General features: G+C 47.6%; 5 protein-coding genes across 6 annotated transcripts; 3 read left to right on the top strand and 2 right to left on the bottom strand.

Moving 5' to 3' along the window:
* Positions 1-5,118: 5,118 nt before the first annotated feature.
* Positions 5,119-21,039, top strand: FUNDC2 (FUN14 domain containing 2). Its single transcript, XM_065410629.1, has 5 exons — positions 5,119-5,248; positions 9,766-9,916; positions 14,789-14,864; positions 16,546-16,680; positions 17,340-21,039. Exons 1-5 carry the CDS (start codon positions 5,119-5,121, stop codon positions 17,415-17,417), a joined length of 570 nt encoding a protein of 189 aa, XP_065266701.1. The 3' UTR covers positions 17,418-21,039.
* Positions 21,040-24,066: 3,027 nt separating this feature from the next.
* On the bottom strand, positions 24,067-48,335 carry CMC4 (C-X9-C motif containing 4). 2 transcript variants are annotated; one of them, XM_065411029.1, is made up of 3 exons: positions 48,235-48,335; positions 27,990-28,057; positions 24,067-25,312 (listed from the first exon to the last, which is right to left on the bottom strand). In XM_065411029.1, exons 2-3 carry the CDS (start codon positions 28,045-28,047, stop codon positions 25,143-25,145), a joined length of 228 nt encoding a protein of 75 aa, XP_065267101.1. In that variant the 5' UTR covers positions 28,048-28,057; positions 48,235-48,335; the 3' UTR covers positions 24,067-25,142. The 2 variants fall into 2 exon arrangements, with proteins under 2 accessions (XP_065267101.1, XP_065267102.1); XM_065411030.1 differs by lacking the exon at positions 48,235-48,335 and adding an exon at positions 29,409-29,430.
* MTCP1 (mature T cell proliferation 1) lies at positions 29,401-30,005 on the bottom strand. The gene is made up of 3 exons (XM_065411028.1): positions 29,886-30,005; positions 29,611-29,781; positions 29,401-29,448 (listed from the first exon to the last, which is right to left on the bottom strand). Exons 1-3 carry the CDS (start codon positions 30,003-30,005, stop codon positions 29,401-29,403), a joined length of 339 nt encoding a protein of 112 aa, XP_065267100.1.
* A 150-nt stretch (positions 48,336-48,485) lies between the features above and the next one.
* On the top strand, positions 48,486-59,941 carry BRCC3 (BRCA1/BRCA2-containing complex subunit 3). Its single transcript, XM_065411366.1, has 8 exons — positions 48,486-48,624; positions 50,055-50,175; positions 51,535-51,621; positions 53,961-54,049; positions 55,109-55,164; positions 55,669-55,800; positions 56,590-56,633; positions 59,055-59,941. The coding sequence occupies exons 1-8, from the start codon at positions 48,520-48,522 to the stop codon at positions 59,204-59,206; spliced, it is 786 nt and encodes a 261-aa protein (XP_065267438.1). The 5' UTR covers positions 48,486-48,519; the 3' UTR covers positions 59,207-59,941.
* Positions 59,942-71,699: 11,758 nt separating this feature from the next.
* Positions 71,700-100,305, top strand: LOC135884158 (transmembrane protein 47-like). Its single transcript, XM_065411451.1, has 3 exons — positions 71,700-71,895; positions 98,188-98,328; positions 100,124-100,305. Exons 1-3 carry the CDS (start codon positions 71,700-71,702, stop codon positions 100,303-100,305), a joined length of 519 nt encoding a protein of 172 aa, XP_065267523.1.
* The last annotated feature ends 28,330 nt before the right edge of the window (positions 100,306-128,635 follow it).

Below are 128,635 nucleotides of genomic sequence, written 5' to 3'. Positions count from 1 at the left end.
AGCCTATGGGTTGAGGGGGGTAGGTTACTGTACAGTATTTGCAGCAAAAATATTATCAGCTTTTGTCATTTGACCCTTCCAATACATTCATCTAGTGCATGCCAGGTTACATGGGCCTCAGCTCCCTCTCCCTGCACCCCTAACATGGACCTATGTTTAGGAAACCTCCAGGTTTGTTACATGAAATCCATCTGTACAAGAGAAGAAGAGCAGTTACACTAGAAGCAGCTTACAAATGCTGGCATCTCTGTGTGTCAGCCAGTTGGAAGAGCACTCTGCCTCCTTCTGGCTGTTAGGTCCTTCAGACTCACTCTTTAACTAGGCATGCTGATGGTTAACAGTCACAATCCCCTACTCCCCCAGAAACAGTCCCCGTCAGACCTGCCACTGTGCAGGCAGCACAGGCCTCCTCTTGCTTTCCAGAGTTTTGGTTTCACAAAGCTCTCCCCTGTGCAGATTATTTTGGTTTCCTTTAATCAGTATCACAGGAAACACATGTGTTTGTGCACAGCAGCCTAAATGACCTGCTACTTCTCTGAACACGTCCCTGTGTTTGCCTGGGAGGGGCAACATGATGTTAAATTGTTCATTAGCAGGATTTCTTGGGCCAAAACTCCTGCATACGTGCTTGATGTGCTTTGGTTTCATTTGTTTTCAGAACAAGTTACAATACACAGGCTCTTTTCAATGCCTGCTATTTTCTTGAGGGTTCAATCCAAGAGTCTTTACTCTTCTGTGAAATGTGTTGGATTTTATTTCTCAGAGCCCACTAGAGCAAGGCAATAAGAAATTACTTATTTACACCGGCTCATTCACCTGCACGTCCACCAATGTTATATATGCCATCATGTGCCAGCAATGCCCCTCTGCTATGTACATTGGCCAAACTGGACAGTCACTACGCAAGAGGATAAATGGACACAAGTCAGATATCAGGAATGGCAATATACAAAAACCTGTAGGAGAACACTTTAACCTCCCTGGCCACACAATAGCAGATGTTAAGGTAGCCATCTTACAGCAAAAAAACTTCAGGACCAGACTCCAAAGAGAAACTGCTGAGCTCCAGTTCATTTGCAAATTTGACACCATCAGATCAGGATTAAACAAAGACTGTGAATGGCTATCCAACTACAGAAGCAGTTTCTCCTCCCTTGGTGTTCACACCTCTACTGCTAGCAGAGCACCTCACCCTCCCTGATTGAACTAACCTCGTTATCTCCACACTGATTTATACCTGCCTCTGGAGATTTCCATTACTTGCATCTGAAGAAGTGAGGTTCTTACCCACAAAAGCTTATGCTCCCAATACTTCTGTTAGTCTTAAAGGTGCCACAGGACCCTCTGTTGCTTTTTACAGATTCAGACTAACACGGCTACCCCTCTGATACAAGAAATTACTTGTTTGCTGAACTATCTAAAATGGGCTGCTAAGGCTCAGATCGATTCCTAGGAGACAAAAATTGTCATTGTCATCCTAAGCTGATTGTCTCAGTAAGAGAGGGCAGGTGATAGACTAGGCAAGCTCACCCCTCTTGATGACCCTTTCAAGTTAGGGTGGAGTTAAATTACCAGACAGAATGGAGCTGCTTGCCACACTGCAACAGTTCTGTGGGAGAATAGAGGACTTTGTTCTAGGTCCAGGTCTAAATCCAGGACTTTTCACCAGTACTAAATTCATTTTAAATTAACAACATAAAATAAGATATATGTAGAAGCACCAATCATCAACAGATATAGATTGCTGTAGCTCCACTCACTTCAGTGCCCAGCAAGAATCATATGATCAGTCATAATCCCCTCTTCAACCATTGCCCTCGAGTGTGCCCCATTAATTCCAGTCCTGCGGCTTTCCCCTCAAAGACAAAGAACAATGGTCTTTGGGGATGTTAATCTAATGCAAAATGTCCTCTTTTTTCATGCCTACCTTTCCACTGCTAAGAAAAAACAATTATAATTTTGATTGGGCCGACCAAAAATAAAATGCAGGATCTAGGAAAAGCATTAAAAACCACGTTTTTGGCATACGTTCCTGCACACACGCATGCACAGAGAGAGAGAGCAATCAACCATGTCCTCCCTTAAAACACACAGCTCTTAGCACAAATGAGGAACCAGAGACAAAACCCATATCCCTGAGAATTTTTGCAACTAAACTAGGGATAAACTGGTGGCTGCTCTTTCTGTTTTATCTTTTTCCTCTAAAAGTCAAACTATAAACTTCTTTGTTATGGATGACTTCTGGGTCTGCAGGCACCAATTGTGATAAGTAACAAAAACAAAATAAACAAGACAACAGGGGATGAATCACTTGATGAATGCCTGTTCTGTTCATTCCCTCTGAAGCACCTGGCATTGGCTACTGTCCGAAGACAGGATACTGGGCTTGATGGACCATCGGTCTGACCCAGTATGGCTGTTCTTTTGTTCTTCGAAGAAAGAACATTAGCAAGCTGAAAATTATATTCTGTAAAAATAAGGAACCAGTAAACTCAAGCAGAAATGCTGGAGGACTTCTTTAAAATCTTTATTTTGCTAATTTGCTCAAAAACATGACAATTGTCACTTTTGCCCTGACCACACTAAAACCTGCGGGACAACCAGAGAAAGGATGACAAACCCTGTAACAACTCACAGAAGCTATCTATAAGTAGGGCCCTACCAATTTTACAGTGGTAAAAAATGTGTCATGGACTGTGAAATAAGCCCTTCCCTGTGAAATCTGATATCCCCCTTGCTTCTGGGAGCACCCCAGTCAGGGGGCTCCTAGCTGCAAGTCCTGGCTGGGCTGGGGAGGGAGAGGAGTATTTGTCCTTCCCCGCTCTGGCTCCAGGGGGAGATCAGACCCACCTTCTAGTGCCACCCCCGCTACAGGAAGCTCCAGCCCTGGAGGTTCCTGGCTATGGAGGAGACTTGTGGAGGTGAGTCCGATATCCCTCTGCTCCTGAAAGGGCCCTAGCCAGGGAGCTCCTAGCTGTGAGTCCCCTGCTGGGCTGGGGAGAGACAGGTCTTGTCCTCTCCTTGCATGGCAGCTGGGAGGGAGCGGGGGAGATCAGACCTACTTCCAGGTATCTTTTAGATTGGGAACCCCATGGTTACAACACTGAAATTTCAGATGTAAACAGCTGAAAACATGAAATTGACCAATTTTAAAAAACTCTGAAATTGATGAAAATGGATTCTGAATTTGGTAGGGTCCTACTATCTATAAGCAATAATGTGCCTCTTAACATAGCAGTTAGGCGCCACCTAGGTGCACAGCGAGCTGCTGCATGTTAGTTTTCAAAACACTCCTGTTTAGTTTTTAAGAAATGCTCACTTTGGAGTGACTAACGAATACAACAAAACATGAAAAACTAAAAATGTTAGCCATGCAAAAAATTATCTCCAGAGCCTCAGTATGGCCAAGTGGATTGCACACTGGCCTGGATTCAGAAGAGGTAGGTTCTATTCCCAACTGAACCACCGGCCTAGCAGGTACCCCAGGGCAAGTCACTTCCCCTTTATGTGGCTCAGTTGCCCCATCTGTAAAATGGGGATAGCGATACTGACCTCCTGTGTAAAGCACTTGAAGATCTACGGATGAAAAATGCTATATTAAAGCTAGGTGTTATTTTCTCCTTCCCATTTTATGCAGCCATCCAGTTGGTGGTGCTGTTCCTACACTACTTTATATTTATTAGTTAAGTACCACCAGTGTGCTTGGCCCTATACAAAAGACAAACACCCAGCCTGCCCAGAGACAGTACAATTTAGACAGGCTACACTGCGAGGCCCAGTAGCAGGAGTCACATTAGTTCACTGTAATTATTATTAATAATCTGATCATTTTAATTTTCTCCATGTTGTTCTCTGGCAGAATGAATGGGTGTTTGGACATATGTGCAGCCAAGGGAGGAGTGCACAGGAGCAGGGGTTGGGCATCAGTCTACACAAGCAGAAGATACCAAGTGGGTGCAATCAAGAGAGGCACCAAGAACCCACGTCTCCCACTGTCCTATGTCAGTCATTTCTATGGGTCAAGTCTCATAAGAAAAAAAAGTGGCACTGCCTTTCAAAACAAGCCCAGCCCATTTCAGAGGGAGAAGAGTGGGGGTGTTTACAAATTCTATTTTTTTTTAGTAATTCTAGTGTTGCTGCATGCAACATTAAGTTACACATAAAATATTAAAATAATAAATGTGTGTACTTACATTATTAAAAATCCTCACTCTCTCCATCCTCAATGGTGTCTGTTGCCTCAATGTGATTCAATAGTTCAACAGGGGAATATAACATAACCCAGGGTCAAAAAAAACTGGAACATAGGATGTGTCATGTGGGCAGAGCAGAAGATTTACCAATTTGGGGGCATTTTCTTAATTGAATGGGAGTGGGGATAGGATGATTCTAAAATTCTAATGAGGGGCACAATGACACCAGTCAATCACTGAACCCCCCTCATACCTTTGAGTTGAAGTCACCAATTACAAAAAGCCCAAATAAGCAGCTTCCAAATAAAACAAGCCCCAGACCCCACAGCCCTTAGAGTCCAGAACATTCAAGCCCCTTTTAACAAAACAAGCCCCATTCCGCGGATTGGAAGTGGACTTGGGCAGAGACTGTGAGGCTGAGTCAGACCCTGGCCTTGCCGGGCTCAAACCTGTCCAGCTCCGACCCAACCCAGAGCCCAAGTGGGTTTGAAGGCCCGAGGGCCAGTTCCCACAGTGGGCACCGCCCACCCTGCCTGGGCCTAGAGAGCTGAGCCTGGCCCCACCCACAGGGGTTGGTCAGGAGCCAAGGGCACCCCCCAGCTGGGGCGGAGGGAGGCACGCAGGGGCCCCCCGTTAGAAACCATCAAGGTGGGGCCTCCCAAAGCGCCTGGGTCACATAACGCGGTATAGCTGTATATGTGTGTGTGTGTGTGTGAGGGGGGGTAATGACCACGAGTCGGGTGCACATGGGTGGGAAGGAATCATGATCACGTGACAAAGGTGACTGAGGGGCCGGATCACAAACACATGCCGAGTGTACGTCGGTGGGGAATCAAGGTCACATGACAAGGGTAGCTGTATGACGTGTCTCAGCTCAGCTGTCACGTGGCGGGGGCCTGGCCTAGCGGTTTCCGCCGCGGGTGAGATGGGGGAGGGGGAGGAGCTTGTATCACGTGTCCAGCTCCGCTCCTGCGCCTCGCTTATACGGCAGCAGCAAGAGGCGAAGCGCCGGCGCTGGGCGCGGCAGCGAGCGCGCGGGATGGCGGCGGGCGGAGGTGAGAGCCCTGCTGGGGCCTCGCGCCTGCTGCCCGCGCGCGGCTCCCTCGGCGCCGCCAGCGGCCGGGTCTGACCCGGGGGGCTCTGCTGGAGGCCGCTGCTCCCCACCGGCTCGGCCCCGGCCCCGGCCCCGTCAGCACCCCGTCGGCCACCAGCCCTGGGTGTTAGGCGCTCCCAGGCTGAGGCCAGCCAGCGCCGCTGCCGGCGAGCGGGACTCCAAACCCCGCTCCTAGTGGGCGAGCTCTCTTTGTTTTGGGTCTGTGCAGTACCTGGCCCGCGACTGGGGCTCCCGGCGCTGGGGTCAGGCCACAATGCGCTGCTGGGGCCTGCTCGGCATGGGGGCGCGTATGCAGCCTTCGGTGTGTCTGAGCGTCCCTTGCTTACGGCACTACTGTTGTTAGCCCCTCTCTGTGTCGCCCATGGCGCCCGCAGCCTGCTCACACTGCAGGGTTGGGAACACGCCCTCTGCCCATCGGGAGACGCGCACACACACTGCAGCCCCAGGCACTCTTCCAGTGTGTGGCTTGTTGCCCCATCCTATTGCCCTCCTGTATGTCTCACTTCTGTGGCGACTGTAAGTTCTCTGGGTCATTACTCGTGTCTCCGTATCTGTGCATGCTCTTAGTGCTCTGTAAAACAGCTTGTAAACAACCAAATGTGGTGTGTAAACTATCAGACAGGATCTCTGTCCTAGTGAAAGATAATTGGGTTTAAAAATAAACGTGATAGTCGCTAAGGTTAACTGGGGTTAATTCTACTGCTGTTAGCCTGGTTTCTGTGGCTTTCATTTTTCAAATCCTGATAATGTAGATTGTGCTGCTTTGACAATGGCAAATGTAGCCTTGTACATTTAGTGAAATCCGTATTCCCAGACAAATGGTGGGTGTCAGTGGACCATCCTTACCTATGTGAAAACAACATTTCCCCATCAGTGAGAACAGTAAACTCTGAGACCAGGTGTGATTTCAAAACACAGCTAAGGTTGCCTTAGTTTGTAAGTTTTAGAATGTTTTAAAGCATCATTTTAATTAGCTCCTGATCACTGCTTGATTGTGAATTTTTAATGTTGATTAGGTAGTATGGTATCTTTTTAATATAAAATCAGACTCAAATTTCTAGTCTGGGTCCATTCAAAACAGGATAGAGTCAGGAAGCCTCATTTAATAATGGATTTCTACGTAAAAGTGCATTCGTGTTGGTTGTTATAACCTTAGTACATATTCTTCACAGCTCAGAGATAGATGTAGGTTTCATTTTTAGAAGGTACACACTATACATTTTTTAAATGATTCATTTTGAAAACTTTTCAGATTAGTTTTACAGCTATATCAGAAAATGAATGATTGTTTGGTTATTTTGTTTACCAAAGGTAATTGAAGCAGATAGTTCACCTCCTAATGATTTCATAAATATCTCCAATTCAGCAGGTTAATCATTAATATTTGGAGGACTTTCTTGCCATGCTGTATTAGGAGGAGAACATCAACAGACAGACATTTAAATTGTTTTATTTAACTAAAACAGCGTTAGGTATTCTGGATTTTCTTCTTCAACAGCAAACATAATATTTTAACAAAACAAGCATATGCATTTTTGAATTTAGTTAAACATTCAATTTTTTTTTTAAATCAGGTTTGTTTTTGTTTTTTAACTAAAATAATTAAATGAAATATATTTTTTTTAAACAAAAATTAAATTGACTGTCAGCCAGGTCAACATGAGAAACTTAAAATATTGGCTTCTGCAGCTAACTCCGTCGTCTTCACCTTCATTTTCCTGTTTGTTCATAATCTGGAAAAGAAAAACAAGCTTTACTGCTTTTTCAGGTCCCAAACGATTTCTCAATTTGGAATTAATTAGTCCAAAGGAAGAAAATATTTTTCCTACACCGGCAGAAGAAGCTACTGCTGTTTAAAAGTGAGATTATTACTCAACTGTCTCTGAATCCAAGTGCTTAAGTGACTTCCACCAGTTCACTGGTGTGACTTTAAAACCTCATCAGGAAACATATATTTCTTGAATGGTTCTTATTCCCACACTGGGTCTCTTTTACAGCCTGCTGCCATTATAGGTTTTCTCTTCTAGTAAGAGAATGGTATGGTAGATCTCAAATCAATGAAGGCTACACTCAGAAAGACTTCCGGAATATGCTGATCAAACAGTTTCACATTTGTTTCTACTGCCTGCCCCTCCCTTCTCACATTTATCTCCAGACTTCTTCTCCTTGTCCAGATCTTTTCTGCCCCCAATAATCTTCTATTCATTGAACTTTTTGAAACTTTGCACTTTTAGAGAGAGGTAAGGGATTGACTCTGTGTCCACAAATTTGCAGGGGGACAATAGGGGTGAAGTCTGTTATTTCTTACCTCTATATACTATTTATTTAAAAACATTTTTGCTGTTACAAGCATGTTATCTCTGGGGACACAATCCGCAGTTTGAGAACTGCAAAACTAAGCACATCTGATGGTATCTTCTAGACTGAGCACTCAGTCCCATTGGGTAGATAGAAAGATTAACCTAAATAATCTATACAGAAACCCCTGGAACCCCATAAAATTGGGTCCCTAATCCATGAACTATTGGAACTCATTTACAAAACTTTTCTTAAACGTTACATGAATATACTGTCTCATCTATAGAATTTATAATCCCTATTCCATGATGAGATATCTGAGCTATAATGTATCTTAATTAAAACTATCTTTAGATAGGTTTTTTCCTCAAAAAGCATTTTATCAAAAAAATCTGTGTTTTTTTTATTTTATTTTTTTTTAAAAATCATTGATTTTTATCCACCCTGATTCAAAATAAATGTTTCTGGGGGAAGTTCCATATTCTGGCAGTATATGAGCAGATGCCCTTCTGTCTTCTTTGTACATCCTTACTTGTAGTATAATGTGATCCACAGAGAATTTGACTTCTATGCGGTCTTCCTTTCCCCCATTTTGATCATCATTCCAAGTCCTGTAATGAGGAATATTTTGGGGGGGAGGGGGCTGGGTTGGGAAAATTAGGGGACATCATGGCGATAGCCCTCCCCCCTGCCCTTTTTTTTTAAAGCTACTGTTACAGCTGCCAGGACATCTGAGGTGCTGATCTAGCATAGCATTCCTGGCACCTGAACTCACCAAGTAACTACTTCCCCCGGGCATGTGTTCCCCAGCTGCCAAAGACATGCAAGTCCACTGTGATCTTTTCATCTTATGTCTCTTGTATGTAATATTTCATCTCCATGTTACAGGTTAGCAAACTCTGTGTGTATCTGAGACTGTTTGTTGATTCAGCATGTTATATTGTAATCACATGGCGTCCAGTGCTTTCAGTTAACAGTTAAGGAGTCAACATTTTCATTATGAATCCCCTCAGTTGCTGTAAAATTTTTTTGCTTCAGGCTAAAACTTGGTGTATGTTCATCTGCCAATAGATTTAATATTTAAAAGTTTGGGATCTTTTGGTCCCTGTCTCTAGGCTTTTGAACTAGCATATTTGAACTCTTAGGATGCATCCTGCAAACGAGCCATCTGTTAACATCTCCAGAATACCTAGGGATGCAGGGTTATCATATCAAATGTATGTTGCAGTGCTAAGATGTGCAGTAGACCATCTCTGCTGGAGAAGGACAAGGAAGACAAAAATAGGATCACTAGAAATGGTGCAACTGGCTTTTTTGGGCCTCTTATTCTTGGGAGGCTGTCGTATATGAAAAATCAGAAGTACAGTTGTTAAAAACCAAGCCACATAAACCTTCAGAAAGCCAGAACATGAAGGCTATGGTAAAACTAGTAAGCATGGGATGAATGTCTTTTGACTATATCACAGCTAGGCAGTATAGCAGTGCACTGAGTGCAACTCCCAGGAACAATGGAAAGTGATGGTTGAGGCTGAATTCTTTGGATTTTTGTTAGTTTTTTTTTTTTTTTACATGGGATGGGGGGGAGGTTTTTTTCTTGGTAGCAATTTATGAAAGACCCACACCTTTTCTCTTCCCCATAGAATTTAATTTAAATAATTCAGAGATGGGAAGGATGGTTTCAGCACTTGAGCTACAAACTGGGAATTGGAAGATGTGTGTTCTATTCCTGCTGTTGACATACTGAGTGATCTTGGGCAAGTCACTTACCTCTCTTTTTTTCCCTGTTTGTAAAATGGGAGATTTGCTTAACCCCACAGAGGGGGATATGACATTTTGTTTGACTGTTTGCCTAGTTCTTTGAGATCTGAGGCAGACACTATGCAAGTATAAAATGTTATATTAGGCGTTTCTAAGACTGTATTTGAGCTGAGAACAGGTGACTAAAGCCACCTGTTCTCTTTAAGGAGGTTCTGTTCCTGCTTCTTAAATTTCATCAGGACAGTACCTTTTACCATGCTTAAAGGCTCCTCATCTGAATGCTGCTGGCTAAGAATAGTGAGTTGAAGTACACTTGACTAGAGAATAAACCTGGTCTCTGCCCTTCAGTGTCATATTGCCCACTAGATACACCTATGCTCACGTGCATTTTCATATTCACAGCAAAGAAAGAGGACTCCTGCGAGGTGCTGGACCTGGCAGAGTACACCAAGAATCAGCCCTGGTGGCGCAAGCTCTTCGGGCGGGGCTCTGGCTCAAGTGCTGAAAAATACAATGTAGCAACTCAGCTGGTGATTGGAGGAGTCACTGGATGGTAAGGTGATATAATAAATCATGGTGGGGTGGTGGTTGTTTTTTGTGGGTTTTTTTGGTCCCATTGGCAGGCATGGGGTTTCTTTAATGTATGAATGGTAATGGAGTGCTAGTCATCAAAAGATTGTATCTGTTTGGTGAGATATCCCATGAAGCATATGCATGTGGGTGGCAAATAGCATTTCAGAGGTGAAGGGAGATTAGACTGAGGTCTGTGTCTTCAGGCATATCTTGTTCAGTCACATGAGCTTTTCATAGAATTTAAGGCCAGAAGGGACCATTATAGGATCATAGAAATGTAGGTTTGGAAGGGACCTCAACAGGTGATCTAGTTCATCCCTCAGCACAGAGGCAGGACTAAGTAAACCTAGACGATCCATGACAGGTGTTTGTCCAATGCTGCCAATGATGGAGATTCCATAACCTCCCTTGGAAGCCTGTTCCAGAGCTTAACTATCCTTATAGTTAGACATTTTTTCCTAAGTCTCTCTTGCTGTAGATTAAGGCCATTACTTCTTGTCCTACCTTCAGTGGACATGGAGAACAATTGATCAGTGTGCTCTTTATAACAGCCCTTAACACAGTGGTGCCAAAAAATTTCCTGTCGTACCCCCTCTTTACCGGTAATGGAATCTGTCCACGCTGTGCACCCTCCCTCCCATTACTGCACGGTGCTGAAGACTGAACTGGGGCAGAGCTGCGGCCAGTGGCGGAGCAGAGCTCCCTCCTTGCCCCACATGGGGGCTGGCCCAGGCCCTGCTGCCCGCCTTCTAAATGTTCCTTCGCACCCCCGGCCCCTTCCCCATCTTCTTTTCTCAAGACTAAATATGTACAGTCTTTTAACCTTTCCTCGTAGGTCTGGTTTTATAAACCTTTTAATCATTTTTGTCGCTGTCCTCTGGGTGCTCTCCAATTTGTCCATTTCTTTCTTAAAATGTGTGTTGCCGAGAACTGACCACAGTACTTCAGCTGAGGCCTCACCAGTGTTGATTAGAGCAGGGCAGTTACTTCCCGTGTCTTACATATGAAACTCCTCTTAATACGGAATTATGGTCATCCGGTCTGACCACCTGCATAATACAGGCCATAGAACTTCATGCAGTGATTCCTGCATCAAATCCAATATCTTGTGAGTGAAGTAAAGTGTATAATTTTAGAAAGATATCCAGTCTTGATTTAAAGACTCTTTAAGTTACGGAGGATCCACCACATCCCCAGGTCAGCTGTTCCAGTGGTTAATTATCTTTTGGGACAGATGCTTGTGAGTCTTCTAGGATGACCAAGACCTTGGGACTATGCACTGGGCCTATGCATTGTCTCTTGGGAGTCAGGCTACAGTATTTTCCCACAGAACTTTCTCGTCTCATCTTCTGAGAAGAGTTGGACCTAAAGGGTTCAGTGTACTCAGAAGCAAATCTTTTGCTGCTGAGAGGAAGAATTGGCTTGCTGGTGGTTTGTGACTCTGAGGCCACTTCTAGATCTTCCTGTTGGAATATTCCACTATCCACAGTGCCACTGGGGTGTGCTCTCTTCTAATTAAGATAAGAACAGATTTAAAAATTTTATTAAGATGTTTTAAAAAAAAAAACGGTACAGAGTTTAAGCGTAGAAGTTTTCTGGTTATCAGGGAATAACATACAGATTATCAAGGGGTGCGAAGTTCGGTTTAAGATTGGATGGCATAAGGAATACATAATCTGCAGTAGCCCCGATTGGGGGTAAAAGGTTAACGAGTCAAAGTACAGACATTGAGATATGAGGGTGTGTTGTTCATATAATGGCTATGTTCAGGTGTGGGGTATAATGAGTGGATACGATGATGATAAATCAGGAAGTACAATCAGGACTGCTTTTCTAGCACATTCTTGCTTTTTGCCATAGTTCTCCCCATTCTACTCCAAAGATAAGCCACTTAAAGCATAAGATGTACCCCTACAATATGTATCTATTCGCAGTACGAGCCTGTAACTTCTATCTTGTGCCCTGGCCGTTTGCACCTGTTTGCAAGAGGATTGCTCTGCTGTTTTATAACCTGAATAGTGAATCTGTATCACCTGAAATAATACTTGATGTGGGTGATGTCAGACAATATTATATATAGGGCCCTACCGATTTCACCGTTGTGAAAAACATGTGCCAGACTGTGAAATAAGCCCTTCCTCATGAAATCTGATTCCCCCCATGCTGCTGGAAGTGCCCCAGCTCAAGGGGCTCCTAGCTGGAAGCCCGGCTGGGGAGGGACAGGACTTGTCCTTTCCCTGCACTGCCTCTCTTGGGGGGAGATCAGACCTACCTCTGGGTGCCTCCCCCTGCTGCAGGAAGCTCTGGGGCTCAGCTCTGGCTGTGAAATTGATCAAAATGGACCGTGAATTTGGTAGGGCCCTAATTATATATCTCCTTACTGCTTAACCAAGTAGTGAGAGCTGGGTTCATCTATGTCTTGATAGCGGGGATGCTCATGTGAGTAGAGAGGAAAAATTCCACCACACCAGCTGGAGGCATAAAGGGACACAGTCCAAATAATCTAGACCTTCATCTACTAAAGACTATCAGTCTTCAAACTTTTATCTTTACAAACCATCTTCTTCTCCATTTTTGAGAAACTAAAACAACTGCCCTGGAATGTGCAGGATCTGCTTCACATGCTATGCACTCTGCTCCAGAAGCAGCCAGAAAAAATACCAGTCCAGTTACAATTTTATTCTCTCAGCCGAGAGCATGTTATCCAAGATTCTTTGTCAGAAATGGCCATCAAAAAAATCCCATGTTAATGTCATTTGAAAACTTGGCAGAAAATCAGTGGTAAAGGGATAAAAATCTATAGATGGAGTGAGGATATGCATGTGAAAATGTAAAGGGACTCAGTTTTACAGTCTATTGTGGGGTCCCACGGAGCTGGCTGCTTTGCCCTTCCTTTCCCTAGTTCCAAATTGGCTCTCCTCCTTGTTCATCTGTCTCCCTTGGCAGGGCGGCAGGTTTGTATAATTTTTGGTGGTGCCCAGAATGTCTGTCTCTCTTCCCTTCCCCCCCGCCCACCTTGTAAGCCGATATATATTTAATTAAATAATGTAAAAATGGACTGGAAACAGTAAGCGTTTAACAGTTTCCCTTTATTGCACAATATCCATTGTAAGAAAAAAATATTTAACTAAGAATATCAATGTTACTAATACTGTTTTGAATACAGAAACAACCAATCACTCTTTGATCAATAACCCTCAAAAGCAAATACTTTCTAACATTAAAACAAATATAGCCCTTTCTTTTGTAATGTTCTTTTGCGATGGTCAAGAATTTGTTGCTGGGATAAAATTAAGCTACAACACGCCAGCGCCACAAGATTACAAGGGCCAATTAAAAGTGGAAAGTCGGAAGCAGCACTCGCCTGCTTCAATATATTATATTTTGTTGTTCCTGTTGTGATGAAGTGGGAATGTTCTTAATGTTTTCTCTGAATAATGTGTGGGTGCCTCAGTTTCCCCTGCAAGATGCCAACTGAAGGTGTTGGAGAACAAAGAGATCAGGTGGCCTCCTTGCCCGGAAAAGAGACAAAGGCCAGAGGAGGGGCTGGAGAAATGCATAGGGGAAACTGAGGCACCCACACAGTATTCGTAGAAAACATTAAGAACATTCCCATTTTGTAACACCTGTATACAACCAATTATATACTTTAAAGGGTGTAAAATAATCAAGTATTGTGCTAAACACGATCATACCCCAAACTGACCGCCAAATTTAAGTTGTGTGTTTTCCCCCTCAGGTGAGGGCTCTGGGGTGGGGCTGAGGGTTCACAGTGCAGGAGGGGGCTCAGGGCTGTGGCTCAAGTTTGGGGTGCTGGGGGTGCAGGCTCTGGGGTGGAGTGGGGCCAGGGATGAGGACCTTGGGGTGCAGACAGGCTGCTCCAGGGCTAGGGCCAAAGAGGACTCCCTCTCCCCACCTGCAACAGCAAGCTCCGGGGGAGGGGCCCCTTGTCCTCCCCCCGTCCCCCCCCAGCACACTCACTCTGCATCACTGTTACTGCACATGCTCCTAGGGCCCCTCTCAGGTCCAGGAAGCCCCCTCGCCTCCCCTATGGTGGGTACCAGGGCGGGAGGCTGCCATCACGTGTGGCCTTCCCTGCTGCTGCCCCTCACCCTAGCCTCACTGGGGGTGGGGGATGGGGCTGCCCCTTGCCCAGCATGTGGCAGGAGTGGTGGCTGCGGAGGGGGCAGGGTGTCACAAAATTCACCCAAGCCCCGCTGCTCAGGTCCAGGAAGTCCATCCCCCCCCGTCTCCCATGTGGTGGGTGGGTGCTATGGGGGAGGGGACTGCCATCACATGTAGCTTCCTTCTTCCCCTGCTGCAGCCTGCTGCCCCTCACCGTAGCCTCACGGGATAGGGCTGCCCCTTGCCCAGGGCGGGGCAGGAGTGGTGGCTGCTGGGGGGCGGGGGGTGGATCACAGGGTCAAACACTCATGGAAGCCCCAGCAGCTGCTCAGATGAGTGAGGTCCACTCCAGCTGTCTCCCACCGGAAGCCCCCTTGGTGTCTCCTCCTGGTGGGTGCCTGGGGAGGGGAGGGCTGCCAAGCATGTGTGCGCCTCCTCCCCTTCCTGAGGTGGCGCAGCAGCGCAGGCAGCCAAGGGAGAGCCGTGCCCCGCTTTCAGTCAGGCATGGACGCTCCGGGGGGTGTGGGGGCCCCGCTCCAAACATTGGAGGTGCGGGGGCCCGGGCACCTCAGGCCCATACAACTCTCTGCCCCTGTTCCTTGGTTAGTGAGGCTGTTTCTGGAGTCTCTGAGTGGTGTGTGCGGAAGGATGGAGTATCTATAGAAAGCCGAAGTGTGGGTGTGGTATTTGGTTGAACTCACTTTCTGGCCTGTCCCTCTGATTGTAGGTGTACTGGCTTCATCTTTCAGAAGGTTGGAAAGCTGGCAGCAACAGCAGTGGGTGGTGGCTTTTTCCTACTTCAGGTGCGTATGGTTAGTCTAGGCTTTGTGAAAACTGCCCCTGGGGGTAGTTCTGAGCTGCATAGAGAGGTAGGCTGGTCCAGTGGTTAGGGTGCTAGCCTGGGTATCAGGAGACCTACGTTCCATTTCCTGCTCTGCTAGAGATTTCCTGTGTGACTGTGGGCAAGTCACTTCAGATATGTCTGTTCTGTAGTCCAGGTCTGCAGCTCGGACAGACATACCTGCACTAGCATTGCTAAAAATAGCAGTGTAGATGTGGTGGCAAAGGCTTTGCCACTGCGTCTACAGTGCTATTTTTAGCTGTGCTTGTGGCTAGAGCTAATGTGGGTATGTCTGCCCAAGCTGCCATCACACCTGGGATTGCAGTATAGACTGTACTTTTCTGGGCCTCAGGTCCCTCTCTGTGAAATGGGGATAATAGCCCTGCCTCTGAAGTGCTGCGAGGGTAAATACATTGCAAATTGTGAGGTGTTCATATACTATGGTAGTGGAGTTGCATAAGTACCTTTATGCAAGCATGCTGCATCACCTTGAGTGGGGCTTCTTCGCTTTTAATAGCTGCAACTGAGTCAGATTTGCATTGCTCTGAAGCTGCTGATTTTTTGAAGTTAAGGCCTGCTTTCAAATCCAAGATGGGGCCTCTTCTTCTCTGAACTGGCAGCACAGCAGAAACTGTGTCCTCTGGACTGAGCATTGGAGGGAAGCCATGTGTTCAACAGCGACTACTGTCCAAGGCGAGGGGTAGCACTGAACTTCACAGGGCACTGTCCATGTCTGTGCAGCCAGGCTGAGCTTGGCTTTAATGTAAGGCCTCAGAGGGCACCACCCTCCAGAGTCTGGTTAGGGACAAGAAGCCCCCTGTTAATGTATTCTTTGGGGGCAGTGCAGCAATGGAAATACTCATTTTCTCAACTATATTTTCTTTGGCTTTAAAAACCCTACCCTTCTGGAGCAGGGCAGTGTCCTGTACTGGCTTGCTGGGCCAGGAGGGCAGGAAACTGAAGTCTAGATTTCACTGTTCTATGTGAGACAGAATGCAACCACTAGACCCTACCCAGTGATCCCCTTCTTTGTTTGTTCCAGCACTTAAATCGTGTATAACTGCTTCCCCTCACCCCGCTAGATCTCCTTGTCCCGTTAAAGGTGGATGTCTCTTTAAAGCATTGTTCAGGCAGTGTTTCACTGTTGGCCCACCATGACAAGACAAAATACTTATATGGAGACAACCTATTAATAAACCATGCCTTCCCATAGCAGCAGGAGATCTGGAATGTGACAGCTGCGTGTAGGCTTTGAATGATACCAATATAACAAGCTTGGGGGTGAGTAAATGCTGTTGGTGCCAGCTCTGTATTGCAAAGCAGAGAGGCTGATGTAGGTTAATGTTAGACAATATGTAAAAATCTCTGCATATGAACTTCCATTGGAGGATCCTACAGATAGAGGTAAGCAGAGGGGTCCTGTGTAACTGAACTACTTCTCCATGCCTCTAGCCCGTTTATATTCCCTTTCCATTAATTTAGTTAGTAGAATAGTTCTCTCACTAACCAAGATGAGATGGTACCTTTTAGAGTTGTTGAGTGGGTTATTTGGGTTAGCAATGGGGCAGGAGGGAAAGGAAGGTCTTGCTAGCTGTGGGTTGTGCAGGATTCACTTCATGTTTCTTACCACCACTCAAATGTAGATTGCGAACCACACGGGATACATCAAAGTGGACTGGAAGCTAGTAGAGCAGGACGTGAGCAAAGCCAAGGAGCAGCTGAAATATCACAGCAGTGGCAGCAAACTGTCCCCAGAAGTTAAAAGCAGAGTTGATGAGGTGAGAGCACTTCTCCTTCTCAGATCTTTGCCTGGATGTATCCAGATGCTGGAGACAAGGGTTGGGAACTACTACTGGGGCTCTTTAAGGGTAACCACACAGTAGCAAGACAGGGTAGTGGGCAAATCTGCTAGATGTCCTGTGAGATCATGAAGATGGCTTCCAGATGGTGTTTCACCATATAGTGCCCTGAGGGAAATCCCCTGGAATCCAAAGAAGGACCCCTCAGAGCAATTAGGACAGCTAAGCAGTTAGCACAGCATAAGAGTGCATCAGTCACTCTAGACTCCCTCTACACTCTGGATCAATGTGTGCAGGGGGCATTTGTCCCCATGCCTCCTGTCTTCTAGATCCTTGACTGCTAATTGTGGTACAGCTATAAAGCCCCTAATGCACATTCAGCAGCTGGTCAGAATGTCTGCAGCACATTGTGCCATAGTGTGCAAGCAGTGAATGAAGTAGGGAGGGCCATGTCTTTGCCTCCCCTCCTGTGGAAGGGGAGCAGAATAGCACTAGTTCCCCTGCCATTAATTTTGGTCATTAGTTGAACTAGGTAGGGATAGCAGCGAGCTGGGTGCAGTGGGTGGGAGGGCTCAGTGCTCATCTGACCTGAGTGACTGGTTCTAGTGTGTTTTGACTGTCCTCTCCCTCTTGCCCAGGTGATAACATTTGTGAAGAAGAACGTTATCCTGACTGGAGGGTTTGCTGGGGGATTCCTGCTTGGAATGTCGTCTTAGAAACTACACAGAACTGACAACTCTGTCCCTTCTCACCCCTTCCCACTTAGTAAACAGTGGGTTGTGCTGACAGACTCTGCTTCCTCAGGTCCTCCTACTCCTCCTGGGTTCAAGTCCCCCACTTCCTGAAACACTGCCGCTAACTTTCCTCCCTTTCCTTTACCTGATTTCTGTTGGTGCTGGAATCAATCTAGAGAATTGTGACCCTCAGCGTCTGCTTGTCGATCTGACTCCCTATCCCACTCAAAATGCCTCACTGCAGTTTTCAGGGTCAGTTGCAACCCCATGAACAGCCTGCAAGAGAGAGATCTGAGAACAGGCCCACTGCTGTGCTGCACAAGACTGACCGATATAAGCTCTCCTCTTCCAGTGCACACAAGGTTCGACAAGCTCCGTGTGCTCCTAATTGTCTTGTATTCTCTCTTCTCCGGTAATAGGAAAGCCCATACTTTCTCCAGGAAAATGGTATTTTCATGGCTATCCATGGATGGAGGCAGAATTGTCAGAGGCGGTCTTAGAACATGCTCAGAAATGGACTGTTCGGGGAAACAACTAATTCCGCAGTGGGTGGTGGCAGAGTGAGTACATGGCAGAAATACTATTGGAGATCTGTTCTTCTGCCTTCACTCCTCCCTAGACTCTTGCCATTATGTTTCATACAAATGATCACTTATCTGTGGTATTTATATATCCCCTTAATGGAATTGCAGCATTGGCACTGCCAATAGAAATTGTGAGTGTTGCATGTCACTATCCCAGATCCTTTCTTGTCATAGGTTTTGAAAGTCATTGGGCATCCCACCATTGGAGGAGTGACAGAGGAGAAGATATTCTCCTCTCTCACTCTCTAGCTGGTGTCTCAGCGAATGAACTTTAAAATGCACTGAGGCTGTATGTCTGGCAGAAAGTCTGCCTGAAATGTCTGTGCATATGACTGAAACCTGCACATCCAGTCCGGCATGCATTTCCATAGTGACAATAACTAATTTATCCCTGGCGTCACATCAGCATTTCTGACACTAAAGCCTTTTTCTCTGGCTAGTATGGAATTGCAGCTACCTGTAGGTATCTGGTGCACATGGGGCAGGCTTTCTGGAAAGTAGTGCCCTGGGCAGATGAAAGTGGATGGGATTCTTCTCTATATAGTACAGCCTGGGATATGATGTCCTGGAGCAGGATTCCAGTTTGAGTGCAGACAACAACTGTTTGGGATTCACACTCTGACTAGGATTGCTTTGAATCCAGAAGGCCATTTCTCTCCCTTTGCAGAGCAGATTCCATCCGCCCTCAGCGAAAGGCTGAATCTTCCAGGCAGTCCCCCATCCAGCTGCACCTTAAAATCCCTGGTGATTACCTTCCTGCCTGTCATATGTGCCTTTACTGAGCAGTAGGTGACATATGCTCTTATAATCATGAGATCCTGTGTTTAAATAGTTACTGGGCATGTGAGGGGAGCCAGTCCCATACATTCCTTCTCCAAACAGAGACTGGCACTTCAGTGCCATAGACAAAGGAGCAGGTATCCCAGAACCACTCTGTCTGCCTGCCCCTCCCTGTAAAAAATGATAGCACTCTTACCATCTTATCTCTTTGGAAGCTAGACAGTGGGTGATGGGAAATGCAAGAGCACTCTCTATGCTGCTGTCAGTCTGGGTTAACTCTCCCCCTTCCTCCACTCCATTGGCTTCTCCCATTCATGCAAAAACAAGCATGTGTGTCCAGTTCTTTCAATTTGTTTAATTCCTGCACCTGCAGACCTATCACTGGGCTATAACATGGAGATGGGTTCTGCGTGGCTTGGAAAGGCAGGTTAACTGTTACTCAGTCCTGAGCATCTCTAGCCTTCAAGAAAAATGTAAAAATAACAGAGATCCGTTCAGTATTGCCTAGTACTGGGCTTTGCTTATCTCCCTGCTCAGATGTAGTTTGGAAAGGAAGGAGGTCTAGCTGGTGATAAGCACATTCTTGTTGAAGGTCGGTTCCGTTCCCCCTCTGAAATCATGCCCTAGAATTGTGTTGAACTCCAGGAGCTCGTTGTGTGCATGGCTGGACGCTGTTCAGAATATAGTGTCCATGGCACAAGGATGCACTTTATCTATTATGCTGCAGTAATTCCATGTTTACAGTGTTTAGCGGCTTGACCTGACTGGAAGCAAGGGATGTACCCAAAAGAATGCCAGGAGCCCTGAGTACTGTCCTGTCAGAGCTGTGGCAGCTTGGCAACTGCAGCTGTTTTCAGGAGAGCCCCTGACATTTCATCTGTGCTAACTTTATTTTGCCCTGTCTGTCCCCTAACATACAGAGTTTAGAAAGTCAGTCACATCACTTCAGCTTTTCTTTTCTTCCTGATCCTATAGTAGAATATGCCTTTACATAGTCAGAATCTTTGCTGTCTTGCATTCTCTGGCTGTCTACAGCAGGGCAGGAGAAATTGGGCTTATAGCATGTCAAATGCTACAAGAATTGTGCAGTGATGTAGGTGCACGATAACTTGGTTAGGGAGTGGGGCGGCTAGCTGCTGTGTAGGAAGAAATTCTGTACAGCAGAATGATCTTGATGAATTTATAAAAACATCTTGCTGGAACTCTCCTGTTCAAATAGGAAAATAGTGTACCTACACCTCTGCCTGGTGTACTAGCTAACAAAGCTTTTTATTCAGACTTCACTCTTCCAGCCTCCCTCCAAAGACAATGCTGAGTGGAAATGACCCTCCCCCTTTTCCCTTGGGAGTGACAGTTTTGGGATAACAGTTATAACTCGACCAAAACATTTGGCCTGGTACCTCTCTCTCTCATTAGCCTGATAATCTGCTGGAAATTTAGCGGTGAGTTCTGCTCATGTGGGTATAAAAACTGGCCAGTCTCTTGACTTCAGTGTTCTCCTTTCCAGCTGCCGTTATAGTCCTCTTCATGCATGGAGAGACTGCTGTGCATGCAAAGGCACTGCTGGTGCTATGTTGCTGTAGCCTTAGAAGCAAGCAACTTGCCACCAGACCTCAGGGCTGTTCCTACAACTTCCTGCTAACCGATGCCAGTTAATGAGCCCAAATTCTGGGCATAAGGCTCATTAGTCTAACGAGGAATATATTGGGAGCCCACTCTGACCCTGAGGCATTTAGAAATAGCTATTGTTTGTCTAGACTATTATAAATTGGTGCCATGGAGCTAAGCAACTGCAAGAAAGAGCTAAAACTTAACTTCTCAAAGCTGTTGCTGGAAGAGAGATCAAACAAACAGTTTAAGTACAGCCGCAGTAGTTTCTGATCTGAAGATGTGGCGGGAGAGAGGAAAAGCATGGGGCATCCATGTGTTATTACCATGGAAAGTGTAAAACTGCCAAACTGGAGCTTCCTTGGTACCTCTCATGAAGTTCTGTAAGCAGCTAAGATAGTTTGTCCTGGCAAACGTGATTTTTGTATATAGTATGGAAATCGCATACAATTTTTGGTCATGTCATGGGTGCCAAGATGAAATCTTAATCCCCCTTCTGTTTTGTTTCAACAATCTCTAGCACCCATGCCAGGAAGTTGTGGTTTAAAAATAAGTAGACTTTTAAGATGTTTTTGTACATTGTATGTAGATGCTTGTTGAAGTGATATCTTATTAAACTGTTGCTCTAATCACTTATCTTTCGGGGGTCTGTTTTGGGAACAGGCATCGCTTTGCCACTCCCTGCACTGCAAACACTCTGTTCATAGTAGCCTAGAGAAGAGAAGGCAGGAGCAGTATCCAGTACTGTAACTGAAGGAGTAGTTGCTGTAATTCTGGGGGAGACACAACTGGGAGTAAAGCCAAGATCATCAGAGATATTTAGGCGCCTACCTCCTGTTGAAATCAATGAATTAAGCTCCTAAATACCTGTGGGGAACTGGGCCTCAATATCCATGATGGGGGTTAACTGGGAGTCTTCCTCAGCTGTGCACTCCATGTAACCATACTTCAGTCAGACCTTGCATAGGATACTAGCCTATTGTGCAGGTGCCAGTCACAAGGCAGATGTGTGGGAGAGCTGGGCCCTACCTGAGAGCTTTTAATTCACATTGGCTGCTAAGCTCTAATAAGCTGCCTTTTGTGTAGCCAAGCTGAGAGTCTTATGTGAGCATGTTGGGGGCAGTCATGTGAATTCATGCATTTCTCGGGGGCTGGGTAAATGTGGACCTCTAAGGTAATCATTCCCTTAGATAACCCTGGCTTATCTATGTTAGTGTTGATCCTTTCCCCAATGGGGCAATTGGTGCAATCTCATTCAGCATGTGCCTAAGGGGTCTTGGATTTCCCTAGCTATTTTGCCCTCCAGGGTAAGAAATCAATGACACCTCTGCAAGCTCATGCTGTAAGAGCCTCCCTACTAAACAAATGTCAAACTCCATCTAGTCAAGCAAACAGAAGGGAACACAAAAGTAACTCTTGTCCTAAGCTTCTGCATTGGACACAATGAAAGGAAACTAAGCAGTCATGGGATAAGAGAGAAGGTCCTCTGGCGGATCATTAACTGCTTGAATGATAGGAATTAAAGGGTAGGAATAAATGGTTAGTTTTTACAATGGAGAGGTGAACAGCAGGATTCCCCTACAATCTGTGCTGCTCAACACATTCAATGATCTAGAAAGGGGAGTGAACAGAAAGTGGCAGAGTTTGCAAATGATACACAATTACTTAGGATAGCTAAGGCCAAAGCAGATGGCAAGGAGTTACAAAGGGATCTCACAAAACTGGCAGATGAATTTTTATGTTAATACAAAGTAATGCACCGTGGGGAAAAATAATCCCACCTATAGATACATGATGGGTCCTAAATTACTATTACCGTCTAAAAAAGAGATCTGGGTGGCACTTGTCATAACTAGAAAGGGAAGGGTAACAACCCTCCTATATACAATACTACAAAATCCTTTTACCTGTAAAGGGTTAAGAAGCAGGTTAACCTGGCTGACACCTGACCCAAAGGACCAATAAGGGGACAAGATACTTTCAAATCTGGGGGAGTTGGGGGGGGGGGGAAGGTTTTTGTTTTTGTGCTCTTTGTTTTGGTGGTGTTCGCTCTTAGGACTAAGAGGGACCGGACATCAATCCATATTCTCCAAATCTTTCTGCACAAGTCTTTCATATTTCAAACTTGTAAGTAACAGCCAGGCAAGTCGTATTAGTTTTATCTTTTTCTCAACTTGTAAATGTTCCTTTTGCTAGAGGGTTTACCTCTGGTTGCTGTAACTTTGAACCTAAGGCTAGAGGGGTTTCCTCTGGGCTCTTTGAATCTGATTACCCTGTAAAGTTATTTTTCCATCCTGATTTTAGAGAGAGAATTTTTACCTTTTCTTTTAATAAAATTCTTCTATTAAGAACCTAATTGATTTTTCATTGTTTTAAGATCCAAGGGTTTGGATCTGTGTTCACCAGGACTAATTGGTGAGGGGATATTCTCAAGCCTACCCAGGAAAGGGGGGTTAGGGACTTAGGAGATATTTGGGGAAAGGCAGAGTTCCAAGTGGCTCTCCATAAATATCTGGTTAAAATGCTTGGTGGTGGCAGCGTATTTTTAACCTAAGCTGGTAAAAATAAGCTTAGGGGGTCTTTTATGCGGGTCCCCACATCTGTACCCTAAAGTTCAGAGTGGGGAGGGAACCTTGACAGCACCATTAATAGTTCTCTGAAAACATTTGCTCAATGTGCAGCAGCAGTCAAAAAAGTTATTAGGCAGCATTAGGAAAGGGCTAGAAAAGACAGAAAATGTCTCAATGCCACTATGTAAATCCATGGTGCAGCCACACCCTCTGTACTGTGTCCAGTTCTGGTTGCCCCATCACAAAAAGAATATAGGGGGACTGGAAAGGGTTTAGAGAAGGGCAACAATGATGATCAAAGATGAGGACGACAAAAATGTTTAGCTTAGAGATGACTAAGGGTGGATATGATAGAGGGCTATGCAAAAAAGTGAATAGATAAGTGTTATTTACCCTTACACAGAATACAAAGACCAGGGGTCAGCTGACAAAATTAACATGCAGTAGAGTTAATACAAATTAGGAAGTACTTTTTCACACAGTGCAGTTAATCTGCAGAACTCATCACCATAGGATGTTGTGATGGCCAAAAGTATAACTTGGTTCACAAAAGAACTGGATAAGTCTATCAATGGGTATTAGCCAAAATGGTCAGGGCCAGAACCCCATGCTTGGGACAAAGCTGGGTGTGGAAGACACTCCATTACTGACCTGTTGTACACCCTCCACCACCCCTCCCCAAAAGTTCTGGTACCGGCCACTGTCAAGAGACAGGATATTGGGTAAGAGGAACCATAGTCTAACCCCGTAGGGCAGTTATGATGTCCTTAAGGCAAAGTTGTGGCTGTAAAAAAACTTTTAGCCAGCCCTTTGTGCATTGCTGCAGCTTCTCTTTGAATGGGAAATGAGGTAAATATGAAAAAGAGCTTCAAAGCCACTTCACTTCATTACTTTCCTAGCTCTTAATCAAAACAAGATCCTAGGTTACTCCTGTGACAAATTATTTTTTTATTACAGGCTCAGGATATAAAAACAGCTTCCAAAAATTTGCGGGTGGGGGCCTTAATCATGAAATCAGTCAATCTGCCTTACCATGTGAGAGAAAACAGACAACAGAATAAATACCCCTAGTGAGAACTCTCATTATTCCAGTCATTTATTTTGTATCATGGTATTTAGAATACAAGACAAATGGATCTGTCACGTGCTTTGATATAGCTGCCTATTATGTCCAGTAACTGCAGTGGTCTGTTATTGTTCATAAAAACCTGTATTTCAAAACTAAGTTGTGCTTGATTGTGCACTTCAGGGTGATCATTACACTAAGTTGATTAGGCTTTGTATGACAGAACTATGTGTAAAGGGGCATTGTAGTCTCACAAATTCATTGCATGTCATATTGCTTAGAGATGTTCAGTCATACAAGATGACTGCTGCTCTCAACATCATAAAAATCCATTTTATACCAACACCTTGGTCTTCCATAAATAGTGCTTTAAAAGATTCTCTTCCTTTAGCACTCCCTGAAATAAAATGCTTCTGCAACATCTTTAAGATCATACAAATACTATTGTGCAATGTCCAACTAGTCATTAATCCAATACCCCATTGCACAACTGAGGAAACAGGCACCTCGGTGAAATGACTTATGGTCACAGAGGAACTGTGGCAGAGCTGGGAATAAACCCCAGAGCAGACTCCCGTTCTTGCTTTAAGCACTAGAAAAGCAGATCACGTCTTTGGGAAACTATGGCTCAATGATAGGAATATTTCTGCTACTTGAAGATGGTCTTGCTTAATGCATCAAATTCAATAGACTCTCCTTGAACTTATTTCCTGTACATCCTATGCCAGAAGGCTGAATAAGTTTTATATTTCACCCTCAAATTCTTAGTCTGAGAATGGATTACTGAGTACATTAAGCATCAGAAACAAACTAAATCACTATAGTTTGGGATAGAAAACAGAATCCTTTGAACAGCCCATCCGTTGTATTGCATTTTACATTTGGTGCACAGGATGTTTTATTCTATGATGGATTCTTCTCTGGCTTCCTTATCAGTCTGAATAATGCATTATTTTAACAGTTTTATTCCTCGAGGTGGCCTCCACTCCAGCGTGAACCTCATAGTTTAGCTCTGAAGGTTTGTTTATTATTTGCCACTTGCATGCTACTTTGTCTGAGGAGAGGGCCACGCTCCATAACCTCCTGGAGCTGCAGCCTGTTACTGTGGTGCTGCATGATTCCCATTTGAAGCTGCCTTAAGCTTCTCCCTCTCTCTTTCCTCTTTCTCAAACCCCGAACAACAGATGGATCTGCCCTTGGGGCATTGGGCGCAGCATCTTCGCATCTCTTGGAGCACAGCCTCACATCTAGCCTCCAGGTAGTTGTTAGCTGTAAAATAAAAGAATGGAGATACTAATCCTGCACTAGAGAGCAAACTGCATGAAAAAGGGGGTTCATCTAACCCAGTTAAGTTCTTTCACATTGTGGATCGAGCTTGATCCTCTTGTGGCAACTTCCCCATCCCATCCACACCCCTGCTCTGCAATAGCTATGCTGCTTAGTTCTGGGGAATTAAGGAGATGAGGTGCAAATAACTCGCTTTAATGGAGGGAGCACAGCTGATGGGTTGCATGACCCACCTCCCAATTGTGTATCTTCCACTTCTAGTTGGAGAACTTCACACTTATTAACAAATCTTCACTGATTACCTGCCCTGCAACCCCTGCTCTCTCTAGCTGGGTTTGGACTTCGGTTCCGTTGTCCCACAGATTTATTCCCCATCCAATTCTGAGGTCACCTATACGGACGCTCCCCGGGTTACGCAAACCCGACTTATGGAAATCCGGACTTACAGAAAAAGTTCCATAAATTCCGTAAGCTTTTTTTTTTGCGTAATTGTCGGAGATATGTTCCCGACTTATGCAAAATTAGACTTATGCAAGGCATTCCAGAACGAAACGCTTGCGCAAGTTGGGGAGCTTCTGTAAATGATTACACTTGAATGTAAACCTTAGACATGAGATAAAGAACATAGTGCAAATGCAGAGAGATATATGGTTTGTTTTTTTTCACTCAAGTTAGTCAAAGAGGCCTTTGGGCACCATAAGAGGGGCCAGGGATGGGTTGCAACCAGCAAAAAGAATCATTCCTTGGGGGGCAGGCAGAGAGCTCTGCAGAGCAGCGTGAGGCCCCCTGCCCACTTTCCTGTGTCTCTCAGTGCCATCAATTAGCTCAAAAGAGCTAAGACTAGGAATAAGCAACCTTCTAGTGGAGGTCAACCGACACAGCTCTCTCCTTCCCTTCCCAGTGCCTACAGTACCCCAGGTTTTTAGAAGCAGCGATAACTGTGGCACTCATTGAAGCCATAGTGCCCCAGGGTGCTAAGTGTTCTCAAGCTCTGCAGAACATAGGTTACTTGTCCAACGCCACCCTTAATCTTTACTTTCTGAAACGGACACTCGGCTCGGCAGCACAGCTTGTTCAATGCTGTAACATCCCAAAACACTTTGCAGGGCAGACCACCAATTTCAAAGAATGTGAGGATTTTGAGGGAGGTAGCCCCAAACATGACTAAGCAGCTATTGCTGCAGGTGGAACAGTGGTGCTAGCTAATAAAGTCTCTGTAGGAAGCTTTCCTGGCCGGAGGGTTTGGTGACCACCCTAGGGTTACCTACCTCCCCCTAGAAAGTAGGCTTGAAAGGACTAGATTTTTATTGGTAAATGTCACTAAACGTCAGTTTCACCCTACACACACAAACTGATGCATCCATCGAAAATCATCAAAATTTCCAGATCGGCAAAGTAAGAAAAATGCTGCTTGAGAACTTAGAGTTTAAGGATATTTACACCTTGTATATATTGTCAATTTATCTTTTCGAATTTCAACACTGACTGTCATTAAGTCAGTGACCCTGATCCCCGATTTCCTATAACTGTGAAAATTTAAATGGATAAAAATAAAAAATGTTTAAACCCCATAATTTTGCGCAATTTTGAAAATATAGTTACAAATTGGAAAAAATGAAAATTATTCATTGAAATTATAAAACAATGAAACTCGAATTCTGCCAAGCCTAGTTAAGAGAGACGGAGATTGCGCTGCCCAAACAGGCACTGCTATAATCATTCTCCCAAGCTTTTTGAAGACTAAGAAGGAGCAAACAGTGACCCAATGAGAGACTAATAAAGAGCAGCTTGGGGATTCCAGAACAGGCATTAGAATCTTTCCAGGGGAAGAGCAACCCTGTCTGGCTTACATCCTGCCAGGGTAACCCCAACTAGAGCCCACGACCGTGATCTAGCCTGGGAGCGACACAGGCCTCCTGTCGTCTCCCCTGTACATCTCGCTGTGCGTAAACAGGAGCTGTAGAGACCAGAGGAGGGTACGTTGCTCCTGGTGCTTTCCCTGACCAGTGAGCATCCCTTTTAGGTTAGCTCGAATGAGTCCTGGTCAATTAGTTCTCATTCACGTCCCAGCCTTGATCAGTCACTGAGAAAGCAAGGAGGCTGATGAATCTAGGCTTAATGAGGAGGACACCTACAGCTCAGCAGCATCTCTCCGTAGACAGCCTCTCGTGGTTTCCCCTACAAGTTGCAGACATATGGAACAGGGGAGGGAAGACAGACTGAAACCCTGGGCCTTGGCAAGAACAACTCACGGGAGAGAACCCGCACACCCACCCGGGATTTTCCAAGATGAGTGACCTGTGGCTCATTTTACTATGTGTGAGTAACGTGACCATCCCAAATTCAGGTTAATGCAAACTTTACTCCATACTACACCACCACTGCCTCGTCTATATATCTATCTCCAGACACACAAATAAGTACTATCCTTTATTATAACAAACTCTTTGTTGTACAGTAGTGGAGTTTAGTTACATCAAATCAAATGCAATGTGGTGATATTAAAATCTGATTTTACAACTACATTACATTTGCAACTAAGTCATTTTTTGTCCTTGCCTTATTCCTTTTGCTAGGGAGAAAGGAGGATGGGGTTAAATTTAAAAACAAAAACAAACAAACAAAAAAGACACCAAAAAGAAAACATTGCACATGGTACCTTGCAAGCATTTCTGTATTTCACAGGCTTGTTTCTGGCAGGGATCCTTCTGGGGCATATCCACAGAACTAGAATGATAGGAAAATGTTACTATACAAACAGTGGGGTTTGGGTTTTCTCTAGGGGCTGGGCAAGGCACTGCCTAAGACTTAGACCCTAGGGAGCTCACATTTTCCCTGCTCATATACCCTCCTCACAATGGACAATTGGATGGGTCCCCATTCAAAGCCAGTCTCATGCTGCTTTAGGGTCACTGTGAGACACACAAAGAATCCCTTATCCCCACAAGTTGACCACAGAGCCTTCCCCCCTTTCCTGTCCTCCGTTGGCCCAGGGAGCAACAATGCTTTAAACACCCTAGGATATCACTGGGGACAGCTAAAGTTAGGCAAGGAATGAAAAGTGGATGATGGGTATCTTGAAGGGTTCATCTTGTAAAACCTGAAGATCTCTTCCTGGTCAAATCTAGTTCTTTTTCCATTTGGCAATTAGTGAACTCTCACCCACGCTGAATCTGAATGATGCTTAAATGAACATGGTTGTTTTAGTTTAACAGTTCAATTCAGGTAGAGCTTATTATGCTCAAATATATTTTGATGTACCAACATTGCTGGGGGGAGCGGCGCTGCTAGGGAAACAGCATTTGTCATAGAACTGCCTCTGGAGAGGAATTTATAAATAAAAGCATATTTCTGTGGTCCTAAAAAGGATTACTTTTTTTAAGAAAACGTCTTGGCGATCGGTAGATTAAAACAACCTAGCAAAAAATGCAGCAGATGAGCCTATCAGACTCAAACCTTTTTAAGATGGGGTTTTTGACACGCAATTTGACCTGTCTATCGTCATGACACTTTGAGATCAAAAGGAAAGCAGAGGTGGACAGGTTTAGTAGTTGGATGGAAGACTCCAAAGAAAATGCAGATGCTGCAGGAAGTGGCGTTGGGGCATCATTCTTCCCTCTGAGCCACCATTAAGCCAAAGTCCCCACACAGTGCTAGGAGATGCTGATGTACTGTCTTGTGGATAGGATATGAAACAGACATTCTGACCATTCATGGTCATTAACAATCCCATGGCACCTTTCAAAACAGATGGGATATTAGCCCCAGTATCCTGGCCAAACTCCAGTCAGGGAAATTACATTCTGCCTACCTAAAACTGCCCCTTGTAGTTTCAATTGGACATGATACTCTTCTTCACTGCCTGTCCTAAACTCTTGTGTGGTGCTGCTGTGTGCTGTTAAACAGCTGCCACCTCCCACCTCTGAGGTGGGAGAATCATATATTGTACAAAACAAACAGGGACATCTTCCTAGAGGCACCGCTCCTGAAAGACAAAAATTCATATTAAAGGACCACTACAAATAGTTAAAGAAGAGTAAGAAAGAGAGGAAATGGTGACACTTACCAGGTTAATCACCGGGCATGAGTCTAAGCAGCAGCTCCTCAACTCCCCCGATCTGTAAATTACAAGGAAAAGTTCAGTACACCTAAACCACTGTGGAAAAGAGCTAATATACCTCAATAATAATAATATTTCTTTGCCCTTCTACAGCATCTTTCCTCAATGATCTCAAATCACTTCACAAACATGTATGACTCAGGTTTGCCACCAGCCTTACCATTAGGTGGTGCTGTATCTCCCAAATGCGAGAGTTACTATCCCTGTACTGCTCGCCCTCGGAAAGCTGCCACATGTGAGGCAGTTGCGATGGGGGAAGTTGGCTGGGTCGCAGTGCCTCACCCAGGGGGACCCGAACTCGTTGAATCCGGGCCCTCAGGGTACCTGCCTCCTAGGGGAAAGTACACAAGAGAAGAATAGTCAGTTATTAGCAGTGCAGTAAAGACATCCACGATGTCAGAACTATGATCACTGAGAAGCTTGAAAGTCACTTGCCTCTTCCACAGCCACGAGCCATGTTTTACGGCGTTCATCACAGTAGACGCCTACCCGTCGCACCCACAGATGGATGGGCGGAGCACCGGCGTCCCCTCCTTCTGCCATTCCCTCAACCATTTGTTATGACACTCCCACTAGGCATGCAGCATCAACACACAGGACACACGCATGTTTCCCCTCAGCTCTGAACAAATTCATGGAGCAAACTGTTAGGCCTGAAAACTACCTGGTTTCAACGGCGCCATCGTGTGCTCACAAAAAGAGTTACTAGCAATATACTCAAAAGTCAATTCAGGAAACTAACAAGATACCCAAATGTCATGAGATGCTCATACTTTGGAGCATATGTGGCTGTATATAGCTTGTAAGGCATTTTGGGATCCTTTGGGATGAAAGCACTATATAACCATCATTACATCCCTTTACAATCGGCGTTACTTATTCCATTAACAGTTCTAATTAAGAAACAGGCTTTGTGCAAACAATACATTATTTTACAAAGTGCCTTTAAACAAGAGTCCAGAGCCAATGATGCTCATGCTCCCAAAGGCAGGACTGGCAACCAACAAGAGGTGAAAGTAGCTTAGAAAGAACCAAAAAGTCATTCCAGAAACAATCCTGCCTATGCAGCATACGGCTCTGCAGGTCTGATTATCTCATACTTGGCACTTGCAGTGCTGCCATGCTGAATCATCAGATCTCTTTGAAAGGCTGGGAGAACTGCCCATTCATTTACAAGCTTCTTGTCAATAGCCATTACTACTTTGTGCATTTCAGATTTTAGCTGCTAATTGAAGGGTAACTGATACCAGCGAGGGCAACAGAATGTTAGTCACTGAGGTGGCTTTTTCTATTGGGATTCTTCAAGTTTATCAGTCCTCTGAAGTCTGGCACAAGCTGACTTTAAATAATGAAGGTCAAGAAAACTACTCTCCTTAGAACTACATAAGGTAACCAAAACAATGTATTCTTCTTTGAGTGCTTGTTCATGTCCATTCCAATCAGGTGTGCGCGCATGCACATGCACGGTAGTCAGAAGATTTTCCCATAGCAGCATCTGTTGGATCGGTCTGGGTGCCCCCTGGAGTTGCACCTTTAGGGCATTCAATATAGAGCCCTGCCGACCCGCCACCCCCTCAGTTCCTTCTTACCGCCAGTGACGATTAGCTGGAACTTTCCTGTGCTCTTGTCTTGGCAAGTGCATTTAGCAGTCTATATACATAGTTTTCATTAGCTCTGTAGTGTTAATTAAATAGTCAGCAGCCCTTAGTGTTACATTGTTTTCTTTGGAGGGAGGAGGGTTCCCCTCCTACACTCTCTCGATGCCAGGGCATGCCCGGGTCTCCGGGCTTCAAAGCCTGCGAAGTCTGCGGCACATGTATGCCCAGAAGCGATCCTCACACTTCGTGTTTGAAGTGTTTAGGAGAGAACCATCAGAAGGATCGTTGCACCATCTGCAAGACCTTTCGGCCCAGGGCATTAAAGGATAGAGATCAGCACCTGAAGGTCCTGTTAATGGAAGCTGCACTCCGCCCCCAGTCTGACCCCGGGTCGACTGACCCTGTGCTGAGTTCCTCGGTGCGGAGAGCTCCGGCACCATCAGCACAAGCACCGGTGCTGAGTAAGGACAAGTACTCACGGTATCATCCCGGCTCCATTCATGGCTCACATGCCACACGCACGCACTGTTCTCAATCGCCAGTACTGCAGAAGAAGAGGCCAGAGAGCGGTCGTTCTCCCCGTTAGGCCTAAGGAGCCAGCCATTGTGAGACCCGAGCTGGGCCACACTACTTCTGCTCCAACACCGGTGACGGTTGCATCGACTCCTGCCCACATGGAAGGGCAGTTGAGTCCGGACCCTCCTCGTTCACTGAGGCCGAGACAGGGAGCTGCACCTCCCTTCAACTCCAGAGGCATTCGAGGCAGCCCAAGAATTGCTCCATCTCACGGCACCGTTCTCCCCTCCTAGACTGGACAGGTCACCGGCACTGGTCGCTCCCCGTGCACCTTCAAGGGGAAAGCCCGCCATGATGTCCCGTCGATCGCCAACCCTGGCGCGCCCCACTCCCGGGCACCAGAACAGACCCAGCAGCTGTGCCGGTCCCCGAGTCCTCGGCATGAACGGTTGGCGCCTAGAAATAGCGCTCCTCCGTGGTCCTCTTTTTCAGACACCTCAGAGTTGGACTCCTATCGGTCCCGTAGGAGTGTCAACACAGGATCGGCACCCTTACCTGGCACCGTGGCCCGTGCAATGGCAGCCCCCGGAGCAATGGCCCTTTTGGACTCTCTGGGCTTTTCATCAAAGCGAAGTTCAGAGCCAAGGGTCACATCCCAGGGCAACATCGGTGGCCTCAGCCATGTTTGTACTCCCGCCAGCACCATTGGCATTGGCAGGATCAGGGACAGCTGCATTGCCACCCGGCACCACCATCCCATCGCCTCCAGCACCGGTGCAGCCTGCACCAGCCCCAGTTGTTTCGGCTCCGACATCTCCAACACTGACAAGGTCTCCGGCACCGATGACAGCCTCGGCACCGATTACACTTTCAGCACCAGCGTCGGTGTATGCAGTCTTGACACCGAGGGACACGACCCCATCCGAGTCGGCACCGGCCCAAGAAATCCAGGTGCCGCAGGACCCTTTGGGTGCAGAAGGAAGGGAGCAGCTACCCCTTATGGGGGTCTCTTCCTCATCCTCACCAGACAAGGCGCTGGCGGGCCTGGCTACAGCCCCAGCCCTGGAGAACAGCTGGGTTCTGCAGCAATTGCTGCGGCGGGTTGCCCAGGGTATTCAGGCGGAGAAGGTAGTGGAGGACGCAGATCCAATGGTAGACATCCTTGCCCCCTCCAGACCTGCATGTATCGCCTTGCCTCTTGTAAAGATCATCTCTGACACCACAAAAACTTTGTGGCAGACCCCAGCCTCATTGCCCCCTACAGCTAAGCACAACGAAAGGCGCTACTTTGTGCCATCCAGATGCTACAAGCATTTGTATGTTCATCCCCCACCTGACTCTCTCTATTGATGCTGCCAACCAACGTGAACACCAGGGCTTCCACGGACCCTCCCCAAAGAATCGGGAGGCAAAACAACTCGACCTTTACGGGAGAAAGGTCTATTCCACTGGCAGATTGCAGCTCCAAATCTCTAATCAGCAGGCTATTGTCAGCAGGTACTGCTACAACACATGTGGGGCAATGGCAAAATTTGCGGAGCTGATACCGCAGGACTCCCGCACCGAGTTTTCAGTTCTGGTGGAGGAGGGGAAGCTCATTTCGCGAGCTTCGCTACAAGCCGCACTGGACGGAACGGATGCAGCTACGGGCATAGCCATGACAAGGGGCTCCTGGCTCCACGTCTCGGGCCTGCCATATGAGATCCAATAGACTATTCAGGACCTCCCATTCGAGGATTCGGCTCTCTTTTCTGAGAAAAGAGACAAAAGGCTGCATAGCCAAAAGCACTTGAGAACCACTCTCAAATCATTGGGCCTCCATACTCCCGCTACGCAGCAGAAGCATTTTAGACCACAACCTTCCCTGCGCTTCTACCAGCGGAACCATCAGGATGGTTCCCAGAGGAGGAACAGGAGTGGAGGGAAAAGGCCACACCCGTCATCAGGCCAGAGCTCTGGCCAATCCAAGCCACTTTCTGTCCCGAAACAGGCCTTTTGAAGTGCAGTCGAGGATGGCGCACCAGAACAAAAACTGGATCTACCCCGCCTTACCTTTTTGTCCCGACTGTCCCCTTTCTACCGTGCTTGGTCCCTTATCACTTCACTGCTGAGTGTTCTGCACAGTACAGAGGGGATATTCCATCCTATTCTGTACCCTCCCACCCTTCCACCATCCTTCAATGTCCCTCTTCGGGGACCTCTCTCACGAGCAACTCCTTACACAGGAAGTGCACTCGCGCCTTTTGCTGGGGGCAGTGGAAGAGGTTCCTCAGGAACAGAAGGGCAATGGTTTCTATTCTCGGTATTTCCTAATACTGATAGCCAAAGGCAGGCTCAGGCCCATCCTAGACCTGCGAGAACTCAAAAAGTTTGTGAAGCTCGAGTTCCACATGGTCTCTTTGGCCTCCATCATCCCTTCATTAGATCCAGGAGACTGGTATGCCACCCTTAACTTGAAGGATGCATACTTTCACATAATAATAACTCAGTCCAACAGAAAATACCTCAGGTTTGTGGTGAACAACACCCACTACCAGTTCACAGTCCTCCCATTCAGCCTGTCAGCCACACCTCAAATATTTAGCAAGTGCATGGCAGTCGTGGCCACGTTCCTCCACAGGCGACAGGTACAGGTCAAGGGCCAATCCAGGACTCAAGTAGAAAGGCAGTTCGCCTTCATAAGAGCTTCTTTCGATGAACTGGGCCTGCTACTGAACGAGGGGAAATCAACGCTGTCCCCAGTTCAGATGATAGAATTTGTAGGGATGGTACTGGACTCGACACACACCAGGGCATTCCTTCCAGAGTGAGATTTCAAGCCCTGGGTGACATTATTCAAGGTCCCAGACAGTGTCCCACCACCACAGCATGAAACTGCCTAAAACTTCTAGGACACATGGCAGCTTGTACCTACATAGTACAGCATGCCAGACTTCGACCTCTTCAATAATGGCTGGCATCAGTGTATCGGCCAGCCCACAACAGTTTGGACAGGATTGTAACCCTGCCTTGCCCGGTACTTGACTCCCTCCTGTGGTGGCTCGACCCACAGGTAGTATCTGCAGGGGTCCCTTTCACCAGCCCTCAGCCATCCCTCTCACTAGTGACGGGCATGTCAGATTTGGGCTGGGGGCACATTTGGGAGACCTCAGAACCCAAGGCCTCTGGTCTCAGGTTCTGACATTGCTCTCTACATCAATGTCAGAGAGCTGTATGTCTGGCATGCCAGACTTTGAGCATACCTTGCAGGGAGATGTGTATCAGTCATGACAGACAACACCGTGGCGATGTTTTATATCAACAAACGGGGGTGCATGCTCTTCTCCCATGTGCCAGGAAGCCCTCATGCTGTGGGACTTCTGTGCAGAACACTCGATACACCTGCAAGCATCATACCTCCCTGGAGTACAAAATGAGTTGGCGGACCATCTCAGCAGGTCGTTCCATGACCATGTGTGGTCCCTTCGCCCGGACATCGTGAACTCAATTTTCCATCAGTGGGGTTTTCCCCAGATAGACCTGTTCGCCACGCACCACAACAGGAAGTATCAGCAGTTTTGCTCCTTCCTGAATCACAGCCCAGGATCCATCACGGACGTGTTCCTCCTCCCATGGGGAGGCCATCTCCTATATGCGTTCCCGCCCATCCCTCTCGTTCACAAGGTGCTCCTCAAGATATGGAGGGAAGAAGCTTCGGTGATTCTGATAGCTCCAGCCTGGCCCCGCCAACACGAGTACACATCACTCCTGAAAATGTCCATGGAAGCGCCAGTCACATTGCCGCTCTTCCCAGACTTACTAACTTAGGATCATGGTGGTCTCCAACATCCGAACCTAGAGTTGCTGCACTTCATGGTGTGGAAGCTCCATGGAGCTCTCCTGCTCAGACTCGGTTAGATAAATCATCCTGGGCAGTAGAAAGCCCTCCACCAGAGCTATCTACCTTGCTAAGTGGAAGAGATTTTCAATCTGGTCGGCACAGCATCATTCACCCCTGATGCTCGCCTCTGCAATTTATATTAGACTATCTCCTCCATCTCAAGCAGCAGGGGCTGTCCATGTCGTCAATAAGGGTTCACTTGGCCACCATCACTGCCTTTCATCCAGGTGCAGAGGGCCGCTCGGTCTTTGCCAAATCTATGGTCAGCCGTTTCCTTAAAGGGCTCGACAGGCTATACCCACATTTCCGGCAGCCTGTCCCGGCTTGGGATCTCAATCTGGTCCTTTCCAGACTCATGGGACCACCCTTTGAACCTTTGGCGACATGCTCCCTGCTCCATCTCTCATACAAGGTAGCGTTTCTGGTAGCAATAACCTCAGCCAGGAGGGTGTCTGAGCTCAAGGTCCTGACTTCAGAGCCCCCTTACACTGTGTTCCATAAGGACAAGGTCCAGCTCAGACCTCACCCGGCTTTCCTCCTGAAGGTTGTTTCCCAGTTTCACATCAACCAGGACATCTTCCACCTGGTATTCTATCCTAAGCCGCACTCGAGCGGCAGGCAGGGCCGGCTCCAGGCACCAGCAAAGGAAGCAGGTACCTGGGGCGGCTAATAGAAAGGGGCGGCACTCTGTCCATTATCAGGACGGCACGTCCGGCACTTCAGCACTCCGTTTTAGTCTTTGGCGAAAATTCGGCGGCGGGTCCTTCACTCTGTCTCTTTCTCTTCGGCGGCACTTCTGCGGCAGCTCAATCGGGTTTGGTTTTTTTCCACCGCTTGGGGCGGCAAAAAAGCTGGAGCCGGCCCTGGCAGCAGGGAGAAAAGACTTCACTCATTGGATGTCCACAGAGCGCTAGCCTTCTACATCGAGAGAATGTAACCATTCTGAAACTCGGTGCAGTTATTCGTGGCAGTGGCAGACAGAATGAAAGGTCTTCCTGTCTCTTCTCAATGGATTTCGTCATGGATCACGTCCTGCATCCGGGAGTGCTACAACCTGGCAGGAGTACTTGCTCCTTCGATCACTGTGCATTCTACCAGGGCTCAGGCCTCTTCAACAGGGTTCCTGGCGCAGGTTCCCACCCAGGAAATCTGCAGAGTGGCGATGTGGTCCTCCATTTACACTTTCACCATGCACTATGCAATCACCCAACAGGCCAGAGATGATGTGGCCTTTGGAAGAGTGGTGCTCCAATCAGTGGACGACTCCAACCTCACCTCCTGAATCTGGGCTTGAGAGTCATCTGATTGGGAATGGACACGAACATGCACTTGAAAAAGAAAAAAATGGTTACTCACCTTCTCGTAACTGTTGTTCTTCAAGATGTGTTGTTCGTGTCCATTCCAATACCCACCCTCCTACCCCTCTGTCGGAGTAGCCGGCAAGAAGGTACTGAAGGGCTCTATATTGAGATGCTGCTAAGGGAAAAATGTTCTGGCTACCATGCACGTGCATGTACACACACCTGATTGGAATGGACGTGAACAACACACCTCAAAGAACAACAGTTACGAGAAGGTGAGTAACCGTTTTCTTGGTTCTATCTTTAATGTGGAGTAAAAGAATTAAGAACTAATCAGTGTAAGGTCTACCTGCTATAGACCAGAAGCAATATCCCAGTGAAATACAGTGATCTCATCCAGAAAACTTGTGGATGTACAAGGCAAACATTGCATGCAAGTAATCAAATCTGGGTACAAAAACAGGAGAGTTCAGGGAGAGAAAAAAATTATGTACGTTGCACTGAGGCAATTAATAGGGAAAATACACTCCCTTGCTATCCTATACACCTCGGACATACCAAATAATCAATTGGAACATTGGCACTTTAAGGAAATCAGCACTGAAGTCATTCAACACAAGGCTTTCTGGAACGATCTGTAAAGGATAAGGTGACATTTCTATTGCACCATTCATTCTGGAAGATCCCAAAGTGCTTTACAGACTTGAATTGATTCTCAAACTATGCACAGGAGTCACTTTATCCAACACCGATATGTGGAAACCATCACTGTACACCTTAAGTGAGCAGAGTGTAATTACCCAAGTTGGAATTTGGCCAGGATACTGCCCTACTCCATGGACTCCATAATGATCACGAATGCTCAAGATCTTGATTTTATATGTCATTTGAAAGACAGAACTTCCAATAGCACAGTTCCCCCCAACACCATGTTGGGGCATCAGTTCAGTTCCGCACTGGCTGACACCTATTGGATCACCAATTCTACTTCCTAGAGCACCTAGGTTTTCCTTAGTGGTCTATCATCCAAGTACTGACCCAGTTTGATCTTGTTTAGCTAAATCTAATAGGATCACAGCACAGGGTAGTGTGACTAACATCTCCCGCAAAGTCTACAAATACTATTAGATTATGCTTGGATTAGAAAAATACAGATGTATATTTATTTGGTATGAATGTGGTGCTAGTGAAAGGTACAGCATGGGCAGCAGCCGTGCAAGTTTCCATTTTAGTCTGGGAGTGTAATGTAGTAAAATCTCATTCTGTGGGCAAGTTAGTGACAGTGAAGTGCCAGTTGATTCATAAAAATCTACAGAATCATAATTTCAATGGTATTATCCTCTGCGACAGGCATAAACTCGCATCTTTCTCCCCCCAGCTCCAGGTCCTCTGGTCGATGGAAATTTTGATAACAGAGTAATGTTGGAAATGGGTTGAGATGGGTATCACTCAAAAGCCCTTTCTCTGACAAACATAATGGTATCCAACATGACAAACCTAGAACAATTATATTTGAGAAAATGCTTAAAAATCAACTTTATTTAATTATACTTCAACTCAGGAATGCAATGCTTACATAAAAAAGACATTGATCTTTGGTAATCCTAGGGAAGTTAGCCTTGACTTGTAGGATTGAAAACATTTATTCAGCAAAATCACTATCCATGTCATCTCGGTCTAGGGCACCACTGCTAGACATGCTGTCACACTGATCCTTGTCCACGCCACACTCGCACCTTTCCATACAAGACAGGCTGATGGCCAAACATTTACAGGGTGAGCATCTGATTAGCTGAAGGATTAATTCAGGAGTATATGGTATTTCACACATAACAAGACCCATCCATGTCCGATAGGGAGAATCATTTTGGATGTGTTCAATCATCCTGGAGCCATTCCATTGCTTGATAATTTGCCCTTGTGTTAGCAGGTATAAATGCACCCCTTGTCACTGGCAATTTTTCTCCATTTGTCTGCTTCTTGGAAAACATCCATCTACTTAGCTCTGCGAGTGTTGTCATGTTGGTCTTAAAATGATAAACTCAGCATACGAACGCCTCTAGTGCATTTATGACCTCATCAGTGACTGTCTCAGCCGTTCTGAGTACCTTAAGAGTGAGGAAAGTCTTTGGAGGCTGAATCAAATGCCTTCCAGTAAGATAATTTGGTCTTTCCAGTCAACCTTCCATTGTGACATTGGAGAAGTTTGTGGAGTCAATTATTTTGTATTGGACAGTTGTAATACCATGGAGTCTCTTCTGCCTGGTAATATTTTTCATTGCTTTCTCTGCATACATGTCAAATGCAAGGTGGACTTCGTCATACATCCAGTATTTTCTCTGTAGCCTCATAATGAAGTGTTCAGCCAAATTGTGGCAGGTATTAACAGTTTCTGGTTTGTTGAGAGCATATATCTCAACCATAGCATCTATGATTGCTATGCTGAAAGGTCTCTGCTGGTATAAGGTCCCGGCCACATTGTTAATAGGTGGTGGCTTAGGAACACAATGGAAGATGTGCATTAGTTTGCTTTTTGCCTGGTACATATGCATTGTTCTATCACATTCAAACATCAATTGTGGTACCACAGAGAACTTTTACATTTCCGAAGTCTCACATGTCAACATCATTTTGAGATCTGGACACAACCAGGAGAAGAGCAAACAATGTCCTATGTGTGGTTAACTCAGTCATCATCCCTGCCACCTTCACTCTGACTTTATCTCTTATATAAGAGCATAGCTTTAGTCTGTTCTTCTTGACTGGAACCCATAGATTGAAAGAGCCTGGGATAATTCTTTGGGTTTTAAAGGTTTCATACAAATCATGACCAAAAGTATGCATTTGACTGACACCTTCAGCTATCTCATCACTGAAGACTGCTTTTATCATAATATTAATGAGCTCCGGCCCAAACAGGTTGCCATCCTGGGGGAGGGATAGCTCAGTGGTTTGAGCATTGGCCTGCTAAACCCAGGGTTGTGAGTTCAATCCTTGAGGGGGCCACTTAGGGATCTGGGGCAAAATCAGTACTTGGTCCTGCTAGTGAAGGCAGGGGGCTGGACTCGATGACCTTTCAAGGTCCCTTCCAGTTCTAGGAGATAGGATATCTCCATTATTATTATTTTTTTTTAAATGGCCCCTTCTTGGCATTTAACTGCACCTAATTAATTTAGATGGTGCTTGTTTTTTTCCTGGGGAAGTCATCCCAGCCATGCTGAATGTTTCATTCAAAACTTGATGGATGGAGTTCTGGATTTGTCAGGAAAAACTGTGAAAGAGCCTTTGGATACTGTGTTATGCCCATTCTACCCCCCTTCACTTTCGTTGCCCTGTTTTTATGTTCTAGGGCTTCATCTGAACCAAGTGCACAGAAGGGAGCTGACGGCCTTTTAACAACCCAATTTCCTTTTCAAAATTCCTCCATTTTTCTACACCTCTTATTTCAGGGAGGTACCAGGCAATCATCACAGTATAGCTGGTTAAATCTAAAGCAAAGAAGTATTTAACAAAGTCTTCCAGTGCTGTGAGGTACAAACGTCAATTAGCAGTCCTGACAGATCAAATAAAGAACAGCATAGACTTGCCCACAGGTGGCACTCATCCTGGCATCTTCAACATTTTCCTGGGTGCTTGATGTACTTTCTCTCCAGCCTTTCCAAATTCAGTTTATGGGCGCACTTCTTATAACCATGTGAGGTGCCACTGAAGCATTGTGTTTAACCCAGTTCTCCACGGTGGTATTCTCCAAAGATGCAGCTACTACATGGTACTCTTTATCTCCACACTAATGCCTTAAAATGATCAAGACCAAAGTAAAAACAAGGATTTTATAATAAATTACTTTGGGATTGTAATTAATTAAATTATATAATGTATGTTATGTAACGATGTGCATACCATTTGCAGATGGATTCCAGTAATTTCTGACTCGATGCTGACATCTTAACCAGTGCCTCATTACAACTCTTTTGGCATAAAAAACAAAGCCGATAATCATAGAATCATAGACTTTAAGGTCAGAAGGGACCATTATGATCATCTAGTCTGACCTCCTGCACAACGCAGGCCACAGAATCTCACCCACCCACTCCTGTATCAAACCTGAGCCACTGAAGTCCTCAAATCATGGTTTAACGATTTAAAGATGCAGAGAATCTTCCAGTAAGTGACTCGTGCCCCACGCTGCAGAGGAAGGCGAAAAACCCCCAGGGCCTCTGCCAATCTGCCCTGGAGGAAAATTCCTTCCCGACCCCAAATATGGCGATCAGCTAAACCCTGAGCATGTGGGCAAGACTCACCAGCCAGACACCCAGGAAGAATTCTCTGTAGTAACTCAGATCCCACCCCATCTAACATCCCATCACAAGCCATTGGGCATATTTACCGCTAATAGTCAAAGACCAATTGCCAAAATTAGGCTATCCCATTATACCATCCCCTCCATAAACTTATCAAGCTTAGTCTTGAAGCCAGATATGTCTTTTGCCCCCACTACTACCCCTGGAAGGCTGTTCCAGAACTTCACTCCTCTGATGGTTAGAAACCTTCATCTAATTTCAAGGCTAAACTTCCTGATGGCCAGTTTATATCCATTTGTTCTTGTGTCCACATTGGTACTGAGCTTAAATAATCCCTCTCCCTCCCTGGTATTTATTCCTCTGATATATTTGTAGAGAGCAATCATATCTCCCCTCAGCCTTCTGTTGGTTAGGCTAAACAAGCCAAGCTCTTTGAGTCTCCTTTCATAAGACAGGTTTTCCATTCCTCGGATCATCCTAGTAGCCCTTCTCTGTACCTGTTCCAGTTTGAATTCATCCTTCTTAAACATGGGAGACCAGAACTGCACACAGTATTCCAGATGAGGTCTCACCAGTGCCTTGTATAACGGTACTAACACCTCCTTATCTCTACTGGAAATACCTCGCCTGATGCATCCCAAGACCGCATTAGCTTTTTTCACGGCCATATCACATTGGCGGCTCATAGTCATCCTGTGATCAACCAATACTCCGAGGTCCTTCTCCTCCTCTGTTACTTCCAACTGATGCGTCCCCAGCTTATAACAATAATTCTTGTTATTAATCCCTAAATGCATAACCTTGCACTTTTCGGTATTAAATTTCATCCTATTACTATTAGTCCAGTTTACAAGGTCATCCAGATCTTCCTGTATGATATCCCGGTTCTTCTCTGTATTGGCAATACCTCCCAGCTTTGTGTCATCCGCAAACTTTATTAGCACATTCCCACTTTTTGTGCCAAGGTCAGTAATAAAAAGATTAAATAAGATTGGTCCCAAAACCGATCCCTGAGGAACTCCACTAGTAAACTCCCTCCAGCCTGATAGTTCACCTTTCAGTATAACCCATTGTAGTCTCCCCTTTAAGCAGTTCCTTATCCACCTTTCAATTTTCATATTGATCCCCATCTTTTCCAATTTAGCTAATAACTCCCCACGTGGAACTGTATAAAATGCCTTACTGAAATAGAGGTAAATTAGATCCACTGCGTTTCCTTTGTCTAAAAAAATCTGTTACCTTCTCAAAGAAGGAGATCAGGTTGGTTTGGCACGATCTACCCTTTGTAAAACCATGTTGTAATTTGTCCCAATTACCATCAACCTCAATGTCCTTAACTACTTTCTCCTTCACATTTTTTCCCAAGACCTTGCATACTACAGATGTCAAACTAACAGGCCTGTAGTTGCCCGGATCACTTTTCCCCCCCTTTCTTAAAGATAGGAACTATGTTAGTAATTCTCCAGTCATACGGTACAACCCCTGAGTTTACAGATTCATTAAAAATTCTTGCTAATGCGCTTGCAATTTCATGTGCCAGCTCCTTTAATATTCTTGGATGAAGATTATCTGGGCCCCCGATTTAGTCCCATTAAGCTGTTCGAGTTTGGCTTCTACCTCGGATGTGGTAATATCTATTTGCATATCCTCATTCCCATTTGTCATCCTACCATTACCCCTAAGCGCCTCATTAAAGACTGAGGCAAAGTATGTGTTTAGATATTGGGCCATGCCTAGATTATCCTTAACCTCCACTCCATCCTCAGTGTTTAGCGGTCCCACTTTTTTCTTTGTTTTCTTCTTATTTATATGGCTATAAAACTTTTACTATTGGTTTTAATTCCCTTTGCAAGGTCCAACTCTATATGGCTTTTGGCCTTCTCACTTTATCCCTACATGTTCTGACCTCAATAAGGTAGCTTTCCTTGCTGATCACTCCCATCTTCCACTCCTTGTAGGCTGCTTTTCCTTAATCACCTCTCTGAGATGCTTGCTCATCCAGCTTGGTCTACAACTCCTGCCTACGAATTTTTTCCCCTTTCTTGAGATGCAGGCTTCTGATAGTTTCTGCAACTTTGATTTGAAGTAATTCTAGGCCTCCTCTACCTTTAGATCCCCAAGTTCTTCAGTCCAATCCACTTCCCTAACTAATTTCCTTAATTTTTTAAAGTTAGCCCTTTTGAAATCAAAAACCCTAGTCACAGATCTATTTTTGTTTATCCTTCCATTTAGTTTAAACTGAATTAGCTCATGATCACTCGAACCAAGGTTGTCTTCTACAACCATTTCTTCTACGAGGTCCTCACTACTCACCAAAACCAAATCTAAAATGGCATCCCCCCTTGTTGGTTCAGCAACTACTTGGTGAAGGAATCCATCAGCTATCGCATCTAAGAAAATCTGAGCCCTATTATTATTACTAGCACTTGTTCTCCAGTCTATATCTGGGAAGTTAAAGTCTCCCATAATCACACAACTCCCATCAGTATTTACTTCATTAAAAACATTTAAAAGGTTTCTATCCATATCCAAATCAGATCCCGGTGGTCTATAGCACACCCCAAGCACTATCTCAGGGAAGGCTCTAGTAGCTTTCTTCCCCAATGTGATTTTTGCCCAGACAGACTCTGTCTTATCCATTCCATTCCTTATTTCTTTACATTCTACCTCATCATTGATAGAAATAAAGGCAAAGGTGGTGGAGTAGCATTGTATGTCTTTCCTAAAGAGCACATACCCTTCAATACCTGTGCTCCAGTCATGACTACTATTCCACCATGTTTCTGTTATCCCTATAATATCCGGTTTCACTTCCTGCACCAGTAACTCTAGTTCTTCCATTTTGTTACCTAGGCTCCTCGTATTGGTGTACAAACATCTTAATTCTTGCTGTTTGGCTTTGCTCACATTCTTTACCCGATTAGGCCCAGACATTCTACCCCCAGTATCACCTATTAGAATGGTATCTACACTACCCTTCCTCCGTATGTCCATTCTCCTACCCACGGCTGTATCCTTTCTTACTTCGTTTTCTTCCCTCTCAATGTTAAAATCCGGCATGGAGATTACCTGGACATCTCCTAACCATCTCCCCCCCCCAATTCCTAGCCTCCATCCTAGAAGTCTATTTCCCTCCCTACTCAGGTGAAGTCCATCCCAAGAGAACAGTCCTCTGTCCATGAATGCCTCCCAGTAGCCATACATCCCAAAGCCCTCCTTATAGCACCACTGCCTGAGCCATCTGTTGATCATCATAATCTTGTCACACCTTTGTTGCCCTTCTCTAGGAACAGGCAGAATCCCACTGAAGATCACCTGAGCCTCGATTTCCTTAATATCTTCCCCAGCCTGGCATAGTCTCCCTTGATACGTTCCAGCGAGAATCTAGCCGTATCATTCGTTCCCACATGAAGGACAATCAGTGGATTCTTTCCCGCTCCTGTTAGGATCCTCTTCAGCCTCAGGTCATAGAATCATAGAATATCAGGGTTGGAAGGAACCTCAGGAGGCCATCCAGGCCAACCCCCCGCTCAAAGCAGGACCAACTCCCAACCAAATCATCCCAGCCAGGGCCCTGCCAAGCCGGGCCCCAAAAACCTCCAAGGAAGGAGACTCCACCACCTCCCCAGGCAACGCACTCCAGTGCTTCACCACCCTCCCAGTGAAACAGTGTTTCCCAACATCCAACCCAGACCTCCCGCACTGCAACTTGAGACCATTGCTCCTTGTTCTGTCATCTGCCACCACTGAGAACAGCCGAGCTCCATCCTCTTTGGAACCCCCCTTCAGGTAGTTGAAAGCAGCTATCAAATCCCCCCTCATTCTTCTCTTCTGGAGAATGAACAATCCCAGTTCCCTCAGCCTCTCCTCATAAGTCATGTGCTCCAGACCCCTAATCATTTTTGTTGCCCTCCGCTGGACTCTTTCCAATTTTTCCACATCCTTCTTGTAGTGTGGGGCCCAAAACTGGACACAGTACTCCAGATGAGGCCTCACCAATGTCGAATAAAGGGGAACGATCACATTCCTCCATCTGCTGGCAATGCCCCTACTTATACAGCCCAAAATGCCGTTAGCCTTCTTGGCAACAAGAGCACACTGACTCATATCCAGCTTCTCATCCACTGTGACCCCTAGGTCCTTTTCTGCAGAATTGCTACCTAGCCATTCGGTCCCTAGTCTGTAGCAGTGCATAGGATTCTTCCGTCCTAAGTGCAGGACTCTGCACTTGTCCTTGTTGAACCTCATCAGGTTTTTTTTGGCCCAATCCTCTAATTTGTCTAGGTCCCTCTGTATCCGATCCCTACCCTCCCTACCACGCCTCCCAGTTTAGTGTCATCTGCAAACTTGCTGAGAGTGCAGTCCACACCATCCTCCAGATCATTAATAAACAGAGGGGTAGCCGTGTTAGTCTCAATACAACTGAACTGCTTCTTTTTTGCCGGTGATGGCAAATCAACTCAAAGTACTCCTTCAATTTATAGTAATCTGTAACATCAAAAAAATTAATCAGGTATCCAGTTCTGGCATTAACTGATGACACAGCACTGTCAGTCAAGGGCCATGATTTAGCTTTGTGAGGGCTGCATGTTTGACATGCCTGTGTTAAAGTATAATTTTTAAAAGTTGACTTTTAAACATTTTCTCTAATGTATAGCTACAAAATTGTTCTAGGTTTGTCATGTTGGGTACCCTTGTGTTTGTGAAAGAAAGGGCTTTCAAATGATATCCAACTTAATACATTGTCATCAGAAATGGGTTATCAAAAAATTCCACCAACTGGAGGACCTGGAGCGGGGTGGGGTGGGGAGGGAGAGTGAGTCCCCCCTGCCATGCTTCAGAGGGTGACAGCATTGAAATTATGATCCTGTAGATTTTTATGAATCAAATGACACCTCCCTTACCTTTCTATCATTAATTTGCCCATAGAATTGCACATGCTTCCAGACTATTTACTGACCCAGAAATGTGCTCCAACTCTGCCCTGAATTCCACAGGTGAATTCAGTCCCCATGGCCCACTCAGTCCTGTCCCTCTTGTGTGAGACTGCCAACAAGATTCCCAGTTAGTGACAGCTTGGTCTTGAGGACATGGAACTGGAGTAAGAAATATCTTTCTTTAAAAACAAAAAAGCTGACACAGAAGAGAAACATGGATGTGATCTGAAAAAGTAAAGAGCAGGGAGATTCATATCTAAAACCTTGAGAATAACTTGAAGGGAGAAAACATACAAAACTCCTATTCTTGATTATACCGAGAAGGCAATCAAACCGCTTACAGGGAGCGGCAGCAGAAAGGAGACATAAGGTTACTTACTATTTATTTTACAATATAAGAACTGTTCCGTATTTTCTACACAATGTGGTTTGGCCCCATATTGTTCCACACTCTAATCAGAACCATTATTCAGCCTGAAATTTTCAGAATTAAAGAATATATCATCATTGATCCTATGTCCTAATCAATATGTTTGCAGAGAGGAGTGCAGATGTTCAGCCCATCTCAGTTTCAGGCCGTTGAAGTTTAAAGGAGTCCTAGGACACCAGTGGCTTTCACGTATAGGCATGAAAATGGGTGGTAGGAAAGCTAGATCGTGTGATAAACATAATTTATTAGCTTTTAAGATTGACACAATAAATAATTTACAAGGAAAGATGAAGAAATTGTTCTAGCTGCATCTCAGACAATCGCCAGAGCTACAGTTCATTGAGTGCTAAACAGTCTGTGCCCACGTGAAACATTTTGTAGTTGTTAATTGTACTAAATTGTATTTCAAGAAGGGGTCAGGTCAGATTTTCAGAAGAGTTCAGCTACCATTTAGGCACTGTAGTAAGTGGCCAGTTTTTCAAAAGTTGGCAGCATCCTGCACCTCCTATTATTTTCATCGGAATCTGTTTGGTGCTGATTTAAAAATATGGCCATTTCATTTAGGCGCCTATATGGGAACTGAGCTCATCTGAAAATATAGCCCATCAACTCTAAACCAGCCATACATGCAAGAGCCATGAGTCAGGTGAGCCATCCAGTATTACAACAAATTTAACCACTCAACTCTACCTGGAATACTTGCATAGAGCAGAGGCCTCTGACAGACACTCAGCTTTTCACTCTGCTCAAATTATTCAGGGATAGAAGAGGTTCATCAATCAGAGAGTTGAGCAGAAGTTAGGAATGGAAGATCTAGGTTTGATGGGATCAGATAAGAGGAAGGCAAATGGAGCACAGAAAGGAAAGAACAAGGCAGAAATAGGGTACGGTAGCCAAGAAGCAGGAGAGGATGATCACAGGTAGATATAAAAGGAGAGGAGAGAGAAATTATGGCATTTGAAGGCAAAATATGTTGCAGATCCACTTGGCATTACTGGCCTCCCCCCATGCAGAACCATCCCCATCAATGCTTTCTGATCACTGTGCAGCCATTTACCAACCCTTGGCCACCAGACTACTGGAGGGCATGAAGCTGAAGTCACAGTGAGCATGCAATTCAGGTGCAAAAGGGCTTCACAAGGGGATCCAGTGGGGGACAGACCCTCTCAAGGTATAGCTCACTGATGCCCAAAGGCAATTGAACCCCTTCACCGTGAGACTTTAAAATCTACCTTGAAACCTCTGCCAAATTAGAGTCTCCCCCTCCCCACAAGTGAATGAGCCAGGGCTACGGGCGTGGGGGCACTGCACTCCAGGCATGTCAGATGCAAACCAGCTGCCCAGTCTTTGCCCACCCCTGTTCTGAGCGAGGCATGATCGTCACCCAGCGCCCTAGCTGCCAATGGCAAAGCTGCTCCTGTCAGGGTACACTGCCCCCGTCGTGCCCCCCTACCCCTGGCAGGAGTTATTGGGGGGGGTGCAGCCCCCAATGTCCTCAGGGGCCTGCGAGGCCTCTCCTTAGCCTCCCTCCCTGCTTTTCGCCCATGGGAGTGGGGGAGCCGATCCCTCTGCACACTGGAGAGCAGGGCCCCCACATTCGCCCCCGACTTCCTGTGTCTCACTGAGACATCGGCTGCCTCCTTCCTAGAAATGGCCCAGCCTGGGGGGGAACAGCCAGCCCGGCCCCAGCGGGACACATGCAGCTGAGGAGACGCCCTGCCCCGCCCCCTCCTAGTGACCTACTTGCAGCCCCCAGCCAGCTAACGGCCATCACCGTGTGCGCTGCTCAAACCCCTCCTCCTGTCCACCCTTCCTCTGTACCTCCTGGGCCCCGGGCGGTTCGGAGACCCAGCGGCCAGTGCACACTGCCCCCGCCCGCGGACTCTGCTCTCCGCAGCCCACAGCGGAGGGTTCGAAGCGCCGGAACTGAAGTGCCTCAGCTCAAGCATGTAGCCGGGCGCTTCCGATATCCTGACCGGAAGTTGAACTGCCCCTAGAGACGGCCATTGGCTGTTGACTTTTCAGGCTGCGCTGGGATTGGCAGCGAAGCGCCGGCTCTTGGGTACGGCGTGACCCGCGCTTCCGGGGTGGGGTGGTGCTGCCAACATGGCGGTGCAGGCTGTGCACCTGGAGGCGGACGCCTTCCTGGTCTGCCTCAACCACGCGCTGAGCACCGAGAAGGAGGAGGTCATGGGGCTGTGCATCGGGGAGGTACCGGCCGGGCCGTGGGCAGGCGGGCCCCAGAGCCCGGGCGCTGGGTGTGCAGGAGTGTCCCCCCGCGGGTGCCTGGCCATCTCTGCTCCCCATAGGCGAGGGGCTGGGTGTGTCCCCCACCCCGGGGATGCCAGCCTGCCCCCCAATATAGACTAGGGGCTGGGTGTGTCCCCCACCCCGGGGATGCCAGTCTGCCCCCCAATATAGACTAGGGGCTGGGTGTGTCCCCTACCCCGGGGAGACAGTTCTAGTGCCTCTGCTCTTGCTAGGGAGAAGGGCAGCCACTGCCGTTAGAACTAATGCGCCCTGCTGGAGCGGGGGCCTAACCACATTCCCCCTCTCTAGGAGAAAGGTCTGTGTGTGTATGGGGTGCTTGTTAGTAGTACCGTGCCATCCCCTCAAAAGGATCTGTGTATGTGTCCAGAGGTCCTGCTGCCTCAGTGTAGGACTCTGAGATTTAGGGACAAGGGGCTCTTTATCTGTTGGGGGGGGGCTGTAATTTACTGGTTGGGGGACAACATGGACTTGTTAGTGGGGGATGACCCAATGCTAACTGATAAGGTGTGTATTTTCTGGGTGCAGCATTGACTAGTGTTTGCTTGAGAGTACCAGCATTAATTCAGGGGTGGGGGATGTGCAGAGTCTAGCCAATAAGAGACCATTTCTTCATGTTCCAAGTCAAAGCAGCAGGTGAGTGTCTGGCCTGCAGGAAAGGGCATGGCTGTGTGTTTTGACTTGATAAGTAGGTTTAGTTTTTGAGAGAGTGGATGTTGGGTAGGCTTTTCATGCCTTGATTGACCCTAAAAGCGAAATACGCATAAAAGCGTGTAATTAAGTTACATCTTTACACAAAAATAAAGTTGCTAAATTCTATCTTCACGGGTGAACCTGATCCTCAGGGAACTGAAGAAATAATAGCAATGACCAAAGCTGGCATAGTTTAGACATGTTCTGCTTAAGCATTTCTTGCACAGCTCTGGTAATATGTGCCTCACTCTTGCTCTGGAGCCTACAGCTGGCTACTCTTGTCCCTAAAACATAGGGATAGGTTTTTCAGTGGGTTACTTATTCTAGGTTTTCACTTCTGAAACCAGGAATTTAAAATTCTTGAAGCTATGAGCTTAGGGTGTCACACTAATCTCACAGCTGAATTGGCACAAGTGGCTCACTACTGAAAAGCCACTTGTGCCAATTCAGCTGTGAGATTGGTGTGACACCCTAAGCTCATAGCTTCAAGAATTTTAAATTCCTGGTTTCAGAAGTGAAAACCTAGAATAAGTAACCCACTGAAAAACCTATCCCTATGTTTTAAGAGATCTAAGCTGGAAAGCATGCTTTTTTTAGTAAAGACGTGATAGCAGCACTCTCATTGAGAAGTTGGTTCACTGAGAGAAATGAGTGATTCTTGCTCCCTCATTTATTATTAGGTCGACACCAGCAGAATTGTTCATATTCATTCTGTGATTATCCTGCGCCGTTCAGATAAGAGGAAGGATCGAGTGGAGATTTCTCCGGAGCAGCTTTCAGCTGCTTCTACTGAAGCAGAGATATCCTTTTACAGCAACTGTAGCTAGAAAGGGCTGTGTTCAGTAGGAAGCTTTATCAACAAGGTTTCTAAACCTCAAACCCGTATGGTTTCAGTACCACCCTTGGTTTATTGTAGTTAATATAAAGATGCCTGCCCCCTTTTCACATACTCTGCCTTGGAGGCTGTGCTACAGCTCTCCACTGCTGCAGTCTCTTTCCACACTTTTTGAATTATGTGATGGAACCATATTGTAATTACCCATTGTTCTTGATCACTTGGTTTTGTCAGAAATATATTCAATGCTACAGTTTTTAATATGGGTAGAGAAGATCATAGAAGATAAGGGTTGGAAGAGATCTCAGGAGGTCATCTGCTCCAACCCCCTGCTCAAAGCAGGACCGACTCCAACTAAATCATCTCAGCCAGGGCTTTGTCAAGCTGGGCCTTAAAACCTCTAAGGATGGAAATTCCAACATCTCCCTAGGTAACCCATTCCAGTGCTTCACCACCCTCCTAGTGAAATAGTTTTTCCTAATATCCAACCTAGACCTCCCCCACTGCAACTTGAGACCATTGCTCCTTGTTCTGTCGTCTGCCACCACTGAACAGCCTAGCTCCATCCTCTTTGGAACCCCCCTTCAGGCAGTTGAAGGCTGCTATCAAATCCCCCCTCACTCTTCTCTTCTGCAGACTAAATAAGCCCAGTTCCCTCAGCCTCTCCTCATAAATCATGTGTCCCAGCCCCCTAATCATTTTTGTTGCCCTCTGCTGGACTGTCTCCAATTTGTCCACATCCTTTCTGTAGTGGGGGCCCCAAAACTGGACACAGTATTCCAGATGAGGCCTCACCAGTGCCAAATAGAGGAGAGAATGTTTAGACTAACACCCAAAGTATTATAACTAATCCCTGGAGTTTTAGTTTAAGATTGCCTGTGTATTTTGAAGAAAGCTCACCTTTCACTTTTAGAATTGGCAAATGCAGCAAGAAAACTTCGCAGCAAATGAAAGGTTAATAGGCTTGTGTTTTCAGGTTTGGTGTATTTGAAAACTCCCCCACTAGAAAAGCCCTTTTTACATGTAATCTTTTTAACGGCAAGAGTCCGATTCTTTGGGTAGCTTACTAGCAATTGTCATATATTTCTATGTACATATGCACATTGCTTCTGTTCAAGGAAGTGTTACATCTGTGAGGATGTGGCTATGAGGAAGACTGTTTCAACACACACCATCACCTGTTATTCTTCCCTTTAATGTACTAAAATCAAATTATCCCTTGAGGGCCATGTTTGGATTCTGCCCCGTGGTTATTTAACTTGCACAAGGGACATATAGTCTCTTCTGCTCTATCACTGTTTTGAAAGTACCTTGACTGACACACAGATTGGCTGAGATTACAGGACGTCCCATGAGGGTTGTGGGCTGGTATCATTCTCATCCACACATAACTGTCTGGCCGTCTCATGTGGGTAAGGAGTATCTCAGCCCAGAGCTTCATATGGACATGTGCTTCATTGTGAACAATACCATTTTGTCCAATTTTTTTTGTTAAAGTGATACTGTTGAAGTTTTTAATCCCACATTTTTCCCTACCTTCAAATTATCTAAAATGGGAAGTCCTCTGGATTCCTAAAGTAGGCAAAGTCTGTTTCTAGGTGTTCTTCAAGACAGGAAGTTCAGAGCTGTAATCAGAAACCCAAGGAACAGAAGGAGATACTCAAAGCTCTTTGGATGTCTTTATTTTTTCTAGTTGTACAGTAGAACGTCAGAGTTATGAATGCCTCGGGAATGGAGGTTGTTCGTAAATCTGAAATGTTCATAACTCTGAACAAATCTTTATGGTTCTTTCAAAAGTTTACAACTAAACATTGACTTAATACAGCTTTGAAACAGTACTATGCAGAAGAAATATGCTTTATCTTTTTTTAGTAGTTTACATTTAACACAATACTGTACTGTATTTGCTTTATTTTATTTTATTTTTTTGCACGCCTGGGGGGGCTCTGCTACTGCCTGATTGTGTACTTCCAGTTCCAAATGAAGTGTGTGGTTGACTGGTCAGTTTGTAACTCTGTTGTTCCTAACTCTGAGGTTCTACTGTACATGGATGTGTATGCTATAACAAGAGAACAATGCTTCTTCAAAAGAGCTGTTGAAATCTGCTTGGGTGTCTGGTCACTGCTTTGATCTGCCTGTCTGGATACATGTTATACTTCCCAGGAGAATTCTGTGCTACTGCGCATGTGCATAATTATGAGCCACGCATATTTTTAATTTTCGGCAGAAGCTTTTTTCTGCACAAAAATGTTGCTACATTTCCATCTTTTGCCCACCAGAGGGCACTGTGGTGATAGAACATGGCAGCAGCAGCTCCTGGCCATCTAGGGCAGAGAAAGAGCCTGCCTTCTTCGCAGCACCTGTTGGCCCAGGTCAGGAGACAGGGGCTATGGGGAGACAGACAGCATGAGGTGCTGGAGGGGTCAGACAGGGGCTCATAAGGGCTAGTTGGGGAGGCAGAATGGGAGTGGAGGCACAGGGAGGAGAGAGGTGCAGGGCCACATGGTGATGGGGGAGGGGGTGCAGAGCCACATGGTGATGGGAGAGGAGGTGCAGAACTACATAGGGACAGAGGGTGGCTGAGTGGGGGCACAGAGAGACATGGGGATGGGGGGGTGCAGGGAAACATTGAGACGGGGTGGTTGAGTGGGGGCACAGACACATGGGGACAGGGTGGGGGTACAGAGCCACATAGGGACAGGGATGGCTTAGTGGGGCACAGACACATGGAGATGGGGATGTGCAGAGACACATAGGGACAGGGTGGTTGGGGGCACAGAGACACATGGGGATGGGGGAGGGTGTGCAGGGCCACATGAGGATGGAGGTGAGTGGGTGTCTGAGTGGGGGTGGAGGGACACATGGACAAGAGGTGCAAGGATACATAGGGGTGCAGGAACACATAGGGATGGGGCAGATGTGCCTGACTGAATGGGAGCGGCTAGGGGTCAGCCAGGGTCTGCATGGGGGAAGCTCCCTAACAGTCCTTCCCCGCCTCCCATACTTTTCTCACCCATGCCCAACAACCCTCCAAGTTCACACCCAGGCTCCTTCCCAGCAATTTACTTCCCTCTCCCTCAGCTCCTCCATTACCCCTGACTCCCACAGGTCTTTGCATTGCTGCTGAGGGGTGTCATAAAGACGGTTCTGTATTGTAGTTTAAATGAATTATTACTCAGCATTCTGTATTAATATGCCTAGTAAGGAATCTATTTGTCAAAAAATATTTCCTGAATCTTTTTTGTTGTCTGTATTGTTACAGACATACTTGCTGACAGGTATTTTGAAATAAATGACCAAAAATAATTGAAACTGGTGTAATTATATTGTGTTATTTTGACAAATAAAATATGCAGAATTGTGCAGAATTTTTAATTTTTTGCAGCATTTTTAATTTTTTGGCACAGAATTCCCCCGGGGTAATGTTATCAGGCTGACTTTTTACTTCATTATTTCATATTGCATATTTTATATATAGGATTTTAAAGATAGAACATTAGCATTTTAACCTTGTTTTATGTTAGATCGTTACTGGAAACTTTTAAATATTCCTTTAAAGCTGGCTATTTTTTGGACATGGAGAGCTATTTTTTTAAAATACCTCCCCCCCCCCCAAAATCATTAGACTAGAATGAAAATAAAGAGCGTTATCTGGAAAGGTGGCAAGTCTTTGCCTGGTGCTTCAGGTGACGGGCACAGTCCTTCACTGCTTAGCAGCAGCCTGTTATTTTGTTTTCATTCACACCTGCAGATGTTCGCACTCAAGCCATGTATCAGATGATGGACCAGGGCTTTGTGGGGCTCATCTTCTCCTGTTTCATTGAGGACAAGAACACAAAGGTAGGCAACTTGCAAATGGAGAGAAACCCTTCGTATGCCAGTTTGAAGCTTCAGCTTTGATGCAGAGGTGAAGTCTTACGTTTAACCCTGAATGGTATCTGAAATAAGGGTTCAGTCTGGAGTTGGGTCAGGGGCCTGCTGGAATGTAATCAATGTAAATGCAGCACAGATGTGAATTAATCTCCAGGCTGGTTTGGTCACAATGCTACAGTTGAATGTGGTTAGAGAAGATGCTCTGGAGGAAGCAAACTAGTGTTTAGCTCCAATTTATAATTGGCAAATGTAGCAAGAAAATTTGATGGGAAATGATAGTTTTCAGGGTTGGTGTATTTGAAAATTCCCCCAGTAGAATTCTGCAGCCTATAGATTGTTTCATAGCTCTGCTGGTGTTTCACCTCTGGGAACAGACAGAATAGTGTGCATCAAAAAGTAACTTACTGCACCACAATAACACATTCCATTCAGTATAGACTTTTTTTGTCCTGACTTTCAAGCCTGTTGTGTCTAATTAGTTCAGAGTGTTTTGTCTAACATCATTGTCCCCTGTGAGAGGCTAATGGTTGGGATGAACTGGGAATGAAATGTTGCCTTTGACCAGGTTTTCCAGGTTTTTGTTGATTTAATCAGATGGTTCTGATTTAAGAGTTTTCATATGATAGTTAATATAGTCTGTAGTGCAGGGATTCTCAAACCGGGGGTCGGGACCCTTCAGGGGGTTGCGAGGTTATTACATGGGGGGTCGCGAGCTGTCAGCCTCCACCCCCAAACCCCGCTTTGCCTCCAGCATTTATAATGGTGTTAAATATATAAAAAAGTGTTTTTAATTTATAAGGGGGGTCGCACTCAGAGGCTTGCTATGTGAAAGGGGTGACCAGTACAAAAGTTTGAGAACCACTGCGTGAGTGTCTCAGTACTTGCTTATTAAGAATTTTTCATTCCTCCTCCCTCACCAAAAAGTGGTACATTTGAACCCTCAGGGAAAGTATTATTTGAAAGTTTGGATTTCAGGTGAGCTCTCATTGCCCATAGTCTGATGTTTATCTCTCCTGATTCTTTTAGACGGGCCGGATACTCTACACCTGTTTCCAGTCAATTCAGGCTCAGAAGAGCTCAGAGTAAGTACTGTCTGAAAAGCTTCTTAACATTCATCTCACAGGAGAGAAATGATCAGTCTCTTTTGTCTCCTTTTAATTGTCAGCTTTCCTTGGTAACTTAAATGAGTAGTACTATTATTGTTTGATCATCTGAACATAGAACTAAATGTTGTGTTAATCCCAGTAATTATGGAAGCCTAAAGGAGGTCTCATTTCTGCTTGAAAGTGGACAAATTTCTAAAGGGGAATATAAACCATAGGAGCCTTAGTGTTCATACGCTTATCTCAGGGGCTGTCGCCAATGCTGACTTCCTAGCTACTCTTTTTTCCCATTCCTAAACTGGGTAATGAGTACCATTACAAACTGCTTCTCGACTGTCAGTCAGCATGAGCAAGCCTGCCCGGCAGCAAAGCTATGGTGATGTCACTGTTGGGCAAGCCGTTACTGCTGTATGGAATATATGACTGTCTAAAGCAGCAGACCACAAGGGTAGGGGCAGTAACTTGCACGTGATCATCTTGCAGGTATGAGAGGATTGAAATTCCTATTCATGTTGTTCCCCATGACACCATTGGCAAAGTGTGCCTGGAATCGGCGGTGGAACTGCCCAAGATCTTGTGCCAGGAGGAGCAAGATGCATACAGGAGAATTCACAGGTAGGGGGAGTCAGGGTCCCACAGCGCCAGAGGGTCTAGTTGATGACAATAGCTTTTAAAGTTAATATACTTGACCCTCATAGTCCTTTATCCTGAGCAGAGCACAAGTGTAGAAAGAAATAAAGGGGTAGCTACACCTAGTATCATGCGGGGCCTTGAAGCTAGCTTTCAGTCCTAAAGTTCTGCTCTTTATCCTATGTGTTTGTATGTCTGGCTAATGACTCCTGCTCCCTGAGGTGCCTCTGTAGGGGCACTAGTTTCAAAAAATTCTTCCAAAGTTTCCATCTGTAAGCCTGACAAGACTGCAACTCCTTGCTTAGTGGAATGTATCTCAGGCCCCACTCCCAGAGATGGAGAGGCTACAGCTAGCAACTCTTCTACTAGCCTAGAAAAGGGTAAGGGGCCTGCATAGTATGACAGTGATGCTGATACTAAGGCAACTGCATGATCCTCTCATGATCATGGTTATCCAAGTGTGATAGGAGTGAAAATGGCTGATCAAAAGGGAAGGTATTTGAGAAATAAGACCAAATGCTAGTAGGATTACCACCCTCCTGTCATAAGCCTCTGTCTGTGGAGTTCAGCATGGAGAATGCATGATACTCATTATAATACATGGTTTGATGAGGTGTGATCAATGCAGTGGAACTCCCATTAAGTAAGGGTGAGTAGTTCCAAAGTGCCTGTGGTGTTACACTTTTGTAGGTGGCTGTCTTCAGTAATTCAGGTTCACCTAATATTCAGTTCATTGCTGTCTTGTCACCAGCTGTGTTCTGTTCTTTCCCTTAGCCTCACCCATCTAGATTCTGTAACCAAGATTCACAATGGCTCAGGTAAGGGTTCCTCTTCTGGGAATAAGGATGCTGGACTGTGAGTTGAAATACGAGTCACCTTGTGGTCTTGAAAAATGGTAATGTTGGGTCCGTCTATAGAGGGCAGTAGACCACAATGTGTATCACCATGCGTCTACTTGAAGATGTTCAGCATTGAGCCAGCCTGTGAACAGATTACTTCACCCAAGTTTAGCACTATGTTTTGATCTTGCCATGTAGTTTGTCTTGCTCCACAGCTTGGCTGACATTCAAACTTGTCCATTCTTATACTGGGGGCTAGGGGAGTTCAGTAGTGAATCAAAGTATTCGTTACATTTCTGGTGTTTGGAGGGTGGGGGAAACTGACTTCTAATGTGGGCTAAATCACAAATGGAATGAACTGGGTGGCCTCCTTCAGTTTATCCATTTGGTTTTAAACCGTTATAGAATTTGACTTGGTGTTGGAACAACACGGTACTGTAGTATGGATGCATCTTAAAGATTACTCCTGGGGGAATTCATGGCCCCTGCAGATTTATTAGCTTCCCCTCAGAAAAATGACTTTCTGACGGGAAACATAAGAAGAGGAAGCAAAGGGAAGCAGCAAGAGCGGCCATGAGCCCCTCTCCAGCAGTTCAGGTGCATTATTTCGGGGGCCCGGAGCAGCTGTTGGAGAGGTAAATCTCTGCTGAGCCCCAGGCCCCCTTCTCTACCCCCCCGCCCTTCCGCTGAGCCCCAATCACCTTCACCTGGACCTCCCTGCAGAGTCCCATTGCTCTTGTACATGGAAGCCCCCATTGACCCCTGTGCATCCAGATCCTCCCCGCATCTGGCCCCCACACTGAGCTGCCCACACCCAGAATGCCCCACACAGAACCCGATCACCCCACAGTAAGTCTCTTCACGACTGAGCCTGCCAGCCCATACCTGATGTGCCTGGTGCAGAGGGGGAGGGCCCCGGGATGTTTCTGGGTCAGGCCCGGCCCTTGCGCTGTGTCAAGGTTGGGTGCAGCCTCACCACCGAGTCCGTACCCGTTGGTGGGGGGGAGAGGAAGGGGCTGCAGGGAGATCTCCCACCTCCATGTAGCCAGTGGTCTGTGCTCCAGGATAGCAGTGGGGAGCCTCCATATTTATTTATTGACACATTTTGCAGAATTTTCAAATACTGGGTGCAGAATTTTTATTTTTTTGGCTCAGAATTTCCTCAGGGGTAATCTTAGAGCTATGTTGGTCCAGAATTGAAATCAGGGTAAAGGGGGCCAATCCATATTCCTGTGGACACCTACTGGTGCTTCCGCATGTGAGTTACACCAACGTAGACTTCTGTGTGGTCACACATCACTGAGGGGAACTAGGTCTCATTAGTTCCATAGCATTTAACTCTGATCTCCATAGGATGGAGTGGTGTTCTACCACAAGAGTGGCCAATGCCATGTCTAACTTTCAGTGTAAAATATGTTTTCATTATATAAGATACTCTTTCCCCTATTGACTATGAATAAGACTACGTTTTAGTCACGGGTATTTGTAGTAAAAGTCACGGGCAGTAAACAAAAATTCACAGCCTGAGACCTGTCCATGAGTTGTACTATATACCCCTGACTAAATCTTGGGGAGAGGGTTGGCCCGGGAGTGCCGCGGGTGCTTGGGGAGAGGAAGGGGTCCCCGGCGGGGCGCTGCGGGTGTCGGGGAGGGGGGCAGCAGCCTTGGGGGGGGGGGAGCTGGTGCTGGGAGGGTGGTTGGTGGGGCTGCAGGCTCCCTATCCGGCTCCATGCCTCCCCAGAAGCAGCGACATCCCTCAGCTCTGGCGGAGGTATGGCCAGGCAGCTCTGCACGCTGCCTCCTCCCTGAGCGCTGGCTCCACAGCTCCCATTGGTCGGGAACTATGGCCAATGGGAGCTGCGGGGGTGGTACCTGCAGGCGGAGGCAGTGCGCAGAGCCCTCTGGCTGTGCCTCCCCACTAGGAGCCAAGGGATGTCGCCGCTTCAGGGGAGCCCCCCGAAGCAAGCGCTGCCCGGAGCCCTCACCCCCTCCTGCACCCCAGCCCTGAGCCCCTCACCCAAACTCCTGCTGCTATTGGCGGGGGCGGGAGGGGGGGACGGAGGGCGGTGGCTGCTGCAGAAGTCACAGAATCCGTGACTTCCATGACCTCCGTGACAAACTCGCAGCCTTAACTATGAAAAACAATCAGTCTACACTAGGCCTGTTTACATGTCAATTTTTATTGTATGTTCCCAAAGGGCATCTAAAACTCAGGTTTAAATAATTTTTATAAGTATTCTCCCCTCCTCCCCCTTGGACTTGTAGCTGTTTCCTGTGAGGATCCATGATGTCTCAATGTGAAATACTGTTGTGAAACCTTTCTGCTTAAGCTTTGCAATTCTGCAGCCTGGTGAGAGATTCTTCCTCCTGCGCTGACATGTTGTTTTGTGTCTTTTCCAGTGTTCACCAAGAATCTCTGCAGCCAGATGTCTGCTATCAGTGGTCCCCTCCTGCAGTGGCTGGAGGACAGACTGGAGCAGAACAAACAGCGGGTGCAGGAACTGCAGCGGGAGAAAGAGGAGCTCATGGAAGAACTAGCTACCCTGGAGTGAAGAGGAAACCCCAGACCCTTTAAAAAAAAAAAAAAAAAAAAGTCAATAGGATTGGACAGGAGTGACATGTGGCTGATGTGTGGTCTGTCTTGCCTTTCTATGAAGATGCTACTTGTTCCTCTCATCTCGCTTCATGTGACAGCTCCAAGAACACTTCCACAAGATGACCAAGGGCTCACATCTGTCTCCAGCTAGATTGGAAAGCCTTGTGCTGCCTGTGTGAAAAGTCCACTCTGAGTGCACAAAGGAGCAATCCAGCACCACCCTAACTAGGGTGATTCAGCAGCACGCTCTTGGGAAGAGACCATAGCTCTAGGAGGGGGATACCTAGTGAATTTATTTGGTTCCCCTCTCCCCTGTTGTTCAACACACATCTTTTTCCCTTTTATATATATTGCTGGGAGCCTGGAACCAGAGGATCATGGGTGGGGTAATAGCTGCACTTCTACAGTAATCACGACTTCTCTGTTGTAGCAAATAAATCAAGCAACTCGCTAGTCATGCTCAGAGAAGGATGGGGGGGTGCTATGCCCTTGACACTGCCAATTTTGCCTCCTTTTGGTAACTCCAGTTGACAGGTAGTGGCTTGATGTCCAGTAACTTTCTGGATTACTGATTGCCTACTCTTGCACATGTGGTAGGGTGGGGGTAGATGCGGCCAAGATGAAGGGGGCTTAAGGTTTATGCCTCCTGTATTTCAAACCAAATAAAGAAGGGCAGTTTGAGAGTGGAAATGAGTTGGATGCTGCACCAAACACAGTGCGAGTGCTGCAGTTTGAGTGTTCGGTTTCCTTCAGCGTCTCTCACTGTAGTTGTACACTGGTCACTGAGCTGCTTCCCACTGTTGAACTGGACTGGATGGGTGACATTGTTTTACAGAGAGGAGTATGTGGGGGGAGAGTAGCTGTGATAGATAATGAAAACTTTTCCTTTCTGTGTCCTGAGCTCCATTGCAAAGGTTTATTTGCAGTAGTTATTTTCAACTTCAGTGTTAAATTACCCTTTGCATTTTCCTCCTCAGTGGGTTTTCAAGCAGGGTTTACCATCCGCCACCAGCCGCATAACTATCTACCATTACTGAGGGGAAGCCTGTATCAAGGGCTCTTGCGTATCCCAGAGTGATTTGGAGACCAACTGCATATTTAAAAGCTTTCTGTTAAAACTCCTTGTATTTCTGGTTTTTAAATTGAAACCATTAGCTGCTCAGAAAAAATAGTATTCACATTTCAAAAAACATAAACTGCACATAATAGGGGAGCCCTCCTGCCGCATATAGCACTCTATAGCATGCCTATAATTTATCTTACCACTTTGGGCAGCCCATTAATTAAACTGTAGTCAGTTAAAAAAAACAGGTTAAAGGCAGTGATGAGCTCCAAAGTCTTAAGAACCGGTTCCCTACCAGTTCTTCAGCGGCGGGTCCTTGACTCGCTCTGGGTCTTTGGTGGCACGTCGGAGCGAGTGAAGGACCCGCTGCCAAAGTGCCGCTGAAGACCTAGTAGGGAACCGCCCGATGAGTACAAGCCCCCTGTCCCCCCCCATCTGACCCCCACCCATGTCCTGCCCCCCTCAGAACCCGCAACCCATCAACCCCCCCCGCTCCTTGTCCCCTGACCATCCCCTCCTGAGACCGCCCACCCTAACTGCCCCCCAAGGTCCCCCCCCCACCCACAATGCTGGGCCACTCAGGTTAAAAGTCTTTTTAAAAAGGACATGATAAAAGCAATGGGAGGTCTTCATAATGTCAGACAGTTACTACAGTAACTCCTGTAAAAACAGGATTTAACAGAGGGATCCATTTGCCATCGTAGTATAGATCAATAGAAACAATCCTGTGAAAGCTTAAGCGCCAAATCATCTTGTGATTGGATAAACACAAGTTAAGTGAGGCATGAAGTCTGTTTTTTCAGAAGAACCTTACATTGCACTCTGGTATGAAGTAGGAGATGTTTTATTATTAATATTATCCTGCCCCATGATCTAGAATTTAGTTTGTACTCACTTGCCTGCAAAAAACATTGATTAGGAATTGTCAGGAATTTATAGCAGCTACTTGGTTGAAAATAATTCCTCATCGACGTGGTTTTGACATGCTGAGCGCCTTGGCATTTCAGGGAGGGAGAATCACAATAAACATCCTCCAAAGGCTTTCAAGACTTTGTTTAGTCTGTCCTCTGAGCCCAAGAGCCTCTCAAACCAGAGAATGAGTTTGTGCCTGCACGTCTCTAATGGAGGGATTATAAATAAGGCTGCGTGTCTGTCACAGAAGTCACAGATTCCATGACCTTCTGTGATCTTCGTGACTTCTGCAGCGGCCACTGCGGCTGGCTCCGGGGCTGCCTGAGCAGATCAGGCAGCCCTTGGGCTAGCAGCAGCAGCCACTGCTGAGGCAGTTTGGGTGTGGGAAGGGGTTGGGGTAGGGAGTTGAGGTGCAGGGTGGCCCTTACCTTGGGGTGGGGGGGCTCCCTGGAAGTGGCCAGCATGTCCTTGCAGCTCCTAGGCGGAGGGGCTGGGGGCTCTGCGCACTGTCCACGCTCCCCAGCACTGCCCCCACAGCTCCCATTGGCTGCAGTTCCCGGCCAATGGGAGCTGCGGAGTTGGAGCTCGTGGTGGGGGCAGCACGGGGAGCCCCCCTAGCCTTCCCTCGTGCTAGGAGCTGCAGGAACACATAGCGCCTGGTAGGGAGCCTGCTAGCCCCACCAACCCTTCTCAAGCACCAGCAGGCATCCCAGGCTGCGCACCATGCCCCCCCACCGCCTTCTGCCCAGCAACAGTGCGGGTCCTGGGCCACCCCCTCCCAGCACCCGTGGCACCCCCAGACCCTCCCCAAGAGCACCCTCAGCCTGAGTTTTAGTTAGGGGTATATAGTACAAGTCATGGACATATCACGGGCCATGAATTTTTGTTTACAGACCGTGTCCTGTCCATGACTTTTACTAAAAATACCCGTGACTAAAACATAGCCTTAATTATAAATCAAGACACAGCTTTGTGGGTACAACGTGGTGCAAATGATCTAATTGTGAACCACCTACTTCCTGTATTTTCAGTTTGGTTTGAATCAGCAGATGGAGTTTTTTCACTAGCTGATAGTGAAAAAACCCACACCTTTCAGGGCTTCATGCAGTAGGAAGAGGCACTTTTTAAAAATTAGTTTGCTGTAAATCTTGAAGCCCCTCCTCAGCCCTAGCTCTTAGGTAGATATCAGGAAGCCCATTTTCCAGGTGGGCAGCAGGAGAGAATGGCTTGCTCTTTTTCCCACAGCAAGTGAGGGCCAGAGTTGTTAATTATATACAAATGTCCTGACTCCAGTCTTCTGCTGTAAGCAGTAGCCCATAGACATGTCCTTGTCCAGTACTTGAAGGCTAACAGAGGTTGTTTGCAGTCGGATCTGGTGTATGTTATGTTGCTTGTTTCTACATCTGTTTATCTGCTGGCACCCACCCTAAGGACAGAATGAGCCTGGCCCGGTGCTGCTGAGCTCCAGTGATGATCACCCTCGGGGTGCATGGCTGGAGGAACATGGAACAAAAGGTGCCCCCTCACTTTGCCTGGAGAGTATCATTTGACTTGGAGGCTGCGGTGGCGATGACATTATATAAAGGAAGGGGGCCATTACTCCTTCTGAAAGGAGTGTAATCTTTATAATGGCTGGGCAGAGCACTAGCTGTATTCCTGAACCATGACATTCCTTGAGCTGGTGGAAGATTTTCTGACATTTTATCATCAGAAAATGCTAATTCAATGGAATTGACACATTCACAGGAGCGTGTCTATTCCATCAGACCTTGCAATGGAAAGCATGTGGGCAGACTTGCTGGCTCCCCAGCCAACGTGGGCAGTGGGTTCCACAGGGTCTCTGGAATCCCTGGGCAGCTGGCTTCCTCAGCTGGTGGGTTCCCCAAGTTGCCCATCAGGGAGGGCTTCCCGGACAAACAACTTCCCACCTCCTCTGCTGCTTCCCACAGGAAATTTTCCAATTCATGTTTTTTGTTCCAGTTCAGGATGGATTTTTTTTTCAGACATGCAAAATTTTCTGAGAGAAGGAAATCCCAGTTCTAGTAATTTCTGTACAAGTAACTGTGGGGGTTGGCAGGGGTAAATTGCTGCATTTGGAATAAAAGACTTTCCGCTAGCCAGGAATATACACAACTCTCCTCTCTCTTTTCAGGGCTCTGCTCTGAAGCATCTCACTCTGCAGTTGAGGGATAATTGCACTGCTTTCCAAGAACCGGCACTAGAAGAGCAGACCCCAGCAAACTCAAAAAAGGATAAAAGTCCTTCAAATTGTAGTTATTAATAATTCCCACTGCCCAGAAGGACATCATCATGTTGTGTACGCTCTATGGAGAAGTGTTTTTCTACAGAGCCCCCTGCTGAGACACTTGGGGTACTGCACAATATAAAACAACCTCCCCTCCCCCCCCAGCAAAAAAACCACCCACTTAAAATATATACAGTATGAATATATCAGTAGTTTTTAACTAGGCAGAATGTGATTTTTTTTCTTATATTTGATGTTTATTTTTAATCATTTTTATAGATTTAAAAACTCACAATTACAAGAAACTATGGGAAGGGTCAGATAATAACAATGACAAGAGACACTGAGATTCCATAAGTTAAAGCCTTGTAACCATTAAAACCCAAATTGGCAACATCTCACGTCAAAATATACAAAGTCAATATCCTTAAATCAAACTCTAATAAGTTCTCAAGCAGCATTATTCTTACTTCATACAGCTGTAAATTTTGATGATCAGTGGAAATATTTTTGTCTGTTTTGTGTGTATGGTGAAATTGACGCTTAGTGACATTTACTGAGGAAAAAAAATCAAATCTTTCCAAGCCTATTTATAAAGCGGGGGAATGGTAGTGGAGTTAATGCAGTCGGTAAAAGTGTCAGGTGGGTGTATACTAAAAATACACATGGAAAAGAAAGCCTTGATTGGGGAATGAGATGCTTTAAAGTTGGGTTCTGTCCTCACCCAGTGCAAACAAGTACCTTCCATGAATGTTTGTCTTGGCAGAGGGGGAAGGTGTCAGTATCTTTTGCAACAGCTGAGAGCAGTTGTAAAGACTCAATTATTTCATTCCCTGTGACAGCATAAAAGGGTAGTGAAATCTCTAGAGCAGCCAGAGGAAGGCCAGATGTCAGATTTCCTCTCTCTGGAAAAGGAGAGAGAATCTCCCTGCCATTCAGCTATGAAAAGGGTCCTTGTCCTATCTCACCATTTAGTACAGCAGGAGGTCCTGACCCATGACCCTTCTTGGAGGTCAGGTGCAAAGTGGTCATAGGGGTCTGTGTCTGCTGCTCCTAGGGGTTATATGACTGTTGTGAAAACCCTTCCTCTTCATTCTAGCACAGCCACAATCTCTGTGTCAGTTTTCTGGCTAAAACATAGCTCAGTTCCATCTAATTTCCAAATACCTGATCTTCAGAAACCAGGCTAGAAACATGTTGCTTATGGATGGTTGTGAATGAATGGAATGGTGGCAGAGGTGCTGAGCATCCAGAACTCCCATTGATTTCCACTGGAGTGGGGCAGGCTCTGCACTTCTGAAAATCAGGCCCTGAATGTTTAAAGTGTACTTTGTGAGATCAGCAGTGTCAAAAGGCTGGATCAATAGCACTGAAGACTGAGCCCCAGATCGTAAGAGTGGCCATACTGGTTCAGACCAATGGTCCATCCAGCCCAATGTCCTGTCTTCTGACAACAGCAAACGCAGAGTGCTTCAGAGGGAATGAACAGAACAGGGCAATTTATCAGGTGATCCATCCCGTTGTCCACTCCCAGCTTTGGGCAATCAGAGAGGCTTAAGGACACCCAGAGCATGGTGTTGCATCCCTGATCATCTTGACTAATAGCCATTGATGGACCTATTGGCTAATGTCTGTGAAAAAGCAGCAGCTTTTCCTGGAGGCCACCAAGGATATGGACACTTCAGGTGTGAAGCTCCTGCCACCTTCTTGGGGCCCTACATTTTTCCACTCCTGCCCAGATGACAAAGCACTGCAAAGATCTAAGTATCCAGCGTGGCCAGGAGGAGGAATTAAGTGGCAAATCAGCAGATGATGATGTTCTTCATGGATCAAGAGCTTGAGAAGCATCCCACAAAAGGTAACAGAGATAGAAGGAGTTAGGCTTACGGGCTGCACTGTAGAGCATCACTACAGGGCTAAGACTGAAAACAAAAGGCTGAAATATAGCCTAGACTCTGCTCAACATGCAACGTGAGTGGCAGGGATCACTGGGCCTGTGTGTCCAGAAGAGTTTTAGAACACTGATAGGGCAGCAAATTCTGGGAGGCCTCAAGTACGGTTCAGAGAGAATCCAAGACTTCTTTTAAAAAACAAGAAATCAAACCCACTGTAAGATCCTTTTCTCTTGGGGGGGAAGGCGGAATCTCTCCTAAACCCACTCATAGGAGTCCTCAGCAACTTCTAAACAGAGGCACAAAGGTGCTGAGCACCCTCAACTCCTATTGAAATCTATGGGATTTATTGGGCCAAACACAGAGGTCCAGATCCTTGGAAGGTATTTAGGCACCTAACTCCCATTGAAAGCAAGCCCCAAATCTTCAATCTGAGCTCTGTTGCAAAGCAAGCCACACTTCCTGAGCACGTCCCCCATTAGACACAGCAGAGGGTCTCCTATGACCCCAGTGGGACAGGGCACTAAGTCCCCCTCACCAAGCTCAGTTCTGCTGGCATTTAAATCAGTGGCCAGGGGATCAGTCCACAGGAGGAAACTAGGTTGAATCATTTGGTTAGCCAAGCAGGCAGGCCTCTCCCACGTCCAGGCAGCACCAGTGATCAGATGATCACACCAAGTTTCACAGGAGAGGGATGATTTATTAATACAGCTGCTCCAACCAGAGAAAGGGAGCAGCTGGCAGGGTGTTCTCCGCGAGGGCCCTTCAGCTTTTGAATTCTTCCTCCCCCACCATTTCCCTCCCCCAGTTTGAAATAGGCCTAATTAATTGACTTTCCTGACACACTCCAAGGCCCATTTGCTTTCCTGCTGGATGCAAGGACTCTGGCAAGAGGTGTTGCTGATTGTATTCTCTCTCGGCTCTGGTCTGTTTGTGTGGAATGACTGGCAAACAGGTTTTAAATATTACAAAGCTTTCAGTTTGCTAGTGACACTTATGCTGCTGCATTTTGTAAAATCCTCTCTTTACAATAAAGTATAGTAGCTTAAACTTGGCCCTGGATAAGTGGCGGCTATTCTTCTTGACTTGACTTAACTGGAAAAGTTGCACCCTTCCTGCCTACTAACTGTTCCTCTTTTTTTGACCTGAGCAGCTAGTCCAAGTTTGGGGAGGGTGCCAACTGGGAGTAGAAATTGGTGATAGAACTGGGATAGAAATTGGTTTCTTTGATGCAATCTTCTTTTTTTACAAAGAATGTACAAAGCCCTGTGTCTCTGAGTACAGAAGGAATCAAATAGCAGGAAACAGCTTTTTTTCACTCTCAGCACTAGGAGCACTCTCTTCAGCCTGCATCTCTGACCCAAAACCTCTTCACAGGTTTCTTCCAGTCAGCCACTCTGCTTTCAGCAGCTTCTTCACGCTGTATCTCTCTCTTTTCCGCCATCTTTTTCAGCATGTTCTCTCCCACCCCACCTGGTCACAATACCCACTCTGCTCACCTGGTGCTAGTTTCTGGGCAGATTCTATTACACTTTGTTTTAAGTGTGGCCCCTTAATTGTCTCCTACAACTCACTTAAATGCGGGACTCATTCCCCTGTGTCAGGTTAAAGAGTTTTTTAACTCCACCCATAACAAGGTTTCACCCAGCTCATAACATATGCTTTTAGGTGCTATTAGAAATAATCAGTTGAGTTCCTGGCTCCCAGCTCTGTGCTTAGAGCTTATTTTCCCCTCCCTAAGTTACTGTGTGATGGGAGGAAGTTAAATGTAGTCTCAGGACAGTTAGGCCAGCAATCCATACCAATATACTTGAGCTGTTGTCAAATGCATCTCAAAACAGTCACTCAAGTAGCTTAGTTCCAAAATGTTCCTTGCATTTTAATGCAATGCTAGTGACAGAAAGTCCTTTACATTCTAACAACCTGGGAATGGGTGTTCTTGGGGATTTTAGTTCTTCTACCAGGTTAGTGCATAGGGTAATAAAACTAATCTATGATTCTATAATAAACAAGAGAACTCTGGGATCTGGCTATTGAATGCTCGGTTCTTGATCTGCCTAAAACATGTACTAACACTAATCCAACTTTGCCTCTAAAGACAAGACCATAGCCTGAGGTGCTCTGGACACCTGCCAGAAAAGTTGCATTTGTCTCTAGTTTCCTCCTATTTATTGTTACCATCTCATGTGGCTGTAAGCAAAGCAAGCTGCCTGCAGCTTGTGCTTTCCAATAGCCATTGTAGTGATCTCCTGACCCTGATGATGGTAATTGACTTGGTTTTGACCAGTGCAAGTGCAGCTCTATTTAGTTGAGTGACTCTAGGCTGCAGTGTTGGGTAGGGAAAGGAGCTAGCCTTGTTCCCTCTCCTCCATGTGAGGCCTCTGAGCGAAGTGACCTTCCTTTATTCCATTGCTCACTCACCCACATTGTCCCCATATTACATCCCCAGTGCCATTGGCGTGAGGGAGGCATTTAGCAGCCACTGGATTCTCCACTCTGTCTGGAGATGAGAGGTGACTGGGTGCCTAATGCTCCTGCTGCAGCCCAGCTGGAGTAGTTCTGTCCCTTCCCAACAGGCCAAGGAGCTAGAGCATGAAGATGCACAGATACTGTGGAGATGGGTGCCACAAACAACCTGGATGGGGACTACTGATGAGTGGATTAAGCTATTTTCTTCTTCCAACAGCTGGGGGGGGGGGGGGGAAAGAGGGGTATTCCTTCGCTACCTCCAGGAAGGGAAGGGGACTGGAGAGCTCAGTTCAGTCACCATGAACAGTATCATAGGCTGAGGAAGTCACTTGGCCTGGGATCTACTTGCCCTCCTCAAATGCTTTCCAAGTGGGAATCTCCAAGCACTCCACAAACACTGCCAGACTGAGCCTAGCAACAAGCCGGGGAGGTAGGTCAGGATTAGCCCCATTGCACAGATGGTGGGGGTGTGGGAGACAACCCTCTGAGAGGGTCAGGAGTTTGCCCAGAGCCAGGAATAGAAACCAGGTTTTGGGACTCCCAGTGGCCTACTTTAAACAGTCAGCTGTGTTCCCTCCTGGTGTCTCTTTCTTAGCTCTGCCCCTTTGTGCCATTTGCTGGAATGGTTCTCCAGGCTAGAGGCTGGTCTACCAGGCAGGCATCAATTCAACACTGGGGACAGTTTGGGACAGGAAGTGAAGGGTGAGCAGGGGAATCTTCCCTTTCCTGGGGGGGGCGGGGGAGGGTGTCTAGAACTAGATGTACCTCTTTGATTAAACCCTTGCTTCAGTCACTAGTTCAGTCAGGCCTGGCTGCTAGTGCCAGGACTGTGCAGCTATATGACAGCTAGTGGCCTAGGCAAAGCAAATTGGATCCTGATCCAGTTCCCGTAGGTGGAAGCCTGCACCAAAGCCACTGTTACCACTGGCATCAGTGGACAGCCTTGTTGGCAGGCTCCACGGGGGACAAGAACTGGCTGTATCATGGAGCCAGAGCTCTCCTCACATAGAGAAGGTTCCTCCAGAGCTGGATTGAAGATGGCTGACAAGGCAGAATTAGATGCCAGCACTGCTGCTGCTACCCACTTAGCAGACAAGAAGCAGTCTTCTTCAGGCTCCAGTGCTGTCTCCCCAGCCCTTTTTCCTAGCCCTAAACTTGTATGAGAAGGGTTAAAAAATGAGCCCATTGAACATGTGGGTGTAGGCCTAGCCTTGTGGAATGAGGGAATGTAGCCACTGATGCGGACTTGGGCTCTCCCCTTCCTCAGCCCCGGCCTGGCTGTAATGGGCAGGGTGTGGAACTTGAGTTATCTGACTCTATGCCAGCTCATGCCAACACCAGGGCTGGGACACCAGTCCGGGCTAGCTCCTGAAGGATTCAATGGGCCCTGTGTGTCCCTGTGATAGGGCAGGAGGGGGCTGGTGCTCTGGCAGAGTTTCCCCTTATTTCAGCTCTGGGGTGGGGCACTGACCTACCATCAAACTCCCCAGCAAGAGAAGTCTCCCCTTTTCCTTAAATGCCTTTTGATTGGTTTGGCTTCTCTTCATTTTATGCCTTCTCTTCCTCACGCCTGCATGCTTAACTTTTTCCTACTACCGGCTGTAGCATGAGCTGTGGTACTATGGTGTCCTTCATGGCTTGTCACATTATCTGCCACCCTTGTTCTCTGACCTAGCTACAGAACAGTGTGATCACTGGACAGACTCCCATGCCCCCTCCCTCTTACCCTCCACTGAGCCAGAGGCTTGGGGCTGTCCAACAGGAGTCACAAGACTCACCCTAATCCTGGCATGTGAGCTCTCTGGGGCTGTACAGCACCTAGCACACTGGGCCCTGCGCTGGTGCTTGGATCCTCAAAGCATTACCACAATATAAATGGTTAACAGGGTGGGGATGGAGGATATAGTAAAAGGGGATGGAAGAGCACAGGTAATAGGGTAGGGGCAGCGGGGGGGAAGAGATGAGGGAGTGACAGCAAGGCTAGAATGAGAGCAAGTCTACACTACAGCAGCAGCGCATCATATCATAGACACTTCCTACAGCAACGGAAGGGGGTATTCTGCTGATTGATAATCCACCTTCCCTGAGTGGTGGTGGAATAATTCTTCAGTCAAATAATTTTCTGTTCATCTCGCCTTGTCTACATTGGGGGTTAGCTTAGCTTACTTCTAGCATTTGTGTGTGTATGGGCAGGGGGAAGGGGGAATTAGCTTGGTTTACCTCTAGCATTCGTGTGTGCATGTGTATGTGAATTTCTCTCACCCCTGAGTGGAGGTAGCTAGGGTGATGTAAATGTTAAGTGATGCCCAGGGCTAAGGCCAAGTGGGAACAGCAGTGAGGTTTAAGGGTAAATAAGTGGGGGGAGGAGAGGAGAATAAAGACTGAGCAGGAGAATGGGGTAAAGGAGGGAGAGGACTACAAACTGAGCATGGAAGGGGGCTGAGTGATGGCAGTTCGAGGCAAACTGCTGAGAATCAAAGACCATTCCCTGCTGGAATACTTTCTGAGGCGGACGGTAGTCTCTGTATGATCAAGAGCTCTAAGCAATTCATGAGAGAAAGGAGGCATCTGTATATGTTGCAGTTGCACAATGTCCATGAGGCACTTGACACCCCAGCTGTTAATCCTACAGTACAATATGATCTGACTTGGCTGTTGGCCGTGTCTGGCAAGACAATCCCTTGGATTCCCAACATGGGCAGGCTGGGTATGCTTTCTTCCTGGGTTGGTGAGGATCTCTGTGGGGGAGGGTACATGGAGGGGGGACTTCTTTTTTGTTAAACTGGTATAAACCTTGGATTTCTCCTGGAGCTTCTCTGACCCTATTAATTTCAACTAGCACAAACTCTTCAATTTCATAGCCCAGGATCCAGGAAAGATGGAGAGAAGCCATAGGCCAGGTCAGAGCTGTCTGACTCTGCTAGTGCTTGGAGTAGGGAAAGGGGAGCTGGGGTACCTCTTCTCTTCTAACCAATAGACCACACAGCAGGGAGTCTTCTGTGACCAGATTTTCAAGAGCTTAGTATCCAACACACCACTTACTTAGGTGACTAAATGGGAGCTGAGCAGTCTTGAAAATGTGGCCCTGCTCGCTGGTGCTGAGCCCCGTCCCAATACTCTAGCCTGAGCTCTGTGCCGCCCTGTCCTCAGCTGTAAGAGTGGGATAATACCACAAAGGTGAGTTGTGAGTCTTACTTCAATATTAGGGAAACTCCTACCTCTCTCCTCCACCAATCTCACTGGTGGGTTGCCTGGTAGGCTGAAGAACGGGGTTATTGATTTGTATCCCCAAAGTTCCTAAGAGGGTTAGTCATGGAGTGAGACCGCCATCTGCTAGGTGCTGTAAAGAGCCAGAGGGAACAGAGAGTGGCTCAATGACAGTGCTTAATTTGTAATGAAAGAGGTGCTGGGGCTCAAGCAATTTTTTTACATTCATTCATAACTGACGTGGCAAGCCTAAGGTGCTGGAGCTTCTGAACTGCCAGGCCCGGTGTCGGGGCTCAGCCCTGCCAGGCCCAGAGGTGCTGGGGCTCAGCCTGGCAAGCCCTGCCACAAATTCAGCACTGCCCAGAGAGATTCTAATCTAAGCATAGGAGGAGACACAACACGTGTGGGTGGGGGTGGGGGTTACACGGAACGAGACAACGCGGGTGGGGGACGCGGTGGAAATAGCAGCTGCGGACAGGAGGAGGCCCCCAGGCGAGGGGGCGGGCTGTCTGAGGGCGGCTCTAGGACCCCGAGGGCCTTGGCACGCCCTAGTAACGGCGGAGCACGGGGCTGGGCTGTGCGCTTCGGGACTGCCCAGCTCCCGGCGGGTCCCTGGTGCGGGGCCGGGGCGCAGCGCGGACCCCTGATCCCCGGGGGCAGCATGGCTACGGGCGAGGTTCGCGTCCTCCGGCCCTTCAAGCTAATCGCCCTCGTCTGCCTGCTGGTCGCCCTGGCGTTGGACGTGGTGGCCCTATTGAGCCCCGCCTGGGTCACTTCGGAGCGCGGCTCGCTGTCGCTGTGGGAGGCGTGTAAACGGGCCCCGGACGTGTGGCACTGCCTCATCACCTTGAGGACAGGTAGAGCGGGGCCGGCCGGCTGCCCCGATTCGGCACTGGCTGGGGCGGGGGGCATGTCCGGGGGCCGCCTGCATCTCCCTGCCTGGCTGTGCGCCGGGGGAGAGCTGTCCGCGGGGTGAGCCTCGCCCCAGTGTGCAATGGTTATACTGGGGCTGAAGGCGGCGGGACTGGCTGCTGTGGCCACCTCTAGGCGCTAAAGCCCCGAGAAGGGGAGGGAGCAGGAGGTGCGTCCCCAGAGTAAACTAGCCTGGCTCTAGCTTTGAGACTGGCCCGAAGAAGTAGGGGTGGAGGGGGAGCTGGATTCAGAGATTCGCAGCAGCTGTGTAAACGGGCTTGAGTGGCACTGACAGCGTGTCTGTAAGACGCTGCGCCAGCCTCCTGTGGCACAAGCCAGAGCGAACATGAGCTTCGTTAGTCTGCTGGTGGGCTGTACGCTTAGAATCATAGAATATCAGGGTTGGAAGGGACCTCAGGAGGTCATCTAGTCCAACCCCCTGCTCAAAGCAGGACCAATTCCCAACTAAATCATCCCAGCCAGGGCTTTGTCAAGCTTTGTCAACCCTGGACTTCAGAAAAGCAGACTTTGACTCCCTCAGGGAACAGATGGGCAGCAGGGCCGGCTTTAGCAAGAGCAGCCGATTACTGGGGGCGGGGCTTGCAGCAAGCCCCGCCCCCAGGAATCGAGCCGCGCTCTGGCCGGGGTTGCTGGGCTTGGGCCCGACCCGGAGCCGCGCCGCGGGGGCCGGGCCGGAGCCGAGCCGGACCCGAGCCGCGCCGCGGGGGCCGGGCCGGGGCGCGGGCCGGACCCGAGCCGCGGGGGCCGGGCCGAGCCGGAGCGGGGCCGGGCCGGGGCCGGGCTGGACCCGAGCAGCGCCGCGGGGACCGGGCCGAGCCGGAGCAGGGCCGCGCCGCGGGGACCGCGCCGCGCCGCGGGGGCCGGGCCGGAGCCGACCCGAGCCGCGCCGACCGGGCCAGACCCGACCCGACCCGAGCCGCGCCGCGGGGGCCGGGCCGGGCCAGACCCGACCGCGCCGCGGGGGCCGGGCCGGACCCGAGCCGGGCCTGCGTGCTCGGCGGGAACGGGCGGCGCCTCCCCGGAGCCCTTCTCGCGCCCCCACCACCCCAGCTTACCTTGTGCTGCCGGCCCGCCCCTGCTCCTTTTCAGACTTCCTGCGAATCTCTGATTCGCGGGAAGCAGGGGAGGGGGCGGAGCGTTCAGGGGAGGGGAGGAGGGGAAGTGAGCTGGGGGCGGGGTGGAGAGCTGCAGCGCGGGGCCCTCTTGGCGCGGGGCCCAATTCAGCCGAATCGGCTGAATCGGCCTAAAGCCGGCCTTGATGGGCAGGATCCCCTGGGAGAATAACATGAAGGGCAAAGGGGTCCAGGAGAGCTGGCTGTATTTTAAAGAATCCGTATTGCGGTTGCAGAAACAAACCATCCCGATGTGTAGAAAGAATAGTAAATATGGCAGGCGACCAGCTTGGCTAAACAGTGAAATCCTTGCTGATCTTAAACGCAAAAAAGAAGCTTACAAGACGTGGAAGATTGGACAAATGACCAGGGAGGAGTATAAAAATATTGCTCAGGCATGCAGGAGTGAAATGAGGAAGGCCAAATCACACTTGGAGTTGCAGCTGGCAAGAGATGTTAAGAGTAACAAGAAGGGTTTCTTCAGGTATGTTAGCAACAAGAAGAAAGTCAAGGAAAGTGTGGGCCCCTTACTGAATGAGGGAGGCAACCTAGTGACCGAGGATGTGGAAAAAGCTAATGTACTCAATGATTTTTTTGCCTCTGTCTTCACGAACAAGGTCAGCTCCCAGACTGCTGCACTGGGCAGCACAGTATGGGGAGAAGGTGACCAGCCCTCTGTGGAGAAAGAAGTGGTTCGGGACTATTTAGAAAAACTGGACGTGCACAAGTCCATGGGGCTGGATGCGCTGCATCCGAGGGTGCTAAAGGAGTTGGCGGATGAGATTGCAGAGCCATTAGCCATTATTTTTGAAAACTCATGGCGATCGGGGGGAGGTCCCGGATGACTGGAAAAAGGCTAATGTAGTGCCCATCTTTAAAAAAGGGAAGAAGGAGGATCCGGGGAACTACAGGCCAGTCAGCAGGAGCAGGTCCTCAAGGAATCAATTATGAAACACTTAGAGGAGAGGAAAGTGATCAGGAACAGTCAGCATGGATTCACCAAGGGGAAGTCGTGCCTGACTAACCTAATTGCCTTCTATGATGAGATAACTGGCTCTGTGGATGAGGGGAAAGCAGTGGATGTGTTATTCCTTGACTTTAGCAAAGCTTTTGATACGGTCTCCCACAGTATTCTTGCTGCCAAGTTAAAGAAAAATGGGCTGGATGAATGGACTGTAAGGTTGATAGAAAGCTGGCTAGATCGTCGGGCTCAACGGGTAGTGATCAATGGCTCCATGTCTAGTTGGCAGCCGGTTTCGAGCGGAGTGCCCCAGGGGTCGGTGGGCTTGTGGGCTACGTCATCCGGAGCTGGAACCATGTAAACGCCCTGCTCTCAGGAGCCCTCTGGGTATCGTCACTCTGAACTGATGGCAGCACCATGAATCCTGGAGTGCGGAGGCATAAAGGGGGCCCAGAGATTGTCCCTGCGCCTTGGGTCATGCACAGAGGGAGAGCGGGGAATGCATGTGTCACCTGTCAGGGAGAAGAAGCATAGAAGGAGACTGTGGATGGCTGGGAGAAGGGGATGATGTAAAGGGGGTTGCCTTTGGTGATCATGTGATGCCTGAGGAGACGACGGGGTTCTTGGCAGATAGGCCAATGTTAGAGGAAGGGGGTAACTAAGGGATGGGAGGTTCCGGGGAGGGAGCAGAGTAATTCATGAGAAGGTTAAACCTCCCTCCCCTCAACTTAAAGTTGTAAAAGGCAGTATGGTCTAGTGGATAGAGCACTGGGACTTGGGAGACCTAGGTTCTGTTCCCAGTTCTGTCACTGGCCTGCTGGGTGACCTTAGACAAGTCACTTACTGCTCAGTGCCTCAGTTTCCCCATCTGTAAAATGGGGATAATGAAGTGCTTTGGGCTCTACTGATTAAGTGAGAAGCCTGAATCCAATTTGAGGGTGGCTCCTTGGCCTGAAGAAGCTGAAGTCAAAGCACCTGGAATCTACTTATTGGCTGTCAAGGTTTTGGGCAATGAAATAATGCATCTTGAGAGTGCAGTGCCCTCTCTGATGGGACTCCCCCACCCAGCGGAGCATATATCTTGGTGGGAGCTTCATCATGGAAAACTCCTGAAGCTGTGCTGGCCAGGGACTCCATATGCAACTGCACCTAGCGTAGGGCATCCAATGCAGGGGAGAACAGCACGTGTACTTTACAAGGAGGTTGCACTGGTAACTCCAGGCCAAATGGGGCTGCCATTGGCTCACAGGATAAATGTTGCTGACTAGTACCAGCAGAGTTTTATTGGGCTCCTGGCCCAGCCCATCCTATAACTTGGCACTGAGGCAGTGCCCCGGGAGAGAAAGTGTAACCCAGTATTTGCCATCTCAATGTTGAGTAGAATGGATGGTCCATTCAGGAGGCTGCATTGTAGCTGTGTAAAAGACCTATGCAAACAGGGGAATCTGTTTCCTCTGAAGAAACTGGAAAACACAAAGTAACAATAGAGAAATATTTTGCAAATCTTTTGGTTACAGTGATCATTAGTCTGTCTTGTAAGTTTCATTAAATTGAAAATGTCCCTTTAAACAGATTGCAGGCCTGGTTCTCCACTGGCCTTTCACCTTTTGTTGTCACTGAGACCTGTGCAATGTGGATGTAAAACACAGAGTGGAAAATTCTGATTTGCTGGCATTTTACATCCATTTTGAACACCCAGTGGAGTGTCAAGCCCTGCATGTTTATCTGACAAAGAGTAGAATTCACTACAGTGACACTAGCTGGGATAAAATGACAAGGGCTCTCAATCCTCATGCTTCAGGGCAGAAGCTGATCAGATGGAGTCAGGAAGAAATGACCCCTATGGTACAGCAGGTGTATGATGCCGTCTTCTGAAGAATCTGGCACTGGCATGACCAGACAGATTAAATGGACCACACTGATCTTTCATGATAGGAATTCATATGTTGGAGGTGTGAACAGATGTTCACAGCATGAGCCATCTCAACCCAAAGCAAGACAGGATAACAGAGATGAGGTGGTGGCAAACTCCATTCTCTGGTGTCTGCACACCTCTCTGTTTACAGCCATGATAGGTCTTGGTTATCTTGAGGTCCCTAGTTGAATATTTTATGGAGCTGTTACTTCTGGGGGAGGAAATCAAAACTGGCCTTCAAATGACATGCAGGGATCATTGTCCAGCCACTAAAAATGTCTCATCTCGGTTTCCTCTGCTCGTTACCCTGATTCTCAGGGGTCCCAGCCTCCTGCAAATGAAGTAAGCATAAATGAGGTCTAGTTGTGGTTTATGGTGCAGGGAGCATAGCTGAGGTCTCAATATATGTAGTAATGTGTACTAATGTATTCTGTCTCAACTTCCTTGTCTCCCAGATCCTCTCCATCAGTACTTGGCTCTGCTGGGCCAACCAGCCTGGTTTAAAATAAGTCTCCTGAGCAGGGTTGGGGTCACAGTCAGAGCTCCAGGGGTTTGGAGCCTGGCTTTCTCTTGCTGTATCCAGAGAAGATGGGCTGCATCCCCAATGCTCCATTGCAAGTTGCCTTGGGAACTCCCTGCTATTCCTGTTGCTGCTCTCCTGCTTCAAATGGCAGGGAGTGAGTGAAAGGGGGAAGATGGCTGCTGCTGAGTGAGTGACTAGGGTGACTCACTTCAGCACAGCTTTGCAGGATGTATTGACACTATGGGCTTGGTACAGAAATCACTGGATGAAATTCCCTGGCCTGTGCAGGGCAGGAGGTCAGATTATAATGGTCCTTGCTGGCCTTAAAGTCTAAGAAGGCATCTTTACCTCTGAACAACACAGAATTCAGGAGAGTTCATAGTCCTGTAATCTGTCCACACAGGGGGATATCGGCTCCAATCTAGGTGCTTGTATATGAGCTCTTTTCCCCTTCTTGTGGAGATCAAGCCAGGCTATTCTGGCTATTGCCTTAACTTTCCCTTCCTTTATGATCTTGGGTGAAGACGATCAGCTGCTTAGATGTATTTACAGCTTCATAGTGAAGTTCTAGTTTTGCTCTCTAACATGAACAGCTGGGCTGTATAAGGGAGGGAGAATGGCAGGGGAGGGGGAAGCTTCTGAGCTCCCCACGCTGGGGTCTGTTTTCTTGGAGAGGGGAAACAATAGGACAGGAGTTGTGGCACTGAAGCAATGAAAGGGGGAGGCAGAAGGGGAGCTCACACTGTAACCTCTTTTCTTTTGCTCTTTGTTAGCAGCAACTCAGCCACGAAAATTGGGGAGGGGCTGAAATGGAGAAGGGGGTTGGAGGAAAGTGTGTTCATTTGTTTCTTTCAGGGAAGGAGGCTGTACTGTCAAAGGGAGGGGGGAGCAGATGTGCGCCATTCATTATGCTACCTCCTCTCTTCCAAACTTACCCCTGAGATTTATACCAAGCCCTTCAGCTGACTGTCTGCCTCAATCTCCCACAAAGCAACTGGGCAGCTGCTGCTCCTCCCAGACGGGACAGCAGTGGGTGTGAACAGGTGACTTTATGGGTCTGACTCCAGACCATGTCAGAGCCTGGGAATTGAGTAACTTCTCTGGGGCTGCCCACTGGTACTTCATTCAGCTGTGTTCATTCAACTAGTGCTCGGCCATCTGGATTCTCTGGGCAGCAGTAGCTGGCCCATATTCACAGTCCTTTCTCTCCACTTATTTGCTCTTGTGGGTTGAATTCAGACTCTTAACAATACAGAAGTTTCACTGCATTAAGGCTCATTCTCTTTTCATGGACTTGCTTGACTTTCATGTCTAGAGCACCGTAGAGTTTAAGACCAGATGAGAGCGTTAGATCTAGTCTGACCTGTACAGCACAGGCCATTAAACTCCACCAGTTACCCTTTTATTGAACCTATTAACTTGTCTTTCTGGAAGATGCTTTAGCCAAACACATCAGTCTGGATTTGAAAACTCCAAGATATGGAGCATCCACCAGTTCCCTTGGGAGGTTGTTCCCAAAGTTAATTATCTTCACTGTTAAAAACTTGTGCCTTCATTTGAATTTGAATTTGTCAGGCGTCAGCTTCCAGCCATGGGTTCTTGTTCTGTCTTTCTCCGGGAGATGACAGAGCCAGTAGGACCCAGTGTCTTCTCTTTCTGAAGGTACTTAGGCTGTAATCAAGTCAATCTCAATTTCATCCTTCATAATCATAACATGAACAGAGTGAGCTCAGTCCTTCATTGTAAGCCATGTTCACTTTTGTGGCTCTCTGCATCCTCCTCCAGTTTTTCAACATCATCTAGTAAAGCCTCCTGAATTTCAGACAGGCCCTCCTATAAAGGCTTTAGAGCTGGGGTAGGAGTTGGTACTTTCTAGAAGGTAGACTTCCCTCTGAATCTGTTCAGAACAGGTGCTCCAATGGCTGCTCAGATCCTGGGAGATCGTTTTCTGGGTGAGATTTGAAGCTGAGGTGCTGAAGCACCTTGTGGCTATTAAAGATCCCATCACACTTCTTGCAAGAGCAGGGGAATGAACCCCAGTGTTCTGGACAAATTCCAGTTTAGGTAACTGCACTGTCTGCCGAAAAACTGCAGAGGGAATTTAATTGGCTATAAAGTTCACTTCCTGTCCTAAACAAAGTAATGTCACTCAGCTTCTCCACCTGAGGTGGCTGCATTTCAGTTTGGGGTGAAGCAATCCTTTATTCTTATAGCTTGTAAAGTGCTTTGGGATCTTTCAAGCCATTAGAGAAATGCACAGTACTGGCTTTTATCTGGGAGTTATGGACAGCTGAAAACTGCAGCCGACTCTCGTAAAGATGGAACTGTTAGGGTTGGTTGTGCCAGGGGGTACACTGGGAGTGGATTTCAGCTGGTGGCTGACTCACTGCTCCCTTAATTGACTTGGCTGCTCTGGAGATGGGACAGTTTGGTCCACTGGCCAATAAAGCTGGATCCGGTGCCAAACATTCTTTGGACCTCTCCCTCTGTGAAACACAAGCTGAGAATTCGCAGGATGTCAGATTCAAAGCAGAAGCAAGTTGTCTTAGATGGACTCTTAAACAATAGCAGAGAAGCAGTTGGCTGCCCTTCTGGCTGAACTATCAGACTGCTGCAAATGTCAGAGGTGTCTGAGATCTTGAGTGTTGCCCAACTCCTGAATGCCGGTCTGTGAATAGCCCCCCTGTGACACTGTATGGAATCTGGGAGACACTTTATGATATTGTTGATACCAGTATTATAAAATTGCAAGGAATCTGACCAGATATGCCATCTAAGGTATCTGTGAAAATGTTATGATTTGCCTAGTATGATTATCTTGTTTATAAGTTTGTATCACCTTTGTATTGTGAGTTATTGATATGTATGGTATATCTGTATTTCAACACTTGTGCTGTGATTCTGGGTGACACCCCCAGACAGCTTGGCATCAGCACTGCCTTGCCTGCTTTTGATGGCCCATCAAGGGACATCGGCTATACATTGAACCCATTGAAAAAAGCCAGGGACTACACCTGATGAGTCAGCAAGACATGTAGGGGCATGTCTATGGACAGAACTCTAAGGCGTTTCCATGCCATGTGCTGTGAAGCTTGTGTTTGGGACATAATAACCTAAGAATGGCCATACTGGGTCAGACCAAAGGTCCGTCTAGCCCAATATCCTGTCTTCCGACAAAAAGAACAGGAGTACTTGTGGCACCTTAGAGACTAACAAATTTATTAGAGCATAAGCTTTCGTGGGCTACAACCCACTTCTTCGGATGCATATAGAGTGAAACATATATTGAGGAGATATATGTATGTGTGTATATATATCTCCTCAATATATGTTTCACTCTATATGCATCCAAAGAAGTGGGTTGTAGCCCACGAAAGCTTATGCTCTAATAAATTTGTTAGTCTCTAAGGTGCCACAAGTACTCCTGTTCTTTTTGCGGATACAGACTAACACGGCTGCTACTCTGAAACCTGTCTTCCGACAGTGGTCAATGCCAGGTGCCCCAGAAGACAAAGGAAGTACAAGGCACATGGCAAAAGGTATGAAAGACAGCTGCCTCTTCTCCATTTTGTCTTCATTCCTGCTTCTTATATCTTGACTTTAGTAAAGCTTTTGATACTGTCTTGCATGACCTTCTCATAAACAAACTAGGGAGATGCAACCTAGATGGAGGGATAGCTCAGTGGTTTGAGCACTGGCCTGTTAAACTCAGGGTTGTGAGTTCAATCCTTGAGGGCGCCGATTGGGGGCAAAAATTTGTCTGGGGATGGGTCCTGCTTTGAGCAGGGGGTTGGTCTAGATGACCTCCTGAGGTCCCTTCCAACTCTGATATTCTATGTAAGGTGGTTGGAAAACTGTTCCCAGAGAGTAGTTATCAGTGGTTCACAATCATGCTGGAAGGGCATAACGAGTGAGGTCCATCAGGATCTGGGTCTGGTTCTGTTCAATATCTTCATCAATGATTTAGATAATGGCAGAGAGTACACTTATAAAGTTTGCAGATGATACCAAACTGGGAGGGGTTGCAAGTACTTTGGAAAATAGGATTAAAATTCAAAATAATCTGGACAAACTGGAGAAATGGTATTTAGTGATGAAATACAATAAGGACAAATGCAAAGTACTCCATTTAGGAAGGTACAATCAGTTGCACACATACAAAATGGGAAATGACTGCCTAGGAAGAAGTACTGCGGAAAGGGATCTGGGGGTCATAGTGGACCACAAGCTAAATATGAGTCAACAGTGTAAGGCTGTTGCAAAAAAAGCAAACATCATTCTGGGACGTATTAGCAGGAGTGTTGTAACTAAGGGTATGTCTACACTACGAAATTAGGTTGATTTTATAGAAGTCGATTTTTTAGAAATTGATTTTATACAGTCGATTGTGTGTGTCCCCACTAAGCGCATTAAGTCGGCGGAGTGCGTCCACAGTACCGAGGCTACTGTCGACTTTAGGAGCGTTGCACTGTGGGTAGCTATCCCACAGTTCCCGCAGTCTCCGCCGCCCATTGGAATTCTGAGTTGAGCTCCCAATGCCTGATGGGGCAAAAACATTGTCACGGGTGGTTCTGGGTACATGTCATCAGGCCTCCCTTCCTCACTCCCTCCGTGAAAGCAATGGCAAACAATTGTTTCTCGCCTTTTTTCCTGAGTTACCCGTGCAGACGACATACCACGGCAAGCATGGAGCCCGCTCAGCTCAGTCACCGTACATCTCCTGGGTGCTGCTGGCAGACGCGGTACTGCAGTGCTACACAGCAGCGTCTCCTTGCCTTGCCTTGCCTTGCCTTGCCGGCGGCAGACAGTGCAATACAACTGTTAACCATTGTCGTCGTCTCGTGGGCGCTCCTGGCCGACCTTGGTGAGGTCGGTCGGGGGTGCCTAGACAAAAATGGGAATGACTCCAGGTCATTCTCTTCTTTAAGTTTCGTCTAATGGAGATTCAGTCCTGCCTGGAATATCATGCCAGCTGGAGGCTTCTGCCTCAGGCTTCTCTCCCAGCCGGCAGCACCACGCGGTCGCACCTACCCCAACCTACCCCTTGCTCCCATGGCTCATGAAGTCTGGACAGTAATAAGGAGCAGTTCAACTATAGGCTGAACAAGTGCAGAATGGTGGTAGAATGTGCCTTTGGACGTTTAAAAGCTTGCTGGCGCTGTTTGCTGACTAGGCTGTTTGTGATTAGATTAGAAGAGCACAGCAAGGCGCGCTGCGCATCACAGAGGCTTTGAAAACCAGTTTCATGACTGGCCAGGCTTTGGTGTGACAGTTGTGTGATTTTAATTCCCTTAAGCCAACCCTGTAAGCCATGTCGTGAGTCTCCCCTCCCTCCGTGAGAGCAATGGCAGACAATCGTTTCGCGCCTTTTTTCCGCAGACTACATACCATGGCAAGCATGGAGCCCGCTCAGATCACCGCGGCAGTTATGAGCACTATAAACACCATGCGCATTATCCTGCAGTATATGCAGCACCGGAAACTTCAGAAGCAGGCGAGGAGGCGACAGCAGCGTGGTGACGAGAGTGATGAGGACATGGACACAGAGTTCTCTCAAAGCACGGGCCCTGGCAATTTGGACATCATGGTGCTAATGGGGCAGGTTCATGCCATGGAACGCCAATTCTGGGCCCGGGAAACAAGCACAGACTGGCGGGACCGCATAGTGTTGCAGGTCTGGGATGATTCCCAGTGGCTGCGAAACTTTCGCATGCGTAAGGGCACTTTCATGGAACTTTGTGACTTGCTTTCCCCCGCCCTGAAGCGCAAGAATACCAAGATGAGAGCAGCCCTCACAGTTCACAAGCGAGTGGCGATAGCCCTCTGGAAGCTTGCAACGCCAGACAGCTACCGGTCAGTCAGGAATCAATTTGGAGTGGGCAAATCTACTGTGGGGGCTGCTGTGATCCAAGAAGCCAACGCGATCACTGAGATGCTGCTATCAAGGGTAGTGACTCTGGGAAATGTGCAGGTCATAGTGGATGGCTTTGCTGCAATGGGATTCCCTAACTGTGGTGGGGCGATAGACGGAACGCATATCCCTATCTTGGGACCGGACCACCAAGGTAGCCAGTACATAAACCGAAAGGGGTACTTTTCAATGGTGCTGCAAGCACTGGTGGATCACAAGGGACGTTTCACCAACATCAACATGGGATGGCCGGGAAAGGTACATGACGCTCGCATCTTTAGGAACTCTGTTCTGTGTGAACGGCTGCAGCAAGGGACTTACTTTCCAGACCAGAAAATAACCGTTGGGGATGTTGAAATGCCTATAGTTATCCTTGGGGACTGTGGTGGGGTGTCTGCCCCACCCCCATGCTAGAGGGGGCTGCAGCAGGCCAGTGCGCCTGTGCAGCCCGGCAGCCAATAAGAGACGGGCTTATTGGGAGCCAATCAAGGCCTGGATTGGAGACAGCCAATCAGGGCCAGGCTCAGCCCTATAAAAAGGCTGCTCTGAGAGAGGAGAGTCAGTCTGTCCCAGACCTTCAGGGAGGAAGGTCTGTCTCCTGAGCAGGAGACCAGCACCCAAGACAGCGCAGTGCTGGGCAGGCTCAGGGAAGCAGAGAGGACCTTTAGTCTGATACCTGCCAGACTGCCGGCCCTGAGTAGAAGGGCCTAGAGGGTGCAATGGGGTCAGAGGGGAAGTGACCCAGGGAAGGCTGAAGGCAAGGCGAGAGAAGGAGGGCCAAGAGGCTGCCGTTAGAGGGTCCCTGGGTCGGGACCCAGACTAGCGGGCGGGCCTGGGTACCCCCTTTTCCCCCTTGTGCTGCACCGGGCCGTGGAGCAATGGCCGAGTCAGGCTGCAACCTGCCCCCTGACGTAAGAGGGGCTAGACTTGGGGGTTGTGGCAGGCCGCTGAGGCCAGTGCAAAGACTCCTGTTAATCCCCCCCCCCGGAAGGGGGTGTGGATGGACTAAGGGGCACTGCCGGAGGGCAGTGGTCCGGAAGAGGATGCCGCAAGCCGGAGAGCGACGTGGGTCCACACGCCAACCGAGGGCGAGACAATGGACAGGACACCACCAGGAGGGGGCGCTCCACTGGACAGAGCTAATTCCCGAGACAACCAGTAGGAGGCGCCAGGGGGTGAGTCCCAACCCCGTCACAGGGACCCAGCCTACCCCTTAATGCCATGGCTCATGAAGCAGTACACAGGCACCCTGGACAGTAGTCAGGAGCTGTTCAACTATAGGCTGAGCAAGTGCAGAATGGTGGTAGAATGTGCATTTGGACGTTTAAAAGTGCGCTGGCACAGTTTACTGACTCGGTTAGACTTCAGCGAAACCAATTGTTATTACTGCTTGCTGTGTGCTCCACAATATCTATGAGAGTAAGAGGGAGACATTTATGGCGGGGTGGGAGGTTGAGGCAAATTGCCTGGCTGCTGATTACGTGCAGCCAGACACCAGGGCGGTTAGAGGAGCATAGCAGGGTGCGCTGCGCATCAGAGAAGCTTTGAAAACCAGTTTCATCACTGGCCAGGCTACGGTGTGAAAGTTCTGTTTGTTCTCCTTGATTCACTCTACTTCCCTGTAAGCCAACCGCCCTCCCCTCCCCCCTTTGATCTCCCCTTGCAGAGGCAATAAAGTCATTGTTGTTTCAGATTCATGGATTCTTTATTAATTCATCACACAAATGGGGGGATAACTGCCAAGGTAGCCCGGGAGTGGTGGGGGAGGAGGGAAGCACTGGGTGGGGTGGTGGAGGAGGGAAGGACAAGGCCATACTGCATTTCAAAACTTATTGAATGCCAGCTTTCTGTTGCTTGGGCAGTCCTCTGGGGTGGAGTAGTTGGGTGGCTGGAGGCCCCCCCACCCCGTTCTTGGGCGTCTGGGTGAGGAGGCTATGGAGCTTGGGGAAGAGGGCGGTTGGTTTCACTTGGGCTGCAGCGGCGGTCTGTGCTCCTGCTGCCTTTCCTGCACCTCAACAGTACACCGGAGAATATCAGTTTGATTCTCCAGTAGCCTAAGCACTGCTTCCTGCCTCCTCCCATCACGCTGACGCCACTGATCATCTTGATCCCGCCATCTCTCCTCTTGCTCCCACCACCTGTCCTCACATTCATTTTGTGATTTCCTGCACTCTGACAGTGTCTGCCTCCAGGCATTCTGCTGGGCTCCTTCAGTGTGGGAGGACTGCATGAGCTCAGAGAACATTTCATTGCGAGTGCGTTTTTTTCGCCTTCTAATCTTCGCTAGCCTCTGGGACGGCGATGATATGGGGAGCATTGAAGCAGTTGCAGCTGCGGGAGGAAAAAAAGGGAGAGTAGTATTTAAAAAGACACATTTTAGAGAACAATGGGTAGACTCTTTCACAGTGAACCAAGCTGTTAACATTACATAGCATGTGTGCTTTCTTTACAAGGTCGCATTTTGCCTCTTATATTGAGGTCCTGCTGGTTTGGTGTGAGAGATCACACACGCAGGGCCGGCGGGCAACAGAATTCAGCTTGCAGGCAGACATGGTAAGCCAGAGTCTTTTGGCTTCTTTAACCTTCATAACATGTGGGGATGGTTTCAAACAGTAGCACCCTCATTTCCTATACCAAGCACCCATCAGGTTGGCCATTTAAAATGGTGTGACGGGTTGGATCACAGAAACCCCCTTGGGAGCTGCCACCCAATGTGCAAAGACTACCCCTGCTTCTGTTTTCCCTGCCAGCTCAGGATTCCAGCACCCTGTCTTGCTGAGCCAGACACTCCAGTCTGCTCTGACAAAGACTCAGGGTCTGAATCACTTGTCCCAAAGCTGCAAGTTTACCCGAAAACCAGCTCACAGGAGTGTGCTTGTCTTTAGCACTCAGATGCCCAACTCCCAATGGGGTCTAAACCCAGATAAATCCGTTTTACCCTGCATAAAGTTTATGCAGGGCAAACTCATAAATTGTTCGCCCTCTATAACACTGATAGAGAGATATGCACAGTTGTTTGCTCCCCCAGGTATTAATACATACTCTGAGTAAATTACTAAATAAAAAGTGATTTTATTAAATACAGACAGTAGGATTTAAGTAGTTCAAAGTAGTAACAGACAGAACAAAGTAAGTTACAAGCAAAATAAAATAAAATGCGCAAATCTATGCCTAATCAAACTAAATACAGATAATCTCACCCTCAGAGATGCTTCAGTAAGTTTTTCTCAGACTGGACACCTTCCAGGCCTGGGCACAATTCTTTCCCCTGGTACAGCTTTTGTTCCAGCTTAGGTGTTATCTAGGGGATTCTCCATGATGGCTCCTCTCTCCCTTTCTGTTTTCTTCCACCCCTTTATATATTTTTTGCATAAGGCGGGAACCCTTTGTCCCTCTGGGTTTCCGCCCCCCCCCTCACTGGAAAAGCACCAGGTTAAAGATGGATTCCAGTTCAGGTGACATGATCACATGTCACTGCAAGACTTCATTACTCACTTGCCAGCACACACATATACAGGGAGACTCACAGGTAAACAGCCATCTGCAGACAATGGGAGTCATCAAGATTCCAAACCATCATTAATGGCCCACACTTTACATAATTACAATAGGCCCTCAGAGTTACATATTATATTTCTAGTTTTAGATACAAGAGTGGTACATTTCTACAAATAGGTTGATCACACTCAGTAGATTATGAGCTTTGTAATGATACCTTACAAGAGACCTTTTGCACAAAGCATATCCCATTTGCATTATAGTTACTTATTATCAATTTTTTTATAAAACTATCCCAGTTACATTATATTCACTTATTGTCATGTTTTTATAAAACCATGTAGACTGCACAACGTTACACCCTCCTCCTGAACTTACTGCCAGAGACTTGGACACTGACCATGGCGGAGGCAGTATACCTAAAATTCGTTTTTGGGCTCCCCTATGGGGCAGACACTCCTGTGTCCCCCAAAAGGGAAAGAGACCCTGATCCAGCTGTAGGCTCACAGCTACCAGCTATGAGGGACCTTTCGCTGGCCAGCAAAATCCCCCCCCTTTCACTCAGGTTGGGTTTGCTTCCAGCTAGAGTCCTTGAGGTTTGTTCCCACCGCAGCAGTCACCAGGACCCCAACTTCCAGCTCCAGGATACATGTCTCTGTGCACCTCTTCCACTTCATTACAGCCAGGTCATGCTTCTGGGTCTTAATTGCTTTGTCTCTTAAGTCCAGGCTGGTGGGCAGCCTTTTCTTTTTCCAGGTCAGCCTTTTCCCAGGCAAATTGTATATCAATTTTCATTTGTCTTCCCTTGAGACCATCACTCGATGAGCTGGGATACCACAGAGAACACCCTCCTGCCAGAACAGGCACCCCTCCACTCCTGTCTTGCTAAATTAGACACTCCAGTCAGCTTTAGCACAGACAGAGGTTGGGCCACACCCATCTGCAGTTCACTGAAACTGAGATGCACTCAGCTCAGGGGCTTCTTAGAGTTAACAGAGACATTCCCAGCGCCCATTGTTCAGTCTTTCTGGGCAATTTGCAACTTGTGTAGTTTTAGCTTCTTCTGATCTTCCTTCTTACTTATTTTGCTTCCTTTTCTGTCCCTACTTCCCTTTCCCGAAATAAGCAAACAGAAAATAACAAACCAGTAACCACTTTGTCTGTTCTCCAGCCACCACACTTAAAACTTACTTAAAATCACTACCAGTATCTCAAAGCAATCAGCTGTGCACAGATCCTGCTCGACTACGCCACTGTGACGAGTTGGATCACAGAAACCCCCTTGGGAGCTGCCACCCAATGTGCAAAGACTACCCCTGCTTCTGTTTTCCCTGCCAGCTCAGGATTCCAGCACCCTGTCTTGCTGAGCCAGACACTCCAGTCTGCTCTGACAAAGACTCAGGGTCTGAATCACTTGTCCCAAAGCTGCAAGTTTACCCGAAAACCAGCTCACAGGAGTGTGCTTGTCTTTAGCACTCAGATGCCCAACTCCCAATGGGGTCTAAACCCAGATAAATCCGTTTTACCCTGCATAAAGTTTATGCAGGGCAAACTCATAAATTGTTCGCCCTCTATAACACTGATAGAGAGATATGCACAGTTGTTTGCTCCCCCAGGTATTAATACATACTCTGAGTAAATTACTAAATAAAAAGTGATTTTATTAAATACAGACAGTAGGATTTAAGTAGTTCAAAGTAGTAACAGACAGAACAAAGTAAGTTACAAGCAAAATAAAATAAAATGCGCAAATCTATGCCTAATCAAACTAAATACAGATAATCTCACCCTCAGAGATGCTTCAGTAAGTTTTTCTCAGACTGGACACCTTCCAGGCCTGGGCACAATTCTTTCCCCTGGTACAGCTTTTGTTCCAGCTTAGGTGTTATCTAGGGGATTCTCCATGATGGCTCCTCTCTCCCTTTCTGTTTTCTTCCACCCCTTTATATATTTTTTGCATAAGGCGGGAACCCTTTGTCCCTCTGGGTTTCCGCCCCCCCCTCACTGGAAAAGCACCAGGTTAAAGATGGATTCCAGTTCAGGTGACATGATCACATGTCACTGCAAGACTTCATTACTCACTTGCCAGCACACACATATACAGGGAGACTCACAGGTAAACAGCCATCTGCAGACAATGGGAGTCATCAAGATTCCAAACCATCATTAATGGCCCACACTTTACATAATTACAATAGGCCCTCAGAGTTACATATTATATTTCTAGTTTTAGATACAAGAGTGGTACATTTCTACAAATAGGTTGATCACACTCAGTAGATTATGAGCTTTGTAATGATACCTTACAAGAGACCTTTTGCACAAAGCATATCCCATTTGCATTATAGTTACTTATTATCAATTTTTTTATAAAACTATCCCAGTTACATTATATTCACTTATTGTCATGTTTTTATAAAACCATGTAGACTGCACAACGTTACAAATGGGTTGGCCATTTAAAAGGAGGGGCTGCGGTTTTCGGGTTAACGTGCAGCACAAACCCAACTAACCCCCCCCCACACACTCAATTCTCTGGGATGATTGCTTCACTCCTCCCTGCACCGCGTGGCTAACAGCGGGGATGATTTCTGTTCAGCCACAGGCAAACAGCCCAGCAAGAACGGCCACCTCTGAATGTCCCCTTAATAAAATTCCCCTATTTCAACCAGGTGACCCTGGGAGTACATCCAGGAGAGCTTCACTGAGATGTCCCTGGAGGATTTCCGCTCCATCCCCATACACGTTAACAGACTTTTCCAGTAGCTGTACTGGCCGCCAATGCATCCCAAGTCTTCAGGGCAAATTAATCATTAAACATGCTTGCTTTTAAACCATGTATTATATTTACAAAGGTACACTCACCAGAGGTCCCTTCTCCGCCTTCAAGGCCGGGAGCCCACCTTGGGTGGGTTGGGAGGGTTCCCTATCCAGGGTGAAAAACAGTTCCTGGCTGTCGGGGAAAACGGTTTCTTCAACCTCCTCCTCATCTTCCTCGTCCCCAAAATCCACATCCCTGTTGCGTGAGAATCCATTGACGGAGTCCACACACAGGGGTGGGGTAGTTGTAGAATGGCATGCAGCTCATCATAGAAGCGGCATGTCTGGGGCTCTGACCCGGAACGGCCGTTTGCCTCTTTGTTTTTTTGGTAGGCTTGCCTGAACTTCTTAACTTCACACGGCACTGCTGCGGGTCCCTGTTATAGCCCCTGTCCTTCATGCCCTTGGAGATTTTTTCAAATATTCTGGCATGTCGTCTTTTGGAATGGAGTTCGGATAGCACGGTTTTGTCTCCCCATACAGCGATCAGATCCAGTACCTCCCGTTCAGTCCATGCTGGAGCTCTTTTGCAATTCTGGGACTCCATGGTCACCTATGCTGATGAGCTCTGCATGGTCACCTGTGCTGATCAGCTCTCTACATTGGCCAAACAGGAAATGAAATTCAAAAGTTCGCGGGCCTTTTCCTGTCTACCTGGCAAGTGCATCTGAGTTGAGAGTGCTGTCCAGAGCTGTCACAATGGAGCACTCTGGGATAGCTCCCGGAGGCCAATACCGTCGAATTGCGTTCACACTACCCCAAATTCGACCCAGCAGGGTCGATTTCAGTGCTAATTCCCTCGTCGGGGAGGAGTACAGAAATCAATTTTAAGAGCCCTTTAAGTCAACAAAAATGGCTTCATCGTGTGGACGGGTGCAGGGTTAAATCGATCTAACGCTGCTAAATTCGACCTAAACTCGTAGTGTAGACCAGGGCTAAGACATGAGAAAAGTATCAGGGGGTAGCCGTGTTAGTCTGTATCCACAAAAACAACAAAGAGTCTGGTGGCACCTTAAAGACTAACAGATTTATTTGGGCATAAGCTTTCGTGGGTAAAAAACCTCACGAAGAAGTGAGGTTTTTTACCCACAAAAGCTTATGCCCAAATAAATCTGTTAGTCTTTAAGGTGCCACCGGACTCCTTGTTGTTTTTAAGACATGAGAAGTAATTCTTCCACTCTACTCCACGCTGATTAGGCCTCAACTGGAGTATTGTGTCCAGTTCTGGGTGCCACATTTCAGAAAAGATGTGGACAAATTGGAGAAAGTCCAGGGAAGAGTAACAAAAATGATTAAAGGTCTAGAAAACATGACCTATGAGGGAAGATTGAAAAAATTGGGTTGGTTTAGTCTGGAGAAGAGAAGATTGAGAGGGGACATGATAACAGTTTTCAAGTACGTAAAAGGTTGTTACAAGGAGGAGGGAGAAAAATTGTTCTTAACCTCTGAGGATAGGACAAGAAGCAATGGGCTAAAATTGCAGCAAGGGAGGTTTAGGTTGGACATTAGAAAAAGCTTCCGAACTGTCAGGGTGGTTAAGCACTGGAATAAATTGCCTAGGGAGGTTGTGGAATCTCCATCATTGGAGATTTTTAAGAGCAGGTTAGATAAACACCTGTCAGGGATGGTCTAGATAATACTTAGTCCTGCCATGAGTGCAGGGGACTGAACTAGATGACCTCTTGAGGTTCCTTCCAGTTCTATGATTCTATGATTCTTACCTTTGGAGTAACTTTTCTATAAATGAAGCTCTGAAAAAAGGACTGAATGACCCATCCAAGCTGTGGATGTGTTCCAGAGGGACTTTCAAGCCAGCAAACTCACCAATACGGCTAAGAACCTGATATATGGATTTTGAAGTCTCTGTATGTTTTTAATTGCGTTACCATTTAATAACTCTCTTCTTGTTCTTTCTTTATAATAAACCTTTAGTTTTAGACACTAAAGGACTGGCTTGCAGCGTGGTATTTTGGGTAAGATCCAACCTAATATTGACCTGGCAATGTGCCTGGCCCTTGGGGAACATGTCTTATAGTGAGCAGAGTTTTTAAACAACTTCTCACTGTATTGGACCTAGGTGCTGATTGGGAGCCAGAGAACTGGAATGCAATAAGGGGGCTGTGTGATTTCTTTTTTTAGCTGCTTGATAACCAGTGTGGGGGATCAGGAGCAGTTTGTGACTGGGGGGTGAGTCTAACTTCAGTGTTAACCACCAGTTTTGGGAGAATCTGCTCTCCTTTTTGCATCCTGCCTTGACCTTGGCATTTTCAGTGAGGGCTACCCCAGGCACACCAGGTCACACCCCCGCCCCAAGTTTTATTGATGGAACTACAAACCCCAGCATGCAGACTCCACTCCTTCATTGCTGAGCTGTTTCCCTCCAGTTTCACTCCTGCGGTGACCCCCATAGTTCTCTACTACACTCCCAGATGTGCTCAGACTGAAACCCTCTACCCTCACACAGCATTCACTCCAGCTAAAACCCACTCCTACCCCTGCCTCCAGCAGGTCTTACACTCGGGGAATGAGTCTCTTCTATACAATATTGCAGGGGTGGCCAAACTTACAAACCTTCTGAGCTTCATACGACAATCTTCAGATGTTTGTGTAGCCGTCTTCCAAGGCACTCCTCTCTTCCATCCCTGACAGGACTGACTGTTTTTCTTGCGCATGACACTTATTGTACAGCTGACCATCCCATCTCACATCTGGGCCTCATTAAATGGAGCCAAAATTGCTGCATCCATCCTGGATCTCCTATTCCACCAGTCTCTTTGGGCTCCCTGATATTCATGGCAGAACTGGCTCAATAGGCCCCTCTGGAAACCCAGAACTGGTTTCCCTGGTGATATTCCATAGGACCTCTGGTTTCCCTCTTTCCAGATGGTCTGTGCGGCTCAGACTTTGCAGAGTCCCCTTCGGCCTGCTGGCCTCCCTCCGTCTCGGTCTGTGGTGAATCCCTCAGATTTATTTTTCTTGCTGCTCTCCTTCCAGACCAGTGAACCTGTCCTGACATGGGGTGACTTAACTGCCATCCCACAAGGAGGCCTAGGGGTGTCAGATTCTTTGAGAGGCTACCCCTTTGAGCTATTCCCTTACCTGAGACACAGTAGGTCCTATGCAGCAGGGGAGTTCGTCCCACCCTGCCAACTAAGTTGCAGCTGTGCCTATTCCCTACTTGTCTCTGGCATGAGACACAGGTCTCGTGCTTCGACCTCTATAGATATGTCTTCACTGCAGACTTAACTCAAGTGATAGGCACCTGGGTCTGAATATCCAGTTTAGCCTAGCTCAGGTATGAGCAGCCACCCTGTAAAGCCATGCCAGAATTAGTGTCCTCACTGGTGCCCTCCTCAGGTGTTGCTAGGACTTCCAAGGCTGAGTCAGGGCCGCCCAGAGGGGGGGGCAAGTGGGGCAATTTGCCCCAGGCCCCGCAGGGGCCCCCACGAGTGTTTTTCGGGGCCCCTGGAGCGGGGTCCTTCACTTGCTCCGGGGGCCCCGGAAAACTCTCCCGGGGCCCGGGCCCCCGGAGCTTCTTCCGCTCCGGGTCTTCGGCAGCAGTTCGGTGGCGGGGGGTCCTTCTGCTCCGGGACCCGCCGCCGAAGTGCCGGGTCTTCGGCGGCAATTCGGCGGCAGGGGCCCCCTGCCGCCAAAGACCCCAGGCCCCCGTGAATCCTCTGGGCGGCCCTGGGCCGAGTCCCAGGGTTCTGTGTGCTGCATTAAGCTGAGCTGCTCTGATTCCTGGAGTGAATTGTAGGAGAGCTTGTCTGTCCTTCTGGGCACATGGAGGAGAACCGGGAGGTCTATCAACACATGAGTGGCTCAGCCTGCATCCTCCCTGTAGAGAGGGTGGGTCACCAGCCTGAATGAAAGCCTCATTTGGGCATTAGCCCCAGATGAGCCAGCTAGCCTGGGTTGAAAGCACCACTGAACTTATGCCCAAGGTTTATGTGTGTGGAGTCGGACTGGAGAGGGGTTCAGGGCAATGCTCAAGTAAGAGCCCAGGTTAACTGCAGTGAAGACAGACCCTGAATGGCTGCCCAGCTTCTAATTGTCAAAGGAGTATGTGTTCAGTAGGTACAGCAAGGAAGGTGTTTGTTTGTAGGTCTGCTCTGTGTGGTAACTGTAGTTCACCTGCCCCACAGCTTGCTTTACAAAGGATGTTAGAATCACTACCAAGAGTTCATTTAGTCAGTTGCCAAGGGCACAGCACTAACCATGTGTCCCATAAGACATCCAGTTCATGGGACTGCAGTGTGTGCTGCCTTCCTGCAGCCAGTTTATTGCAAGGCACTTTAAAAGGATCCTCATGAAAAGCAGGTTCTTGGGGCCTGTGGCAGGACAGTAGGGTTGGCTGGGCATTAGCCTATCTGGATATCTTTGGTGGCCAGAGGTCAAAAGTGATTTGGTCATCACCATCTCCTGCCATATCACAGAATCACAGTGTTTAGCATTTCCCAGCCATGCTAATGGGTGTCCCAGGTCAGCCTCGAACAGCAAGGGGTGCTGTGCTTTAGGACTGAGGTGCAGTAGCAGAGCTGGGGCAAGGGAAGGAGGGGTAAAACCAGGACAGCAATGAGTCAGAAGAGGATTGTAGACTTGTGGGAAACAAAATGAGCTATACCTGCAAATGGAATCATGCTGGAATAACTGCATCTACATTAGGGCTTTTGCCAATATAGAAACACTATTAAAAAATTAAAAATTAAAAAAAAAAAATCACACCTGACACTACTGTACTAGGAAAAGTTCTAATGTAGACCTGGCCTAACTGCTTAAGGGCTGAACTTTAAAGTGAGCTTTAGAGGCTCAATATTTTGAGCTGGAGGAGAGCCCCCATCTGCTCCCCTTCCCCTTGGAAAGTGCCAGGAGAAGAGCCACAGGCAGGAAGGGAGGGGCCATGGACTGTACCAGGGCAGGTCAATAGCAGGCATTCCCTGGGGGCAGGAGGTGGGTAAAGGGCCAGACAAGCTTTTATGGAGCTATGGCGGAGTCCTGCTTATGTAAACAATCAGCCATTGGGCTCTTTCCCTCCCCCTGCTTTTGCAGTACAGTTCCCCAAAACCAGGCTGTTTCTTCCCCAAGTAATGCGAGGAGCCCTTTCCCTCCCCCAGGCTCCTCTGTCCTTGCAGCTCCATCTGGCTTATGCTGACATGGGACTGATGGAGTTTGGGACATGGCCCTGCTAGTAATTGCTGATTAATAGGAGCTCAGGAAAGTCCTTTGTTGTGGCAATAAAAGATGAGTGAAAAGCCCAACATTTCCAGATGCTTCATTTGTTTGTGTTTCACACAGGCTGCAGCCTGGCTTAGAATGAACTCCCAGCACAGGATTTACTTTCCCCACACCTCTCCTTGGGCAGCTTTTGCCATCAACCTGCATCCTTTTCCTTTCAGGATTATTGTCCCTGTCTCGCTGCTGCCCTGCACCCTGTGTGAGGTACACCAGCGCCCAGTGAAAGGCGAAACCACATTCTGATTAGGCAGCATTTTACAGTCAATGTTAGTTTCACACCCACTCTGCACTGGTGTACCTAACGCAGGGGTTCTCAAACTGGGGGTCAGGTCCCCTCAGGGGGTCATGAGGTTATTACATGGGGGGTCGCAAGCTGTCAACCTCCACCCCAAACCCCGCTTTGCCTCCATCATTTACAATGGTGTTAAATATATTTAAAAGTATTTTTAATTTATAAGGGGGGTCGCACTCAGAGGCTTGCTATGTGAAAGGGGTCACCAGTTCAAAAGTTTGAGAGCCACTGACCTAATGCAAGGTGCAGAGCAGCAGTGGATTAGCCCCCCAGGGTCTTGAGATAGACATAGCTGTGTTGAAATGCCCTGTTGTGACTCAAAAGTGCCTAGCAATTCTGGGTTTGTTTCTTGGACCTGGAGAAGCAAGCTCTCTTCTATCCTTGCACACGCAACAAATTCAGGGTGAAGAGCTTAATATAGCTGGCTTAGAATCATAGGGTTAAACAGGACCACAAGGGTCATCTAGTCCAACCCCTTGCCAAAATGCAGGATTTGTTGTGTCTGAACCATCCAAGACAGATGGGTATCTATTCTTAGTTAGGAATATAGCGGGCATGGTTTGCACGTCCACACTGCATGACTTGCAAACCCTGCTTGAGTCCTACGAGGGTGGAAGGTCTCTAGCAAAGTCTGATTAATGGAGTCTTCCTTTTGGCTGCCTCATACCTTGAGTTAGGCCTGTTCTGAGAGGGGTAGAATGTACCTGCCAACGTATTTCTGAAATTATTTATTTTTCGTTAATTGCTGGTCTACAAGCTTCAACCTGTCTTGTTGCAGGATCCCATTTCCTTCTGAGTAAGGTCCCTGTTTCTAGCACAGAAACAAGATTGTAAATTCACCAGCCCTTGCAGTAAGACTCAGTGATGTCATCACTGTGATGTTGCAAAGTAACACCCTGTGGTGTGGAATTGGTGCAGTAAAACATGTTTAGAACATGCAAAGCAAATAACTTCTGGGTTTTGTAAACTTCTAATGCAGACAGTCTTGACACCAGGAGAGGAGCTGGGGGATTATAGTGAGAACAGCTCCACCCAAACTTGTCTCCTGCCCAAATGGAGCGAACTGGCAAGGCAAGCTGAATGTAACTGACTAATTTAGGGCTTGCCTGACTATTAAGACATGCAAGATACTGACTGTCCCAAACCTGAAAATGAGAGGTATGCATTCAGGATATTAACAGTTGCAAAGAAACCTATTCCTGTGCTCCACCTTGTGAGAGAAATCCCTTCCAATTATCCTCTGGCTAGAAAACAAGCAGTAAGTTCTGAGGTGCGGGGCTCGTATCTGCACAAAATTCCTACCAGTGTTGGTGGGAACTGCATACATTGATCTATGGCAATATACACCCATGTCAGGGTTCCCCCCCAATCTGAACTCTGAGGGAGCGGGGTCTAGTGGTTAGAGCAGGGGGGATGGGAGTCAGGAGTCCTGGGTTCAGATGTGGGGACCTGCATGAAAGACCCCCTAAGCTTATATTCTACCAGCTTAGGTTAAAAACTTCCCCAAGGCACAAATTCCTTTCCTTGTCCTTGGACAGTATTGCTGCCACCACCAAGTGATTTGCACAAAAATTCAGGAAAGGGTCACTTGGAGTCCCTATCCCCCCAAAATATCCCCCAAGCCCCTTCACCCCCTTTCCAGGGGAGGCTTGAGAATAATATACCAACCAATTGGTTAGCAATGTGAGCACAGACCAAACCCTTTGTCTTTAGGACACTGAAAATCGATCAGGTTCTTAAAAGAAGAACTTTATTTATAAAGAAAAAGTAAAAGAATCACACCGGCAAAATCAGGATGGAAGGTAACTTTACAGGGTAAATAAAAAGATTTAAAACACAGAGGATTTCCCTCTGGCTCAGCTTCACAGTTACAAAACAGGAATGAAACTACCTCTTTAGCATAGGGAAAATTCACAAGCTAAAACAAAAGATAACCTAATGCATTTCCTTGCCTTACTTACAATTTCTGTAATTCTTAAATGGATTATTCCAGGTATATATTCAGGAGATGTTGTCCCTGCTTGGTTTCTCTCGCTGTCCGGAGAGGGAGCAACAAAGAGAGTCACAAACAAAACCTCCCTCTCCCCCCCAGATTTGAAAGTATCTTCTTTCCTCAGTGGTCCTTCTGGTCAGGTGCCAGCTAGGTTATTTGAGCTTCTTAACCCCTTACAGGTAAAGCGATTCAGTACAGCTGCCCAGGAGGGATTTTATGCTACCCTTATCTCTATGTTTATGACAACCGACAAGAGCTGCCAGATTCCATACAGATATACAGTGACTGCATGTCGCCTGGATGTCTCAAGATCACCCCCTCTGAGATAAGAATGTGGTCCAAAGTCCTTTTCTCATCAGGGAAACAGAAGAAAAACACATTAGTCCCCAGTGCTCTGCTGTCATCTGGCCATTTGGCTTGAACGCCATCTCTGAGAAGGGAGCGAGGTCTAGTGGTTAGAGCAGGGGGGATGGGAGTCAGGAGTCCTGGGTTCTATCCTTTGCTCTGAGAAGGGAGAGGGAGGAGATGGGACATGGCTAGGGAAAGATGGGCAGCATCCCCTGATGCCAGACTTTGAGGGGGCATGGATGAATTTTACATTATCTGTGTATATACATATTTTTTGTCTGAACAATAGACTTTGCTATTAAACTGCTAAAAAAACCCACCACCTTTAACAACAAAGAACCCAACGTAACAAAGCAAAGAAAGTCATTCTCCAGAGAGAGTTAGGGGCCCTTTTGCAGCCCCTTCCTCTGCAGCAGAGCCAGCACTGCGGTGAACAGAAGGGCCAGGGTGGGAGTCTAAATTCATGTTTCACCTAAAAGTACCAGATGTGCTCTGGTGTGTTTGAGACCTGATCTAGTAGCATTTTTAAAAAGAAGGCAAACTCCCTAGTTTCCTTGCCTATCAGGCAAGACATGGTGGAACCAGAGAGATACTAATGGCTGACCTTGAGATATCAGTGTCTCTAAAATTATATTTTCTTTCTACAGTACAATTGGGAAGCTCTAACCCCAGTGGTTTGTAACTAGTTTGAAAAAGGCAAGATTTTTTTTTTAAATTATCCTCATACAGCTCCTTTATGGGGAGAAATCACATGGACTAGATTGAAGGGTTTTTAACTCTTCATCTCTTGATTACTAAAGCTACATAAAATGTGACTCAGACCAGGTGCTCAGGATGAAACCGCTAGACCCAGAGGTCAGATCTAGAGACAGGCTGGGGTCAGAGGGCCATTCATTTGAAGTAGCTGGAATTGCTGTACCTGCTTGTGTCAGCCATGAATTTGGTCCATGGTCTCTTTGAGAGGCACTACAATTCTTGTGTGACTCTTTCAGGCATCATAAGAAGAATTGCATTTAACTCTCCACTGATCATTTTGGTGCTATCATAAAATGGTGAACCCACAATGGGCTATAAAACGTAGTTTCTGCTCCTTTTGGAAATCCAAGATATGAAGCATCAAGGAGCTTCTTAAATCCTTCCTTTTCCTAGTTGTGTCCCTATTTTCTAACTTTCTCATAATTTCTTAGTCCCTCCTTGTCTGTAGCTACCTCCTACTTTTCCTCAAAGGCTTCTTCTGTTGCTTTGCTGCAGAGCATTCAATGACCTCCTTCAGTTTCACTTGGTGCCAGATTTCCAGGCTCAGAAATGGTCTTGAGCTAAGGATACCTTCTGTGACTTTTCTTCCGTCACCATCACCAAACCTCCTCCACCATGAATTGCATTTCTGAAACGTTAATGCTGTCTAATCTATAATGTGTGTGCCATCTTGGTAGATCATAAGTACTGCGAAACCAGTGGCTGGGCATTAGGATTTTTGAAGATTATGGGAAAATCCAGACCTCAGGGTGGGATTAGTGTGGGTATGTTTTATTGTCACAGCCTGAGAGTATGAGGCTGTTTCTTCATTAACGAGGGGTTCTTCCCCAATTGTGTCCTTTCCTCTTCTAGACTGGCAAGTGGCTACTCTGGTGTTAATCCTGACGGCAGCCACTATCATCTTGCTGTCGTTCCTTGCCTCCCTGGTTTCCTTCTGCCTAGGCACTCCCAGGCAGTACTACAGAGTTGTTGCTGTTCTCCTCTTGGTTGCAGGTACCTATAAGTCACTGCTCTAGAAAGAGAATACAAATTTGGCTACTTTAAAGGATAAAGTGTCTCCTTACTTGTGTCTCCTGCAACTCTATTGAAATCCTAGGGCAGGGCAGGATTTGGCCATCAGACTGCTCCAAAAACTGGAGCCTACAGACTAAATAAAATCTGCAGAATTGTGAAATGTGACTCGAACCTGCTCCATCTTTAATATAGAGGTGCAGCCCTCTGGCTCAAGATGGGAACCCTGGATCCCTTGGGGCCTGCAGCCTTTCTGGGCTGCAACTCTGCATTAAAGATCAGTGGCATTATTCTGCCCCATTTATGCACCTTAGGTGCAGCCCTTAGCCTCCTTCTCACCAATAGGGTCCTCACTAGGGTGTGTTCACACTTTATCCAGCTGCCAACAGCTAGTCATAGCATGTCCCCATAGGATGCAAAGAACAGCTGTGGTTTAAATTCCTTACAATGCACTCCTGTTATCTAGCAGGCTCTCCAGAAACTGCAGTGTGGCTGTGATAAGTTGTAGTGTGTTAGTGTGTTGGGTTTCACTGAAGAATACTGTGATACCATTTTGTTAGGGATATGGCCACAAGATTCATGAATCTTTTCTACATTAGGCAAAATAAATCTGACATGGACTGAAAAGCTCAATGTTACTGTTTGAGCAGTGGCAGGGGGAAGTGGCAGTTTAGTTTAGGCCCCAGTTTTCATTGTCCATGAATAAAAATGATCTCTTTTTCTAAAATGTTCCTTGGAAACTGAGATTTAAATCCTTGTAGTACTGTGAACCCGAACACAGCAGCAGGGTTGTGCTTATGCTGTAAACTGATTAGGAAAGGACTATAATGCAAAGCTGGCCTGTTCAGGTTCACCCCTGCCAGTGACTGATGTGCAAAAAGAAAACATCAGGGAGCAAATTAGAATTTTAAAATCCTTTGTATTTTAATTCACTTAAGGTAGAGGTCCATTATGAACTCTTTACTTCTTCTTAAGGCTCCCTTTTAAAGGGCTTTGAATACTACAGACACTGCCTTGACCTGCTTTAATGGCACAATATTACTATGTTTAGCCCACCTGTTCTCCTCCAAAATCTGGCTGGGAACGTGCATAAAATAGGATTTAGAATCAACTCCTCCTTGTTCTGGTGTTGCATGGCCAAAAACCCAACCAAGACTTTCCAATACCAAAAAATGCCCTGAGTTACACTCTCATCTAAATAGAGATGGTCTTAACTCTGCATGGCACACTTCTGCTCTAGACCTTGCAAGTGCCTTAATATGGTACTAGTGTTAAATTTCATCCCAAATGGAAAGTGAGGTGGGGGAAGACTGCTTGAAAAAGAATCCGGCACTGTTTGTGGCTTTACTGAGTGAGACATGGAAAAGTGCTGGTGGTGGGTTCCAGCATCAAGGCTCTGAGATAAAGAGCTTGAGGCAGAAGTGCTGTGATGCTGGGCTGTCACGAGCAGGGCATTCTTGTGAGGGAGATGACAAGTGAGCTAGAGCAAGCAGTGATAGCTGCTGAGCTTGGAGGACGCTTACGCTGCTGGCATCCTACTAGGCTGACGGCACTGTGGTGAAGAAGTTCACAGCATTGGTACTGTTGACATTGGGCCAGGCACACCAGAGGGAAAGAGGGCGATTGTACTTTGCCCAAGAGACAAGCTGGATGGGAAGGAGGTTGGGAGATCTGTGGGACCAAGACCAATAAAGCCACTAACAGCTGCTGCATGAATTTGCTGCATTACTTCTTTCCTCTTCTAGACTTTAACCAGATGTCTTTTCCCCATTTCCAGTGGTTCTGCAAGTGTGTGCCTTGATTCTCTATCCAATCAAATTCATTGATAGCAGCATGCTGAAGAGCTACCACGAGTTCAACTGGGGGTACGGCCTGGGCTGGGGATCCGCTATCTTCATGCTGGGTGCAGCCATCCTATACTGCCTGCGCACGGACGTTTACGAGGACGCCTACTACTAGGGTTGGGCAGAGGAGCTGGCCAGCCCCAGCAGATCACTGGACTATCATTAGATTGACTGGACCAGAGCATGAGGGGCAGGGAAGGGAGGAGGGTTGTTGGGTCCACTGGGGTTTTTAGAGCACCTGTTCAAAGACCGAAACACAAGTTTTGCAAGAAATCAACAAGCCTTAATGAAAGATGTGGGTGTGAAGATCTGGAACTGGACACTCATTAAGGTGGTAGGGGGAATGTGGAGAGAGAAATGGGCTGTAGCTCATCAAAATAACCAGCTGTTCTCTCAGTCATCTCATGGTTTTTTCCTTTCCTTTTTTATACAGGACAGTTTTCTCTGAATTGTAGAGAGTGACTTGTATTAGTTAAGAGGTGAAACCTGCTTTTATTTTGAAACAATTTTGACACATGGTGCTGTAAGAAATAATTCAGAGTTTGGGTTTTTTAAAGACTTGTCCATTCCATGTGACTTTGGAGTGACCACTAGCTCCTGGAGAAGCCAGGCTCTCTTTAAAATAAGTGTGCAGAGTTTGACTGCTGCATCTCGCCTTTCGCTGGCTGCACAGTGCAGAATGTCTTCTGATGCAGAGAAGAATAAATTAGAGAAAGAACCTGCATATACATTTCTTTCAGTCTTTAATGGCTCAGGTGACCTAGCCACTGGAGCATTTGAAGAGAGGTCAGAGCTGTAAAGGTCTGGGATATAAATAGGCAGGCACTGCAGTTTAAGCCCTGTGGAGCTAACATGCACAGCAGATGCAGCAGAGGGAGTGCTGCAAAGCAAACACATTCCTGAAATAGTATGAGGCTTTCTATGCTGAATTCTTTCCAGCCTATGTCAATAATAAAAATGCTTTCCCCTCCTCCCCCCCCGCCCCTTCGCCCCCCAAAAAAGGCAAGAGGGAGGAAAAACTTAGGATCTGGCTTAATGGCAACATGTATTGCCAAAAAATACTGTAAGCAATAATTGTCTTACTATTGGGTGAATGGGTTTTTATTAGGATATATGTTGTCATAGATTCACAAACGTAGGTTGAGTTGTCAAGGTGCCCACACCAACTACAACTGAGATAGGTATCCAGCTTAGCTTTTGCAGCATTACAACTTGCACAGTAGATCATGTTTATAAATGACTGTATTCCATGGATTTGTATTGACAACTTAGTTGGAATAAGAACAAGAGTACTTGTGGCACCTTAGAGACTAACAAATTTATTAGAGCATAAGCTTTCGTGGGCTACAGCCCACTTCTTCGGATGCATATAGAGTGGAACATATATTGAGGAGATATATATACACACATACAGAGAGCATGAACAGGAGACAAGCACCTACAAGATCTCTATCAAGCATTCTTAAAACTACAATACCCACCTGCTGAAGTGAAAAAACAGATTGACAGAGCCAGACGAGTACTCAGAAGTCACCTCCTACAAGACAGGCCAAACAAAGAAAATAACAGAACACCACTAGCTGTCACCTTCAGCCCCCAACTAAAACCTCTCCAACGCATCATCAGAGATCTACAACCTATCCTGAAAGATGATCCTTTACTCTCACAGATCTTGGGAGACAGACCTGTCCTCGCTTACAGACAACCCCCCAATCTAAAGCAAATACTCACCAGCAACCACACATCACTGAACAAAAACACTGACCCAGGAACCTATCCTTGTAACAAAGCCCGATGCCAACTCTGTCCACATATCTATTCAAGTGACATCATCATAGGACCTAATCACATCAGCCATACCATCAGGGGCTCGTTCACCTGCACATCTACCAATGTGATATATGCCATCATGTGCCAGCAATGCCCCTCTGCCATGTACATTGGCCAAACCGGACAGTCTCTACGCAAAAGAATTAATGGACACAAATCTGACATCAGGAATCATAATACTCAAAAACCAGTGGGAGAACACTTTAACCTGTCTGGCCATTCAATGACAGACCTGTGGGTGGCTATCTTACAACAGAAAAACTTCAAAAACAGACTCCAACGAGAGACTGCTGAGCTGGAATTGATATGCAAACTAGATACAATCAACTCAGGATTGAATAAGGACTGGGAATGGCTGAGCCATTACAAACATTGAATCTATCTCCCCTTGTAAGTATTCTCACACTTCTTATCAAACTGTCTGTACTGAGCTATCTTGATTATCACTTCAAAAGTTTTTTTCTCTTACTTAATTGGCCTCTCAGAGTTGGTAAGACAACTCCCACCTGTTCATGCTCTCTGTATGTGTGTATATATATCTCCTCAATATATGTTCCACTCTATATGCATTCGAAGAAGTGGGCTGTAGCCCACGAAAGCTTATGCTCTAATAAATTTGTTAGTCTCTAAGGTGCCACAAGTACTCCTGTTCTTTTTGCGGATACAGACTAACACGGCTGCTACTCTGAAACCTGTCTTAGTTGGAATGTTTCTTCTGAAATGTGTTTGGTTCACATGCAGGCCATATCTCAGAAAATCTTCCTATGGCTTAGTACAGGGGTCGGCAACCTACGGCACGCGTGCCAAACACGGCACGCAAGCCAATTTTGAGTGGCACGCTGCTGCCTGCCGCGGTCCCGGCCCCCAGCCCCACTCAGCCCCCCTGCCCACCGCTCTCCCCTGCGGGGGCAGGAGGCAGAAGCTTGGTCCTGTGGCAGCCAAGCTTCCCTCCTCCCCCGCTTCTTCCCCCAGTGTGGTGCTTTCCTGCCCCTCCTCCTCTCCTTCCCTGCGCCGATCAGCTGATGGCCCTTGCGAGGGGGAGGGGGACGAGTGGCAGCGTGCTCGCTGCTCCGTAGAGGAGGCAGAGAAGAGGTAGGGACGGGGCCTTGGGGAAGGGGGTGGAACAGGGCATATCCCTTCCAGCCCCCTGCCATGAGCCGCTGGGCAGGGGGCTGGGAGCACCCCCACGAGCCAAGCACCTCAGCCCTTTGCCCTGACCCCTGAACCCCCCCCACACACCCAGCCTTCTGCCCTGTACCTCCACAGCCCCCCCGCCCTCTGCCCTGACCCCTGAACCCCCCCCACACCCAGCCTTCTGCCCTGTACCCCCACACACCCCCAGCCCTCTGCCCTGACCCCTGACCCCCCCACACCCAGCCTTCTGCCCTGACCCCTCAACCCCCCCACCCAGCCTTCTGCCCTACACCCCCTACACACCCCAGCCCTCTGCCCTGAACCCCCCCACACCCACACTGCCCTCTGTCCTAACCCCTGAACCCCCCCACACACCCAGCCTTCTGCCCTGCACCCCCACACTCCCAGCCCTCTGCCCTGACCCCTGACCCCCCACACCCCCAACCTTCTGCCCTGCACCCCCACACACCCCCAGCCCTCTGCCCTGACCCTGGAACCCCCCCACACACCCAGCCTTCTGCCCTGCACCCCCACAGCCCCATCCCTCTGCCCTCACCCCTGAACCTCCCCACACACCCAGCCTTCTGCCCTGCACCCCTCCACACACCCCCAGCCCTCTGCCCTGACCCCTGAACCCCCCCCCCCCAGGTCTGGGGTCCCGGCTGCCGGCCCCTTGCCAGCCGGCATCCCAGCCGCAGGCCCCGCTCAGCCTGCTGCCGGCCTAGGTGAACAGAACCCCAGGCTGGCAGTGGGCTGAGCAGGCTGGCGGCGTAAGATCAGCATTTTAATTTAATTTTAAATGAAGCTTCTTAAACATTTTGAAAACCTTGTTTACTTTACATACAACAATAGTTTAGTTATATAATATAGACTTATAGAGAGAGATCTTCTAAAAAACGTTAACATGTATTACCGGCACGCGAAACCTTAAATTAAAGTGAATAAATGAAGACTCCGCACACAACTTCTGAAAGGTTGCCTACCCCTGGCTTAGTACAACCACTTTTTCATTTGGCCTCTGAAATAGGTTCATGCAATGTACTGGTGTACTAATAGCCAACTAGATACCCAATTACCTGGTGTACTCCTGGGGGGATTCTGCTGGACTGTGCACCCGCAGAAAATGCCTTCCCCACACCCCGAATTCCTGCAGAAAACAGCAGGGAAACTGCGCAAGGGGCGGGGGACGTCCATGGGTGCATTTTTGGGGGGGGATTGCCCCCCCAACAGAGGCGAGGCATAGGGGGCACACGTGCCACTGCCCCCCTCATTCAGCAAGCCGAAAGCTACCCAGCTGAAGGAGGCTACCTCTGGGCTCCCCTGACTGTGCAGCTGAACGCTGCCTCCTGGGTCCTAGTGCTAGTTATGCTCCTCTTCTGTGTTCTGGGAGCCTTCCTGTTTTCTGGGCAACGAGTGCCCGCGGTGGGACTGGGTAAGGGGAAGGTGGGGGAAATGAGGGAAGGGGGTGGGAGGGGATGGGGGGAAGAGACAGTATGGAAGGAAGGGGGGGTGGAACATGGCAGGGGAGGGGAATGTGGGAGTGAGGGGAGGGAGATGGAGAAGAAAGGGGGATAGGGGAATCACGGGGGGAAAGTGGGAGCCCAGCATGCAGCGTCCCCTCGGTAGCAGCTGGGGCTCCCCCGTTAAGCAAGCCCATTGAACCCTCACCCTGACAATTCCTACCCCCCTACACCTGGACCCCTCTGAGAAGCCCCCCCAGACCCTCACCCCACTGAGCCCCAACCAGCTGAACCGGGACCCCCCCATCAAGCCCCACTCCCCCAGAACCTGGACTTCCCCACTGATCCCCCCCACCCAGACCGCCCCCCACCAAGCCCCATCTCCCCACACTCAGACCCCCTTGCTGAGTGCCAACCACCTTCACCTGGATCCCCTGCAGAGTCCCATTGCCCCTGCACCTGGAACCCCCCCAGCAAGCCTCTGTGCATTCAGATCTCCCACTGAGCCACCTGCACCCAGAATGCCCCACACAGAAACCTCTCACCCCACACCTGGATCCCCCCACACTAAGCCCCTCCATAATTGGATCCTGCTGGGCTGGACCTGCTCGCCCACATCAGGTGCGCTTGGTGCAGAGGGGCAGGGCCCCAGGGTGTTTCTGGGACAGGCCCAGCCCTTGCATTGTGTCAGGGTCAGGTGCAGCCTCACTGCCGAGTCCCTATACCAGGGGAAGTGAGGGCTTGAGGGGGATCTCCCATCTCAATGCAGCCAGTGGCTTGTATTCCCCACTGCCATGCTGGAGCCACATTCATAGGCGCCGACTTCTGCTCACGCCGGACGGTGCTCGACCCCCCCTTTGCCCCCGCCTGCCCCAACTCCACCCCTGCCCCGGCCCCTCCCACCCTTGCTCCGCCCCCATTCCAACCCCTTCCCCAAAGTCCCCATCCCAACTCAGCCCCCTCCCTACCCCTATTCTGAATCCTTTGCCAAATCCCTGCCCTGGCCCCACCTCTTCCCTGCCTCCTTCCCTGAGTGTGCCATGTTCCTGCTAATCCCCCCTCCCTCCTGGAGCTTATTACACCACCAAATAGCTGTTTGGCAGTGGCAAGCACTGGGAGATAGGTGGAGGAGTGGGGACGCGGCACACTCAGGGGAGAAGGAGGAGGTGGGGAAGAGGTGGCTCCCCGGAGCACCCACGGAGTTGGCACCTATGGCCACATTTATTTATTGACATATCAAATTTGCAGAATTTTGCAGAATTTTAAAATATTGTGCACATAATTTTTAATTTATTGGCACATAATTTTTAATTTTTGGTGCAGAATTCCCTCAGGAGTAACTGAATATACAAATATGGAATCTTCTATGGAAAATGTGGGCCACTATGACACTGATAATGGCCACTGTACCACGGCCAATGGGAGCTGTGGGAGCAGCACCTGCGGGCATGGGCAGCACACACTGCGCAGAGCTCCCTGGTATGGGCAACACGCACTGCGCAGAGCTCCCTGGCCCCTCCACCTAGAGGCCGGACATGCCGGCTGCTTCCAGGAGCAGCACAGAGCCAAGCCCTGCTGTGCTGCCGACCGGGAGTCACTTGAGGTAAGCACTGCTTGGCCGGAGCCTGCACCCCAAACCCCCTGCCCCAGGTTGAACCCCCTCCTGCGCCCCTCATCCCCAGCTCAACCCCAGAGCCCGCACCCCCAGCTGGAGCCCTCACCCCTTCTCACACTCCAACCGCCTGCCCCAGCCCGGAGCCTGCACCCTGAATCCCTCATTTCTGGTCCCACCCTGGAGCCTAGGGGAAGCCCCGAGATTCCACACTCCCCTCCCCTGCCCATGGGGCTGGAGCCACAAGTGCCGGCTTGCCCCACTGCGGGGGGAAGCCCTGAGCCTCTGTGCCCCCCCTGTGTGTGGCCTGCAACTGATTTTTAATGTGGGTCAATGGCCCCTGGTAGAAAAAAGGTTCCCCACCCCTGATCTAGAGAAACCATAGATATATAAAATCAGGAGATTCCCATAATGCACACCACTTTACTCGCATGGTGTCTTCTCAGACCTCATGCTCAACATGTTAATCATCACTCTTGTGCATCCTCTAGCTTAGCATAAAAATACAAAATTCAAAGGTTTCAGGGGGTTATCTTTCAGAGTAGCAGCCGTGTTAGTCTGTATCCGCAAAAATAACAGGAGTACTTGTGGCACCTTAGAGACTAACAAATTTATTAGAGCATAAGCTTTCGTGGGCTACAACCCACTTCTTCGGATGCATCCGAAGAAGTGGGTTGTAGCCCACGAAAGCTTATGCTCTAATAAATTTGTTAGTCTCTAAGGTGCCACAAGTACTCCTGTTATTTTTAGGGGGTTATCTGACACAATCCAGGTTGAAACAAAGCAACAGTGCCACCATGTGGCTATAGACAGAACCCAATCAGTGTAAGTCACCAGTTGAGATCCAAACAAAGGTGGTGAGTACAGGAGCCTGAGAGTGCAATTACTACATATAAGAAGGGAGTAAGGGTATATTGACACTGCAATAAAAGACACCCGGGTAGCATGGGTCAGCCACTAAGGATCAGACTGTAGGGCTATAAACTTGCAGCCTAGATAGTCCAGGTTGCCGGGGAGCTCAGGCTCTGAGGCCCCTGACTGGAGGGGGTCTCAGAGCCTGGGCTCCAGAGCCTGAGCCGAAATGTCTACACTGTTCTTAGCCCCTGAGTTGGCAGAGCTGGTCTCTGAGCCTTGGTGCCATGCAGTGTTGACATAGTCTGAGTGGCTGCCAAACCATCGTTCTGGGGTCTTGGCCAGCCAGGCCCCTCCTCCAGTGTTCCTACTGCTGGTTTCATTAGTATGATTTTGAGATGTCTGCATTATTCACAAGCAAAGCACACAAGTCCACCCCTACCATGCTGTAAGCTCTAGCATTATTACGCTGTTAGCAGTAGCGACAATATTAGGGCCCATCAAAGGTGTGCAGGGTTTCAAAAAGACAGAGTTCCCATTCAAAACCATGGATATGTCTCCACACCTGGTTTGCTGTGTGCTAATGCGATATCGGGAGGGAGTTGTATGGGTGATCTTTATTGCACTCTTCTGCACTGTCCCCTTTACCTGGCCTTGCTGGGATAGGCTCACAAGCCTCTTCCCAGTCAAACATACAGGCAGGGCCACACCCAGCTGCACAGAGGGTATGTCTACACTACAGGATTAATTCGAATTTATATAATTCGAATTTAGGAAACCGATTTTATAAATTCGAATGTATTCGGCCACACTAGGCACCATTAATTCGGTGGTGTGCGTCCAAGCTACCATAGTAGCATCGATTTCCAGAGCGTTGCATTGTGGGTAGCTTTTACATAGCTATCCCATAGTTCCCGCAGTCTCCACCCCCCTTGGAATTCTGGGTTGAGACCCCAGTGCATGATGGGGCAAAAAACATTGTCGCAGGTAGTTCTGGGTACAGCCTCCCCCTCCCTCCCTGAAAGCAACGGCAGACAACCATTTCGCGCCTTTTTTCCTGAGTGAACTCTGCAGACTCCATTCTGCATCAAGCATGGATCCCGTTGTGCTCCAGAACGCAGTCTTGAACATTATAAACACCTCGCGCTTTCTCGTGGAGTTTATGCTTACACAGGACCAGAAAAAAGAGGCGAGGAGGAGGAGGAGGCGGCGATTGCAGCGCAGCGACCAGCGTGATGAGGACATGGACACGGACACAGAATTCTCTGAGACCGCGGGCCCCGGTGCTTTGGAGATTATGATGTTAATGGGCCAGGTTATAGGCTTTGAACGCCGATTCTGGGCCCGGGAAACAAGCACAGACTGGTGGGACCGCATAGTGTTGCAGGTGTGGGACGATTCCCAGTGGCTGAGAAACTTTCGCATGCGTAAGGGCACTTTCATGGAACTTTGTGACTTGCTTTCCCCTGCCCTGAAGCGCCAGAATACCAAGATGAGAGCAGCCCTCACAGTTGAGAAGCGAGTGGCGATAGCCCTGTGGAAGCTTGCAACGCCAGACAGCTACCGGTCAGTCGGGAATCAATTTGGAGTGGGCAAATCTACTGTGGGGGCTGCTGTGATGCAAGTAGCCAAAGCAATCACGGAGGTGCTGCTACGAAAGGTAGTGACTCTGGGAAATGTGCAGGTCATAGTGGATGGCTTTGCTGCAATGGGATTCCCTAACTGTGGTGGGGCAATAGATGGAACCCATATTCCTATCTTGGCACCGGAGCACCAGGGTACCCAGTACATAAACCGCAAGGGGTACTTCTCAATGGTGCTGCAAGCACTTGTGGATCACAAGGGACGTTTCACCAACATCCATGTGGGCTGGCCGGGAAGGGTTCATGACGCTCGCGTCTTCAGGAACACCAATCTGTTTAAACGGCTGCAGCAAGGGACTTACTTTCCGGACCAGAAAATAACCGTGGGGGATGTTGAAATGCCAATTGTTATTCTTGGGGACCCAGCCTACCCCTTAATGCCATGGCTCATGAAGCCATACACAGGCAGCCTGGACAGGAGTCAGGAGTTGTTCAACTACAGGCTGAGCAAGTGCAGAATGGTGGTAGAATGTGCATTTGGCCGTTTAAAAGGTCGCTGGCGATCCTTATTGACTCGCTCAGACCTCAGCCAAACCAATATCCCCATTGTTATTACTGCTTGCTGTGTGCTTCACAATCTCTGTGAGAGCAAGGGGGAGACCTTTATGGCAGGGTGGGAGGCTGAGGCAAATCGCCTGGCTGCTGATTACTCGCAGCCAGACACCAGGGCGATTAGAAGAGCACACGATGAAGCGCTGCGCATTAGGGAAGCTTTGAAAACCAGTTTCATGACTGGCCAGGCTACAGTGTGAAATTTATGTTTGTTTATCCTTCCTGAAAACCCGCCCCCTTTATTGACTCATTCTCTGTAAGGAACCCACCCTCCCCCTTCCCCCAGCTTGCTTTCAAAGGAAATAAAGTCACCATTGTTTAAAAATCATTTATTCTTTATGAATTGATTATAAAAAGAGGGAGAGAACCTGAGTGGGGTTTGGGAGGAGGATCAGCGGGAAGGAAAAGCCCAGTAAAAAAAGGTTAAGAAAATGGCAGCCTTTTGCTTGGGCTGTCCACTGGGGTGGAATGGGAGGGTGTACGGAGCCTCCCCCCCCGTGTTCTTACACATCTGGGTGGGGAGGCTATGGAAAATGGTGAGGAGGTAGGGGGGTTATACAGGGGCTGTAGCGGCACAGAACCTGAGTGGGGTTTGGGAGGAGGATCTGCGGGAAGGAAAAGCCCAGTAAAAAAAGGTTAAAAAAATGGCAGCCTTTTGCTTGGGCTGTCCACTGGGGTGGAATGGGAGGGTGTACGGAGCCTCCCCCCCCGTGTTCTTACACGTCTGGGTGTGGAGGCTATGGAACATGGTGAGGAGGTAGGGGGGTTATACAGGGGCTGTAGCGGCACTCGGTTCTCCAGCAGCCGTTCCTGAAGCTCCACCAGACGCCGGAGCATGTCTGTTTGCTCACGCAGCAGCCCCAGCGTTGCTTCCCGACTCCTCTGATCTTCCTGCCGCCACCTCTCATCTCGAGCGTCTCTCCTCTCCTCACGTTGGTCCCTTCTGTCCTCACGTTGGTCCCTCATGTCCTCACGTTGGTCCCTCATGTCCTCACGTTGGTCCCTCCTGTCCTCACGGTCACTGGCTTCTTTCCTATACTTGCAAACCGTCTCCTTCCACTCATTCAGATGAGCTCTTTCATTCCTGGTGGATTGCATGATTTCGGAAAACATCTCTTCTCTCGTTTTTTTTTTACGACGCCTTATCTGGGATAGCCTTCGGGAAGGAGGAGGGAGGCTTGAAACATTTGCACCTGCTGGAGGGAGTGAAAAAAGGAGAGAATTTTTTAAAAAGATACATTTTTCAGAACAATGCTTATACTCTTTCACGGTGTATACTATTCACATTACATAGCACATGTGATTTCTGTGCAAGGTCGCATTTTGCCTCTTAATATTGAGTGCCTGTGGCTTTGCTGCTAGAGATCACAGACGCAGGTCGGGGCAACAGAATTCACCTTGCATGCTGCCATGGTAAGCCACTGTCTTTAGGCTTCTGCGCCCTGCTTTCCCACATACCAAGCAAAGCCCGTTGTGCTGCAGTTTTCCTGTTAGCTTGTTTTCTGCTGCTGAAGGTTAACACCCCCCCCCACCATCCAATTCTCTGGGATGAGTGCTTTATCCCTCCCCCCACCGCCTGGCTGGTATCAGGGAAGATCCCAGCAGGAACCAAACTAACACCCCCCCCCCCCCACCCGCCATGAATTCTCTGGGATGAGTGCTTTCTCCCTCCCCCCACCGCGTGGCTGGTATCAGGGAAGATCCCTGCAGGAACCAAACTAACACCCCCCCCCCCCACCCGCCATGAATTCTCTGGGATGAGTGCTTTCTCCCTCCCCCCACCGCGTGGCTGGTATCAGGGAAGATCCCTGCAGGAACCAAACTAACACCCCCCCCCCACCCGCCATGAATTCTGAGGAATGAGTGCTTTATCCCTCCCCCCACCGCCTGGCTGGTATCAGGGAAGATCCCTGCTAGCAAAACGCGAAAAGCTCTGGGCCAATCCTCCCCCCCCCACATGCACTTGGCTAAATGCAGGGAAGGATTTCTTTTCAGCCACAGGCAAACAGCCCAGTAGGAACGGCCACCTCAGTCCCCTTAATTAAATTCCCTTATTTCAACCAGGTTACCCTAAGCGATATCACTCTCCTGAGGATTACACAGCAAGATAAAGAACGGATGTTGCTTGAATGCCAGCAAACACCGGGACCATACGCTGCCAGGCTCTGTCAGGCAATGATACCAGATTACTTGCTACTAGCATGGCGTGGTCAAGTGTCCTACCATGGAGGACGGAATAAGGCTGCACTGCCCAGAAACCTTGTGGCAAGGCTTTTGGAGTACCTCCAGGAGAGCTTCATGGAGATGTCCCTGGAGGATTTCCGCTCCATCCCCAGACATGTTAACAGACTTTTCCAGTAGCTGTACTGGCTGCGAATGCATCCCAAGTGCTCAGGGCAAATTAATCATTAAAAATGCTTGCTTTTAAACCATGTTTTATATTTTAAAAGGTAAACTCACCTGAGGTCCCTTCCATGGGGTCATGGTCTTGGGTGCTGGCTTGGGAGGCTTGGGAGGGTACTTCAGTCAGGGTGAGAAACAGTTCCTGGCTGTTGGGGAGAACGGAGAGCTGGGTGCTCTCTGCCAGCTCGTCCTCCTCCTCCTCCTCTTCCCCTTCCGCGGAATCATCAGGTGTCCCTGATGAGATTATCCCCAGCTCGGAATCCACAGTCAGAGGTGGGGTAGTGGTGGCGGCCCCCCCTAGAAATGCATTTAGCTCAGCGTAGAAGCGGCATGTCCGCGGCTCTGACCCGGAGCGACCGTTTGCCTCCTTTGCTTTTTGATAGGCTTGTCTGAGCTCCTTGACTTTCACGCGGCACTGATCTGTGTCCCTATTGTGGCCTCTCTCCATCATGCCCTTGGAAATTTTTTCATAAGTTTTGGCATTTCGTCTTTTCGAACGCAGTTCAGCTAGCACTGAATCCTCTCCCCATATAGAGATCAAATCCAGTACCTCCTGTACGGTCCATGCTGGTGCTCTTTTTCGATTATCAGCCTGCATGGTTACCTGTGCTGATGAGCTCTCTGTGGTCACCTGTGCTCTCCACGCTGTGCAAACAGGAAATGAAATTCAAATGTTCCCGGGGCTTTTCCTGTCCACCTGGCCAGTGCATGCGAGTTCAGATTGCTGGCCAGAGCGGTCACAATGGTGCACTGTGGGATAGCTCCTGGAGGCCAATAACATCGAATTGCGGCCACACTAACGCTAATTCGAATTGACAAATTCGATTTTGGCGCTACTCCGCTCGTCGGGGTGGAGTACAGAAATCGAATTAAAGGGCCCTTTAATTCGAATTAAATGGCTTCGTTGTGTGGACGGTTCCAGAGTTAATTCGAATTAAAGCCACTAAATCCGAATTAAAGGTGTAGTGTAGACCAGGCCAGAGATACAGAGATCCACTCTGGAAAGATTCAGCCTTAGGGGCTTGCCCCAACACCCTGGTGCCCACTCCCTTTATGGGGTACAAACCCAAAGGTTTTATGAAATTTGCCCCCTCCCTCAATGTGGAGGGAGATATGGACAACTTCTCCCGTCTCCCCTCCCCCAGTTAGAAATTACAGAAACTGGGTTGTATTATAAACAAGAAATAAGTTTATTAACTACTAAAAGGTGAATTTTAAGTGAATATAAGAGATAACAGACAGAACAAAGGAGATTACTGACCAAATAAAGCAAAATACACAAGCTAAGCTCAATATACTTAAGAAATGGGTTACAAAATGTAAATTCTCACCCTAAATGTTATTTTAGGCAGGTTGCAAAGTTTCTGTGGTTCAGCATTCCAGTTATATTCCTTTTCAGACTGGACCCCTGTCTCAGTCTGGACTCCCGCCCTTTGCCCCCCCCCCCCCAGAGCCGCAGCATTCCAAGCCGCCGGCAGCTCAGCTCCCCAGACCTGCCGCTTTTGAGCAGCTGCCGGCAAGGTAAGGGGGGGGCTGCGAGCTCCAGGGCCGCCCGGGGGGGGGGCAAGTGGGGCAATTTGCCCCGGGCCCCACAGGGGCCCCCACGAGAATCTGAGGCTCCCCCGGCCCCGCCTCCGCCTTCCCCCCTACCCAACCCTCCCTGTTCCCCATCCCCTGACCACCCCCCAGAACCTCTGCCCCATCCAACCCCCCCCCTTGCTCCCTGTCTCCGGGACTCCCTGCCCCTTATCCAACCCCCCCGGCCCCAGCCTCTTACCATGCCACTTACCCTGCTCAGAGCCACGTGGTAAGGCCGGGGCGGGGCTGCGAGCTGCGGCCGACCAGCGGGAGCTCAGGCCCTGCTGGAGCCACGCCGCTGCAGCGCTGTCCAGGGTCACTCCTGGACACCGCGCGCTGAGGCTCCGGGAGACGGGGGAGGCGGGGGTAAGCGGCATGGTAAGAGGCCGGGGCCGGGGGGGTTGGATAAGGGGCAGGGAGTCCCGGTGACTGGGGGTTTGGAGGGGGCAGAGGCTCTGCGGGGGGGGGGCGGTCAGGGGACGGGGAATGGGGGGGGGTTGGGTAGGCATGGGAGCTCTGGGGGTCTGTCGGGGTGGTGGTGGATGGGGTTGGGGCAGTCAGGGGACAGGGAGCAGGGCGAGTTGGGTAGGGGGTGGGGTTCTGGGGGGCAGTTAGGGTGGGGGGTCTCGGGAAGGAGTGGTCAGGGGACAAGGAGCGGGGGGGGTTGATGGGTTGCGGGTTCTGAGAGGGGCAGTTGGGGGCAGGACATGGGTGGGGGTCGGGTGGGGGGGATAGGCTGTTTTGGGAGGCGGGTGGGGCTTGTACTCACTGGGCGGTTCCCTACTGGGTCTTCGGCGGCACTTGGGCAGCGGGTCCTTCACTCGCTGTGGCACTGAAGGACCCGCCGCCGCCGTGCTGCTGAAGACCCGGTAGAGAACTGGTTCCTAAGATTTTGGCAGCTCATCACTGCCTTCAGGTGACTTTAGCGGTCTCTCTTCTTAGGCAGACAGGCAATGGAGAGGAGAAGTCCCATTTGCCTTCCTCCCCACCCTTAAATAGGATTTACATAAGGCGGGAATTCTTTGTTTCCCAAACTTGACCCCCCCCTCCCCCTTCCCTTCCAGTGGAAAGTTACAAGAAGACCCAGGTAATGTTTCCATTTCCAGAATGGACTATAAGGTGGATAGAAAGCTGGCTAGATCGTCGGGCTCAACGGGTAGTGATCAATGGCTCCATGTCTAGTTGGCAGCTGGTATCAAGCGGAGTGCCCCAAGGGTCGATCCTGGGGCCAGTTTTGTTCAATAGCTTCATTAATTATCTGGAGGATGGCGTGGACTGCACTCTCAGCAAGTTTGCAGATGACACTAAACTGGGAGGAGTGGTAGATACCCTGGAGGGTAGGGATAGGAAACAGAGGGACCTAGACAAATTAGAGGATTGGGCCAAAAGAAACCTGATGAGGTTCAACAAGGACAAGTGCAGAGTCCTGCACTTAGGATGGAAGAATCCCATTCACTGTTACAGACTAGGGACCAAATGGCTAGGAAGCAGTTCTGCAGAAAAGGACCTAGGGGTTACAGTGGACAAGAAGCTGGATATGAATCAAGAGTGTGCCCTTGTTGCCAAGAAAGCTAACGGCATTTTGGGCTGTATAAGTAGGGGGATTGCCAGCAGATCGAGGGACGTGATCATTCCCCTCTATTCAACATTGGTGAGGCCTCATCTAGAGTACTGTGTCCAGTTTTGGGCCCCACACTACAAGAAGGATGTGGAAAAATTGGAAAGAATCCAGTGGAGGGCAACAAAAATGATTAGGGGGCTGGAGCACATGACTTATGAGGTGAGGCTGAGGGAACTGGGATTGTTTAGTCTGCAGAAGAGACGAATGAGGGGGGATTTGATAAATGCTTTCAACTACCTGAAAGGGGGTTTCAAAGAGGATGGATCTAGACTGTTCTCAGTGGTACTGATGACAGAATAAGGAGTAATGGTCTCAAGTTGCAGTGGGGGAGGTTTAGGTTGGATATTAGGAAAAACTTTTTCACTAGGAGCGTGGTGAAGCACTGGAATGGGTTACCTAGGGAGGTGGTGGAATCTCCTTCCTTAGAGGTTTTTAAGGTCAGGCTTGACAAAGTCCTGGCTGGGATGATTTAGTTGGGGATTGGTCCTGCTTTTAGCAGGGGGTTGGACTAGATGACCTCCTGAGGTCCCTTCCAACCCTGATATTCTATGATTCTATGATTCTATGTTTAGTATCAGGTGACAAGACCACCTGATCTAGTAGTGTCACAGTTACGTCCCCGAATGCCTCCTAGGATTAGTATCTTCATGGTTTTGTTGTTCCTTCCTGAGGGCTCATTGAATTTGATGGCCTGTTATCTGGTGGGTGTCTTCCCAGTACACACCCAGTTGTAATTGTTACATAGTCCATATTTCTAATTTTAGATACAGAAATGATACATGCATACAAATTGGATAAACACATTCAGTAAATCATAACCTTCCCAATGATACCTTACAAGACCCATCTTGCATAAAGTATATCTCAGTTATGTCATATTCATATCATAAGCATATTTTCATAAAGAATATGGAGTGAAACATCACATGCACTTTCCACAGTTGCCGCTTTATCACTTAACCCACACTCTATATTTATAGATGCATAGAGTTTAAAGCTGGAAGGGACCATTTGATTATCTAGTCTGACCTCTGGTATATCAAGCAGTTACATTTCACCTAGTTACCTCTGTATGGAGCCCAATAACTTGTTTGGCTAAATCATCTTCCAGACAGGCACCCAAGCCCAGCTTTTCAAAGGTATTTAGGCCCCTAACTTCCATTGAAATCAATGCTTAGAAAAGGACTTGGTGCTGTAGAGAGGTGAGGGAGGGTTCCATTGAAGTCAATGGAAGTCAGGAACATCAACATCTTTGAGGATTTGGGCCCCAGTCTTCATTCAAAGTCTCCAGCCAAAATGAAAAATCCATCACCTCCCTTTGTAGTTGATGCCAATTAACCTTCATCATTAATGGGTGCCTTTATTTCTAACTTGAATTTGCCTGGCTTCAGTTTCCAGCTATTGGTTCTTGTTATGCCTTTCTCAGCTAGATTAATGAGCCCTTTAATACTGTGTATTTTCTCCCTATGAAGGTACTTAGACACTGTAATCAGGTCACCTCTTGATCTGTTTGATAAACTTAACAGATTTTGTTCCTCCGTGTCTCACTGTAAGGCATTTTTTTCAGCCCTCAATTAAATTTTGTGGTTCTTTTTTGCATCCTCCCTGATTTTTCAACATACTCCTTAAAATGTGGACACCAAAACTGTACGCAGTATTCTAGTAGTGGTCTCACCAAGGTAAAATCATCTCCCCACATACTGCTTCCTGTTTACCTGTCTTTCTAATGTTTTAAAAAAATAAATAAAATGCAGTTGTTTTCCCCTCAGTATTGACACTTACTTACAGAAGATGTAAAATGCTGTGGGATAAAAGGTGCTAATTAATGAAAAATATCCCAATGTACTTTGTTTTACTGGGATGCAGTGAACTGGAATGGCTGCTTTATTGGGATGACTCCAGATCATTCATTGAATTAGTCTGACGGAGTAGTAATAGATGTTAACTGGGACAGTATTAGCATACATCTTGCTTAATGGAACTGCATTTCACTAGGACTAAGGAAGTGGCATGTAATCTGGTATGAATTGCAAAACTCTGCTCTTTAAAGCTGAAGTTGCCAAACAAAGACTAAGGGAGAAGCTGTCTTAATATAGGTGCTGACACTTTCCATGAAAACTTCTTACTGCAGCACTGTGCTGCACGGAGGAGCCCACCACCTGAATCCCTCTCTGCACAAGGCCTGGCAGTATGGGGGAGGGACAAGTGGAACATAAGTTCTAGAAACTGTAAAATAGTGAAACTGGCTCTTCACAACAACAGCTATATTGAGAACATTTTATTTTCCCTTCAAGTTACTTACGATCTTAGCCCTTAACACCAGGTGAACAAAGTGGTTTCTAATTCATATATACAACACTCTGTAAGCTTCTATCTAATATCTGAATGTTCCCAGTTGGAGTTGTGGATCTAGCAGAGCTCAAAGGGGTATCAGATCTGCTGGAGGATTTAGTAAGCCGAGTTCCCCACTGTATGGCTGATTTGTGCTAGGCAGGTGGCCTGCTTTGGCCCTAGAATTGACTGGCCCGAGGAGGATCACCCATGTGGGATGATCCCCTGTAGTGTACAGCTAACAGTGGGGGCTCCAGCTACTTTTTCCTACCCCAGATGCCAGTGTGGCAGGGAAAAGGGAATGTGGCTATAGGTAAGGTGGCAGGGCCAGGATCCTCATATTCCACATCAGTCCTCAGCTGTGTTTTTAGCCCCTTGGAACTGTTTACCGTTGCGGCAAGCTGGAGCAACCTAAGGGTTGCATTGCTGCTTGGATATTACTGAGTGGGGGTGGGCACATAAGAACCTAGGAAAGAGTGGCCAGCACAGATGCTGTAGCAGAGTTAGAAGAGTGCAAAGGTGAGCTTTAAGCCACCTTTGCACCACCAACCCCAGGACCTGCACTCTGCACCAGCCACACCCCAAATCTGGGGCTACAAATCTAAGAAACCTTGTAACCTGTGCCAAGGCATGATTCTAGGATGTATTGGCTCATGTGAACTACCTGCAGGGAGAATTTTTCAAGGCCTGACTGTTTAGCTTGCCTACTCTCTCCAGTGAAATGATTCCAGTGCCATTTAGAAGTGCACTAAAAAGGGTAGGGGGAGGAAAGAGAGCTCCTAACTCGGAAGCTGGGCTGGGAAAATCAATAGACCATGGAAGTTTCCCTGCACTCTGACGGGAATGAGAAACCTTTGTAAAGCCTAGCCTTTGCACCTGGATCACTTTAATGAATTTCCTAAATTCTGCCAGATGTTCTTGTGAGTGCCTTAAAGCTTGCTAGCAGCTGATGAAGCTTGCATCCATTCCAATGGCTAAGGAAATTAATGCCAAAAGTCAGCATCCTGACTCCTCAGAAATAATCCTGTGCAACAGATCTCATAAAAGGCTCTTGAATGAAACAAATGTGAAGTTCCTAGGCCATGAGGGTAAAGAGTTTTCCAAAAGTGAATGATACCTATATTTTGTTTTAGTCCAAAATCAAAATCATGTTGTCTAATCTACCCTAAATTAATATTTCTCCTCATAAGAACATCAGAGTGATTCTAGGATCACTTGCTGTCTGGTCACCCTAATTACATCCATAAAACAATAAACAGCTTCTAGGCAGGTTTATTTTACCAGGCAGCCACCCATCCTCCATGTGGAGACCCTGAAAGAACTAAAGTACGTCAGGCCATTTGTGCAGGGCCTGTCCCTCTTGGTCATAGTCTTATCATGTACTGAGTGTGAGTGTCCTTATACAAGACGGTTACTTTATGCAGTCTCAAATCCTTTGTGTTCTTAGCTTTGTTGAAAAAGATCAAACCAGTCTCTGGTATTTCTCCAGGAGGTGGAACTTGTTACCTGTAGAAGGGATATGCTTGAATATGCCCCAGTGACTTTAGAGCAGGATCCTCAAAGGTATTTAGCTACCTAACTTCCACTGATTCCCTTTGAGGATTTGGGTTGTTAGTTCATGCAGGAAACCCTGTGTCACTGTACATTCGTGGGTCACAATTGAGAATACCGTGAAAGTTGGGAAAAGCGCAGACATCTTAGCCTTCCAGGAAGAGCAAGAGTCAGGCTAACACTAGCTCTAATAACGTGAGATTTCATGCAGGGTCTGGGCGAGGGGGAAAAACTGTGAGAGGTTATTTTGACCTTGTGTTAGATAAGAATGGAACGCAGACTGTAGCAGAAAATTGCTGAGAAAAGTAAGATATCAGGATATGTATAAATAAAATGCAGTTGTTGATCATTACTGTATGTAACAAAGGGTATAAATGCTTGCCCTAATTGTTTATCTAACAGAGACCTGCCTCGGGAGGGGAACCCCTACCAGTGAGTACTCTCCCTTTGCAAGTGTTAATGAAAATAAACTGCCTCTGACATGTTGCAACCAACCTAAGAGCGAAGACTGTATTATTCTTCCACAATTTGGTGCCGTGACTCAGATGGCAACGCCCTTTGAGACAGCGACAACTACTGCGGACTGTTCCCCTGTGAACCCCATGGTGCCATAATAGAGGTAAGAGACCTTTTGAAATCTCTGTTGGGGTTACTCTATCGTGGGAGGACTGCCCGTGGAGCCGTCTGTCCCTTTGGGGCTCACGCCATCCGAACGTATTGTTTTGCAACAAGACCAGATGCAGAGTGGTTCTGAGGAATTTGTTGTGGCCCTCAAGTAAGGTTAGTCATTGCGGTTCTGAGGAATAGTTTTTTTGCTGCCCTCAAGTAGGTTAGTTTGATGTGGTGCTGGGGACTTAGTTTGCCACCCCCAATAAGGTTAAGGTTAATGCACCGGTGCTGAGGGGTTTTTACCGCCTCAAAAATAAGGGAAATGTTGTATTGAGTCCGGACATAATGAATTAAGATTATTGTTAAATGAGATGCATCGAGATATGGGGAATGAATGTGTGTGTGTGAATGAATGAAAAATGGGGGGTATGAGCTGCTGACCAGGTCTAAAACTAAGCTGACTCCAGCTACCCCATGTGGGAGTTCTGAAAGCAAGGGGGGTCAGCCGAACCTTTTGACCCAGCAGATAGGAATTTGCACCTTACTTATGAGCCACTGACCCCAGTGGACCCTTTCCCGGGGAGGTGAGAGAGTGAGAATTTTCTTTAGTTCATGAGCTGCTGAGCGGACAGGAGTGTGTGGGAAATCCTTTCTAGCTTATGAACCGCTGACTTAGCGGACAGGGTGCCATCCCCGGAGAGTGTGAGACCTTTCTTTAGCTTATGAGCCGCTAGCGGACAGGACACCCTGTGTGATTGGAAAATGGGTGGGGGACAGTTTAAGAATTCCCCCTCACCACCAAAGGACACCCCTGCGTATTACATGTATGTGCGCTATGGCCCAAGGACCTGCAGGTATTTAGAAAATTGGAATTTTTACACGCGTGATCCATCCAAACAATTCCCACTAGAAGGTACCTTCGATCTAGATAAAATCATATACCTCAGAGGAACCCTTACATCATCAAAAGCCTCTGATACACAGTGGGAGCAATTTGTCTATTGGTGGGAGGAAGCTACAATGAGACTCCATGAGTCTCGAGTGTGGAGTCTGAAGGACTCCCAGGAAAAATTAAAAACCCAAGTACAGGATTTGATAATGAAATGTAAAGCATCCAGATGCCTCCCTACCCAAACCACTTCATCAACCCCCTTGGCTCCTTTATATACCCAATTAGTTAAGGCTGAAAGGGAGGAGGAAAAAGGAACGGGTTAATTTGAAAATTTAGCTTGGCCTAGAGATAAAGAGAAAGCTGCTCTGCGTTCAAGGTCAAGAATCAACACAGTCTGCCTTGCTCTGCATGCCAAGCACCAAAAAAACCAGCTGGCTGTGAAAAATATAGACAGAGGCAAACAAAGGCAACACAAGTTACAGGACTGAGATTAAGGGTATGTCTACACCCAGCCGCTAGTTCGGCGGCTGGGAATCGAAGTTCCGGGTTCGATTTATCGCGTCTGGTCTGGACGCGATATATCGAACCAGGAAGTGATCGCCGTCGACTGCGGTACTCCAGCTAGACGAGAGGAGTACCGCGGCGTCGACGGGGGAACCGCGGCGTCGACGGGGGAGCCTGCCTGCCGCGTGTGGACCGAGGTAAGTTCGAACTAAGGTACTTCGAACTTCAGCTACGTTATTCACGTAGCTGAAGTTGCATACCTTAGTTCGAATTGGGGGGTAAGTGTAGACCAAGCCTACATTTGCAAAGGTTGGCCGCCCAGTGAGACCCAACAGTCTGCCTTTGCGACCCTGGAGCCGGTGTGGTTTGGGGATGCTGAAGAAGCCACAGGCAGCCAGTCTGGACTGGAATACTGAGCAAAGGTCTCTGAAAGGGACGCTCCAAGAGACCCCAGGGTGGAAAAAAACCCAAGAGTGGAAGCAAATTGGAGATTTTTTGCAGCGTACCTCTGGACAACCTGTGCACAGGATAACCTCCCGTCTACCTCTCTCTCTCTCTCCTACCCCCGGGCCTGGCCAGCCCGGACGCCGTGTTTGTGAGTATGAAAAAAGAAGGTTGCAGGTGGGTCTACCCTCGGTCGTAGCAGGACCGGGCAATAAGAGGAGTTGGGGAAAAGGGAAGAGATGAGTACCTGACAGCTAGAGAGAAAATTGAACAGTTAAAACACCAATTGGCTGTGCGTTCTGTCCAGGTGGTAAGCCTCACGGGGGAGGACTCAGGTAGCCTTGTGAGTGATAATGTTTAAGAACAGGACCAGGAGGGGTGAGGGTTAGTTGAGAAGCCCACCCTCCTTGCTGAATTGGTAGTGAAACAAAGCCTGGAAAAGAATGGAAAAGAATGATGCAGCGAGGGAAAAGAATGATGGAAAAGAATGATGCAGCGAGGGAAAAAGAATGATGCAGCGAGGGAAAAAGGATCGGGCCCAGACAAGCAGGCAGGGAGCAGAAAGAAAAAAAAAGGGGAAATGGGTTGGAAACCTTGAAGGCATGGTGGCAGGACTAAGCGAAAGCAGTAAATATAGGCATGGGGAATTTAAACCCCTGGAACAATAATTTGAATGGTAAAATCTGAGTTGATTGGGGGTGTCGTTTTGGGAAAATAAGCAAGTGATTTAAGGAAAGAGAGTGAGAAGTTAACTCTGTAGTTGCTGGAGGGAATTATCAGTTTAACGTTGTAACAGTGTTAAAGAAAAAGAATTCTTGGTTTCTTTGCAGCCATTCTGAAGGAAAAATGGGCCCTTTTCCAAAGAAATGTCTGTAAATAAATCCAGGCAAAGAGACTATTTAATTAAAATCGTTTGGCTATGAACATTTTAGTTGGATTAGAGAAAACATACGGGGTGTCTATTGGAATTTAACAACCCAACATGTATGAAAGGAATGTCAAGAAAAAGAACATGTGTAGTGTATATTGTAAAAGGGGTGAGGAAAATGCAAATATGCAATGCAACTTAATTAAAATCTTTTTAGGCTTCAAGGGGCTACAATAGGCGGTGTTTTCCTTTTTGGATTACTGTGTGTTTTTGAATACAGGAGTTAAAGGTAACAGGCAATCAGAACTCTGGTAAAAGCTAATGAAAGTTTTAATCTGTGAATGGCTCTGGATCTAAAAGGAGCCAGAGCATCTGTGTGCTAATGCAAATTGCCTAATTGATAAGGTAGAAGCCACTGAAACCTGGCCTGCCTATGAAACAAACACAGAAAAATATGGGGGTAATTCCTCTGTCTTGCCTGCAATCAGCAAGGGTATTTGTATAAGAAAGAAATATTTTAAACAATGACTGATCACCCCAGAAGGGGTAGAAATATGTTTTTGTCTTTTAGAAAATTAGAGAAAGCTAATGTCAGCTAAAGAGCAATCCAACATACCATGCATTTACTGGCACAATAGAAAATGTGTTCTGTGTCCTATGTCCTTGTGGTGTTTTGTCTTGTGGCTAGAATTGTTGTGTTTAATTTTCTACAGGACAGCCTAGTTTAAAACCAAATGGAAGGGTTAGAGCTAATTGCAGATACTTGTTTATCCAACTTGGAATACAAAGTGGTTTGGATACTATCAGGAAATACTAAGGTTTTAATATATGTGACAGAGGCTGCGCAAAGCTGAGAAATGTTCTTGGAGTACTGCTGGGTGCACTTTACACCCTGATTACCTTTGTTTATTTAATGGAGACCTGCCTCCGGAGGGGAACCCCTGCCCATGAGTACTCTCTCCTTGCAAGTGTTAATGAAAATAAACTGCCTCTGACATGTTGCAACCAACCTAAGAGCAAAGACTGTGTTATTCTTCCACAATACCAAATTCAGTTCATCAAATGAAAAGTTCTTCTGATCCCAAAGGATCAGCCACACACCCAGGTCAATATATAACTCAGATCTTACTCAATAATCACATTGTTGCCAATCCTTTAATATCTAAAATCTAAAGGTTTATTTATAAAAAGAAAGAAAGAAAGGTGAGAAGTATGTTACAGGTATGTTAGCAACAAGAAGAAGGTCAGGGAAAGTGTGGGACCCTTACTGAATGGGGGAGGCAATCTAGTGACAGATGATGTGGTGTGACGAAGTGGGACTGTTCCTAATGTTTCCTCTGAATACTGTGTGGGTGCCTCAGTTTCCCCTATGCATTTCTTAAGTCTCCAGTGTGCATAAATGGCCGACACTCTGTATCCTGGCAACAAATGGCTGGGTCCCTTCCCCCCTGCAAGGGAATAGCTAAAGGTGAACAAAGAGATTAGGTGACCTCCTGGCCCGGGAAAGAGACAAAGGCCAGAAAGGAGGGGCTGGAGGGGGTTTCAGTTTAGAGCTGGCTGGGGACGGGAAGTGAGGGCAGACGGGGTTGTCTGGCTTGCTGGGCCCCAGAATGGACCCGGCTGAGGGGTCCCGTTCTCTGGACCTACAAGCTCTGTTTTTGACCATGTTCCTGTCATCTAATAAACCTCTGTTTTACTGGCTGGCTAAGAGTCACGTCTGACTGCGAAGTGGGGGTGCGTGCAGGACCCTCTGGCTTCCCCAGGACCCTGCCTGGGCGGACTCACTGTGGGAAGCGCACGGAGGGGCATATGCTGAATGTTCCAAGGTCAGACCCAGGAAGGTGAAGCCGTGTGAGCTTCTTGCCCTGAAGACAGTCTGCTCCAAGGGAGAGGAGGCTCCCCAAAGTCCTGACTGGCTTTGTGGGGAGCAGTTCCAGAGCATCGCCCGGGGACTCCGTGACGTGGAAAATGCTGAAGTACTCAATGTTTTTTTGCCTTGGTCTTCACAGACAAAGTCAGCTCCCAGACTGCTGCACTGGGCAACACAGTATGGGGAGGAGGTGAGCAGCTCTCAGTGGTGAAAGAACAGGTGAAGGACTATTTTAAAAAGCTGGACATGCACAAATCCATGGGGCTGCGTGCAATGCATCCAAGGGTGCTGAGGGAGCTGGCTGATGTGATTGCAGAGCCATTGGCCATTATCTTTGAAAACTCGTGGTGATCGGGGGAGGTCCCAGACAATTGGAAAAAGGCAAATATAGTGCCCATCTTTAAAAAGGAGAAGAAGGACAACTACAGGCTGGTCAGCCTCACCTCTGTCCCTGGAAAAAATATGGAGCAGGTCCTCAAGGAATCCATTTTGAAGCAGTTGGAGGAGAGGACAGTCAACATGGTTTCACCAAGGGGAAGTCATGCCTTACCAACCTGATTGCCTTCTATGATGAGATAACTGGCTCTGTGGATATGGGGAAAGCTGCAGACCTGATATGCCTTGACTTTAGCAAAGCTTTTGATATGGTCTCCCACAGTATTCTTGCCAGCAAGTTAAAGAAATATGGACTGGATGAATGGACTATAAAGCATAGATGCCAACTCCGTGGGTGCTCTGGGGCTGGAGCACCCACAGGGAAAAATTAGTGGGTGCTCTGCACCCACCGGCAGCCAAGCTCCCCTCTCCCCCACCCCACCTTACTTCCTCCCCCCCCCGAGTGTGTCGTGTCCCCACTGCTCCGCCTACCTCCCAGCGCTTCCCGGTGCTTAGGACTTTCCAGAAGGGAGAGGGGAGGAGTGGAGACATGGCGCACTCAGGGGAGGAGGCAGAGAAGAGGCGGGGCAGGGGGCGGGGACTTGGGGGAAGGGGTGGTATGGGGGTGGTGCAGGGGTGGAGCCAGGGGCAGGGGTGGGGTTGAGCACCCACCGGGAACAGTGGAAGTTGGCGCCTATGCTATAAAGTGGATAGGAAGCTGGCTAGATCGTCGGGCTCAACGGGTAGTGATCAACGGCTCGATATCTAGTTGGCGACTGGTATCAAACGGAGTGCCCCGGGGTTGGTCCTGGGGCCGGATTTGTTCAACATCTTCATTAATGATCTGGATGTGGGATGGATTGCACCCTCAGCAAGTTTGCGGATGACACTAAGCTGGGGGGAGATGTAGATACTCTGGAGGGTAGAGATAGGGTCCAGAGTGACCTAGACAAATTGGAGGATTGGTCCTAAAGAAATCTGATGAGGTTCAATAAGGACAAGAGCAGAGTCCTGCACTTAGGACGGAAGAATCCCATTCACTGCTACAGGCTGGGTACTGACTGGCTAAGCAGCAGTTCTGCAGAAAAGTACCTGGGGGGATTACAGTGGATGAGAAGCTGGATATGAGTCAACAATGTGCCCTTATTGCCAAGAAGGCTAACAGCATATTGGGCTGTATTAGTAGGAGCATTACCAGCAGATCAAGGGAAGTGATTATTCCCCTCTATTCGGCACTGGTGAGGCCACATCTGGAATATTGCGTCCAGTTTTGGGCCCCCCACTACAGAAAAGATGTGGACAAATTGGAGAGACTACAGTGGAGGGCAACAAAAATGATTAGGGGGCTGGGGCACATGACTTATGAGGAGAGGCTGAGGGAACTGGGCTTATTTAGTCTGCAGAAGAAAAGAGTGAGAGGAGATTTGATAGCAGCCTACAACTACCTGAAGGGGGGGGGGGGGGGTTCCAAAGAGGATGGAGCTAGGCTGTTCTCAGTGGTAGCAGATGACAAATTAAGGAGCAATGGTCTCAAGTTGCAGTGGGGGAGGTCTAGGTTGGATATTAATAAAAACTATTTCACTAGGAGGGTGGTGAAGCACTGGACTAGGTTACCTAGGGAGATGGTGGAATCTCCAACCTTACAGGTTTTTAAAGCCTTGACAAAGCCCTGGCTGGGATGATGTAGTTGCGGTAGGTCCTGCTTTGAGCAGGGGGTTGGACTAGATGACCTCCTAAGGTCTCTTCCAACCCTAATCTTCTATGATGCTATGATTCTATGAGAGTTAAAATTGGTTAAAGGAATCAAATATATACACTATATGCGCCCATTAGTATAAGTCCATAGTCCAGAGGCTTGAGCAGGAAAGAGGCAAAATGGAGATGTTTCCAGGGCCTTTTATAGCTTCTGTAATGTGGAGGGAAACCCATTGTTTCAAACAAAACCCTCAGCACAGCTAGTGGAAAATTATGGTAAAAGATGGAGTTTGGAGTCACATGAGCAAATCACATGTCCATGCTTGACTTCGCTTAGTCATAGCAGGAAAGTCTATTATCTGTAGATAGGCGTCTCCCATAGTCTATTGTGAGTTAAGTGTTCCTTGATGAGCCACATAATTTGCTAAATATCTTGTGGACCTTACTCCAGGAGCAAACATTTGAAATCTAGATATAGAGCCAAGCTCTGTCTGCTGCAGGCGCCGCCCCTGCAGCTCCCATTGGCTGTGGGAGAGGGAGATACCATCACTAGTCGCCAGGCATAATCAGCCATGGAGGCAGCATCATTAGTTGCTGGACAGAGTCAGCCATGGAGGCAGCGTCACTAGTCGCTGGGCAGAGTCAGCTAGGGCGGCATGAGGCCAAGGGAGTGAGGGAAAAGGGTGGGAAACGGACTGGGAGATGGTGTGACTCGTGAGGCTCCAGTGGACTGTTGATTATTTTGTCATTGAGTACAAACAGACTGCCTCATGCTTGATCTGCAAAGACAAAATTGCTGTTTTAAAAGACTACAATATCAAACGACATTACACAGTGAAACATGCACAGCAATATGATAAATATCAGGGAGAAGAGAGAGAGAAGATGGTCTTACAATTGAAAAAAGAATTAGCGAAGCAGCAGCAGCTTTTTCAGAAAGCGAGAAAAGAGTCAGAATCAGCAGTTTTGGCAAGTTATGTCATGAGTTAAATGATTGCTAAGTGTGGGAAGCCAATTACGGATGGTGAATTTATTAAACAATGCTTTATTAAAGTCATCTCTCCTATCTCCAAATACAGTAGCAGAGCATATTCTTGAGCTCTCTAAAGATATCGATGGGCAGCTCATCGAGAAAAGCACAGCTTTCCACGCATATTCAATCGCACTTGATGAGAGTACCAATTTGACCGACAGTTCGCAGCTTGCCATATTTGTGAGAGGCGTTGATGAAAACTTTGCAGTAACTGAAGAATTGCTCAGCTTGTCAACAATGTGCGGTAGAACAACGGCCAGTGAAATTTTTCACTGCCTCACAGAAGCACTGGAACAACGCGTTCTGCCATGGCACTTGTTAGCAGGCTTAACCACTGACGGGGCCCCAGCAATAATTGGCAAAAAAACGGACTGGTAGCACTAGCACAAAGAAAGATGGCCGAGAAAAACGCTGAGCAATCAATAGCGTTACACTGCATCATTCAACAACAAGCACTGTGCAGTAAATCTTTGAAATATGACAATGTCATGTCTGTTGTTGTGAAATGTGTGAATTACATTTGCTCCAGGGGCTTGCAGCATAGACAGTTTCGTGCTTTCTTGGAGGAAACTGAATCTAAATACGGTGACTTGCTCTACTTCACTGAGGTGCGCTGGCTAAGCAGGGGTTCTACTTTAAAGAGATTCATTGAATTGAAAACAGAGGTGAAAAGATTCATGGAAGAAATTAAAATGCCTGTACCACAATTTGAAGATCACAAATGGATGACAGATCTTGCTTTCCTTGTTGATGTAGCACAAGAGCTGAATATCCTAAACCTGAAGCTGCAAGGTCCAGGCCAGGTGGTGACAGTAGGGTGACCAGATGTCCCGATTTTATAGGGACAGTCCCGATTTTTGGGTCTTTTTCTTATATAGGCTCCTATTGCCCCCCACCCCTTGTCCCAATTTTTCACATTTGCTGTCTGGTCACTCTAGGTGACAGCAGTGTATGATAATGTGAGAGCATTCACAACTAAACTAAAATTGTGGACAAATCAGATTTCTCAGGGGAATCTCACTCATTTCCCAGCATGCAAGTCACTTGTGGAAGAGCTCAGCTCTGAAATACAGTTCAGTGGTTCTGAATACACTACTAAGCTTGACCTGCTTTTGCAAGAATTTGATCAGCGGGTTGCAGATTTCAGAAAGCACAAAGAAAGCTTCATATGTTTGCTAATCCATTTTCTGGTGATGTGGCAACAGCACCATGTGATTTACAAGTGGAACTCATTGATATGCAGTGCAACACATCTTTAAAGACTAAATTCAGAAAAAACTGAGGATGTCACAGAGTTCTTCAGACAGCTACCACCATCTTTCCCAACTCTTTGCAAAACCTTTAGAAAAATCATGTCCTTGTTTGGCAGTACTTAGATTTGTGAGAAACTTTTTTCCACAATGAATATAAACAAGTCAAAATACCGAACACAACTATCTGATGATGCACACCTTGCTGCAATCCTGAAGTTTTCAACTGCTCAGTCACTGAGGCCAAACATCAACAAACTGACCGAACTGAAACGTTGCCAGGTGTCTGGCAAACACTAAAAACTCTCTGGCAGGCAGAGAATTGTATAAAGTTGTAT

The sequence above is a fragment of the Emys orbicularis genome, chromosome 9, assembly GCF_028017835.1.
Source record: "Emys orbicularis isolate rEmyOrb1 chromosome 9, rEmyOrb1.hap1, whole genome shotgun sequence".
In the NCBI taxonomy this organism is placed as follows: Eukaryota; Metazoa; Chordata; order Testudines; family Emydidae; genus Emys; species Emys orbicularis.
Note: the sequence above shows the minus strand (reverse complement) of the source record. Positions and strands in the feature narration are given on the sequence as shown.

Bases quoted from the DNA above. Each gene is read 5' to 3' on its own strand.
- BRCC3 (XM_065411366.1), top strand. From the start codon at position 48,520: ATGGCGGTGCAGGCTGTGCACCTGGAGGCGGACGCCTTCCTGGTCTGC. The intron at 54,050-55,108 runs GTAGGCAACTTG...TGATTCTTTTAG, and splicing joins TTGAGGACAAGAACACAAAG to ACGGGCCGGATACTCTACAC. The intron at 56,634-59,054 runs GTAAGGGTTCCT...TGTCTTTTCCAG, and splicing joins CAAGATTCACAATGGCTCAG to TGTTCACCAAGAATCTCTGC.
- CMC4 (XM_065411029.1), bottom strand. From the start codon at position 28,047: ATGCCCCAGAAGGATCCCTGCCAGAAACAAGCCTGTGAAATACAGAAA. The intron at 25,313-27,989 runs GTACCATGTGCA...TTTATTTTACAG, and splicing joins AATACAGAAATGCTTGCAAG to CTAACAACTACCTGGAGGCT.
- MTCP1 (XM_065411028.1), bottom strand. From the start codon at position 30,005: ATGGTTGAGGGAATGGCAGAAGGAGGGGACGCCGGTGCTCCGCCCATC. The intron at 29,782-29,885 runs GCAAGTGACTTT...ACTTTCCCCTAG, and splicing joins GGCTCGTGGCTGTGGAAGAG to GAGGCAGGTACCCTGAGGGC. The intron at 29,449-29,610 runs GTAAGGCTGGTG...TGTAATTTACAG, and splicing joins AGATACAGCACCACCTAATG to ATCGGGGGAGTTGAGGAGCT.
- LOC135884158 (XM_065411451.1), top strand. From the start codon at position 71,700: ATGGCTACGGGCGAGGTTCGCGTCCTCCGGCCCTTCAAGCTAATCGCC. The intron at 71,896-98,187 runs GTAGAGCGGGGC...TTCCTCTTCTAG, and splicing joins CCTCATCACCTTGAGGACAG to ACTGGCAAGTGGCTACTCTG. The intron at 98,329-100,123 runs GTACCTATAAGT...CCCCATTTCCAG, and splicing joins TGTTCTCCTCTTGGTTGCAG to TGGTTCTGCAAGTGTGTGCC.
- FUNDC2 (XM_065410629.1), top strand. From the start codon at position 5,119: ATGGGGGAGGGGGAGGAGCTTGTATCACGTGTCCAGCTCCGCTCCTGC. The intron at 9,917-14,788 runs GTAAGGTGATAT...CTCTGATTGTAG, and splicing joins ATTGGAGGAGTCACTGGATG to GTGTACTGGCTTCATCTTTC. The intron at 14,865-16,545 runs GTGCGTATGGTT...ACTCAAATGTAG, and splicing joins GTGGCTTTTTCCTACTTCAG to ATTGCGAACCACACGGGATA.